General features: G+C 35.7%; 6 protein-coding genes, 2 long non-coding RNA genes and 3 pseudogenes across 9 annotated transcripts in view; 3 read left to right on the plus strand and 8 right to left on the minus strand.

Moving 5' to 3' along the window:
- Positions 1 to 17365, minus strand: part of LOC109058051 (AP-3 complex subunit beta-2-like) — a 32881-nt gene extending 15516 nt beyond the window's left edge. The window contains 8 exon segments of the mRNA XM_042714956.1: positions 608 to 784; positions 862 to 1044; positions 1121 to 1187; positions 2574 to 2734; positions 4019 to 4114; positions 5089 to 5163; positions 7094 to 7169; positions 17214 to 17365. Coding sequence (XP_042570890.1) covers positions 608 to 784; positions 862 to 1044; positions 1121 to 1187; positions 2574 to 2734; positions 4019 to 4114; positions 5089 to 5163; positions 7094 to 7169; positions 17214 to 17320 — 942 coding nt within the window. The 5' untranslated portion in view covers positions 17321 to 17365.
- A 2697-nt stretch (positions 17366 to 20062) lies between these two features.
- Positions 20063 to 30639, minus strand: LOC109058077 (RNA-binding protein, mRNA-processing factor 2a-like). 2 transcript variants are annotated; one of them, XM_042714958.1, is made up of 8 exons: positions 30437 to 30639; positions 27093 to 27170; positions 26911 to 26949; positions 26363 to 26425; positions 25898 to 26048; positions 24359 to 24507; positions 21185 to 21257; positions 20063 to 21094 (listed from the first exon to the last, which is right to left on the minus strand). In XM_042714958.1, exons 1-7 carry the CDS (start codon positions 30488 to 30490, stop codon positions 21192 to 21194), a joined length of 600 nt encoding a protein of 199 aa, XP_042570892.1. In that variant the 5' UTR covers positions 30491 to 30639; the 3' UTR covers positions 20063 to 21094; positions 21185 to 21191. The 2 variants fall into 2 exon arrangements, with proteins under 2 accessions (XP_042570892.1, XP_042570891.1); XM_042714957.1 differs by having other exon boundaries at positions 24344 to 24507.
- Positions 30640 to 57526: 26887 nt separating this feature from the next.
- On the minus strand, positions 57527 to 68947 carry LOC122135518. The gene is made up of 3 exons (XR_006153559.1): positions 68439 to 68947; positions 66754 to 66890; positions 57527 to 57782 (listed from the first exon to the last, which is right to left on the minus strand). It is a non-coding gene; the product is annotated as an uncharacterized LOC122135518 (long non-coding RNA).
- Positions 67391 to 76350, plus strand: LOC109058066 (ornithine decarboxylase antizyme 2-like). Its single transcript, XM_019075286.2, has 5 exons — positions 67391 to 67550; positions 71075 to 71204; positions 72874 to 73046; positions 73513 to 73598; positions 74410 to 76350. The coding sequence occupies exons 1-5, from the start codon at positions 67453 to 67455 to the stop codon at positions 74538 to 74540; spliced, it is 618 nt and encodes a 205-aa protein (XP_018930831.1). The 5' UTR covers positions 67391 to 67452; the 3' UTR covers positions 74541 to 76350.
- Positions 76351 to 78247: 1897 nt separating this feature from the next.
- Positions 78248 to 82713, minus strand: LOC109058067 (proteasome 20S subunit alpha 4). Its single transcript, XM_042714959.1, has 9 exons — positions 82583 to 82713; positions 82080 to 82105; positions 81928 to 81970; positions 81657 to 81819; positions 80783 to 80860; positions 80573 to 80661; positions 80350 to 80480; positions 79106 to 79229; positions 78248 to 78521 (listed from the first exon to the last, which is right to left on the minus strand). The coding sequence occupies exons 2-9, from the start codon at positions 82080 to 82082 to the stop codon at positions 78367 to 78369; spliced, it is 786 nt and encodes a 261-aa protein (XP_042570893.1). The 5' UTR covers positions 82083 to 82105; positions 82583 to 82713; the 3' UTR covers positions 78248 to 78366.
- Positions 82714 to 83541: 828 nt separating this feature from the next.
- LOC109050855 lies at positions 83542 to 94011 on the minus strand (annotated as a pseudogene).
- Positions 94012 to 94888: 877 nt separating this feature from the next.
- On the plus strand, positions 94889 to 101555 carry LOC122135519 (annotated as a pseudogene).
- Positions 101556 to 102396: 841 nt separating this feature from the next.
- On the minus strand, positions 102397 to 106714 carry wdr61 (WD repeat domain 61). Its single transcript, XM_019068112.2, has 10 exons — positions 106357 to 106714; positions 106216 to 106243; positions 105985 to 106090; positions 105718 to 105890; positions 105271 to 105419; positions 104155 to 104248; positions 103275 to 103368; positions 103101 to 103193; positions 102937 to 103018; positions 102397 to 102630 (listed from the first exon to the last, which is right to left on the minus strand). The coding sequence occupies exons 1-10, from the start codon at positions 106366 to 106368 to the stop codon at positions 102541 to 102543; spliced, it is 921 nt and encodes a 306-aa protein (XP_018923657.2). The 5' UTR covers positions 106369 to 106714; the 3' UTR covers positions 102397 to 102540.
- A 5029-nt stretch (positions 106715 to 111743) lies between these two features.
- LOC109050549 (cellular retinoic acid-binding protein 1) lies at positions 111744 to 121446 on the plus strand. The gene is made up of 4 exons (XM_042714961.1): positions 111744 to 111937; positions 113649 to 113827; positions 118989 to 119102; positions 121177 to 121446. Exons 1-4 carry the CDS (start codon positions 111865 to 111867, stop codon positions 121225 to 121227), a joined length of 417 nt encoding a protein of 138 aa, XP_042570895.1. The 5' UTR covers positions 111744 to 111864; the 3' UTR covers positions 121228 to 121446.
- A 7946-nt stretch (positions 121447 to 129392) lies between these two features.
- LOC122135714 lies at positions 129393 to 130476 on the minus strand. Its single transcript, XR_006153645.1, has 3 exons — positions 130399 to 130476; positions 129622 to 129717; positions 129393 to 129479 (listed from the first exon to the last, which is right to left on the minus strand). It is a non-coding gene; the product is annotated as an uncharacterized LOC122135714 (long non-coding RNA).
- A 241-nt stretch (positions 130477 to 130717) lies between these two features.
- Positions 130718 to 133343, minus strand: part of LOC122135662 — a 9293-nt pseudogene continuing 6667 nt past the window's right edge.

Consider the following 133343-nt stretch of genomic DNA (forward strand, 5'->3'; position numbering starts at 1 on the left):
TAATCCAAAGCAATCTTATGTAAATTTAAATATGATTTTTAAAATCTGAAGTATCAGTTTTTGATGCACATTCATTTTGTTGTTGTTGTTGTTCATTCACATTATGTAGATTTGTAGATTTTAAATGAAAGAATAACAGCCGTTTCAAACAGGGTTGTGCATCATTTACAACTGAAATGAAGATGCTGCTTGAATTCCAGTTAAATTCTTGAAATTTAATTACATTTAAATTGAGAAGGAAAACAGAATGCAGAATTGTAATTTGAATTTAATTAAAAAACCCTTATAAATAATTTAAATAATAATAATGAAATACTGTTTGTATGTCTAATCAGCTTTTCAATCAGAAACATTCTGCATATCAGGCAATAAATTGAGGAATAATTAGTCAAAATAAATGACTGGAATAATGTCATTCCAATTTAATTTCCTGCAGCAAGTGAATTCAAATTCAGTTCATTCTTAAAATCAGAATTTTCTTAAATATAATTATTGAAATATTCTAGATAATTAGCTAATATATACAAAATAAATAATTCTGTTTCTAACTTGAATTGAAGTGAAGCAAAAGCAGACTTGAGTGTGTGTGTGTGTGTGTGTGTCTCACAGCAGCGTTGCGGCTCTGCAGCAGGGGTTTGGTGTTCCTCAGTAGGAGTCTGTGATCGGGGTCCATCACATACGGCTTCCTCTTCGCTAGAGTGGCCGGCTCAGCTTTCTTATCTTCCTCTTCCTCATCATCAGAGGCGTAGAAGGCCTTCTCGCTGTTCTCCTCCAACAGAGACTCCTGCGTATATACACACACATGTTAAAAGAGTATACGTCCTCCTGAGATACACACTCACACATGTGTGTGATACTCACATTGATGTTGGGGTTGAGGAACTGTGTTCTGGCGTAGCGCGTGAGCATGTTGATGATCACCACCTGACCCCACTCCTCCACGTCAATCAACAGGTTACACAGCTTACGGTAGTTCTTATGGATCAGATCGATGCGGTCCGGACACACTTCCTCAAATGCCATCACCACACTGCCTGCTACCAGCTACACACACACACACACACAGGTCAGGAATGACGATCATATCTCAGGACTGACCGGAAATGATTCTGTCACTCACTGTGGTTTTATCAGCCAGCAGCTTCTCGATGACTTCAATCAACTGATCTTTCTGTTCTGGGTCCAGACTGAAAGAAAGAAAGAGAGAGAAAAATGACCATAAGCCCCTGCAACCTGTGACTTCGTTTTACTTTTATTGAATATTAAAGAAGTAAAACTAAATGCTACAATGCTAAGAAAGCTTAATACATAGCTGTGTGAAATACTTGATTAAGATTGGTCAATTGCATTTATGTGGTCAAATACGTGACCCGGGACCACAAAACCAGTCTTAAGTGTCAATTTTTTAAAATTGAGATGTATACATCATCTGAAAGCTGAATAAATCAGTTTTCCATTGATGTATGGTTTATTAGTATCGGGCAATATTTGGCCGAGATACAACTATTTGAAAATCTGGAATCTGAGGGTGCAAAAAAATCTAAATACTGAGAAAATCATCTTTAAAGTTGTCCAAATGAAGTTCTTAGCAATGCATATTACTAATCAAAAATTAAGTTTTGATATATTTACGGTAGAAAATTTACAAAATATCTTCATATAACATGATCTTTACTTAATATCCTAATGATTTTTAGCATAAAAGAAAAATCTATAATTTTGACCCATACAATGTATTTTTGGCTATTGCTACAAATATACCCCAGAGACTTAAGACTGCTTCTGTGCTCCAGGGTCACATATATGACAAACATAATGAGCACTTAGCTGCATAAGTCACCATTTTTCCTAGTTTCATATCACTCACATAATTCCATGCTTTTTCATATTTAAATTAGAGACATAAATATTTAATGTCTACTTATTTATTTATTGTTTTGCTAGTGGGATATTTAAGGATGCACAAGGTTCTTGATCACCTTCTTGAGACTGACTTGAACAATTGACTATACATAATTTTTTACATTCTTAACTATATATTTAAGATTTACAAATAAATGTTTATAAATACCTATGAATCTAATAATATATATAAAGTTTTTAATATAAAATTATAATAATTTATATTTATATAAAATATCTATTTATTACACAATATATTACACAAAATGTATTTTTATATAATTTATATGATAAATATTTCTGTACTTTACATTACATACAAAAGTTTGTAAGAATTTTTTTTTAAAGAAATTAATACTTTTACTCAGCAAAAATGCATTAAATTGCTTTTCATCAGACAATCCTGAAATAAAATCATAATAATAATAATGTTTTCAAAAGGATCATGTGACACTGAAGACTGGAGTAACGGCTGTTGTAAATTCAGCTTTGCATCAAAGAAATAAATTACACTTTAAAATATATGCAAATAGAAAACATTTACTTTAAATTGGAATAATATTTCAAATGACTACAGTTTGCACTGAATTTTTTAATCAGATAAATGCAGCGCTAAATGAACAGTTAATTACTCCCATGCCAATCTGCGTTCAGACCACGTTTTATTGTACCTGTGTAGTTTGGGTATGGCATGAGCTGCGGTCTTGCGGACGTATGGAGACATGTCAGACGCTGCCTCTTTGATGGCTAACATCATGATGGGCACGATGATGGTCACTCTGATGCTGGACAGCACACGCAGGGCACTTGCGCGGATCAGCTGGTTGGGGTCCTGAATCAGGGGTCACAACTATTTATTCAGAATCTGATGCTTCAATAATGTGACTTCACACAGCAGAATCAAAGGGTTTGACAGGTATTTCCTCTTTCTGAACACTAGAGGGCATTTTTGGTCCCATATGACACACTTTTGCAACATCTTGAGTGTTTAGTGAGCATTTAGCTGCATCATCACTACTAGCATGCTCTCCATACTATATAATATGTGCTGTAAGTTTATATTTGAAGTGCGTCTCCAATCATAATACACTGGAAACAGTATGCCAAAGGCACATTGATAGTATACTATTCCCACATTCTGGCAATATGTATTTGATTTATGGTTTAGTATTTGCCCAAACCTCTTGCAGTGTGGAACAGGTTTGTAACAGTTCTCTATTTTAAGTAGAAAAATGAGAAAACCACAAAAGCTTTAAATATATGAACCTAAAAGAAATAATGAATTGTAAGGTGAGGAATTAAGCTAGAAGCTAACGCTAAAAAGCTAAAGCAAACAGTATATGCAAGATCTGTGGTATCAAAATCTGAACTTTATGATGCAATAATCTTACTATATATAGCTTGAAATAAAGTTAAAAAAATATAAATTATAATGTAAATTTGTAATATTAAATATTCTATGTACAATATATTGTAAATATTATTTAATATTTATGTATTGTACATATTTTTAATATTTAGTATAAATATTAGACTAGAAATCAGAAATGTTGCATTGGCAACTAACTGAAATAAGTTAAAGCTGAAGCAGAAAAATGAATTTGAAATAAATAAAAACTAAAACAAAAAACCTAAATAGTAATATTAAAAATAATAATAATAATAAAAATTACAAAAGCACATAGCAAACTTGCTAAATAATAACATACACTTGTACAAACTTGATCTTGGGGCTTATTTTGCAATAAACTAGCCTGAAAACTGACTATACATTATCTTTTACATAATTACATTCAACAAGCATAAACATAATATAAAGGCCTTTATATATTAAAATAATTGTAATATATTTTATATAATATATTTTAAATATATATAAAAATATTTTTACATAACTGAATTGAAAACATTGTGCTAAACAGCAGCTTTAACTGAATAAGCAGTAGTCTTACAACACACTCAAAATTACATTATGCACTTTCAAAACAAAGTATGCAAACTGGAGTGTAGCCTTTTCTTATGTTTTGGATGTCGTGAAAGATGGTCAGGGAAGATTTTGTCAGGATGAAGCAGCATATTTAGACCCTGAATAATGTGTTTGTGTGTGTTTTAGGACCTTCAGTCCTCTCTGGAAGGTGGAAATGGACAACAGAGCGAGATCCTGCTGTTCTTCAGCGTAGCGCACGAGATACACGTACACCAGCTTCTTCACCTGAGAGAGAAAACACACGTCACTGCAAACTCACAAAGCACACATACACTCCAGAGGTGTAAAGAGTCCCTGAAACCATACTTGAGTAAAAGTACCTTACAGTGAAAATGACTCCATTACAAGTTACAACTCACCAATTCTAAAAATTCTATTATTTCAATTCTAAAACAGCTTGAGTAAAAGTCTTAGAGTGTCTGATTTTAACAGTACTTTACTCATACTACTGTAAACATAGGCTCAAAGATGCACTAGTCAAAGAGACATGCCAGTGAAAAATAAGAAAGAAGAGGGCAATCACGTTTATTTTCTAAAACCAAAATACAACTGAACACCTCAAAATCGCACAAAAAAAGCAATATCCTTCAAAAAGGTCTCTTCAATATAACAGATAAATCAAATAATGTTAAGTAAAATTAAAAAGTCAAAGCCTTCTTGCACTGGATGTGCTGGTTTCGGCCTCATCGCCGGTTGCAGTCATGTCCTCATCTCACACTTGTGATTCACAGCTACTTGCTAAGGATCTGGCATTCACATAAAGTAGCCTTGTTGACAAGTTTGGGTGAGTAAGGGCAAAACGCACAAGATATAGTACTTCAGTGCCCTGTAATTGCAATTTCACTTCTTTTGTAGCAGAAGTAAACTGCTGCAGAAAAAGCTGGGTGCCATGCAAAATGTAATGTGTAACTGCAACACTCATTACTAATGTAGTGGAGTAAAGAGTACAGATCCTTATTCAAAAATGTAGTGAAGTAGAGAGTAAAAGTTGCTTATATCTTTAATACTCAGTAAAACTGATCCGGTGTTTAATGCATTTTTTGTGCCTCAGCACTTGAGCTTACAGTGACTCATGAGCAGAGCCACGTTGCCATTGCAAACTAACACAAGATTAAAGTTTAATAACAGCCAGAAAAGCTGACATCCTGTAAGCTCTGAGCCGCTTCCTGTCTCCTGCTGTTCCTCGGCGTTTCACTCACCTCGATGTTCTTACAGGCCACGTTCTTCACCACTGCAGGGAAGAGATCTGAGGCGTTCTTCCCCCGGGCGATCATCTGTGGGAAACACACACAAACAGGGCAATATTTACATACCGATGTAAAATATATAGTGTGATTCAATTATACTGTGATCCTAAAAAGACTCTGGACACTTTAAGGTACAGTTCATCCAGAAATGAAAATTCTGTCTATAACAAATGACCGAATTTTAGTTTTTGGGTGAATCATGCTAAACAATGTGTCCTAACCAGACACGACACGACACTGCGATACATGACAAAGGGTATCTTTTCCATATTAAAGAAAATATAAAATAGAAATAAAAAATAGAAATAAAAATTTCACAATATTACTGTCTTTACAGTTTTTTAATCAGAAACTTATTTCAAAAACAAAAAAATTACTGAGCCCACACTTATGTCCTCAAATGTGTCTAAAGATAAATACAAATGACAGATAATTTGGTTTAATTTAAAGTTGCCCATTTGAAAAGGTTGCCAACTACAATGAACAAGTTAAAGCCACAATTTATTTTAAATATAAATTTTGAATCTAAGTATATTACTCACAAGGTGATATGCAACTGGTATTATCTAGCACAGAAACGATGAGGATAGCATTAAACTTTAATAACAAAATGTGCAATAAGCGCTATGTATGAAAGACGACAGATTAAGAGTGTGTTTTATTATTGCATCAGTTTGCAATAATATTACGAACAAGTAAATTTGTTGCACTATATGCAAAAAAGTCAAAATATTGAGAAAATCGCACTTTGAAGTTGTCCAAATGAATTCTTAGCAATGCATATTACTAATCATAAATTTAGTTTTGATATAGTTACAGTAGGAAATTTTCAAAATATCTCCATGGAACATGATCTTTACTTAATATCCTAATGATTTTTGGCATAAAAGAAAAATCGATAATTTTGACCCATACAATGTTTTTTTGGCTATTGCTACAAATATACCCCAGCGACTTAAGTTTTGTGGTCCAGGGTCACATATATGCTTGCTAGTAGAAGAAAAAAAAAAGGTTTTATAATATGCAATGATGAATCATTCACAGGAAGATAAAAACAATAAATTGGGTGACTTTTGGCTTGGTCCTGAAGGAATCATGTATCTGCTGCCGGTGCCACCTGTGCTCTGTGAATGGAAACAGTATCAGGTGGCTGTTTGTGGCTTCTGAGCTCTAAGTGATAAATATTTCAGTCCTGATCTGATCCTTCACAATACAGAGACACTGAAACAGCTCATGAATATTAAACGCATTTCGCATTTCTGTCCCATTTCCAAAGAGCTCGCTGAAATCGCTCATCTCGCTATAGAAGCAGACCTGATGCAACAGTTACAAACCGTTGAGAGCCCAGACTTCATAAAACACACAGTGACAGCGGCATTTACTGCCCTCAATAAAAGCCTTCTGTCTATTTACACGGTCACATAATTACTGACATGAATCCAAATATCTCTTCCTGAAACACAAAACAATCAGGTTTTTATTTGACTTAGATTTCCGTGTATATATCTGGTTCTGTTCTGTTCATCAATACAGCTATAAAACCGAACCTGCTGAGACTTTATTACGGATGATCCATGAAAACTGAGCTCAAATTTCGCAGTCCAGCTGTGCACCACACAACGAGACAATGCAATTGACGCTTGAGAGAACTGCATTGTGGGACACATTATGCATTTATATAATGCACATTTTGGCATGTCATTTAATGTGTACAGAAAATTTGCATGCTATACACATACTGCATACTTCAAAAATAGTATGCATAAAAAATAAAAATAAAGATAAAAACTTACCTCACTGGTACCTCATTTTTTTTCTTGTTTTAAGCAAAAAACTCACTTATTTTGATTATTTTTTCGAGGGAAAAAAAAGACTGGATATCTTATGTCAATTAATTGTATGTTGATTTAAGACTGGAAAACCAAACAAAAATACTGAATGTGCGAGGTGTACTCACCGCAACAATACGCTTCATGGCCTCCAGCTTCAACGAGTCTTTATTACTGTCCAGCATCTCCTTCAGGTCATCGTGTCTGAAGATGTAAAACAAAAAAGACAGAATTTTTTATCAACTGTTCTTGTTCTCTCTCCTTTAAAAATCTCACAAAGGTGTCCATTACAAGAAGATTCAGAGAGACTCATTTCAGCTCTTTAAGAGCCCTGCAGACATTCACGAGTTCAGAAGAACCAACCAGAGCAAATGAAATTAAACCTTGCATTAAGAATTCACACAAATTTGACATACAGAGATCAAAACAGACAAACACACCCAGAAACACCACGAACAGCATGATCTGGTTTTCATAAGCACCAGATACTAACACAAGGGAAGCCACAACCCTCTTCGCTTTCTCCAAGAAATCAGTGGCAGTGATTTGTTGTTCTGACATGCTTCTCCTGAGAAGAAGACTCTCAAATGCATCTTTTACAACAAACTCTCAAACTGTGATACGAGAAGATATTGCAGATTTAGGGATCTCAGTATGAACTCAAACATTTCTCATCAAATTACTTGAGTAACACCATCCACATTCATTAATTTCTATAGATGCCAAAAACTGCCTTGTTTTATGATGAAATTATAGGAAAAACATCTAGGAAAAGTTGATACTCGAATGTAAATGAAATCTTCATTAAATCTCCTCTAAAAGGGCAACTTCTGAGCATTTGTGTTCACTGGAAAAATTTGTTATACGTATAAATCTAAACTATTGGCAATGTTAATATTAATGTTGATAAAGTAATTATTTTTGTGCATACATATATATATATATATATATATATATATATATATATTACCAAAAATATATCACTCCTTTATTTAATCCCCACAAAGCCCCAGATCCATGATAATTAATAAAGCAGATGATCCTCCAGACATCTGGGAAAAACTATTAATATTAAAATAAATTAATTTATATTAGCTCAAATGAGAAAAAGATATAATGTTGAAGCCAAACTCATTCTGATTGGCCACAAGTTTAGCTGTGACACTAAGACCCACATCTGATCCTGGGTCAGTCAACTCGTCACAGATGAGACTGTCTGACATCCAGTGCAAGAAGTATAAGTCCAAAACCCTCCTGTCCATAGAAACACATTACTATAGCAACCACATCCTAATGTTAGCAATCTTCTTTTAGAAAGAAGTCATGAAGGAGAGATGTTGAGTCTCTCGTTTTATCTCTCTCTCTCTTGCCATTAATCACACTGGCTGGGTTTAAATCAACAGAGAGACATCTGCTCACACATTCACACAAACAAACTGAATCAACATATCAGTATCAATTCCCACTTACTGTATATGTGCAGTCTTGGCTTAACTATGCTCTGATTCAAAGAGAAATTAATATATATATATTTTTAATATAATTATGTTTGCTTGTTCTTTGATGATGATTCATACACAGCAGGAAATAGTAATTGAGTTCAAAACCAGATTTAAAAATGCCTCATTTGTGTTTTGAACCTTGTAACTGCTGGACATAAATGACCTACAACATCAAAATTAGGGTTTTGTTGCTTTTAAGAGTTTGGGGTTAGTCAGATTTTATTTTTATTATTATTATTTTAAAGAAATTAATACTTTTATTGAGCAACAATGCATTGTTGTTCAATAAAAGTATTAATTTCTTTAAAATAATAATAACTGATTGATCCAAAGTGGCAGTAAAAACATTTATATAATGTTACAATACATTTATATTTCATATAAATGCTGTTATTTTGAACTTTCTATTCATCAAATTAAAAAAACAACATCCTAAGAATATGTGTATGACAGTTTTCAGAAAAATATTAAGCAGCACCACTGTTTTCAACACTGATAATAATCATAAATGTGTTTCTTGAGCAGCAAATCATCATTAGAATGATTTCTGAAGGATCATGTGACACTGAAGACAGTTAATGATGCTGAAAATTCAGCTTTGAATCACAGAAATAATTTTCATTTAAAAGTATTAAAATAAAACAGTTATTTTAAATTATAATAATATTTCAATATTTTACTGTATTTCAATGTTTTACTGTATCTCAGCCTTGGTAAGCATAAGAGACGTCTTATGAATGGTAGTGTATAAAGGTTTGTGCTGTAATATTCACATAGTCAAGAGCCAATCATTTAATAAATTCAAATTTATGCAGATTCCAGATTGGTTATGGGCAAATGTAGTACTATAATATGCAAAGTAACTCATGAATTTCTAAACATGATGTATAATATCTACAGTGATGGAACACTGGATTTCCACTGATGTCATCACAGATCAGAACCCTGATCAATGAAAACATGTCAAGCATTATGACACCCCTAATAATGTCCCAGCGGGTTCAAAACAAGCCAATCAGAGCGAGTGTGTTCCCTCCAAAGCTGTGGCGTGAAAACATTATGAGCTAGCCGAGATAACACAATTCGCAAATTAAAAACATTCCCCCGGTGGCTGTCATGCCACTGTCGCTGGAATTAAACGACTATGATATCTCGCAACACACCCAGGTCCTGCTCTCTGGTTTCCACAGCAACAAAGAGAGCAATAAAACTCCTGTGAATAGATTTGCTGCCAGAGTCTCCCACCCAACACCACTATGTATCGCTCTTGAAAAAAGATTCCCTTGGCGGCTTTCATTAGTTGGAAGGGTCCGCGGAGATTCATGCCATATAAACACTGTCAAATATTAGTGTGTGTGAGAAGGTGTGGATGGTTTGTTTCCTTTCATGCATCAGAGTGTGTGTCCTGTCATGATGGCTGTGCTAGTCGTGTGTGGACGCGCTCTGCCAGCTCCAGTTACCTCACACACACAAACGCGCGCGCACGCGGTGGGTCGTGATCAGAGCGACGCTAGAGGATGAACACAGGCTTGGTGATTCAGCAGACGTGCTACAGTCAAATACATCATCTCCACATTATGACAGATTATTATGTCATATTCCAGAGAGCTGTGCATGAACTGAATGCACTGTAAGTCATTTTAGATAATAAATGAAGTGGATAAACAGTGTCACACATCAGAGATGAGCAAAGGGAAGTCTCCGAATCACAGTATGAGCTGCTGCATGCAGAGGGAATACAAACCTGTAATCACTTTCCCTCCTGACCTGCAGTGACTGAGCACCAATGCTTTGATTTACATACTGGAGCTTTTAGCAAATTAATTAGTTCTGATGAAAGGTCTGACGCTGGGTATATTTACAAGGGGTATGTGTTACACAGTCTAACACAGTCTAACATGTATATATATATATGAATGAATGAAATATATTTAAGCATCAAGCTTGCACAACTATATATATAATATATAATATATATACTTTTTTAACAGGTTAGAGTGTTTGCAAAAAGCTTATAGCAAATGTACAAATATATTTATTTCAATATATTATTATAATATTTAAGCTTGATACATACTGTAATAAACTAAAAAACATATTTTCAAAATTTACTCAAAATAATGTAATAGTAAAAAAATAAGTTCGAAATAGAAATAAAATCTAAATTTTATTTAGTTGTTAAAAAGTTAGCAAAATTATTATTGTTGATGTTCATTGTTGTAAAACATCTAGTTTCATGTGCAGACATTTGAAAGAAACTCTACTCGTCCTCTAGAGCACTTGTTACAGTCACAGTAACAACACAAGAACATGCCCAATATGTTCAACAGCACAAAGTCATAATAGCATTACAGCTGCATTTGCATGAGAGGAATATTTAACTCATGTAAATCTAAAGCTATTTTATAGCATATTGTAATGACCAAATAATTATGAAACACAAGCTCCCTGCAGAGAATCTCATTTGCAATATATCTCCTATCATCTTCTTCTTCAAACCTGAGACACTTTGAGCTCCATATTATTAAAGTTATTCATAATTCAACACTCCACAGGGTTTTTCCTTTCTCTCTAATGACCTGTTCAGGAGCACAGCTATACTCTCTGGACACAAACTCTGAGACAATGATGCTCTTAGAGTCTCTGCCAACAGTTCTGGTCTATGTGTAGAGGAAGATCTGTATTACTGTACGAGCAGGTGCACAGGTGACTATTACACCAACCAGAGCTGACAATTAACACACCCTCTGCTCAAGAGGTACAACAAGACAAGATCCAGTAGGGAAGAAAAAGCACTAATGAGAGTCTCTCCTAGACAGCAATGTCTCTTAAAGAGTTTCAGAAGAGACCAGATCATAGGAGTTGTACCAATTACACACACACACACACATTGATTGTAATATATAATTGTAATAAAAATATCTATTTTACATGTAAACTATATATATATATATATATATATATATATATATATATATATAATTAATAAAATTATACATTTTAATTATTTATAAAATTTTGACAATTATAAACTGATAAAATTATACATTTAAATAAAGTTCTAATTAAATGTGTACTAATTTTTATGCTTTGAAAGAGCATCATTCACATCACCACACAGCCATCCATGAGAGTTAGCGTACCGTAAAGGTTGCGTTTTTGAACACTGTTTAAGCCCCTCCTCCAGCGCAGATCGATCTTCTGACCCCTCCCCACCCCCGCCCCCACCCCCCCACCCCCACCGCCCGTCCCCCCAGATCTCAGGTGTCGGAGTTCTTCAGGCTGGACGGCACTGTACCAGTTTTGCGGGCCGCTGTCGGGCGTCAGCACCGGACTGAGAGCTTCCTCCTGGCCCTGAGTGACCCCCTGCACACCCTTCACGATGTTCACGGCATTCACAGGCAGCTGGAGCAACTTCTGCATGGTGGTCATCGTCAAGCTAGTCTGAAAACTTTTGCACCTGCTTAGATCCTCTGAGGCAGGTTAACACACCTGTAGATGATTCTTGAAGAGTCAAACGCTCACACACACCTGTACAATCCGTTTCAAAAGCAAGCAGACCGTAAACTCCAAAGTGCAAGCACGTAACAGCCTGTTGTACTGAATCCTCAGGTCCGGTCTTCAGCTGTCAGCTGTTTCCATTAACTCAATGCAGATATGGAGGCTTCAAAGCGATCTGCGTCTTTTCTGTCATTCGCATGAGGCGACCCTCAGAGGTGAGGAGACGAGAAGGGAGGTGACAGCAAAAGCTGTTCTCATCCTGCTCAGAGCCGACTGATGGTGAACACACTGCTCTGATCGCTGAGCAGAGCTATACCCCGCCCACCCAGCACCAGAACCCCACCCCTCATGAAACACACACTCGGGTCGCTCCCTCTCCTTTCATTCACACCATCGCTCTTTACCAGCTCTCTGGGCACATTTTTCTGTCCCTCGTCCTCTTTTCCTTTGTATTTTCTGCAACGGTTGATTGCCTCTCCCTCTCTCTGATATGACTCAGCTAGAAACGCTGCTCGGAAAAAAGGTTTTTCACAGGAAAACCCCTATGTTGGGATGTCGTCAAGCACTGTATTAATATTTGCTTTGAATAATTAATAAAAATTAAAAAAACACAGCGCAGATATTCATGTGTACAGTCATTCATGTTGTATTGAGTGTGTGCAGATTCGGTTTCTGTTTCTTGACTCATTATTTGATTCATTTGAAAATATTTCTTACACAAAATTGGCTTTAAAATGTGAAAAAACAGTTTTTTTTTTTCATCAGTTGCATGCAAAACATAGTGTTTGTCTAGCTCAAATTGGTTTTAAAACTGAGTGAAACTGAGTAAATGCAACTGAATCTAAATTATAAATTAAATCAGACTGATTCACTGATTTTATTCACTTCCATTCTGACTGCTACAGTTCAATTCAGTAAGTTTCAGTCTGTCAATTCAGTTTGATTAAAAGGATTCTGTCGATACAGTTCAGTTCATTTAAATCAGTGTGATTCAGTTCCATTTACTATCATTCTGTCTGATCCAGTTTGAATAAATTTGAATCAATCTGCTTCGATTCGATTCACTTTCATTCTGTCCCATACAGTTTGATAAAAAAAATCATTCTGTCCAGTTCAATCTAATTTAGCTCAATTCATTTTTTTCTGTCCAATTCACTTTAAAAAATCTGTTTAATTCTATACAGTTTGATTCATTTGAATAAGTACTATTTAGTTTGATTCACTGTCATTCTGTCCGACACAGTTTGAATCAGTCTGATTTAATTTGATTCAGTTTTATCCTGTTCAATTCAGTTTGATTAAAATGCTTCAGTTTCATTCTGTATGACATTTTTATTTAACTGAATCACTAAAATTCAGTTTGATTCACGTTCATTCTTTCCAGTACAGTTTGATTCATTTGAATTCTTCTGATTCAGTTCCATTCCAGTCTAATTTAGTCTAGTTAAAATTATTCCGTTTTATTCTGTCTGATACAGTTTGTTTCATTTGAATCATTATGACTCAGTTTATTGTTATTTTGTCAGATACAGTCTGGTTACACTTTAATCAGTCTGATACTTTATGTTTGACACAGTTTGATCACAATGATTTACTGTCATCTTGTTCTCTACATTTTGATTCATTTGAATGAGTCCCATTCTTATTGTCAGCATGTAACGTGGCGTTTCTGAGCCTAGAATAACATGGAGAAAGGGAACAGCCGAATTCACAGACAGATGCAGAATTCACACTGCAGTGCTAAAAGCCACTGACCTCTAAAGAGACATTCTCCTGCGTCAGAAACTCCCAAATCTCTCTGAACTCACATACAGAGTCTGTCTGACAGGTGATCTCCAGCAATCTCATGAATACTTGAGGGTGATTCTCTGAGATGGAGAGATGGAGAGCTGTACAGTAGCAGATCAGAGGGGTGGGTTGCCAAGGCAACAGCATGTGGTGAGAATCACTCGTCTTCATGTTTACCATGGAACCAGTGGAACTGCCATTACACACACACACACACACACACACACACATCCTGCAGTGCAACAGTGTCAGAGCTCTGTGACAGCAGAGCAGAAATTTGAAAGTGATGATTATGCAAAGAGAAAAAATATTTATGTCAGCCTCTGTCACATTTATGCCTCATTCACAATAACAACAGCATGAAACGCTTTCACAGTGCATCTCATGTTCATACCATGACATATTTATAAGAGAAAGAGAATATTACGTGGGAAATAACTGAGGAAAGGAAGTGTAAAATATGTTAGCCTATTATATTATTGGTTATTATTATTGGATATTATTTTTCAAAAGAACAGGAAAGTTACTTCAGAAGTTATTCTGATAAACATTTTTTTTATATTTTTTTTTTGTTTTGTTATATCGTTGGCTTGTGATTAAACTAAAAACTAAATAAAGCTTGGGCTCTGTGTTATTTTTCATTTTTATTTATTTTTTTATCCTGAAAAAAAATTATCACTGTTTCCTCAAAAAAATATGAAGCAACACAACTGTTATATACATTGATAATAATCAAAAATGTTTCCTGAGCAGCTAATCAGCATATTAGAATGATTTCTGAAGGATCATGTGACACTGAAGACTGGAGTAATGATGCTGAAAATTCAGCTGCGCATCACAGGAATAAATTATATTTTAAAATATATTAAAATAGAAAGTAGTTATTTTAAATTGCATTAAGGTTTCACAATATTACTCTTTTTACTGTATTTTTTGATCAAATAAATGCAGCCTTGGTGAGCATTAGAAAGCTCAAACTTCTGAACAGTACTGTAGCTACTGTACACAAACAACCCTCCACCACAGAAGCTCATTGTATATCAGTTCACATGGTATATCAAGAATAGTGAGCATCGTCGAGAAGTAAAGCAGCAGTAAAGTCAGGTTTGTTGACATGGGGTGTGTGAATCATGTCCATATTCAAATGACACCCTGACAAAAGCAAGGATGTAAATAAATGTGCGTCTGGCTCCCTCTACTGTCTGAGAGAGAAAAGGCGTGAACTGAATGATGCCCAGTGAAAGGCCAGATTTATCCAAGCAGTTCTATTTCAGTATTATTTATATACTATTATAGCATTTATTTATTAATATTTTTGTAATTTGCTTTTGTCGATTTCATTTAGATTTAATTTAATTGATCATTCATTTATTTTTTATTTGCATTTTCTGTTTTAGTTTTAGTACTTTTAGTACTTCAATTTATTTCAGTTAGTTGCCTAGGCAGCATTTTTTATGTGTTTACATATTTCAAGTTTTTCAACAGCTTTATTTCAAGTACCAAAAACAATTATTTATAAATTTAATCTCAGTCTTAGTTACCTATAACAACACTGGATTCAACAAGCATCAAAAACACAACAGATAAACAATAAAATATACATTTCAAGTAAATAATATTAGCAAACATCAGCTACAGGATGAGCACGTCACATGACCTCAGCAGAAACAGACCAGAGCCTTGATATTCTCCACACATCAGACTGAAGCACCTGCCTCTAAATATAGCCACAGACAGAGAGAGAGTCTGCCAACATTGATTATCAATCTCAGTTAAAGATCTAATCTTCAGAATCGTCACATCTTTACAAGAGACAGAGGTAGAATAAGGAAGAGGAAGAGGAAGAGGAAGAGGAAGAGGAAGAGGAAGAGGAAGAGGAAGAGGAAGATGTAGATGTCAGCTTCAATCCTGGGTTAAGGTCACATTTAACCCTGTGTTAAGCAACATTTAAAGTTTTGGTTCCCAGAAAAAGAAGGGGGGAAAACTTCACTATTTAATTTACTAATTATTATTTTAGTATTATTTACTACTATAGTATTTTTTAATATTTTAAATTAGCTTTTATTTTTATATTTAGAGGTTCCAATTTAATTTTATTTTTTAGTAATTTTAGTAATTTTGTTATGTGTTTTAGTCATTATTATTATTATTATTATTATAAATATTTTCATTTAGTTTGATTGCTAAACTGAAATATTTTTCACATTTGTAATTTTGTGCTTCCAGCTGTGATGCCAAAGTTAAAGAGTGAAACGTGGACAAAACTAACTCTGCATTATCTGATTTGGGGATTTATTGTATATATATATATATATATATCTATATATTATATATATATAGATATATATTAGATATATATATATATATATATAAATAAAGTATATATATATAATATTTATTATTATATATTTTTTTTTAGTAATATGTGAACTTGAATAAGCTTTAATTCTTTACATTTTACATTTTTTCTTTATTTATTATTTTAGGGATTTTAGTTTGTTTGAATAATTTTATGAGCTTGTGTCATTTCTTTTAGTTTTAGTTTTGTTGATGTTGCAGTTTTAAATATTGCTATATATATCGGTTGTGGTGCTAAAGATAAATAGTGTGAATTAAAAACCCAGACTAAAGCAAAACTATGTAAAACATGGACAAAAACAACTCCCAGCTTATCCCATTTAACAGTTTTTTGTTTCCCAGAGGGTTCTGGGAAGGTTACCGACTGATAATAAAAATAAAACGTAAAAATAGCATCTTTGAAAACGTTCTGTATATAAGTTATCTTAAGGTTATATATATATATTAAATTAAATTGAATTAAATTAAATTACATTTAACAGATATGAAAGGGGATAAAAGGTAGAGGGTGCTCACGCACATATATAAAGTCTGAAACTGTAGGTGAAGGTTAAGTTATCTTAAGGTTATATATATATATCTATTAAATTAAATTGAATTAAACAGATATGAACAGATATGAACAGGTTATTTTTGGTATTATGATCAACAGAGACGACGGTAGCTGTGCTAGTCAGCATGATGCTAGCGACGCTAAGACTACAGGATAGCGAGAGATACAGATTACAGGGCTATATTTACACTGTAAAACCAACGAGAAATCACTGCCATACAAATATTAACTACATAAACCAAAAATTTCACCAAATACACGACTGAAACAGTCAAACTGAGGTGAAAAACAGCACAGAAGTCGTCATAAGGGACCTGAGCGCTGTCCACCGGCCGGTGCTGAAACACACACACGCGAATAACACACACGGACACACTCCATTCACGCCACTTCATCTCAGTGTTTATCATGTCTTTGTTGTTTTTTCCACGGAATTCATTCGTTCATCCGCACATGCGCACCTCGCCCCGTCTGAGATTTTCTGTACGGTAAACGCTCCGGTGGGCCGCCCCCGGGTTACGAGGGTCACCGAGCGCACAGTCTCACCTCTTGTAGTCGGAGGAGAAGATGCCGCCGCTGGCCGGATCGTGACCGTACTCGGGCTCGCTGGCCGAGCCTCCTTTCTCATCGCTGAACGCGGAGCTCGCGGACATCCCTGCTGCTGCTGCTGCTGATGATGATGATGATGCGGAGCGGCGGAGAGCTGTAGACCTGAGTCACGTGACCTGTTACGCGGTGCTGAAGCAGACAGAGCCCGGAGGAGCAGCGCATGCGTTGCGTGAGCACCTCTACCTTTCATCCCTGTTCATATCTGTTTCAAATGTAATTTAATTTAATTTAATTTTAATTCCTCAATACTGTAGTGACGTATGGAATGAAATGAAATACCAATAAAATAATTTAATTTAGCATCTGATTTAGTGATTTCTTTAGGAATCACTTCGAACTAAATGTAATTAAAATATAAAATGTCGCTGCATTTAATTGTGTTTTATTTTTTGTCCTCATTTCCGCGTGAAGTATCCAATCACATGATGTAAACGTTTTATATATATATTTATATATATAGATAGTATAATAATCTATACATAGTTGTCTTGGTGTCTTAGGCTATAGTTATCTATATGTACTGTTTTGTGGGTTTTGATATATGATTGCGTGGGGTATATATATAGATTGAATTCTTAATAGATATTAGATTTTTTACTCTGTACTGTTGTTGGATATTTTTAGGGAGAAATACTGTTCTTGCAGAGCATCGGTAATTGTTTTGTGAATGGAGAAAGAAGTGCTTGGAATCACGTTGAACTGTAATTCACATACGGATGATGTGGCCGTTGATGTGTCAAAAATTAGTATGGAAGTATTCCAAAATAGGACATAAACAGAATATTTTAAAATAATTGCGTTTCATTGTACTGTACAATGTGCCCAAAACACACACGCACAATACAGAAACAATAAACAGCATTATATAAAATACTAAAGTCTATTAATTAATTAAGTAATTTATGTCATTAATTTATTGTCAGGTTTGCTTTATAACCACCAGATATTTCTATTTTATTTTATTTTATTTTATTTTAATTTATTCTGTACAATGTACCCGAACAAACACACATACTCACAATATAGAAACAATAATCAATAAGCAACATTTTATAAAATACTAAAGTGTATTAATATTACTAGAAGTATAATTTAATTTGGTCAGGTTTGTTTTCTAACCACCAGATGGCGGCAGCGCTCCTGCTCTACACTGAGTGTGACACACCGCCTGTATTTATTGCATAGATTATAGCATATAATGAAGAGCCAAAGACTGAAAATAGCAACATGACATCATTCTACAATCAAGGTCATAGCAACAGACCAATAAGAAATGTCATTGGGCAGAGTCTGTCCTTTGGGTGTTTCGGTTTTCAGTTCTCAGGCCAAAAGTTGTTTATGCTGTTCTTTAAAGTCAGAAATAAGTGTTTATCTGCCTTATTTCGCAACACTTACATAAGCTAGTTTTAATGTTGCCTCAGCACACCTGGAAGTGTATGGTATGCATAGGAAGAGCTGCTTCAGGTGTTGAATTACGGTTGGAACCAAACTTTCAAAAAGCAGTTTTCTATTTAAATATATTTAAAAATGTTTTAAATTTTCAGCATCATTCCCCCAGTCTTCAGTGTCACACGGTCCTCCAGAAATCATTCTAATATGCTGATTTGTTACTTGAGAAACATTCTCAACAGTTGTGCTGCGAAATATCTTTTTGTGGAAACGGATAGATTTTTTTAATATAAAGTTCAAAACAACAGCATTTATTTGAAATAGAACTCTTTTGTTACATTTTTAATGTCTTAATGAGTCCTTGCTGAATATTCTCAACAATTTAAAATCTTACACAAAAAAGTACACAAAACACACAAAAAGAAACACATGGACTGTAAGCCACAAAAGTCAAGTTCTGACTTTTTGGGAGCCTTTAAATATGTGCCAGATGAGGAGGAGGAGGTTTTCCCTTGTGGAGTCTGATTCCTTTGTAAGGTTTCTTCTTTGTCTACTTAAACATCCAGTGGGGTTTTCCTCTGCTTGCTCACCTGGGAGTTAGCAAGGTACTATTTTTGGGAAAGCTGACTGGAACAATGTATTCTGAGACACCATTCAAATAAATTGAATTACCCACCGATATTCTTTCATTTGACTTTCAGACGTAGTTTGAAAACAATAGCACTGTTCAAATAAACAGTCCCTCACAGGCCAGTTCTGCAGTTCTGTTCTTCAGCTGGTTACAGCTGCTGAGAAAATGATGCCTTAAAAGGAAAAACATGAAACGAGAGAGCAGATATTCCCTCTAAAATAACCTCATGATATCTGCAGCAGTAATATGAGGGGTATAGAAAGATATAAAATCCATACAAGGAAATGTTATTAAAGGAGCATATCCACATTGCTTCCTTCCGTGAAAAAGTCCATCCTCTTTTGTCCTCTCAAAATCCACCCATATATTTGCTTAACAGCTCTGACTTATTTGCGCTTGTAAACATTGCTTGATTTGTGCATGTCTCTCCTGATTCAGAGAACTTTTAACAAAAGAAAGCAATATTTTGCAGAGAGAACTCTCATTACAAACACAGCATTTCACTTTATGACATTAACTGATGGACTGGAGTGGTGTGGATTGTGATGTTTTTAATCAGCTGTTTGGACTCATTCTGACGGCACCAGAGGATCCACTGGTGAGCAGGTGAAGGAATGCTACATTTACCCAATTCTCTTCCCTTGAAAAATCATTCACCTTTTTGATGACCTTAGGGGGGAGTATTTTTTCAGCAGCAAATATAGATAGAGGTTTAATTCCTTTAACTGAAAGGTGAATTAGAAGAAACCACTCTGAGCACTCAAGATCCTCAGATTCCCTTTTATTCTCCAGTTTCACATTCTGAAAAAGAAATCAGCATTTACTTTTTTTTATATTATAATACAGCAATCTCATGTTAGCAGTCCGTTTAAACTTACAGTACTGCCACAGTCTGGAAACTTCAGTATGTAACAGCAAAAAAAAAAAAAAAAAAAAAAAAAAAAAAAAAAAAAAATCAAGATTGCACTTATTTACTTCAAACAGGTTATAGACTGAATTAACATCTATTACAAATAAAAATAACACAAGGGAACACTAAACTACTTATACATATATACTTATTTAATTGCACAAAACAAATGCATAAATATTCATTACACAAATGTACAAAAATACTAGTACATTTCTTTTTTTTTTTTGTTCAAATATTCTCCAAGCAGACACAGATAGCGGAGGATTGGTGATTTCAGGGCAGAGGAAAATGCATCGAAGGTCTGGAGGAGGCAAGAACTCGAATCTGCTTGGTTCACATCAAGATCACAAACAAACAAATACCCAGTGCATATGTCATCAGTTCTTAAAAACAGAAAACCAAAAAAGGTACAGAGAGACTGGTTTGCAAAAAAAAAAAAAAAAAAAAAAAAAAAAAAAAAAAAAATTTCTAATTTCAGGTCACCATCTTTCGCACAATGAAAGAAACTGCAAGAACAAGAGGCTAAAAAAAAAAATTCAGGGTTAGCTGGGATGGAAAAGAAAAGGTCTGGATTCTAAAACTCATGCCTTATCGCATGCAGAATGACGACCTCAAAAACATACATCTACCAGAGCAGCTACACATGTTGAACGCCTGTGCGATTGGCTCGTCAAGCGTGGCTTTTGAAATGGAGACAGTACCGTGAGGTTTGTCAGAGACCTCAGCATCTCCGAGTGCTTTGTAGAAGACTTCCTCCAGGAAAACAATCCTTCATGTTTAGATTGTCCTTTAAATAAACCTGATTAAATTAAATGCCGCGCCCAGTTGGCCTTCATTTAAACAGGAGGGAGAAACAAAAACAAAACGTCTGGTACGGAACGGCATCTGTGGAGACGAGAACAGCCCATCAGCTTACAGTCATCTGCGATCAGAGACTAGTGATCATATGCAAGAAGTGAAGAGAGCGATACTCACTGATTATTTAACAGAACTGGCGTGACTTCCATCCCGGTTGAGAACTTTCAGAGGGAGAAGGGTACCAGCGCATCTACAGACAAGATGAATAAGAAAAATTTCAATCACACGATTGATATTTCAAAAGCTTCTCCTCGAACAACATGTAATGTACTACAAACAATTTTAATTTACAGTAATTTAACAACATGTATATAAACACTGCATTACTACTTTTTATTTGCATCGTTTTAGATAAAGGAAAGTTTACATTTAAAAGTTTACATTCCAATTAAACTACCTTAATAGTTTCATAAATTTATATACACACTGTATTACTACATTTTAATTTTGCATCATACAGGTTACGTTTTTTTTCCCTTATGTAAAAATCTAAAACAAATTTATTCTATAATAAAACATTTTACATTTCTAAAAGTACATTTTCTTAAGTACCACTTGCATATTTTAAAGAAATAGACTTGTTTTATTATTAAAATAAAATTGAAATGTAAATACATTAAATAAAAAAATCTTTATAAAACAATGCATGACGACATTGTATTTCCATAAATACACTTAAACTTATTCTAATTAAAAAATAAAATATATTATTATTATTATTATTAATATTATTATTAAAACATTTGAACTTACAAAAACCTAATTATATATGCATTTTAAATCCTGCATTATAAATATTTATAATACATGCATGCATGAGCTTAACATTCCGAACAATTTAAATCTCCCAAAATAACTATAGCAAACTAAACCTTCTTTGCTGAACCAAAGTTGCTGCAAAGAGCCATTTAAGAACCACTTTGAAACCTTTCAGATGGTGTAAAAAGTCTTACAACTGTAGAGGGCAACAGACAAACAACAAATGAACCAGGAAAGAAAAAAAAAAAAAAAAAAAAAAATTCTACAACATGCTTCATAGTCCAGCAGTTTAAGCTGTGCTAATGACCAGACGTAAGCATGAATTCCCCGACTGAACTGGAAACTCTTATCAGTGCATCTATAAACATCTTTCAGCAAGATGACATTAACTCCTTTCCCGTCCTGCCCAAAACACCCACTTCCCCAGCCAAGGGCAAGAGAACGACAATCAGCCTGGCACGTCCGTTTCACGTCCCTGGCACGTCCCTTTGCCAACTCTTACTCTGAGCTTCCCACGTTCTTTACAAGACGTCGGGTTGTTTGAAGGCACAGCTGAGCAGCGGCACACAGACACCGAGCGCAGGCCGTCTCATTCGCCGCAGCTGTAATCTGCCTCTGCAGGTGTGTGTGTGTGTGTGGGGAAGGTCTGGAGAGGGTGGAGTAAGAGAAAGCCAAGTGCTCGCTTCTTCCAGCAGTTTGCATGTATCCCTGATAAATGCAAACCTGCCAAAGGAATTCCACTTCTATTTTCCTTGAGCTAAATCACGCAGAATGGCTATATGGCTCTTTTGAGAGAGAAACTTTTTTTGAATGTCTAATATTTAACAACTATTGATCCAGTAACAAGAGGAACTTTTTTTTTTGCACAATTTAGTTAGTGTTCTGCACAAGTTGTATCTTATTATCTTACCATATAAATCCATAAACTATTTTTGATTGTGTATGACCCACCAGTAACAACCACCTCAAAAAAAAAAAAAAAAAAAAAAAAAAAAAAAAAAAAAAAGTAAAAATACAAAGTGACCGTTGATCTCTCTGAAGACCCTCAGAGTGACATCGAGCAGAGAAGGTGTTAGCGTGTGGATCCATTAGCACACTCGGTCTTTCAACCAGAGGATGAAACCTTTTACAACCCCTTTGAGATCCTACACTTTAGCAAGTTATTCCAAACATGATTGGAAAATGTTTTGTTGGGATAAAATTTCTTAAACTCTTAAAAAAAAAAAAAAAAAAAAAAAAAAAAAAAAAAAAGACCATTACATTTGTCCCGTTCTCTTTACGGCTTGAGGAACCTGTGAACATACAGTCCGGCTCAAGAGACTGAAGTAAAACCTCTTCATCCATGACCTTTAGCTCTCACTGGGTTTCCATGACAACCACACAATGTCTAGCCATCCAATCAATAAACTTGATCAGTCGGCACAGAGTCTTCAAAACCAATCACATTTCATTAAACTGAAGTGAACAAAGCAAGACTGACAATAAACGGTGACGTTATTGCCTGAGGAGCATGAGGCACTTTAAAATTAATTTACCCGTTTAAACCTACATTGCAAATTGTTTGTGGGGGAGAATTTTAACATGTGCTGCTTTTAATGGATCATAAAAGGGCTCAAAGGCACCGTTTTTTTGGCTAACTCAATGATTCACTCAACGACTCAGTCATAATCCAACCTCTGAGATGCAATTAAAACCAGCTTTTCTCTGATGTGATCTCTTAGCAACACTAGCAGGTCAAGGAATGCTGTTCTGAGGGATTCTGGGTAATCAGACCTGTCATATTCAGAGCGGACCCCTGACACCTCAGGTTTAGCTGCATCATGTTGACCAAGGGTCAGTTTCCACCAGAGCGTGAGTCAGGTGCATTATGGGAAAGGTTAGCAGACTACAAGCCACTGAATCGAAGGCTAACGTTATTTGTAGAATTGTGCAGTACATGACAAAGCTTAAATTCAAGCAACTATAAAATTTCATATTTAAAAAAAATGAAAAATTCAAGAGATTCAATTAAACATCTAAAATACAAAATCATTTTTTTTTAATCTAAATACACATTTAAATGTGTATTTTTATTTTTGTGTATTTTTTTTTGTGCATTCATTTTTTTATTTTGAATCTTTGTTTTTCATTTTGCCTTTGTATATTTAAATATTTTTTGTTTTGAATCTTTTATAAGATACAATTTAAAAAAAAAAAAAAAAAAAAAAAAAAGTACCAAATTAAATCAAGCAAAAAAAGAATCCGATTAAAAATGAAATACAAAGCCAAAAAGAGGAGTTAAAATTCAAGCTTAAAAATCAAATTGAAAATAGTGTACGCTTAAGAATTAGTAAATCGTTAAAACTTGGGCTTGGGACACATTTTAGAATATAAACATTACAAATTCGCAAGCACAGTACGTACTTCCTACACAAACTAATGGAAGTAACATTCAAAATGCTTTGGCAACATCACAGACATAAAACAGCCAAAAGCAGAGAGACGCAGTGATGGAGAGAAGGAAAAGAGGGGACACACCGGTTGGTCCCTCACCTGGGCGTGCAGGGCGGCGGCGGCGGCAGCAGCGGCGGGGTAGGTGAAGGCTGCGTGAGGCAGGCCTGGGGTCAGTTCAGTGGTGTAGAGAGGATACGGAGCCCACGCCTCAGGAGACGCAGGGATCAGTGCTGCCCCCGTCAGGTCATCTACAGAATCACAATTGAAAGTCACATACGGAACCAAACACTAGGAAACCGAATCACAACTTACAGTGGTGTAATTAAGTCCACTTAAGTTGATAATTTTGTAGCGCTTTATACAACAGAAATCGTTTCAAAGCAGCTTCACAGCAATAAACAGGAAAGTAACACTCAATTATACAAACATTCAAATATGACAAATCCAAATTTTGCTATAAAGCAGAAAGAGACAAGTGTCATTATTCAGCTCAAGTCAGTTCAGTGTTGGATCAGATCATTAAGTGTAGTTTATCAATTACGAAACAAGTTAAATTCAGCTATAAGCAGCTATACAGATGGAAACGGTCACTATTAGGTTCAGTTCAACGGTTCAATAACTGTATTGATGTTGCAAAATTCATCAAATATGAACAAATTTGATTCAGCTATAAAAGCTACAAAATAAACTGAATGACACTCGTGTAAGTTTTGTTCTCATCTGGGGGTCAGTGTCATCAAATTGATAATTACTGAATATTAAGTGCATTTTAACTGCCAACTAAGCAAGCCAGAAGGAAACCGCATCCAAATGTTTTTTGTCATTAAGTTAAGAAAATAACTTTATTCAGCAAGGATGCAGTAAATTGATCAAAAGTGCAAGTTAAACATTTAAAATGTTAAAAAGACTTCCATTTCAATTAAATGTTTTTAAATATTCTTCGAATATTTCCACAAAAATATGAAGCGCTGTGATACTGAAGAATGGAGTAACGACTGCTAAAAATTCAGCTTTGCATCACAGGATGAAATCACATTTTCAAACAGAAAAATGTGAAACTGGAATAATATTCCACAATTTCTGTTTTTTCAAAATTTGATCAAACAAGTGCATCCATGGGGAACACAAGAGACTTAATTATAACATTAATTATATACATATGCACATACACCCACATCTTACTGCCACCAAATATCCCAGATTAACAAAACCTATATTCAAACAATGGGAATAATAAAAGCATTCAAAAATGACATCTGAGGGTGTTCATACGACGAAAACTACTAAAAACGCTGTATTACACATGCCAGGCCAGTAGTTGGTGATTTATAAAGAAACACTATGCTTCTGCGCACATACTTACAGAATGAACATGTAATACACATGCCACAGTTTTCACAAATTCACGTTTTTGAAGTTTACAAGGAGACAAAGTCTTAAAAAAAAAAAAAAAATCAGTTTTCAAATGTTTGCATTTCCCTCAAAACAGCATTGTCGTGTAAATGAACGACCAAAATGCATATTGTTTTTAGTTGTGTAAATGCACACTAAAACACGTAAGGACTTTTACTAGCGGCTTATCCCAAATGAACTCATGTTTTGCGTGTGGGTGGGGCATAAGTCCAGGGTTTTACTCACATGGGTCTCGAGCGATGAAGTGCGCACCTAGAGCTGGGTGCAGGTTGGAAGGGTTTGGCGTGGCCATCAGTTTACTTTTTGCCATCTTTGTGTTGGCTTTAGCAAACTCCAGACGCAGAGTTTGAGGGCTCTCTGGGTCAAAGCGAATCCCCTGAGAATAGATGAGATCGGGTGTTGAGTAATTATTCTTCATACAATGCACAAATCAATCAGCAGGTCCATAAACAGAACAGCAGCACAAGTGCACTGATTCCCAAAGTATCCTACATCCCACTGAAAACGCATGACGTCATGGAACTTTTCTTAGGGACGAAGTGAACAACCCCCCCCCCCCCCGTAGAGACAAGAGCAACATCTGAGTCAGACTTAAGAGCGAAGTTTGGAGGACATAAAGCACAGACAGTCTTATAAATAATTAAAAAGCTGCCATCACTTCAGCTTACTAACGGACCAGCGGCTACTTACATTCAACGCATTCTTGGCTGTTTCAGCCCCAGACCGGCTGTCAAACGTGACAAACCCCACAGGCTAGAGAATGGAAAGAAACACATCAGACAGACAAACAGACGTAGAGACAAAATTTAGATTTTCCCAATCAACAACTAAAAAGTATGCATATATCATATGTAATGACAAAAAAAAGCCTGAACCTATATATATAAAGAAATGAGTTAAAACTATATATTTTATATCTCATACAAATACACATATAGATATGTTTAAGATGTTGTTACATGCATGTTACTTGTCATAATATCTCAACTGTCTCTTATATACAGTACACATTTAGGCAAAACAAAACTACAAACAACCTAGGAATATCCGTAAATACAAATTTATTATTTCGGGGTTTATCAAATTTCCAGGTAAAGTTTGTGAAGATTAAATTGGAGATTACAATTGTTAGATTAATCCATTTGTTTGGCCTTTAAATCAAGAGAAGTAGTAATAATAATAATAATAATAATAATAATAATAATAATCCCCTGAAGGTAAATAAGTTTCAACTTTACCTGTTTTGAGGTAAGTTTTATGAGAGATCCTTCATATCCCTGTTTAATAAAAAGGACAAATTAAAAAATAATCTGAAGAAAAATTGAACTCCAATCAATTTTCTTAATCTAAATCAGCACATCCATTAACAGGTGGACTAACAAAACTCCCAGATTTTTTTCTTTCGGCCAGTGTCTCTTACCTTGAAGGGTCTGAACAGCAGGTAAAGCTCACGTGGTTTGATGTCAACAGGCAGCCCGCTGACAAATAGTGTTCGTACCTAGAACAGGGAAAAGCCTAAATGACATCAGCACACAAACAACTGACAGATGCCAAAAATGTAGTGACCTCTGACCTATGGGTGCCATGTATGGTCTTATAAAAATGCACCTGAAAAGGAGAAAAACAGGAATCATTTAGAACTACCTTTGTCTCTGTCCCTTCCTATTGTGTCAGAATCTCCCCGTTTGTCTGCAGAATTTACTATTGGAGACTGAATGTGTTCAGATCAAATCATGAGATTGTGTTAGTTTAGTGAGCAGAAGTGTGTGCGTGGTGATCAGGTGTGTGTGACCCTAAGCATGGATGCAGAAACTTCTGCAGGACGCGGACAGCATTATTGCTCCAATGTGAGTGGGAGGTAGAAAGTCTAATTTAACTCGACAAATTAACAGGATGGATCAAATGATATTACAGTGAACAGAGAGAGAAAGCAAACTGCGATCAAATAAAGAAAGAAATCATTCAAGTACAAACACAGCAAAAAGAACTGGCACTCGACCTCAATTCCACATTTTATCCAACAAATTAAGACCAAGTATTACAGATTCTAAAGTTACTCAAAAAGCAGCGAGCATTTTAAAACAGATGTAGCAACTCTACACAGATCTAGTGGGGAGAAGAGAAAGATTGGAGGAAGGACACAGCGTGCCATGACCTTTTACGGAAAAGAGGAGAGGGAGAGAAGGAGAGAAAGAACACTTCAGAGGTGAACAACCGAAATCCAAAAGACTTTTTGGTGAATCTCACAAAAAAAAAAAACAATGTCCAGCTCACATTTTACCAGAGAACCAAAATGAAACAATTTTAAAATCGTTTTTAAAAGTCTATCGGTTTTTTGCATTAAAATTGTAAGAATTTTCTCATTGTTTGGAGAGTTCTTTCGTTCTGTAACTTATTTTATTTTCAAAACAATCTCAGTGAATTACAGCAATTTCTCCCTTAGAGTTAGTGTATTTTAAAATTATAAAATTTTTCTCCTTTATAACACCTATTATATCATATCAGATTGTCAATGAAACGACACTGTCTAGCAGAGTAACAAAAAAAAAAAGCAGTAGCAGCAATAATATTTAATAGCCCTCCATTTAATTTCAATCATTCTCAATTACAGACTGTTAATTAAACAGTATTTTTCCCTGTAGAGATTATTCATATTCATAAATTTTCATTTAAACTATGTCACAACGCAAAAAAAAAAAAAAAAAAAAAAGACCATTAAGCAAAATATTTGTTTTTTATTAATGTAGTTAACTATTTGATATGACCCAGACATATTTGTGAAGCAAGGGCCACTAATTTAATTCTGCACTAACAAAAATTATTATTATTTTTTTCTGGGTCGGGTTGTCATGGACATGTACTGCAGCTTGATAGCACCATGCTATTGTTTAAGTATCATAATGCCGTGGTACATAGATACGGTAGTGATTGAATACCATGGTATATAAAATATATGGTAAAATCCTAAAAACAGTGTGTGAGGTCATTGTGCTAAAAGAGCAAATCAGGATGTGTGGAGGGGGAAAAGGTGCATTAATTTGGTTTTTTAACAATTTTTACAAATATATAAGCAGCTGGTGGAGGCGGAGCAGCTGCTGGGAGGGGAGAGCGGTGGGTTGGGACTCATGTCTGTTTAAAAGCCCCCAGCAGAAACTTTCAGATTATCCTCAATGTTCCTGAAACACGAAACATGAGTGCAGTGCTCAAGTGCTGCCAGCAGCTGAGAGGGTAAATAAACAGGAATTTAATCAAAAAGGAATAAACGCACTCCACAAGCACAAATAATGGACAACGTGCCACTTAATAACCTAAATAAACAGTTGATTCTGTCTGCGGTCAGAAAAATGGGATGGAGGTTTTGCAGGACAGAAACAAAGGGCATGTATGGGGTTTGTGAGTGACCAGTCCGAGGCACAGAGGGAGGAAACCCCTGTCCTAATTATTGCAGGTTGAAAACAATGAACAATCTGAACATACCACACCAAACGCTCTGACCCAGTGCTGCCCGGCAACAATGACAGGACACAACTCCCACCCCAAACACTCAACCAGAGTCCAACTCAAACTACACCATTTACACAAAGATCCTCACCAACTTCTTACTTTAACAAAAAACTGCTCAAGACTGATGTGTTCTGACAGGGAGTGTTTGCAAATTGCCTTGTAAGGTCTTAAGCCAGTAAAATAATACACTAAGCAGCAGGAAATGCCTCTACAAGAGGTCAGAGGTGACATCTACACTCCAGAGCATAGAACTAGAATGACACTAAAAATAAGACTTTATATAGGCCTAGAATAAGACCTCATTATAGACTGCTTCACTCAATTTACAGCAACTGCTGAAATATATCAACTCATTTTAAATGAAAAGGCTAAATTAAATACAACAAATAAATAGCATAAATAATAAAATTATTATTATTATTATTATTATTATTATTATTATTATTATTATTATTATTATTATTAATAAAACTCAATTTAAATAGAATTCTATTTAAACAAAATTAAAATCAAATGGTAGCAGTCTTTTTGGGTCTTAAATTAAAAATAAATTCTAATTTAAAATAACACCTCCGTTAGAAATCAGAGATGACATCAACACTGGAAACAAATACTGAAAAAGGACAGAAGGTACAGTTCTGAAAAAAGGACATGCATCCACGTAAATTAATATGTTTGGGAATTTTTAGTTAAAAAAATAAAAATAAACACCCACTAAACCCCAAAATACCGACAATACTTTTGACCCACATTAAATTAAATAAAAACAACCCTAAAATAAAAAGCACTAAAAGTAATAATAAAAATTAGTTTTAATTTTATTTTAGTTAAAAAAAAAAAAAAAAAAAAAGTTATATCTCTGGCAGACCCATGTTCAGTAGGCTACGTCACTGTTTGCGCGTCTTTAACGAAACCATGAGAATCGGGAGGAAAACTAAAAAGACACACAGAAAAACTTCAGAAGAGCACCCACTGAAATATTTGCTTGTTAAATCTGCCTTTAAACTTTATCCACACAGTCACACGAGAGTGTGTGTCTCATCAGGTGAGTCTCATATTTCAATGCCAACTTTAAGATTAATCATCAACAGACTCCACATTCCTCTCAAGCTTTTCCACAGCAAACGCTTTTCCTCAAACGCCTCCGAAACGAGCTTTTAAACGTCAAGTCAAACGCCAGAACAGTTTTCCACAGTCATCCGCCGGCAGAGACTTCACCAAATGAACTTTATGTTTACCAAAAGAGTTTATTTCTCTTACCTCCTCCTCTAATGAAACACTGGTGTTCGTCTCTGAATCTGACTTCAGACTCATTGTGTAACTTTAACGCTTCTTTGTGCCAGAAAAAGAAAAAAAAAATCTGTTTCCCTGTCGGTGATTTTGTCCCTGGTGTGCGTTAAAGTTGCAGAAGAGAATCTGGTGTCGTTTGTGCCCAGTGAAGCCGTCATTTGCGTGAGTTAAAGCCACAATCCGAAAGTAAAGGTGAGAGGTGCTCTGTGAGGGTGACAGAAGGGGAAAGGAGGTGATTTTTGGAGTTTTATCCCCCCTCGCGCTCACATCAAGCTCGTTTGAGTTGAAGTGGAAAGAAAGGAGGAAAGAGGAACCGTGGGTAGATTTAAAGCTGAAGTTGTGCGTCTGCTCTTCTGTCCTATTAGCGGATCAATCATGTTAAATGCGCGCACCCGAGCTTCAGATGGGACTCAGCTGCGCGAGGCCCGGCCCACTTTACCACCATCATCACCATGTCTGACCCCTCCTTTACATCCATGCCTGCCTCTATATCTAACCCTGCCTACATAATGGCTGTGTCTGAAACCAAGGAGGTCTATAATAATTACAGAATGTCTACCAATGTCTACTATTCATCCCAAATACACCAATCTGCCAGTTTTGCTCAATGGAGTTGAGTTCTGTAGCCAGGTTGTTTTGAGCCAATCACTTGAGGCATATATGTCATGTGACTACGCACTCTGGAGCCGCAGGAAAATTACTTAAGTTGAGGTTGATGCCACCAGAAAAAAGGGGCCCCAAACACAAACACTAGCGGCTCTTAAGAGCTTCTAATATCTAAATATCAGTTATCAAAATATCAAAAAAAAAAAAAAAAAAAAATCAGTATGAATATGGCTGATTTTAAAAGGCACCTCATTAAATATGATTTCAATGCTCATTTCACAACAGAAATATAAAGAATTATATACAGAATTATAATTTGAAATAAAGAAAAATCAATATTATAGATTAATTCACTTCTATCCAGTTTTTTAGTATGATTGATATACTATTATAGTTGATATGTGAATAATGTATATCTTCTGCTTTTTACTTTAAAGTGTAAGTTTTAGTAATTTTTTGTGTATTTTTTGTCACTTTTAGTATTTTTGTATTATATATCTATAGTTTTTAATAATTTTTGTCTATTAATTTTAGCTACTTTACTTCTAGTTAAACTAAGTTAAACTAAATAAAAAAGAGGAACTATCTGAAATAAAGTAAGTTCACTTAAAATTTATATATATATATATATATATATATATATATATATATATAATATATATATATATATATATATATAGTATAGTACTATATATATTATATATATAGTTCAATTGAGATTTTTTTGTTCAGTTTTAATTAACAATCCTGTTAAACACTGCTTCTATCAAGCAGCCCATCCCACTGTATCTGATTCTGCTTATTGCTTTTTCCTCACTTCACTCAAAAATCATATCATCTAACCCTGGATGAATCATCTTAACCTTCCCTATTTATTTGATCTGGTATCTTTACATAAACACAGCATATCGAAACCTGCCTACAGATCATTTAACTCTGTCTTTTCATCAAACCAGGGCCACTGCTAAAAATCCATAAAGCCCAGGACAGTATTTTCTCTCCCTCGGGCTTCCAGCGGGTAGATAATAACACAGAGGACCTTGGTGGGCCCCTCATCATTGTGGCCGGGACAGCATCGACAACAGCCCTGTATGTACCCCTCCCTTTTCTTAATTTCTGTACTGCACAGTTGAAAATTTTATTTATAGCTATAGCTTTCACTCCAGGGGTCATGGGAGTTTTTTAAAGGTTTTATTTTGAATGTTCATAACTGTGTGTATGTATATGTTTGTATGAAATGCCATGATTTCCTTGACTATAATGTGAGACAGAATCGATTTTTACACGACATTTTAACTGGCTGAACTATTGCAAAACTAACTGAATTTTGTTTCTGGCACATGTGACTCAAAAGCTGCATATGTGTTACACAAATTTAGTTTCTGATTAAATATTCCACATTACGTATCTAAATATCCTCTGAGGTCTGTAAGATCTCGCGGCTGTCCCTTGTGACGTGCTCAGCTCAGTCTCGTGACAGACTTGATCTTCCCCGCATGTTTTATGATAAACAACGATCTTTGAATGTGTGTGAAACATTTACGATCCTGTTAAAGCATTTAGCAGATAGTTTCTTGACCTGTGTTAAAGCAGACAAACAAAATCAGAAACAGTTTTTACACAGCTTTTTCATTTCTACATTTCTTTAATGTGCCTTCATTTTAAATCTAATAGCTATAAAACAGCTTAAACAAGTTTTACCAATGCATTTTGTCTGTAAATATCACAGTGTTAGCTTTCTTACTTCTGTAAATATCATAAAATTAAAAATTAAATAATAGATCATGTGTTAAGTTATATAAAGATGACACACAACAATTATGTTATGGTAAATGATAATATATAATACCATTAATCTGACTGTTAATGTACATTTTTGTAAGAAAGTATTATGTTTGATTTTTGTTATATTATATTATATTATATTATATTATATTATATTATATTATATTATATTTAAATATATATTTCATTATAACACACACACACACACACACACATATATATATATATGTATGTATGTATGTATTTATAACCATAGACTATTTTAAGGAGTAAAAGTTTGTTGTTTTTGATCATCATTCACTGTGTTTCTATTAATGACAGATCTGTACTATCAGATCAAGCTGATGTATAATTGTAGAGGCCTGTCTGTGTGTTTAAGTCTGTGATTCATCTGGTCTAATATGTACACAGGCAGGGCTGAAGTCAGTTTCTGCCTGAAGTGTGTGTGTGTAAATGTGTTTGTGAGTGTGTCGGAGTGTGTGTTAATGCACACTCAGCCGGTGTGTGCAGGAATTACTGGTTTCCTGACTTTGTACTGAAGCACAATTACTCAGAGACCAAAAACCTGCTGCCGGGATTCTGAGGCCTTAACAATCATTTACCTGCTTACTGCTTAACTAAAACAATCTCTAACTTTCCTAGTTCATATGTGAAGAGGAAAAGATGGGAAAATATCTGCGATTTAGTCACTGATATTCTGATATAATTTTACTGTTTATAGATAATGTTGACAATTGTTGTAGTATTACGGCTGTAGTGTGTTTATTTACAATCCCTCCATGTACAGAAGATTTACATGCACCATTTCAGTAATAATCTGTATTTTAAATGTTGCATACTGTAGTTCAGCCAGTTGTGAAAGTATTTATTTATTCCTTTATTTTTCCATTCTTAAGTTTTGCAAGAGCTAAATATTCATGAGCGTTGCTAAATATGTTTTGAGTCAATGATTAACCCATGACTAACAAAAGCAGGATTTCATTGAGAGTTCATGTAGAAAGGGATTCTTTCAGACCTCATACAGCTTTCATTTCTATATTTAATGAATGCTCCTTCATTTATTGTAATTTCAGTGCGGCTTTGCACAAAATTAAATTTATAAAAACAAATTGAACAATAACTTCCTCTAATAATATATTATTTTGTCTGTAAATATTATAGTATTTACTTTTGTAAATATCATGAGACTGAATTTGTTTTGAATATGTTTCAGCCATGAGTTATTAAAAATGTACAATGTAAAAGATTTTTTTCCTTTTTTTGAAAATGTAAAAATACAATAATTATTGGAGCATTTTTTACAAGAAAACAGTATTTCACTGTTTCTACTTAAAAATTTCCACCACAGGATAAAAAAAATAAAAAGGTAATTTACTTTTTATCTCACAATTCTGAGGGGGAAAAGTCAGAATTAGCTAATCTAAACTTGCAATGCGAAAAAAAAAGGCAAAATTGTGAGATAAAAATTGCAATTATCAATTGACAAAATCTTATATTCTGACTTTTTCCTCAGAAACACAAGTTGTATACCTTACCGTAATCTGACAATTATAAATCTGATAAGTTTTACTTTTTTTCTTAAGTTTGTACTATATATATATATCTATATATATATATATATATATATATATATATATATATATATAATAGTGAATATATAGTGAAAAGTCTGAATTGTGAGTTAAAAAAACCCACAATTGCTTTTTTGTGGCTTATTATTTTTTTTTGTATTCTGTGTGGCAGGAAACGGGCTTCCCGTAGTTCCATAGTTACTTCCAATTTCTTTGTGATTAATTAAAGTGTTTTTCAAAAAAAAAAAAAACATTTCAATGTAGCAGTTAGTTCATGACTAAGACCCATAGTTTCAGTCATGCAAAATGTCTTTCTCGGTTAATTGAGATATCAGATAAACACTCTAATTAGCAGAGGGCGTGATTTGGGCGTTGCTTTTACCCTGTAGTGTCCCACCGGGATCTGCATCTATTTTACAGACCACCCTGCCCCCTTCTTAATCAAGAAAATGCTTGCAGAGATAAACACGTCTGCCACCGTCACCTCACTATCAGACACCAGGGGTATAAATAACAACCCCTAACATTCTTCATCATTACAGAGATAACAGCAAGAGGACCTAAATGAGAGCACTCACACCCTGTTAGTGTTTAGAGGAACTGCAGGGGTCACACAGGGGGTCAGTAATAAAATTCAAAGGATGTAAAAGTTCATAAACAAACCGAGGGATTCTGGTTAAGGAGTAGCGAATAAGCAAAAGGAATGGAGCGTCAACTCCAGGCCCATGTGCTCGTGTTCTCCGCTATAAATCGAACTTGTGTATAGCTCTGTTCCTCTGTTATGTTCAAAATGACAGTGTACAGATCTCTACTGCACGAGAAGAACAGCAAATCAGGCGCGTTTGTTTGACAGAGGCAGGCGTGATGTTCTCGCTCTGGTCTGCGATTTACACGGCCTCAGGAATACAGCATTAATGCTTATAAACAGCCAGAACATCCGTGTTATACAGTACACTGTAAAAAATTATTTTCCAAAGTTGTAAATAAAGATTGTTAGAGTATATTTCACAAAAAATAACATTTCAGTATTAAGAATTTTCCCATTTAATTCAATGCATTCCTTGCTTGCTTGTTTTTTTTTTTTTTGTAATTGTTTGTAAACTAGATTTACTAGCAATTTAAGTAATTGGGTTTTTTACACCATTTTTTCAGTGCATGAGTAGTATAGAAGCTTGCTTCTGCTATATATTTTTTGCAATTGCAGTTGCAAGTTTATATCTCACAGATCAAAGTTTTCTTCTCAGAATTGTTACTTTTTAAATTCTGAAAAAAGTCATAAGGTGTGAGGTATAAGCTCAGAATTGCAAGACAAAAAGTCTGAATTGTGAGAAAAAAGCGGCAATGACCTTTTTTCTTTTTTATTCCAAGGTGGAAAGAAAAACAACTGAATTGCAAGATGTAAACTTAGAATTCAGAGAAAGAGTTTTTGTCTCAAAATTCTGACATTCTCAGAACTATGAGTTTATATCTCATTCAGAACAGCAAAAAAAAAAAACCTGCATTGTGAAATAAAAAGTCAAAATTAATTTTTTATTTTTTATTCTGTAGTGCAGAGGTTTATCATTGTGAAGATGCATTATAAAACATACAATAATACTGCTAAAAATGCTTTTTGGTCAGAGGATCTTTTGAGACAACATCATAGAAATATTCTCGCTTAAATACGAGTTTAAACAGAATAATTTCAATGATTTCAGTTTGTGTTGATTTCATTGGTTGAATGTAAGCAAATACTCCTTTAAATGCAAACTTTCTTAACTTTAACCTCAGAATATGAACATTTTTAAATCTATCAAAGTAAATATTAACTCAGTTCAGCTGAAAATGTCATGCCGGACTACAGACGGCTGATCTCAGATCCTCCTCCGACACCAGTTTTAATGTGCGCCGTGTCTCTCAGTGCTGTCAGCTGTGTTTGATGTACCACAGAGCTATGTTTAAAATATTCAGAACCTCTTATTGCAGTTTTGTGTCTGTCCGAAGGTGGTTTTGAGATTCTTAAGGCCTAAATTTGTTCCTGTTTTAAACCACATTTCCATTTTTATCAGGATTATGCACCTAGTCTGGAACTTAAATCAAGAGCATAACATCGTGTTTTTGTCACTGTATCTTTAAGATTGTGTATGTACCATTATCTGGTTTTCGGGGCCTTCGCTGGTCTCTCTACCTGCACATGCTTGTCTGGTTTGATGTTTTTAAAGGGATTTTGGGTACAAAACCAAGCTTCACCTGTTAAAACCAGGTAAGACCAGGATTTCAGGATGGTTTAACAGTAATTTTTTTGTCAGGCTGTTAAAGAATTTTAGGTGTAATCACATATAATCATGTTATTTTTTTTTTCTTTTCTTTTTTTTGGTGTTTGTCACATGATGCTCAGAGAATGACTTCAACCAACAAAATTAGACATCTGTCATTCTTCTGTGACATATATACTAAGGAAGTCATTTTCTTGCAGAGTTCAAAGTTTTATTCATCACATGCTTGTCTGGTGGCCCAACAGTGAGTGTTTTGTTGTGTAAGCTGTGCATCAGGCAGTAAAAAGACAATAGATGATATATATGACTGTAAAAACAGGACAATAAAAACACACAGAGGTCTCTTATAGGAAAGTGAAGCCATGCAAACTCAGTCTATCTCTCTCACACACTCACATGCACTCAGGAAAACAGACGTCGAGTATCTATTTAAGAAGTGCTGGAGTGACTGTAAACTGTTTCATGCAGTTGTATATACACTCTTGGCTCTCTCGGGTTTATAGAGACTCAAGATTGGCTCCTTTTAAGGTGAATTCCCTGTTTGCTCTCTGCATTGAACTTCTGCTGCCAAGAGCTGTTGAGAGACCATTCCAGTGAAATCTCCCAGAGAAAGAGAGAACTATGGAAAGTGAAATCACAAATAAGACCATAATCATAAATAATATCTCATTTGCTTCTTCCAGTCAGCAATGAGATCAAATTGACATAAAATACAAATCAGTCTGTCATTAAAGTATGCAAACTCTCAGATGTTTGTGAAAACAGCAAAACCAGCCTTACGAAAGTAAATGTTTAAAGGCGCTGTATGTAGGATTGACGCCGAGTGGTTGAACTAGGTATTGCAGTCCAAATTCAAAATAATGGAGAGGGTTTTTTTCAACCGGCCCCTCCTCCTCAGATTGACGCACACGCAGGTTGCCAGATTGACGACACAAACGGAACAAGTGCACTTGACGATAAATGAAATTAAATATGCTGTGTTTTCCACCAACTGGCAACCCGGGGTGCCCGAAATACAATTGGGTAAACTGGCAGTGGGCGGTTTTCACAAACCAAAACAAAGACCGACATTCCGGCCCGGAATGCACATTTTCAAAGGAGAATAACTGACTGTAGCTTTGTTTTTCAAATAAACAGATATGTTAACTTAGCATGTTTCTTAAATATCTGCAAACATATTGTGGTATTTTTATGCTTTAGTAGAGTCAAAAACATACATTTTAAAACTTACATACTTTAATATTTCTATATAAATTTTATTATAATATTAAATATTAGTATTATTACTATTTAATAATTATATATAACAATAATTATATATTTATATGCAATACATAATATGTGTATTGTATTATATATAATATATTAATAAATAGTATTATATTATAATTTTATATTATATACACATTTTAATAAGATTTATTCAAATTATTTATATTATAATATTAATGTTTTATTATAAAAATATTATTTATTTTTCTACTATTATTATACTATGATTATTACAATATTAGTATTTGATATATATATATAGCATCACATTTATATCAGAAATAATAAGCACATATAAATAATACATATCTAAAAATGAATTGAGACAATATAGTACAGAGAGATAAAATGATGTGGATGGCATCAATTTGATGAGACATATTTGAGCTCATATTGAGATCTCTGACTTTTGATTGCTTGCAGACTTTGGTATCTTGACAAATCTGAGGAAATCTTGAGAAGTCTTCTAAAAACTCTAAAAGGATTAGATATTAGAAGGATTGTGAGAACCAGAAGCAAGTCTCCTTTTGCTCTCCATTTAATCTCACTGCAGTATAGGAGAAAGAAGAAAGTGGAGATATTTAGGTGTTGTAGATATTATTTTTTTTATCTTTTTAGTTTCGGAAGATACCGGCAATAAAAGCATATATTTTATAACTCTATATGCATACTGTATCTCTTGGCTTATTTGTTTCTATTTGTATGATTTAAGACAAAGTTGATGCTAAAATCCCTCTCCTCATTTACTGCAAAAACATCTCTTTCCTCTGCTTTTCAGCACAACTAGACACAGAAGTTCAAAGCTGTTGACACACATCAACTAAATAAACCAGCCCGCTGAATGATTCCTCACCCAGATATATGATATGTGAGTAGAATAGCACAGATTTGCTGATTAGCAAAGCTTAAACATTTTGTACACATCCCATTGGCTTTCTATTCCCATTCTCATATTTTTTACATCTAACGTCCAAGAGCTCAAAAGTAAACAAATGACTTTCAGAAGACCAGGGCCTTTTATGGTGTCCGGAGCAGCTGAGATAAATTAAACTGTCAGTGTTTATTTTCCAACAAATCAGCAGTTGAGCACTCCAGCCCTTCGTCAGCTGATAAAAACACACCGACGGAGAGCGAGAGAAGAAATAGAACTAATATAAAGACAAGAAAACCCTGACTTAAAAGGATAAAACTGAAAAAAAAAGATGGAAGCAGGAGTTTACTACGTAATCCTGCGTTATCTGCATGGAAGATCTGGGTCTTGTAAACCCGTGTGGTCAAGAAGCTTGAAAGACTTTTATTAGCTTGATTTTAAAGGTCTATTTCTGGGCTAATAGATCCTCTCTGTCCTTTTAGGGAGGCGAGGAGCTCATGTAAATCAAAGCATGAAGAGAAATATCAGTCCCAACTATTGGTTACACGCTGAAGCTTGGGTGCATACAGTGGTGAGTCCATTTGTGTGTCTTACTGATCATTTCTTTCTTTTTTTCTGCCTTAAAAGGTCTGGCTGTCAGTCGTATTGTTGACTAGGGGGCCCGGAGTGTACACTGGCCCCCGAAGCGTCCACCTGATTATAGCAGTGAAAGATCACAGACATGGACTTTCAGCCTGGTCCAAAACTTGAGAAAAACTGTACTAAGCAGATTTTGATGGATGTCCCTGCTGAAAAGACCAGCATGTACAATTTCCAAACCACGGTAAGTTCAAGTGAGGTTCCCAGCAGGATTGTGCACTTTACAGAACTGAACTGGAGCAATGACCTTTTAATGCCTTTTAAATTGCCCAATTCAAAAATTAATCTGACTTCATTTCCCAGAATGCATCGCCTGTGTTGAATGTCTTTGGAATTACGATTTCTCTTCCCGTCAATTCAATTAAATTTCCTGTTTAGTTTGGCCAATGCAATTCAAATCCCAACTCATGAACTGAAATAGAGCCAATTCTGAATTTTACACAACTTTGGTTCCCACACATTTGTGACCAATGAATTTGCACAACTTTTCAATGTCTTATTATTGATTTCAGGATAAGGATAATTGAAAAATCATTTGACAATGAAACTAAATAATTTAAATATCTAATCAAATATTTTAGCTGAACACAACAGAAAACAGAAAACACAACATTTTGTATAAATGCTTTTTAAGATTTTTTTTTTTCAAGTCTGCAAAAAACCACAATTAAAATTCCCTGATTTTTCCTTATTTTTTTATAACCATAAAACCCTGTCAAGCCATACATTAAGCATATTGCATTCCCAGTGCCATGCTCTATCAGTTTAGCTTTATTAAGCTAGTTACTTGGTCAACAAACTTCAGCAGAAAAGTTCACCAAATAGACCAGCACGAAACCAGCATGCTAGTACTGGTTAAGCTGGTCTGGGTTACCATAAGTTTTCTTTTTCCCCAGACATGTCCTGGCTGGGGATTTCTAAATTGCATAAAATATCCAGGTTTTGGCTTTGTTTTCCTATTGTTTTCATACTTGCTTAAGGTATCCAGGTTTTGGCTTTAGCCAATCATGGCGTGTGAGAAGGCGGGATCTACCGAGAATGGTCAAAGCAATGCAAAAACATTTACATATAATATATGAGAACAGTAGAGAGCATGTCAACAGGAAACAAAAAAACAAAGGCCTCACCCCGGCTAAGTTTAAGGCAATTTAGATTCCCGGTCAAGGCATGTCTAGGAAAAAGAGGACGTCCATTATGGTACCCTAACAAAAATCCTGTCAGTGTGGGTTCGAGTGTGTACTGCATCTGCGTTTGGGGATTCAGCGATCGCTGCCCTGGTGGGGTGTGGCGGAGAAAGGGTGTAACGACTTGCAATGCTTTTAGCAGCCATTCAGAGAGGGACCCAGTTCTTCCGTCTCACTGCCTATTTTCCTTCCACACAGTCAAATCTTACAGTTCATTACCCAAAACCCAAGCTAAAAACGTCCTTATTGCGCGTGTTCATGCGGGTCCTGAGAGTGAACCCAAGTAAAAAAAAAAAATGAAATGCACCTCAAAGATACATGAAAACAAGAGAGGGAAGAAAGCCAGCCTTTCAATTTTAATTCATTGGTGTCAATCAAATGTTCATCTCACAAATCACAGCACTCAAATGTGAAGACAAAGAGACAGAGCTGTAACCACATAGCCACTGCATGGTCCAATCACTATAATCAGTCTAGTGATGAATCAGTTTTGAGTTTTCAATGACAGATTCCTAAAAGTTTGCATTTGAATGCTTGGAAAATATGGTTTCCACCTTTGCAGAGACTGCTCCCTTAAAGGAACAGTTCAGAATGGAAATTGTTATGAAAATTATGTCGTTCTTGTTGTATTTTCAAACCAAACATGACTTTCTTTCTTACAATGAAATACAATCTAGTTCATGTCAGGACGAAGAAAAAAATAAAAATCTAAATGTAGTCCATACAACGTGTGTTACTGTATTTCAAGTGCTTCTGAAGGATACATAAAGGTCGTCTTTTGTACAGAACAAACATGTCCTGAAGAAAAAGTTATTCACAAAGTATGTTCAACCTGCTGTGACTGCATTGTTGATTAAGGTGAACCCGACATCTTTGATTTATGAAACAAAATTATACAGACTGTGGGTGTGTCTCTGCAAACAGAGAACCGATTCGTTTTCACAGATTTGATTGACAAGACTGATTCATCTGATGAATCAGCCTGTTTGTCGTCATATAACCATAATAGAATGCCAAGATTTTCAATGAATAACAAGGTATTGATTGAAATTCAATTCCTGTTTCTCACACACAGCTATCGTATGACTTGGAATATAGTGCAAAACAGGTATGGAACTACTGTTTATGCTGCTTTTTTACAAAAAGCTTGTCTACATAACAATGTAGAAAATTAGTAAATGCTACAACTTAACACCTAAAGTGTACAGTATGAAAAAAAGACATCATGTTGAGATTAGATTTGCTATAAGATAACATTAGGTTAAATTGTTCAGGTGTCGTGATGCAAAGGGTCTGTTTCTCGTTACGAAAGCTATCATAAACGGAGAATATTATAAACCAATGGTTCGGACTACTGTGAGGTGTTTTTGGAGTCTATTTGAGCTTGATGTCCAGGGTTCATGGTTATTGGATGCAAAAGAGATCCATAAAAAAGCCATTTAAAAACAGGTTTTGGAATGACCTGAGAGTTTTTACTATACCCTTAAGATCACATTTTCCTTATGAAGCTTCCAAATTTAAAAGAGAATCCACATAGGCGTTGCTAAACATGTTGCAGTCCACCTGATCTCAAGGCAAGCCCGTACAAGCACAACCTGCTTGAGCTCTCGTGTTCATTGCGCACTCCTCTGCAGATAGCTGGTCATGCTGAAATAAACCCCGTTGTTTTTTCCCGAGTCACAACATGCCTCCCCAATTTTGGGCCCTTTGTGTGTTTTCATGTGACCGGCCCTCCATCACGACGTCTTAAGGCACTACCCGTCTAGACAGAGCGGAGGCTGAACATGCCTGATTCAGTGCGCTCCGTCCAGATCCGGGGAAGCTCTAGCTGGTGTCTAAAAAAAGCCTCTCTCTCCCCTGAACTTCCATAAATGATGAGCTCTAAAGCCTGCGCCGGTGTAGCCCTGCGCGTTCCCAGACGCACTGCCGCAGGGACGCCTAAATCATTCACAGACTACTGTGGCTTTGGAAAAGAAAAGTTCTCGTTCGCCACATATTGCCGTCTACGTTGAAGTAGAAGATTAAATTGGCATGGCTAGTTTAGTCATTGCTTGTCTTAACTCAAGACCGACTGTTTGAATTCATGGTGCCCCGGATCCGTGTGGGACCTTCATTCCAATGGAATGGGTCCAAAACGTTAGATTAAGAAGCAGCTTTGTGGAAAAAAAACGCACATCTATTGGCAAACAGGGAAGTGTGAATGATGAAGAAAGACAAGCGGAAGTGAAGTGGAGGTCATCGAAGGAAGGGAAGGCAGCAGGAATTATACACTGAGCATAAAGACAGGACAGAACTCCATTGTTCGGAGAAGAAGGAAAGACACTTGGGGGGGGGATTTTCCTATGGAAGGACAGCCACACCAAATGTCTCCACCAACTCTGATAATGTTGGGTATTTTGTCAGATTGATTTTCTAAATTTCCGGCCAATAATTAGAAACCAATAATAAATTTTCATGTTATAAAATGTTAAAATGATAAAAAAATATTTAATAATTGTAAGTCACTTTGGATAAAAGCTATCTGCTATATACATAAATGTAAATATAATCAGTTTTAATATGTGGTATTTTTAAAATTATATGTTATTTTAGTTAAATTCAAAACAAAACTAAAAATAAATTTTAAATGCTAAATGGCTTTTCAAGTTTCCCTGCAGCACAGTGTTATGTTAGTATCATTTAAGATTTTAATAAATATTACTTTTATTTCAGTTTTAGTTAACGGGAGTACATCGTTAAAATAATTAGGAAAAGAAAAATTTTTTTAACAAAAATGTTTTTTTTAATGTCATTAATTTTTAGTTTGAGTTAACTATAAAAACCCTGCTGCAAGTAAATTTACGGCAGACACAGAAGTGTCCAGTACAGCAAGTAAAAATTGATATTCGTGTTTTGAGATCTGCAAAATATTATATTTAACAGGTTAGTTCTCCGTATGATTATTGCTTTTTAGTTAATAACTTTAAGTGGAAAGTTAGATGACAGCAGAGGTTAATCTAAATGTAAAAATATGGGAAATTATCATACACAGTTAAAAAAATTCCAACATCAGCCAAAATAAATAAATACCAATATACTCTATATATCTAGGGGGTTAGGATATAATTATATTGATCTGTTTTGATTGATCAGGCTGGTGTATGGGACACCTATACGGTTCTCTCTTCCCAGGCGGATTCGCCGCAGACCAGACATCCCAGGAGGCCACGGGGTGTCTGGGACATGATGGTCACGACCTCTAACATCTTCTAGGCCTCTGCTGCCTGAAAGTGACAGCTCTTGGCTTCTTCACGGTGAAGAGAAAGCCTGCGTGGAATGGTTTCTTCTCTGCAACGCAGTACTGCAACAAAAACTTCTGGTTTCCGTGCTGAAAAGACACTGCTGTGTGTGTTTTGGTTACGACAGTTGTGGGATTCAGGCTTCTTCGGCCCAAAAACACCACTCTCTGAATGTACCTTAATGTTCTTGCTATACAAGCGTTGATTTTCACAGTGCTTTTAATAAAATGCAGCAGAACACATTCAAGGGGTACTATTGCATGGTAAACAACGTTTATAGTTAGTAATGAAACTAAAATCGTAATCTAGTTAATATATTAATGAAAGCAGTGATGATTGCGAAACAATTACAAAGTCAATAATAATTAAACCAATATAAATAACAATATACCTCTATTTATTTTTGTAATATTCCATGAAAAAAACACACCATTTACTATCCACTTTCATAAATACAACTACTCAATTAAATGATTCTTTTCCCTAATTGTAAATTTAATTGGAATAATAAAGCATTCGTTTTTGCCTGAAATAATGAATATTTCCAAAGAGTTGCTGTTTTAATAATAAAGATAATAATTTCGTCCTATGGACAAAACTAAGGATTATTTCATATTATTTCCTAAAGTAATTTTCAAAAGATTAATTTTAAGTGGTTTAGGCGAGCATTAAGATTGGTGTACGGCTTGCACCCTATAAAGAGACTAATCACACAGGGTTTTGGTCCTCCGTGTTATTGGTTCGCTTCGGGTGCACTTTTATGGATAGTTAAATATTTTATATTTATCCTATTTGTAGATATTTTTTCTATATGTGTCATTCTTCTCTTTTCCTCAGAGAGGAGGTGCTGCAGGTACCACGTGGAGCCGCGCGTTTTCACCTAAAAGCAGGAAAGAGGTCCCAGAGTCCCTCGACATCCCCCGCATGTCTTGGTTTCTCTGTCCCTCTCTCTCGCCTCAGTGAAGCCGGTCCGATCGGGCGTTAGCCTCATCGCAGTGCTAAAACACTCTCTTCCTGCAACCCCCTCTGTTTCTCGGTGTGCTGTTGCACCGCCCTCATTTCCGCACCCAAACAGAAAACCACTTTGAAAATCTCAGGAAAACAGGAAAGATCACGCGCCTCATCCTTTCACTGGGTTTGTGGTTTGATAACGCTCAAAACAAACACATAATGCCAATAATTGACACAAAATTACTCCATTGAGTTCTGTAAATTTGAGCTTGTGGATCTGTTCACATTACGGTCCGTGTTCGGGTCTTTAAATTGAGTATCAGAGAGTATTTTTTTTGGGGTGTCACCAAATGCAGTATCTGATTAATTAGCAGAGATCATCTCCATCGGCCCATGTCATGGGTACAAGACTACACGCTAAAATCACAGGTCCCTGGACAGGAAGCAGAAACGTCTGATTTTTCTGTGTATATTTTTATCAAAAATGGTTATGGCACAAAAACTGTGGTAACTAGCAGGTCCATCTCTACCTACAACTCTCAGACTACAAAGATTATTTTTGTAATATCTTATATTTTGCAATAATATATTATATGTGTGGGTGTTGGGGGTGTGTGTGTGGGTGTGGTGTGTGTGTTGTGTGTGTGGTGTGTGTGTGTGGGTGTTTTAATACTTACGTCATGAAAAAAATCAATAGTTTTACATCATAACAAACTTTTTTTTTAATTTTGTTTTCAATGTACATAATTAAGATGTTTTTAATGGTTCTTAATTCAAAATGCATTAAGGTACAGAATCTGGGTGGCACCTTTGTTTGTTGGCTGATTTACGTATAAATGTTGTATAATGTAGAATTAGCACAAGTTAAAGTATCTTATATTATTTAGGTGATAACTTCGTAGGATTTTTATTTATTATTATTTTATTTTTTCAAACTAATTTTACTGAAGTAAACAGTCAGTGATAAAAGACATTACCAACTACGGAACCAGTTGTTTTTAGTATGATGATAAATTGTTGTAAGTACACAACCCATGTCATTTACTTCATATATAATATCAAACTAAGAATATAATATAATATTCAAATTAAAGTATTCTTACAGGGCTTCAGATAATCCAACAACAACAACAACATAAAGTATTCAAGCAAACATTCAGAAAAAAAACATCTAAAAATGTAAATAAAACTACTTTTTAGTTTTTATATTATATTTTTAAAAAAATCCATCTCCTAACAAAATGCATTTGGTCCAAGGCAGCAGGAAAATCATATCACATGTGTTTACAGATTAAAACAATTGAAAAGTCCGGGTTTTCTGTGCCTTCAGGATATTACCATAATTTTTGTAATAGGCGCACAGCACTAATTAGAGATAGTCATCTCACTAGTCTTAAGGTAGCTGCACACATTCTATCCTGCCACTGAATTATACAGGAAATGCAGCTTTGTGTTCATTACAGTGAGAGTTTGTGGTGAAAGAATGACACAGAGATGTGGTTTTCTGATTGATCACATGAGCTCAGAGAGATCTAGTGCTGCCCTAAAATCAGGGGTAAAAAAGTCTTTCTACATCTTAAGCCTTATAAATCAATTCCTTGGAGATGCCAAGCTTAAGAACAGCCTGTCCTCGACACGAGGTGTTTACATACTGTTGGGGTCTCCTCTCTCTCAAAAGTCTTCGTTTTCCTTTTTTCCAGGCCCCTCTCTCCCACACCTCCCCCAGGCCGACCCTCCCTCGCTCTGTGGAGGAGGACAATCTACTGGAGGAACGATCGGGACTGGCCGCAGCCCAGAGCAGAGAGAGAAATACTGTAGAGTGAAGTTCTCCTGACTGTGTGCATGTTGTAGAACAAAAGAGGTCACATGAACAGTGGATGAAGAAAACGTTTGATTGATCATGAACACACCTGCAGTGAGGAGAGAGTTTGTTTGAGTGGTAGCTCCCGCATGACGTCAGACGGAGAGGGTGGGGGTCTCTCTCTCTGCAACCAGGGGGTCAAGGGCAACATGTTCCCAACAAACACAGAGAGAAAACAAATATCTGCAACCCACAGCAGGGGAGAAATGTTGGAGGGAGCTGAGGGGGTCTGCTAGAGAACGAAAATAGCAGGAAAAATGACCTTCCTCTTGCACAGTGTCTCCAACGCTCCTAAATTTAGGGTCTCTGAGTAAGTTTTTTGAGAGAGAAAAAAAACATGGGGAAATTCTATTCTTTTCCTCTCTCAATTTAGTTTCAAACTAAATAAACAGTGCACAGTAATGGACTAAAACTGTTCATTTGCATGGTCGGAGCAGAGCAAAATAATTGAAACAAAACCCAACAAACAAACAGTTTAGTGTCCATTTTATTTAACGTTTTTTGCCAAAACAATAAAACACTCAAATAAACTATACTGAAACCCACTAAACTAAAAAGCAGTGCAGTGTTAAAATTGAATTTGTATTGCCAAAGCAGTGCTAAACTAAACCAAACTAAGTAAAATAACTAAATTAAACAACAGTGTGGTATAAAACATGAATTTCTATTGCCAAAGCAGTGTTAAACTAAACAACAGTGCAGGGAAAAATTTGAATTTGTATTGCCATAGCAGTTGTAACATGTTGTGCAGTACTAAGCACACAATGCAGAAAGTCAACAACCAGAGTCTTTAATAATAAATCCAACGGGAATTCTCAGGAGAAACCATGATACAACTACTGAAACATACAAACAATACCAGACAAGGAACTGATTAAACTGAGGGCTTAAATAGACAGATGATTAACAGAATCAGAGCAGGTGAGAAGGAATGAATAACTATAAATGAGTGGAGGGAAAATGGGAACAAAGGAAACTGTGTCAAATTAAACAAGGAACACAGAACTAAACCAAAACAGAAAATAACCCTGACAGCAGTGCTAAACTAAACTAAAAAATGTATGAATTTGTATTGCGCCAAGCAGCATTAAACTGAACTAAACTGAAATAAACAGAAGTGCCATATAAAGTTTGAATTTGTATGCCAAAGCAGTGCATAACTAACATATTAAAGCTAACATAACTAAATGAAACAACAGTGCAGTTGTTTTGCTTTCAATGTCTCTTGTGCAGAAGCCCTGCTCTGAGGTCAGTTTTGTGTTGTAACTGCAATGTCATATTCATCTCTGCTCCAGCTCAGGCTTTCCCATGAACACATGACCACATGACTAACAGCTCCACGACCTCGAGTCCCCAGTGAGGTTGAACCCACTGAGCCGGGACAGGAAGCACTGCTGGTGTTCCACCCAAATGTTCTGCCTTCCTCTGTGACCCGTTATCCCCGTTTACAGTGAACTGATCCACACACACACACACACACACACACACACACACACACACACACACACACACACACACACACACAGCATGGGAATCCCAGCACCTTCACACAACATCTCAGGATATATTTAGATTCAGACATTAAACTAAAACACCCCTGAAGCATGTTTTCCACCAGTTAAAATGTTCCAGACAGTGTGGATTAAATGTGTACAATGAAGAACAAGTTGCTGGATTTGTGTCCATGAATTTTGAATATTCCAGATGTGTTCTTGTCTTCAATCTTAACAGTGTTTTTAGAGGATTTCTAAATGCAATGAAAAGATGAAAGAGTTTGCAGTTAGTAGGAAGTAAATATCCTTGACCACACTTCTATATTCCACTTTAAAGGTTATATTCGGATTTACCTGCCTCTAAAGGTTTAGTCATAGGTTTAGATTTTATTGTTGTTGAAGAGAGAAGGAGAGCAGAACTAATGGCCTTTACCTTTTCTTTACGTCTATGGGACATGATCATATCACCTCCTCCTAGGGGTCAAAAGTCACATGGTTCCATGTGTCTAAGACCTTTTCACTGACCATCTACAAGCATAAAAAACATCAAGAGCTTTTTTCTAAACAGCATAAAGCTGTCTCAAAGCACTAGATCCGATCAGATTAGCTGGCTTCTACACAACATCACTGGAGTCACAGGAAGCAAGGTCGTGTTTACAAGTTCCCAAAGCACTTCTGAAGAAGAGAAGTCACTGGATTTGTCAAAGTTTGCAGTGGCTAGACTGTTCTGGGTCGTTTCTAGGATGTTGCTATGGGGTTAGAAAAACATTCAGAGTGCTTATTTTTTTAATTTTCTATGCAGTTGCAAGGTTGCAGTGGCTAGATGGGGGCTACGGTTGTTAGGGTGTTCTAAATAGAGTTTAGTGCTATGCAGTTGCCAGGGCATTGCTTTGTGTTTGCTAAAGTGTTTTTATTGGTTTTATGTGATTTTGCTAGTGTGTTTTGGGTTGTTGCTAGGGCGTTGCTAGGTGGTTGCTAAAGTGTTCTAAATGGGGTTTAGTGCTATGCAGTTGCCAGGGTATTTCTTTGTGATTGATAAAGTGTCCTGAGTGGTTTTATGCCATTGCTCTGCAGTTGCTAGTGGGTTTTGGGTTGTTGCTAGGGCATTGCTAGGTGGTTGCTAAGGTGTTTTAAATGGGGTTTACTGCTATGCAGTTGCCAGGGCATTGCTTTGTGATTGATAAAGTGTCCTGAGTGGTTTTATGCTATTGTTCTGCAGTTGCTGGTGTTGTTTTGGGTTGTTGCTAGGGCATTGCTAAGTGGTTGCTAAGGTGTTCTAAATGGGGTGTTACTGCTATGCAGTTGCCAGGGCATTGCTTTGTGATTGATAAAGTGTCCTGAGTGGTTTTATGCTATTGTTCTGCAGTTGCTAGTGAGTTTTGGGTTGTTGCTAGGTGGTTGCTAAGGTGTTCTAAATGGGGTTTAGTGCTATGCAGTTGCCAGGTTATTGCTTTGTGTTTGCTAAAGTGTTCTGAGTGGGTTTAGGCCTTTGCTATTCAGTTGTTAGGGTGTTTTGGGTTGTTGTTAGATTGCTGCCAAGGCTATTTGCCAACCTAAATCCAAAAAGCAAGAACCAGTGTTTTCCAAATTGTTTTTTGTGCATTGCTATGCAGCTGATAGTGTGTCTTTGGTGTTTTTCTGGTTTAGTGCTTTGCTATGTGGTTGCCAGGGCATTGCTTTGTTTTTGCTAAAGTGTTCTGAATGGTTTTATGGCATTGTTATGCAGTTGCTAGGGTCTTTAGTGTAGTTGCCAGAGCTGCAACGAGCAATTCTGAAGAACAAAAGTGGGTGGATTTGTTAAAGCTTGCAAGGTTTATACGGCTGATTCTATGAAAGTGAACCAGATATGTTGCTAGACTACATGGTTCCTGGCATTGGAGGGGCGGGTTTGTTGATCAAGTTAGTTTGAACTTGATTTTGGGGAAAAACTGTTTCATCTTTCCCTTTTATAAATACAAACTTACAGCACTGCTAACATCCTCAGATTACAGTCTCCGTTTCTCAGGCTGTGTGTTTCCTTTTGGAGCTTTGAAGAGTCTGTTTAAGATAAGATATCTCAGTGTAGGACGTCCTCTCCCAATCACGAGCCACCGCTAACTATTTATAAACTCTTACAGGGCAGAAAAATGGAAATACTCACTCTCTCCCCTCACTAATGTGTGCATGTGAGGTAATATCACCTGTCTCCTTCATCAGGGACAGTTGGATTGGACATAAGGAAACTTCCTGCTCTCCGGATCAACACAAGAGGTCGTTTGCAAGCACCAACCTCGCGCTAAAGAACATTAATCAGAGATGTGAAACCATAACACATGCCATCTCTGTTTATATCTCTCTGTCTCTATTGCACTCTTCCCGCTGTCATCTGGATTACGTCTATGAGCTGTCAGTGATAAACCACAGGCCCACCTGAAAATCTCTCCTTTGCTCTCGGCATGTTTAGATAACCCCCCAGTCTAAGTTTCCAAACTATTCAGTGTGTGTAAAATTGCAACAAAAACACAAAGAAACTATTTTAATTTCTACAATATCTGATGCAACTCAATTGCTTATCAAAATGAAATCCCATATGTTAAAAAACAAACTCTTGCAGAGGGGTTTGATCAACAAGAATGACAGAGTTTTTAAATTCTAAACCAATCAAGGACACTGGTAAAAAAAAATGTTTAAAAGAAATGTTAGCGGTACTTATCTGTGCAAATCTGAAAATTTAAAGGTGTTCTCGGTGTTTTCTCTCTTTTTATTACTATAGGGTGTGGGTGGATGGTTGGTAAGTGTTCTTTGTGTTTTTTAACAGGTTGGTAGGGTGTTTATAGGGGATTGCTAAGGGTGACTTGAGTGTTTTTGTGTATTGCTATTCGGCGAGAGTGATTTGACCAAGTACAACATGTTCCTGGAAACAACATTCTTGTTGATCCTTAAACACATTCCATTCAACCAATCAGAATCAGATATAACTTTAGGAAATATCCGGTTTTAGGCTTACAGTCAGGGTTGGGTGCTTCTACACCCTTGTTAATCAGCTATCATTTCCCACTGATTTTAGGAATAAATTATAGGGTTAGGTTTAGGGGAAGGGATTGGGATTGGGGTTACGTCTATATTTTTGGAAAATATAAAATGTTGATCCAGGATAATCAAAAGATGTTGATCCAAGAACATGTATTGGCAAAATCACGGCGACCGTTGCTATTCGGGTACCAGGACACTGTTATGCAGTTGCTAGGCTGTTCTGGGTGGTTTCTGTGTGAATGCAAAGGTTTTCTCAGCATCCACTCTTTTTGTTTGTTTACTGTGAAGTTTCTAGATTGTGAGTGGTTGCCAAGGTGTTGCTATGTGGTTGCCAAGCTGTTTTGAGAGTTTTAGCATGTTGCTATGTAGTTGGTAGGCTGTTCTGGTTGTTTTCTAGGTGGTTTCTTTGCAAATGCAAAGGCTTTTCAGCGATCTCTCTTTTTGTTTGTTTACTGCAGTGGTTCCCAAACTGGGGGGGCGTGGCAAGGCTGAGGGATAGTGTCCAGTCAGCAGATTATTTTGCAAAAGAAACCTCTGCAGGGTGATAAAGACTACACTGTGTAATTTTCCCACTTATCATGCCGCCACTCGCCTGATAAGTAAATAATTGAACGCAAAATATTAATTTGAAATATTTTAATGACCTCAACATGACTCGCAATATGAGCGCTTGAGCGCTCCATTATCAGTTGTGGTTGTATCAATAACAGACCACTAAATGGCGTGATTGAAGAATCAGAGTTGTATTGCAGTGAGTCATGTAGAAATATAAATGAACAATGCATGGTTCTGCTATAAGCATGTAACGTTAAGTGACAAGTTTGTGAAAATACTGCCAGTGCCAGGTTCATAAAGCAGATGATGAATTTACTTAAAGGAACACTCCACTATTTTTGAAAATAGGTTCATTTTCCAACTCCCCTAGAGTTAAACAGTTGAGTTTTACCGTTTTTGAATTCAGTCAGTTGATCTCCGGGTCTGGCGGTAGCACATTTTAGCTTAGCATAGATCATTGAATCTGATTAAACCGTAGTATCTCACTCAAAAATTAACAAAGAGTTTCAATATTTTTCCTATTTAAAACTTGACTCTTCTGTAGTTATATTGTGTACTAAGACCGACGGAAAATAAAAAGTTGCAATTTTCTAGGCCGATATGATTAGGTACTATACTCCTCATCCCAGCCATAATAATCAAGGAACTTTGCTGCTGTACCATGAGTGCAGCAGGCTCAATGATATTACGCAGCACCTGAAAATAGTCCCCAGCTAGTTTGTGCAGTTGCAGAGTTGCAGCTGGCAAAATTTCAGTCACTGCGTAATACCATTGTTCCTGCTGCACCCATGGTACTGCAGCAAAATTAGGGGAGTTTGGAAAATGAGCCTATTTTCAAAAATAGTGTTCCTTTAAGATTAACAAATACCAAAACAATGTATCTACACAGACACGAGCGGTGCGACATGATAAAAGCAAATAGAATCCAGTAATGTTCTATCAGTGGATGCGGCACGACGCGACACGACAAATCCGTGACATTAAACTGATGCCCCGTTCTATTTCTGACGAACTCCAGCGCTCTGACACAAAGGACAGCTGGATTTGCAATGTTCACTTTGTCTCGTCCAGTGTGGTGAAAAGACAAGAAACTATGACTAGGCATATCTCGTCCTCTGATTCACCAGTACAAATGTTGGTAAACAAGTTAATACGGCAAGTAGGCTAGTTAAGTAGAACTATGTTAATCACAATATTTCAAATGGTTATATATAATTTTGCAATCAAGGTCATGTCTGAGAGGGTGCATATATATTTTCATAAGAGAATCATAAAAAGACAAAAAAAAAACTGCAGAACTGTTTTCAGCATTAAAATAATCAGAAATGGTTACTGAGCAGCAAATCAGCATATTAGAATAATTTCTGAAGGATCATGTGACACTGAAGACTGGAGTAATGATGCTGAAAATTCAGTTTTGATCACAGGAATACAGTATATTTTAAATTGACACATTTCACAATATTACAGTATTTTTAATGACTAAATGCAGGCTTGGTGAGCATAAGAGCCTTTCTAAAAATAACAAAATGGAGGGGTGGGGGGCCTGAAAATATTTTTCTATGAAAGAGGGGCCCGGCAGAAAAGTTTGGGAACAACTGGCTTACTGTGAAGTTTCTAGGGTGAAGAGTCAGAGTGTTGCTAAGCGGTTGCCAAGCTGTGTTTTAGTATGTTGCTATGCAGTTGTTAGGCTGTAATAGCATCATTTATGGGTCTGAAACAGCAGACAGGGCGGGAGATCTGATCATGGGTCAGGTTTGCCCATCATACACTAATGATGACTGACTCACGAGAATGAAATTTTCTCTTTTTTTATCATGTGGTCTGTGTTTCTCTGTCCATCTCTTTGTGTTTCTCTCAGCTGCATGAACGCTGCAGCACAGGCAGTGGGTGGAAATAATCTCATTAAATATGAAAGAACTTGAACAGAGGAAAGAAGAAAGAGGGAGTGAAAAGAGGAGAGGAGAGGTTACTGAAGGTCATTGTCTATGTGTGTGTAAATGGTTATGCAGTGAATAAATCTCAACACGCTTCTCCAGAGAGTTCTTTGAGTAAGTTTGATGTAATCGTTGTCGTGTCATGTTTCCTGTTTGGACAGAGGTGGGGGACTCAGATGACGGACATCCCACTGGACAAACAGGAACTTGAGATCGGATTGATCTTCACAATCAACAGCAAAAACTTGATAATTATGTCTGATGTGTTGATGGAGAGTCTCTACAGTCTACTGTGACAAGAACATCCATGATTTAAAGCTCAGATTAAAATATATGTATATAAAGAAAGAGCAATAATCAGGTGAACTTGGGGTCATATCATAAAAAACTCATGTTTTTTCCTTGATCTTTTGAAAAGTACCATGTATATTTACTCAGACTGACAGTGATTGAACTGCTGGATGTCATTAAATTGCTGTACTGTTTTGTGTTAGTAGATGTTGCTGCTTCCCATTGCTGCTCATTTGCATAAAAAGGTCAACTTTGTGCCAGATGGCTGCTCAAATTGACAGCCTTGCTGAGCAAAAGAGACTTAAAATGAAAAACATAAAAAAATCTTACTAACCCCAAACATTTGAATGGAAGTGTACTAAAAAAAAGTAAAAAATTGTCATGTAATAGTAAATCATGGCTGTTTTGGTTGCGCAAAACAATGACTAAGATCATAAGAAGACTTTCGCGAAGTGAAGAAGTGTAGAGTATGACAGTCAAGTTAGAGAATATCTTATTCCACTTAAATAATAAGAAACACAACATTGCTGTAGTGTGTTCTGCCCAAAACAACCAACATAAACTCAAACAAACACATCAGAACACCACAAATTCCACAATTATTACAGAAGTGCAGTTATTTACTCGCGTGATATGAATCTGAATGCCCTGAGAATCAATTACAACAAGCAGAGTCTGATTACATCAGGAAAATGGAAATTAGCCATATATGGACTCGATGACCAGGATGAGGAAGTTGAATCATGGAAATCTGAATACATCATTTTACTTGTGTTGGCAAGAGAGGTTCTTACCTAACACCCGAGGAATGAATAGAGAGAGACAGAGAGGCTAATGACTGGAGTGTTTCGTTTACCCATCAGTCTGTCGATTACTCCGAAACATTTCTAACTCTTTTGGAGTTACGTTTACAGCAGAAATTACTTCATAAACAAAAATTAAACATTTAAAAATATATATTGTGTTTTTCCCCCCTTGGCCTTGGCAGGTGGAAATACTGTTATGTTATGTTATGTTATGTTATGTTATATTTTGTTTTTTTCTTTTGTTGTTATGTTATGTTATGTCATGTTATGTTATGTTATGTTATAAACTGCATTTATTTAATTAAAAGTAGTAAAAATAGTAATATTGTGAAATACTAGTGTATTTTTTTAAATGTTATTTATTTCCTTCTTTCAAAAACATTTAAAAATCGTAATTATTCCAAACTTTTGACAGCCAGTGTAGGACAGCAATACAATGTGATACATCATTGTCCTTTAAAGAATCCCAAAGAGTCCAAAAAAACATGGTAGCATCACAGTACTTTTTGAAAGGGCGGTATATATACTTGGCTCTGAAACTGGCTCTGAACTCTGAAAACTCTTCCATCATGATGAATTTTATATCCTCATTGTGTCTTAATGCAGATCACAGAGATGGAGAAGTGTGTGTAGCCATCCCGCAGGTCTCTCCAGGCTTCGTTTCGGATCAGAGCTGTCCCGTTGAGCTCCACTTAACAGGTTGTAAATATTTCATGCTCGCACAGAACTGCCACTTTGAGTTCAGAGATATAGACGAGCGGCAGTCGCCCACAGCTCTCTAAACTCCACAGAGCCTGCATCATTCAACAACTCTATTTCTCTCCTTTTTTCTTAAATATGTTTTTCCCTCGAACATTCTTTATTTAAAAAAAAAGAAGGAATGGAAGGTTGCTGGTTTGATCCCAAGGTGAGAGAAACGAACATTACTGTGCCCTGGAGCGAGACGCTTGGGATTGCATTTTGGAAAAAAGTGTCTGCTAAATGATGCCGATTGTAATTTGTAATGGGTCATATGACATAATTTTTTAATTATTATTTATTTGTGTTTATTTAAAAACAGTAACAAATAACCATTTTGGTTATTTTTTACTTGTTTTTAAATATTTAAACCATGGCTGAATAAATGTGTTTTATATATTTTTCCTTAAATTCTTGAGTGCCTTGGATTGATATGTTTTTTATTGGTTATTTAAATTGGCAACTTTTTATCTCAAAATTCTGATGTTTCTCGCAATTTTGAGTTTATATCTCACAATTCTAACTTTTTTTTTTCTTTTAAATATAAGTTAGAATTGTAGGATAAAAAGTTGCTGTTACCTTTTTTATTTTTTATTCTGTGGCAGAAAAAAACTAACTCTGAATTGTGAAATGAAACTTAATCCTGAGAAGAAAAGTCAGAATTGTGATATAAACTTGAATTTCTGAGTTTATATCTTGCGATTCTGATTTTTTTCAAAATGGCAAAAATCAATCAATCAACCAATAAATAGCTTTTTTATCCCATGACAGAAACAAGCTTCCATAGTTATTTGCCGTTTTAAACCACCTTTCTTTAATAACAGCTTGCAAAGCTGCATCATATTGTGACAGGTTCATAAAACAATATGCACCAAGATTGTTAATATTGCATTAAATGAAAAGGTAATCTGTTAAATCTGCAGAGCTGCAGTTTCTAAACAACACAAGGTTTGACGGATTTGTACACATTGTTTTATTAAATCATTGGTTGCTCTGTTGCTGAATTGTGAAAAAAAAAAATAAGAAAAGTAAGTGTGATTCATTTTCTACACATCATCAAACCTGTGTGAAATTCTGCAGCGGGTCATAAATTTGGGTAAACGAGTTCTTTCAGTTTTGCTGTTGACTTTGTTTGGGGGATACAAGGCATTGTGGGATGCTAGACAGATTTCGTGCTTATATCATGATGCAATCCTTAAAGAAAAGAAAACTCCTCCACGCTGGGATAACGAGCGCTTTCCTGGTTGGAAATTCCACTCGTTATTCATCACCCGCGCCACATTCCAGTGCAGTGACATCACAATGAGAGACTCTCATCTACAAATCAAATTCCCGCGGCTTAAACTCTCCTTTCCTTTTGTTCAGTGCAGGTATGTCCATAGAGAGAAATGAGGAGGAATGCATGCATGAGATTATATGCAAAACCTAATATTATGCAATGCACAGGTTTGTGCCATCCAAACTGCCTTTCGCACAATAAAACCATTACAAAAGTCAGAAAATGAACAAACCTATAACCTAAAAAATGCCATTGTCAATGATAATGGCCAAAATAACTACTGAAACATGGGTAATTCTCTCAAATATGATATTTTGCCATGAGGTCAGAATGGTTAAGTAATCATTAGTGCTTCCTTTGTTTTGTCGCATTCATGAATATGTAGTTATGGAAATGTGTCTTGCGTTAGGTTTTTCTCACTGAATCAGTGCAGACTTGAAAGTTTTGGAAGAATCCCGAGGATTTTGCATCTTTCTGGTGCAGGTAAAATACTGTCATGAAGCGATTGAATCATTTAGAAGAGTCAATATTTTTGGCTTTCTGTTTCTTAGATCTGCTAATACAAACATAACAGGTTTCATATGATCGGCGTGCTTTATGAAACACAACACTGTGGAAAATTGCTTATTGTGTCCAGCTGGTAGCTCTGGAGGCGTGTGTACGTGTGAGACAGAAGATGATTTTTCATTATGAGCTGCACTATTCTCTATCTTTATGAGAGCTTCAGCAAAGTAGAATTCTGATTTTTACAGCATATACAGCCATAAAGCATAAATATATACAGTACAAATAATCTCCCCTTATATTATTTGCAACACAGCATACAGTACACATCTCAGCTGTAGTTTATTGGCACTGACCTCCACAGCTCATATCAGGAAGGAGGACCATGGCACCACAGCGGAGACTTTTCATCAAAACTTGCAAGGAACCTGGGGAAAGATGAGTATTTATGGTTATTTATAGTAATTCTTGTTAAACAATAGCGTCCTCTTGTGGGCATAATGTTAATTTGCTATGATAAACGATAAACATTTCAAACAGTAGGCCTAGCACACTAACATTACCTTGTTATCCCATGACCTATTTACCTTGCAGTTAGAGAGTAGAGACTAGTTTAAAAATGGTCATTTTTAAATAATTTGATGCAAAAGTAGCTTCAGAAAAAGTCATAAATTATGTAATTATTCTGTTTAAATGTAAAACTACGCTTCAGCTGTCGGTATCATATATATATATATATATATATATATATATATATTTCTGTGTATCTATATATATATATATATATATATATATATATGGTGTGTGCTCATCTGCAATACATCTATAGGACGTTTCCTATCAGATGTCAAATAGATGTTCAGAAAATTTCTTTAAGATGTTTATGATTTAGAATGAATGTAAAACTGACACCTTAAAGGGGTCTATTACATCTAAAGGACGTTTCCTATCAGATGTCTAATAGACGTTTAGAACAGACGTCTTGCAGACGCACGTGTGCAATTCTGCACTTTGTTCTCATCTCATTTTCAACCATAAACAGCAGATGGCGCTATCTGCTAGAACAACTATACAATGACATATCAGCTGCTGTTATGTTACTGCCCCTGACCCCTTACTGACCTCTTGTGCAATGGATTGTATTTTGAATCAGTTAGGGTAGAGAAGGGAGAAAACATATAGTATATATATTCATATATTCAACCCAAATAGTAAGAATACATTTGATGGAAAACAAAGGATGTTCATAATAGAATAATTTAGCCATGCAACCTGGGGCGTTTTACCCCTGTTGACATTTGAAAAAAATGTTATATCATTTTGTAAATATAATTATATTTTTCTTAAACTACACGTAATCCCTATCTACAGGCCTTACTATTCTCATATCATATAACTGTGATGTTCTACAAAACAACCAGCTTTAACACACTTGTTTTCTTACTGCTGTAAATTAGATCATTTGCTGTGAAATCCGTTTTTTCTCTCAGGTACATCACCAGTGTAAGCTTCATGGTGAGCACGTCTACAGCACTCTTGTCAATGTAGTCCATAGTTACAACATTTAAACATTTAAATCGACTTACATCAGTCAAATTCAGTGAGAACATTTGGTTCAGTAACACAATTTCTCCATATGTGTCTCTCTCTGCCAGAGAGAGAGAGTCTCTAGCCAAATCAATAACTCATCACTGGTCAGTTGTGAGTTTGAACCATGTGTGTCTATGTGTGTTTAGGTCAGGGTTTGGATGTTGGGAATATAAACCAGAGAATTTCTGCTGTTTTCAGCACACACACACACACACACACACACGTTGGTATATGTGGTTTATGGGGACTCTCCATAGGCGTAATGGTTTTATTCTATACAAACTGTATTTTCTATTGCCCTACCCCAACCCTACACCTAAACCTACCCCTCACAGGAAAATTTGTGCATTTTTGGATTTTCAAAAAAACTCATTCTGAATGATTTATAAGCCTTTTGAATTAGGGGGACATTGAAAATGTCCTCATAAATCACCTCCTCATTGTACTACCTATGTCATAACCATGTCATTATACAAATACGTGTCCTCATAAACCACATAAACATGCTCACACACACACACACACACACACACACGCGCACACACACACATTTTTCAGAAGTTTTGAGTTTTTAGAGATTTTCTCTAAATCACTAACACATGCTGTTCTACAGTGCAGATGATGAGAGGTGCAAAGCATCTGCAATACCTACGTCACACACACACACACACACATATGTGTGTGTTTATGTGTTTTGTGTTTTGAGTGTGAGATGTTCCTCATAACAGCATTATGTCACACAACAGTGCTGCTGAAATAGCACAATCCTGTGGGAATATGTGTGTGAGTCTCCTGCACACCAATATTGAACGTTACAGCAACACAAATGTGCATGTCTAGAGTTCAGCAGCAGGTTTTTATGTGGGTCAGTTTGGCCAGACACACTGACTGCAGGTCTGTTTCCGATTAGCCCCATGTGTGCTGCTGAAGATCTTTATTAAAGTGTAAAAAGTTGTATGTGAGAGTAATCTTCAGGCATTTTGTCTATGGAATATTTGTCATCATAATCAACCTCATGTTGATCCAAACCTAAGACTTTATTTTTTGTGCAATACAAAAGAATAGAAAAAAAAGCAAAAACCACCATAATCACAAGGTCTTTGCACTACAAAATGTTTATTTTTTTCCAGTAAAAATGTCTAAACATTGTTAAAATAAGATCCATTAACATGAGAAGCAAAACTGTGTAAGAAATGAAAACGTATTTTTAGAGAATATATCTTGAATTAACTTCATAGTTGATTGTCTAAAGCATAAATAGATCAAAATTTAGGTTTATGTTTAAAAAGTCCCTTTTTTATTACAAAGAGATGGTTGATAATGATTCAAGGACAGCAGAAAACTGCTGATCTTACATCAGCTGCTGTATTTTGAGCTCTTTATTTGCAGGCTTTGCGAATCATGTGATGAATAGGCCAGGTGTTCCACATCACTGCAATCAAACACACTGAAAAACATACAAGTGAGCTCTGAAGAAAATATAAATGCTGTTTTTCTCATGCAAAAGTTGGCACCCACAATACTAGAGTGTTTTGGCATTGCTATGCGATTGCTCACTGGCTAAAATCAAAAGTGCCCATATTTCACTAATAATACAAGTACTTCAGATTTAAGACAGATATTTCAGATTTCAGTGTTTCATTTTGACACTCAGCGGGAACAAAGACAGGCTTAGATCCTGTTTAACTTTCTCTCACTGTGTCTTTATGTTCATGCCACTAATCTAAAGTTTCCTCTTCTTGCAAGAAGTTTCCAGGATACATGTTTCCCAGCACACAGTGCTGCTGCACTTTGAGGTCAAAGCCACTCTGACCAAACACTGAGTGATAAAAATCACATTATAAACCAGAGAGCACGTTTTTTTCTTTTTTCTCTCTACAGTGCTTTGCAATTAACACAACAGCAAACTACAACAGTAAAGGAATAGTTCATCCAAAAATGAAAACTTGCTGGAAATGTCCTCATGCTCAGGCCATCCAAGAGGCAGATGAGTTTGTTTCTTCATCACAGCAGATTTGGGGAAATGTATCATTACACCACTTGCTCAGCAATGGATCAGTGAATGGGTGCCGTCAGAATGAAAGTCCAAACAGCTGATTAAAAAAAATTCATTTTTGGGTGAACTATTCCTTTAATGTTGTAGTGGCTGTTGTCGTGTTATTTGAAAGAGGAAACCTTGTGCTCGCTGTGGTTTATGTGATTTTTTTGTTCTTCGTTTTTTTGTTTTTGTATATACTTGACCCCAATTATAAGTCAGAGCTCTTCTCCCTTCTTGTTTTGCAGCGATTCAGTCAAGCAGAAAAAGACTCAGCGAGGGGAAGTATGGGAGGAATTCCCTTGACTCTGCACAAATCTGCCCCCTCTAAAACCCTGCTGTGCAGTTTGTCCTACTTCAGGCTGTGTGGACAGGAGCAGGTCCAAAATGCAGAAACCCATGTTATTCTACAGATGTTTACAGGTTTGCTGGGAAGAGCGCAGAGGCCCGGACATACCCGGAATATCTGTCCTCTCCAAGCGCTCTGTTTCAACACGGAGATTAATGAAAGCAGGGCAGTAACAACATGCCGATTAAATGCTCAACGATGTTTTAGTGTCAGAACGTCACACATCGGTCCCTGTTTACTGGAAGTTCTGCTGAACAGCACAGTGTTCAGTATCTAATACCACAAAACAAGAGCCCTTTCAGTATGAGGGAATTCCTACAGTGATGACCCAGAAGATTATGTCTTCCCTATGGTTTTAAAGAGGTCATTCCCAAAAAAAAGTTTTTTTATAGGCGTAAAATTTTCTGAAGTTTTTAAAAGACAACTTCAATTATTTCTGTATATAATTATAGAACTTTAACACGAAAAAACAAAAACAAACTGATTTTTTTTTTTCAATAAAAATCACTACAATAAAAAAGAGCTCAGGAAACCTCAGATCATTTTTGTTTTTTCGATAAATATCATTCACACAAACATTTAACAATGTAACACTAATGACACATTTAAATTAACAAAATAATAATAATTATTGTTATATTATTATTATTATTAGTAGTAGTAGTAGTAAATCAATAACTTTTTCTACATTCTGGGAAAACCAGCATGTAGATCTGAACAGACTCTTCTTATTTTCTTAAGTTTTTTATTTTATTTCAATACATTAATAAAAATAAAAATGTATAAAATGTGCAAAACAGAATAGCATAGCCTTTTAATTTAACTTAATAAATGGCAAAGTTACAAAATGATGCCTTTTAGAGTTTCTTGATTATATGAAAACTTTATTATTATTAAAAATTCAAGCAACATGTTTGTCACAAAACAATCTCATGGCAATTTGTAACTATTTTACAAAAATTGTGGCTTATACACATGAATTTGTACGATCTCATTTGTATGTTTACGTACATCTGCTTATGCCCGGTGATGGTTAGGGTTAGGCGTAAGCCTTCATGTTTACTTTTCTAAAAATACGTTTTTCCCAAACGTTGATTCATAAGAAGTTGCCACCTCATAAAATAGTTAAGTTTTCCTGTAATAATTGGTTGGTTTGTCGCCATATTTTAAGAATTACCTACAAGTTGCATTTATATTTAAGTTTTTTTTTTAATGTACTGTTTCATACTTACATTGCAAATCACCAAAAACCAGGAGAGATGGCATAAGAATGATGATGCTTGCACACACTACAAATTACACTGATTCAATCACTAGACCGGCATAAACTAGCCCAGACCAGCACGAAAACTCATACCTGGTCAAAGCTGGTGTTTTTATAAAGTGATCAAAAACGCTTAATGTGAGAGAAGTGGGTGGCAGTGACCAGAAGTAGTTGACCGTAGCTTTCTGTTTAATGAAAGAGTGAATTTAATGCCACCGGCCGTTGTGTAAGACAGGAACAGTGTGTATTCATAATTATTCACGGTTTCATTGCGCAAGCTGCTGTACTGGTCACGTTCTAGCTTCCTACCAGGAGCCATTTCAATAAACAACACCCTAAAACAGACGTACCCGTCTGCATGGTTCATTTCCAGCCTGGAGACCTTTGAAGTTACACACACACTCACACTCACACACACACTCAGAAATTTATATGCACTATCCTATAACCAGTTTTACATTTAGTTTCGAAGGAAACTGTAAATAGATTAAAAAACAAGAAGAGAGGTCACCGTGGGAACGTAACCAGTGGAAACGTAAACAGAAATATGGGAAACAGAACTTTTTTCTCTCAATGGGTTTCTGGGTCCAGAGAAAGGGCTGTCACTGCGCTGCAGTCCCACACCCTGATCCAGCGCAGTGTGTGTGTTTGTTCAGACTCATACATTGTTTCTCCACTTCCTCAGTTGTTCTTTTACTACACTTCTGATGCTTTTGGTGGAAGTGAGTCTCTGCTGACGGCCCAGGCTGGTGCGCTGAACCCATTCCCACGACCTGCTGCCCTTCCTACTTACACACTCATACAATTCACTAAAAGATTGTATGATTTTTATTTTATTTTTTCTCCAAGCATGGTGTGCAAAAATAGCCTCCGATGGGAACATTGAAAAATCATGGATCTCAGGACTCAGGACAGAAATGAAGGATGCAATAATCTAATAAGCATAAATATATTCTATAAATAATATGCATTCATATTTATATTAAAAAAATGATATACATATCATATTTATATTTATTAAAACTTTTTGTCTCTCTCTGTGTGTGTATAAACATTTTAATGATACTTTTGAATGAATATCAATGACCGTTTGTAATGTGTTATGTCTGCCATCTCAATTTATTTTTCTCAGCTTTTAGGGCATCTTTCATCAAAGAAGTTGTAATTAACTTAACCTGTCATCTTAATTTGAATTTAATGACCTAAACTCTTGGTATAACAGTATGTATGATGGATGAATGGACAGTAAGAGGAAGTGACATGCTGTGCTTTGATGGCACACACGCGTGTGTAATCAGCTGTCCTGTGGGGAACGCCACAATGGAAGCTCAAAGCCTTTACAAAAAGTATTACTGCCAATTAGCTTAATGCCGTACATCACAAAACCCTTTCCAAACCCCATCCTTCAGGGGTCAGGGGTCATAAAGTGAACAGAATGTCTTTTATTGAAGTGTGTTTCAGCATGGGTTAGTAACTAATATGCCTTTGTCTACATCAGTAAGGACAGAACATACCCAGGTGAGCACGCATGAGGAACAGCCTGAACTCAGCATTGCTGCTGAAAGTTCATTCGGTTAAATTGGATCATTTCACTGTCGCTTAGCAGCCTGTCTCACAGAGACTGGGACAGAACACACAGTGAGAGAGCTTCACAGCTGAGGTCAGGATTGAGACTGAGACGGGGCACTTTCTGTGGAGCCTGTATATTCTTAAAGGTGCTATATGTCCTTTATTGTCTGTAATAAAGCATAAAAATATCATAATACTTAGAAAACATGTTAAGTGTTTGCATGCTTAGGAAACATGGTAAGTTTTCTCTGAAAAATAATGCTACAATTATTCTACTTTGAATTGTGCGTTCCATGTAGAAATGTCTGTTTTTGTTTTGGTCTGTGTGATTCCGCCCACTGCCAGTTTACCCAATAGTATTTTTGGCAGGAAAGCACAGCATATTGCAGCCATGGAAGCCAGCAAACTAACTGTCTCAGAGATCACAGATTCTACCTGACCTTAAATGAGTGGTCATACAATTAAATAGATATTTTTTTTTAGAGATATTTATTAATTGTATAAATCAACTCATTAGCTTACAGTGTAGGGCTCGTCACATTCCATTGTCAATTGCACTCATTCCTTGTACAATCTGGCAACCCTCTCCAATATTTTGAATTTGGACTGCAGTACCCATTTCAACCACTGGCAGTCAATATTACATACTGCACCTTCAATCCATTCAAATGGATTTAAAATGTTTAAAATACACATACATCAGTTGTTTGTTCACATAAAGAGATATGGACACACATATACACATGTATTGATTTAAGACTTATGAAACATTTTTGCTAGGGAATTCTGGATGGTTGCTAGGGCATTGCTAGGGTGTTCCGGGTAGCTGCTATGAAAATGGGTGGCGGGTTAGGTGTTCTAGGCTGTTGCTAGAGCATTACTAGGGAATTCTAGGTGGTTGCTAGGGTTTCTGGGTACGTTCTAGAACATTCTGGGTGGTTATAGGGTGTTAGGCAGTTACTAGGGCATTACTAGGAAATTTTGTGTGGTTACTATGGTATTCTGGGTGGTAATTAGGAAACTCTCGGTTTCTATGATGTGACTGATAACTATGATATGTTGCGTGCTTGCCATAGGGCATTAATAGGGAATTCTGGGTGGTTGCTATGGTATTCTGGGTGGTGCTTGGGGGTTATGGGTGGTTGCTATGATGCTCTGACTATTTTCTAGGGAGTTCTTGCTGGTTGCGAGAGTATTCTGGGTGGTTGTTAGGGAACTCTGGAATGTTACTAGAATGTTGTGGGTGATCGCTAGGGTGACAATATGTCGGTTGCTAGGACATTGCTAGGGTATTCTGGGTCTTCTCAACAAGTCACCCTTTTTAATGAAATACCAATAAACAAGGTATGAATAAAGCAGAAATCAGAAGCGGTTTACAGGCGCTGCCTGTCCTGACAGAGAGAATCTCTCCATTCGGCTCTGAGCTGATTACCTAACACAGTAAACAAGCATTTCCTGGATGTACAAGAGCACCAGAGAGGAAAAGATACAATGAAGCTTTTAATAGATCAGCAGGCCGATGCTGTCCATGGACTAAAACACACTCTCTGTTCCCACTGGCCCATCAGAACTGCCTGTCCTACATGTGTTTGTAGGAGGTCTAAGAAATCATGCCAAAGGGGTTTTGTAGTCTTGTGATTACTTATTGATTTACTGCACTGACAATCTTTGCCTTTATCAAATATTCAGCTGTTTGATAATTATTGTTGTTATTCAGCTATCAGCGGCAGGCAGGGTGAATCATTTCAGAGCATCATCGAAGATGGAATATATTTTTGTTGTTTGTTTAGCCCTGGAGGGTTCAGAATGACTCAGTTTGAGAGAAACCACACAGAGAGATGTGTGACAGGAACTGTGGCGAGATCTCAGGTGACTGTATGTTTAGGTCGTCCAACTTGTTTATCAGTTTCAGATACCACTAAATCAGGTGGTTGCTAATGTAATCACATGACAAAAAGAACAAATGAGCTATGAAATCCAATACTGAACCAAAAACAAGCAGATATCAAGTGTTGCTATATGACTTTCTTCTTTCAGATGAATGCAATTGGAGTTTTAATTTGCGATTAAAAAATGTCCTGGCTCTTCTAAGCTTTATAATGGCAATATGGATTTAAATATGGATATCTTTCTTATGCAAACGCATCGCTTCACTTCAGAAGGCCTTTATTAACCCCCAGGAGCTGTGTGGAGCACTTTTTATGATGGATGGATGGATGCACTTTTTGGGGCTTCAAAATCTCGACAACCATTCATTGCCATTACAGAGAGCCCGGACATTTTTAATATAACTCCGATTGCATTTGCCTGAAAGAAGAAAGTCATATACACCTAGGATGTTCCCCTACTGCAGTGGTTCTCAAAGGTTGGACTGAAACCCAGCAAATGCAAACTATAAATTCTAATGCACAGTTAGGATAAGATGATCTGGATCCTGAAACAAAACCAGCTGAAAACCCCTGCTCTACACTATCTAGAATGATTTAAGACCCTGCTGATTTTCCATTACTACTGAAGATTCAAACTGCAGAGTTAAACCCTATAAGATATTGACTGTGTGGGTTCTCTCTGGAGGTCATACACTTCACTCACTGAGACTGATCTTCACCCGCCGCTGTGTAACGATCACATTGCCTGGTGTCCAGTTCCTAATCCTTTAATCTCTTGGCCCTTGGTTGTTTCCATTATCAGCTCTTACACAAGTCCTGCTCCAAAAGTCCTGTAGAGGTCTTAAAAAATAAATAATAAAGGGAGAATAAAAATATTTTCAGAAGATTCATCAGTTTTGTTTAATTTCTAAGGATAATTTCAAGATTTATCATGATAATTGAGAAGAACATGCCTTGTCTGTTGATTTTATCACTTTTATTGTTCAGATTACATTTATTGGTAAATTAGGTGATTCAGAAACTCTTGTTGGAATTTTCAAACTGAAAACTCCATTTCCCAGAAACCTTCAGTCAAATATAAACATTATGCTTCCAAATCTGCCTTAAATGCCATTGAAATACTATATATTTCGGGATAACAAATTACAAATTCACTATACTGATACTGATATATAAAGATACAATAAAGCAGATTTACTATCATCCGTGTCTCCCATGATTCTTCGCGCTGCAAGTCGATGAATATTAATGAAGCTGCGTGTCGCGAGACGTTCGATTGGCAGACGTTACGTAGGCTCATTAATATTCAGCAGCAGTTCCTCAACGTCACCGCGCAGTCAGTGCTCAGTGTCAAAGCACGGAGCGCTTATCGCAGAACGCGTCAGTGAGAATTTTTATACATATGGTGCATTTCTCCGTGGACTTTGTGCACAGCATTCACTGTTTGGGTTATCAGAGTACAGCGGTCTACAAAGAAAACATGTGCAACACAGAGGAGAGGTGAGAAAATACACGATTATAATTTATTTCTACAGTCATGCAACATTATTAACATTTTTGCAGCTGATGATTATTATTAATTGACATATCTGTTTAGTCTTGCCATGGCATTAAAATATTTAAATATACTGAAAATATTAAATATATTTAAACACTTAATGTGTTTAAATAAATAAGAATATCTATATAGAATTAAATATTTTATATTAATATTATTTTTAATATTTAAGTATGTTATAAAATATATAAAATATTTCAATATATTCTTTAATATATATTTCCTTTACATAATAATATTTTCAATAATATTTCAAAATGAAATCTATTATATATATATATATATATATATATATATATATATATATATATATATATATATATATTATTTATTTTTTTTTTTTTTTTTTTTTTTTTTTTGGGATAATGTCATGTAAGTAAATTATGAATGGGTAGGATTTATTGTGATGTTCTGAAGGATCAGACTCACAGACTGTTATCAAAGCGGATTTAATGTCGAGCAAACAGATAAGTGTCTGAGAGAGAGAGAGAGAACTGATGCTATAAATATTTCATCCATAACCCTATCAACTCAATTAGGATTCATGAGCTTGTAACAGGACCAAATCACTCGCCTTGCTCATAAACAATCTAATTTCCTCCTTTGCAATTTCCTAATCTGGATTGAGAATGGAAAACCCCAGCACAGTTCACCTGCAAGCATGAAACTTTTGTAACAAGATTAGCACAAGTGCTGGTGAGAAGCTGATAAACTATCATTAAATAAACTATAGTTCCAGAAGGTTCTGTTGTTCAGCTACAACATGTATAGACACATTCAATGTTTCTTTTGAGGTCAAGGGATGACATCCCAATTCCTTCCACACTCACATTTCATGCGATGTCCTGTTTCTCAACCTCATGTTCTGTTTGTTAATGTTGTTTTACTTGGAATCCATCCAGATCTGCAACTCTCAAAAGAGAAACACTTTAATGAAGAATGCAGCAGCACTAAATCTCTGACAATACAGAAGCATGTTAAACTTGTTCACAAAGGAGGACAGCTTGTGGCTTGTAATATGAAATACACAAACCTCCCATATCTCTCCTGGTCAGCGATTGGTCTAAAATCCATTCACTGTAAGTTGAAGGTTGGACGTCACCCTTCGTGTCCCTCTGTAGCCAAATGATAACTGTTCCTGGAAGACTCGCAGTATCCTGTTTTGGTTTTGACTGTTTCCTGGCCCATCTCCAAACATTCACCAGAGCCAGTAATTACTACACTAAAGATTAACCTGAATCCAGGTCTTTAAACAGATCCGAATTATCACCCTGTGCTGGTCCTGGAGGTCAGTTGGAGTCAGGAATGATCTTCACTGATACTGGATTATTTTAGAGACAGATTCTGTTTTTGGATTTTATGAATCAAACATTATTCCTGTCTTATATTACTATTGTTCATAATTGGCAACCCAAGTACACTCTTAAAAATAAATACATTCTGCAGTGATGCTGTAGATTAGAAGAAACTTTTTTTTTCTTGGTGTGAAGATGATTTTAATAACATACAGAACCTTTTGACTAGTGCAAACTTTCATGGATGTTAATGTCATGGATGTCATGCCCTGATTGCGCAACAGACATGAATGCTAATAATTTTCCAAGTGATCAGTTTCACAATTGCCACTTACCAAATGATCAAACAGTGCAAAAAAAATCCCATTATATCACCAGAATAGTAAGCACAACCTAGCAACGACTCAAAATATCATGGAAAGTCTCATGCAAACATTGAGGAAACCATTGTGATGGTGACTTTTACACAGGCATGCAAAGAAAGTGTAAAAATTGAGTTCTTTGAATGTTCAATTAATCCAAAAAAGACCCATTGTTTTCGTTTCTTTTTTTTTTTTTTTTTTTTTTTTTTTAAGTAGTCCTGAATCTGTTTTGATCCAGAGCATATACAGTAGTCAGAGACTGTGATGGGGGGGTTGTGCTTGAATGTCAGAGGGTGAAAGTATCGACTTTCAAAACAAGCTGACATTTCACTCGCAGATACCCACTGCTTCTATATAGAGACCAGGAGAATCAAGAAAATCAAGAACATCTCAAAAGTGCATTGAAAAATCAGTCATACTAATTCTTTGCCCTTGAATAATCTGTATCGTAACCAAAAAGGAAAGTCAGCATCCTCGGTAACAGTGCCATCTGTTTTCATGTGGTCACTATGCAGATTTTGTCACCTGGGTTACATTTTCAGTTGCCAGGGCATAGAAACCACAACGCATGCCTCCTTTCATTTGCTTGCTGGGTAATCTGGCTCATGAGACGTGAAAAAACACCCAAGCTTTGAACAGCCATTTTTAAATGTGCCAGCGTGCTGTAACCATATTATGGATAGCTGTCAGCTGATAATGCCATAAAATATCAATGTTCTGTTTCCTGATCAGCATATTGCCAATAGGTGATCATGAGATCTCGTATTCCTTCATCTAGTTTGTTGTAAACAGGGCTGTTTTGAAAAGTAGTAATTTTTTAGACTGCTTTCAATCATAATGAGACATTTTTGCTGACAGTTTGCGGCCTGGTTTCAGATTAGATGTCAGATCCAAAGATCTCCCAGCATGACTCGGGGACGTAAATGTCTGTTATTTCCATCTCTAAAAGCCAGTGCTGTAACTCAAGCCCTCTGGGATGTGAAATGTTCTCTGCCAAGCTGCTATATACAGACTTGTTTTCACATCATGTGCTTGTTTGTGATCTGCGCGAACTGCCTCCTTTCTGTCTAGTGGAAAGCGAAACATCTGTCTCCAAGAACCCAAATGTCTCTGTTTACAGTTAGTGTAAACCTGACATCAGGTCAGTTTATGCTTGGGCTCTGTGACCTGATGTAGTTTGTGCAAAATCAGTAGGCTACTTGTTTTCCATAAAGTCTTGGATGCTGTACTCCTAAAACTCCAAAAATACTTATTGCTTGGCTTTTTCAAGCCAACATCAAAGTTTGTCTTGACAAACTTTTTTTATATAGTTGGGAATACTGACTGATTTCAACAGAAGTTGGTGTTAGAATGTTGTTAAGCTAACGGTAAGCTAACACAAAGCTGCATACCTTTCTGGAATTGGCATGAAGGGGGTGATACTGGCGTGAAATTAGTACACTATTTGTTTTACTCCAGCTGAATGTCTCAAGTGCTGCCATAGTCTGTAATCAGAGAACCGAGTGTTAATGTGAAAACAGTGCAGCAGAAAATATTACAAGTTGACACCGTGTCTGATAATGCATAAGAACAGATATATAGAGAGAGCAAGCCCTTAAAAGTGCCAACGTTTCAGGGAAGCAATGAATGCTGTTGGCAGGATGGCTATCTGTTATCAGATGGCACCCTCAGGCCTGTCCCAAGCTGTGTCATGCACTTGACTCATGATGCAGAGTGAAGGTAGCTTTAAGAAGCACATGCCAATTTTTGTTAATGCGCTAGGGGATAATCTTACACAGCTGAAATGATCTGTCTCTCCCTGTCTTGTAGTTGTGCTGTGCTGGGCTCGAGGCAGCAGGCTCCAGGGCCTCTGTGGTGCTCCGATGCCCCTCTCCCACTAACAAAGATCCCGGGTGGGCGAGGGACAGGCAGGGATCTCCCTAATAGTGTACTGCACAAGGTAAGAACGCAGATTAGTACAAACTTCACTTTTTAACATTAAAAAATAAACAAAAATCATGCATATATTTGAAAGTTCATTTTTGCATTGCTCACCAAAAACCAAAGAGCGGTAGGCTTAGTTCAACCAAACAAAATGTATTAGAAATGTACTCGCCCTCAGGCCATCCAAGATGTAGATGAGTTTGTTTCTTCATCAGATTTGGAGAAATGTAGCATTGCATCACTTGCTCCCCAATGGATCCTCTGCAGTGAATGGGTGCCGTCAGAATGAGAGTCCCAACAACTGATAAAAACATCACAATAATCCACGAGTAATCCAAACATTTCACTTCACAAGGTGTTAATTGATGGACTAGAGTGGTGTGGATTATTGTGATGTTTTCATAAGCAGTTTGGACTCTCATTCTGACGGCACCCATTCACTGCAGAGGATCCATTGGGGAGCAAGTGATGTAATGCTAAATTTCTCTGAATCTGATCCACTGGTGAAGTAAGCATGTAATGTGAAGTAATACATTTAAGATGTAGACCTAATAATGAAATACACTCTTTTTAACACAATATTTACTCAATCTTTGACAACAATATCTCAACATTTTGGAATATCAGATATATTAGTTAATCAATACTTTACAGTATACAAAATGTGATGCAGCCCATCTCTATTTACTACTTTACTACCAAAAACCCTAAACAGTAAATGAGTATTTAAGTCAGTAAAACAGTGGGGCAGCAAACCATGCCATTTCCAAAAAACATACACAGACAACCAGCCCAAGGGAGGAGACAGGTGTGAAGAGATCTCTAGAGCTTGTTATTTGTCACGTAGCTCTGTGCCATATTTACAGCTAGAGTTTCCATCTGGCCTACATATGCACGGTGTTGGCACTCAGCACTCGAGCTCAGCATACAGCTGACCACATGTGTGAGACTATAGATGTCAGCACTGTCTGTGTGCAGACATGCGACCGTCTCAAAAAGGTTAAGAGGTTTTGGATCACTCACACCTGTGAAACGGCCTATTGTGCAAGGGACTGTAGGCTGCTCTTGAGCTCATTTATATCAACTGATTGTGTTTAAATATGCCACTCTGGTAATATTTAGAGAAAAACAATTGAAAAGGTATATGATAACACTGGGTTCATTACCAAAAATACTCCTTCACAATGCGATACATGCTGCAATACAGATGTCACAATAGAATACAATGCAGTGCATCACAATATCATAATAGAATCGATCCGTGATTAAGAGAGTGAATCTTTAAACATCTTTATCTCTCTTGCATAGTTTGATTTAAATGAGAACTGGTTTCAAGAGTTTACATTTATTTAGATGACCTGTTTCTACATTTAACAGTTGGAAATTTTATGTGTACCATAAAAAAATAGCTATTTATATATTTATAGGATCAAATATGGACGCAATATTGTGAGAAAAGACAGTATGATAATTTACGCAAAAACAATTGTGTTGATTACATTTAATTTTTGTAGTTTTTGGAGAAACAATTAAGATACAGTTGATATTTAAACGAAACGTAACCGAGATCTCCATTGAGTCCCTTGAGCTAAAGAACATCCTTTGAGCTATAACATTTATTTTTGGGCTCCGATTAACATTCTGACAACAAGCTTGTGAGTAAACACTACATTTGTGTCCTCCAGGACGAAAAGTTGACGGTGACAAAGGCGGGGTCGGTAAACGGAGCGCCCCTTGTCCTGCACTTCCAGTACCAGTTGAGCGAGTGGCGGATCTCCTGCTGGGACACAGTTCTGTCGGACAACGCACTCTACCTGGAAATCCCCACTGGAGCTCTTCACAATGGCAGCAGAGAAGGGTACGTCGGGTCAATAATCTGTCATTATGCAGCTCTATACTGAAGATGACACCAGAACCATATCTGTCTGTCACTACATGGTTCAGCTTTAACAGAGAGTTTTAGGGCACAGTAGAATAAACGGCTGGTTTAATCTTAGTCAAAAGCAGCTCGAGTTAGTTTTCCATATGACGTTTCATCACTGGTACGAGGGCGTGAAAAATGCAGCCGCTCTTCATGAAAGTTCTTCCACTCATTTCTCATTTGAGTCTATCACGTCCAGTCATGTGCTGTCTGTGAGGTCACTGCAGGCATTAGAACAGAGTGTTTCACCTTCAACAAGCAGGTGGTGGACTGTCAGAATGCATTAAATATGTGTGCTCTGACTGAAGTTGTTCTGGCTTCTACAGCTGCATTATTACATAAGGTAGACATTATGTAAAAGCAGCACTGCGTCACCATCTCTGTCTCTCTCATTATGCTGCAGTTTAACCAGGCTGCTGGAGTTTGCAGAGGAGCAGTTGAAAGTCAGCTATGTGTTCCTGTGGCTTCAAAAAAACAGAGACGATCGATGTAAGAAACATTTAAATACACATTAAATAAGTATTTTGCCAAAAAAAAAAAAAAGCAAATTCTGTCATCACTGACTCATTTTGTACCAAACCAATATGACTTATGGCCTGTTCACACCAAGAACGAGAACTATAAAGATGACTATAACTATTTTAGCATCCACACCACCACACAATGACGTTCTGTTTATTAAAAGTATTAGATTATTAAAGTTATCGTCTTGGTGTGAACAGGTATTTACTTTTTTCTGTGCAACACAACCAGAGATATTTTGCAGTTTTTTCCCCCCGACAACGGAAACAAATGCACTTTTATAATGCTTTTTGTAATTGTGGAGCTTGACAGCCTTATTATGATTGTGGACAATCTGCAAAAAAAAAAAAAAAAAAAATTGAGATTTTTTCAAAGCAGCTTCACAGCGATAAACAGGAAAATAACAGAATCAACGATGCAAACTGAGTTAAATTCAAATATGAGTTAAATTTAAATTCTGCTGTAATGCAGCTCTAAAAATAGTGTCTCGAATTAATAACAATAGTGACATTATTCAGCTCAAGTCAGTCCAGCTCAGTAACTATGTAAAGTTCATCATTTATAAAACAAATTAAATTCAGACCATGGCAAGGAACCCAAACTCCATCACTGAGAGGATTGATTGAGTGGATTCCTTCTAAATACATAAATTTTCAACATGAGAGCGACTAAATGATAATAGAACTTTCATTTGGGTTATATAATCTTTTAAACTGGATAATGAATCTGATACCTTAATTCAGTAAATGAAGAACTGTTTTTGTCTCCACTTGTGCAGTGTCCATCATGAAGACCTTCCACTACATGGGTTTTGAAGTGGTAAAACCGGGTCACCCGCTGGTGCCGGCCCGGCCTGATCTTCTCTTTATGGTCTACTCCATGGACAACAGCAGTTCTGATGAAGAGTGACCATCAAACTCTCACTCACACTTAAAATGCCCCCCCACCCCACCACACACACTATACCTCTGCATCAGTGACTTTTAAGAAAGGGGGAGGGGTGAAACTGGGCCGACTAACACTCTGATTGGTTCAGTTTCCATTTTTAACCCACCAATCGGTTCTTATTGGCCGTTCCATCAGCAGGAGGTGGGTTGGTGCTAAAGCAGAAATCCTCTGTTAATTCACACCATATATCAAACTGTATATACCGTGTGTACACTATGTATGGTGATAAAGTGATACTTTTTACAGAAGGGAATGCATTTGTAACCAACTGTAGACTGTTTCCAGTGGCTGATAATGGTGAAACAGAATTTATTTTATTTATTCCAGATCGGCTGTCTTCTCTATTCTGGTTTTACTCTTCTTTAGGAGTTTCAGCTGAAACTTTCACTAGTTAATCATTCAATGTTCTCAGAGGAAGCGAGCTGAATAGCTCTCAACTCTTAGTAGCGGAGACTCGACTCACTTCAACAGCAAAGTTAGCTTTTCAAAAACTCTAGGATTTATGCTATGTTCCATTCAACTCAGAACATTTGAATTTCTAACTTCCTATATAGAAAAGTGCAATAGAACGCACTTGAAGTTGGATGTCAAACTTGGAAAATACTATGAAAACTACAATTTCAGATGCAGGAACTGGGGAGATGTGCTGTTAATACTAAACATTCAATTTTAAGCTAATAAAACTTCAACAAGAATAAGTTTCCTCATTATATAAAATGTTGCAGTAACGTGTAAAACACAGTAAACGATCCTCACTGTTGATGATCACACATCTGCATATTACCATTACGCTTTATTCTTGCCATTCTGAAATATTAAATATCTTTCAATATTGGATGGAACGCAGCATTCTAGCTTAAGTTCATCAAAACAGTGCATCATTCCAGACCCCATCAAAGCACTTGAGTGTAAGTTTAGGTTGAGTTTAGTTGATTTTTTTCTGATTTATATTCTTTAAAACAAAGCCAGACCTGAAAACTTTTAGATGCACGAACACGTTTGTGGTGAAATCTTTCTAGTTTAAAAAAAATCCTCATTTTTATTTAGGGAAATGCATAGACGAGTGGTCTTCTACATGAGTCTTACCATAGTCCATCACACCTTTTGTCTTCGCCATCCCAAACCAAACCAACAGGAAACGTGAGAGCAAACCAACCCCACCCTCTGCCCCTCAGGGGCTTTTACACAAGCACTTTAGGAAAACACAAGCAATTCAGCTCACGGTGCATCACACATCCATTACAGAGAGATGTACTTTGAGCCGTCAAGATGTCTTGCAGTGTTTAGCGAAACTTGACATACTTGCCAAAGATAATGGTCTCCATTCAAAGAGAACGCCTCAAGTTTCATTCAGATAAGACTGGTGAACCTACCGTAGCATCACCTTCAGATAGCAGGCTCGGTCCTGGTGCAGTCAGGTATAACATGCAGAAACATTCCCTGAAACGGAAGCCTTTGTTTCTTTGATTCTTGGTCATCGCTGTGGAAATTAGGTGCAATGAATTCAGTTCTGTATACTTCTCAGCAGGGTGCCCTTTAGGTTTTGCATGTGTAAATAGATCTTAATTTTCCTCATGGGCTGTGACAATAAGCTTTTAGACAATGTTTTTTGTTCATCCACTTAAATTTTATTTTTATCTATATGATTTATTTTGTCTATACTGATTGAATTGTAGTGTAGACTGTTGAGTAAATCCATTTAATGACAATCTACACTTGTATACCTTAAACTTTTTCCTTATGTGCAAATAAAATGCATCACAAAACAAAACTTCATTACTTACCTGTTTTTTTTTTCCACAAATAAAATCTATTTGATTATTCCAGATGAGTTCGCTATCAGAAATGTTATTCCAGATGAGTTCGCTATCAGATGTGAGTTGTGAGTTTTGTATTGTGTGAAAAAAATTTTAAATGGAAAAAAAGTGAACTTTAAGACTAGACTATTGCATCTAGAATAAAGTAAAACTTAAAAAATGCGTACTTACTCTCTTATGAGTCTTCTATGGAAAAATGGTCCTTGCAAGTCGTTATTTCTTAAAACAGTACCGTTCAGAGTTCTCAAATGACATCCACATCAAAAACAGAAGATTGGTCTTGTTTAAATCCAGTCAATGACAGAATCTATTGAATATATTTATCATAATTAAGATTTAGCTGCAAACAATGATAGTCCAATTTAAATTGTACACATTTTGTGTATTGTTAATAAGAAATAGAGATAAAAATTCACCAGAAAATAGCACTCCTTTAGCATGTAGCCTGTAAGGCTTCTAAAATCTAACTACATTTCCCATGATTATCTGCGGCAAACCAAAACACTTAAATAACACCCATGCATGGCAAAATTAATCACATTCATTGTAAAATTGTCCATGTTCATGCAGTAACTGTATTCCACATGAATCGATCATAATCAATTGCTTAATGACGTTGTTGGCATATCTCAAAACCTCAAAACAACACAAATAGACTGAAACTAAACCTCTAAACATTTGCTTATTTTTAAAACTCATTTGAACTGGTTCTTTAGACATGACTTCATGATGTCTTTAAAAAACTATGTGAAACCAGTTTCTTGTCTGACTCCGTTTACAGACCTGAACTGAAGAACTTTCTGTGAACAGACCTGCAGGCCATATGCACTCAACGATCCGTGCTGGGTTACATCACCGTAATCTCGTCCATTAAAATGACCTACATTCTCTCAGTCGGGAACACTTTAACGTTTCTGTGCTGCCGGGTTACTGCTCGAGCTCGTCGTTGTGCTCTGAGACCGTTATCCTTTCCCGCGCTTATGCAACACGTGCCGATTTTTCCCGCGCTTCTTATATAAAGCCCGCAAAAAAGGTCACGAGTCAGTCAGAGATCTGGTAATCCCTCAGAAAAGACTCACCTTTTAAATTAAGAGTCTTAACTCCTATATATCACGCAAAATGTTTTTCTTGGAAGTATTTGAGCATCTAGCGACAATATAGCCCAAGTCATTTCTATAGCGCTTAATACAAAATAGTATAGTAACCACATTTTCACTAAATGTTAAATTCAGTATGGTGTCTAACCTTATTAAGGTTTATAAATTATGAATTGAAAGATTCTATAGCTTGAATGAGGACCTATATTTTTGTAAAATTGACTCCCTGATTGCACAGAAATGTCTATTTGACATCAGCAAGACATTTTTTGGTGTTTGCTCATCTGCCATACATCTACAGGACGTTTCCTATCAGATGTCGAATAGACGTTTGGAAAATGTCTTTAAGATGTTTATGATTTAGAATGCATGTAAAACTGACATCTTAAAGACGTCTGTCAGATGTTTGTACACAGCAGATGCTTTCCAGATGAAGTGATCTTTAACAGACGTCTTGCAGATGTACCTGTGCTATCTGGCCTAGTAAGTATCTATGGCATTTTATGGTTACCATAGTAGTTTTTTTTTGTAAAGGTTAATGCAGAAATGCAGTCTCAGGCCACACCAACCTGAAAACTCTTAGTTTACACAACACTTGACAACATTAGAGGCAGAAGTTTCCAGATGAATGCTTTAACATTTTAGCTATTATTCAACATCTAACCACCAGCTGTGGACATTAAGTGAGGAACCTTTTAGATTTTCCTCACTCAGAATGTGCATTCAATTATAAGAAACAAAACTACTAGAAATGTTTATCTTTTCGTTTTGTGTTTAATAAAGAAAATGACAGATCGACAGACAGAGCAATATGAATCTCTCTTCGAATCCCAGCGGGCGTTTGCATTTTAATAGAAAACAAGTGCAAATGTTTTATTTGTCTTTCTCCTTCTGTTCTTTCTCTTTCTTGTCTTTCTCGGCTTTGGCCTCTTCTGCTTCGTGTTTCTTGATGAGCTCTTCCACTTCCTTCTGCTTGAGGACTTTGATTCTGGTCTTGCCGTTCTCTCGTGTCAGTGTGGCAATCTCCACTACGAAGATGGTCAGAAAAAGGGAAACCAATTAGATGTCTGTCCATAAAATTTGAAATTTTAAAGACTGTTCATACTGAATCTACTGAAACAACATCATCCTCAGCATCTGTCAACAAGTATGCAACATCTTTCTGCATGTAAGAGTTTTAAAGTAAAGAAAATGTAAAAAAGCTGCTTGTTAAACAAAGTCTAAATATATAAAAATATATATTATTATAATAAATCTAATATAGTCACAAATGCACTACAAAAATTCTACATTTTCAACAGATAATTGTGATTTCATGTCAAGTGTTATTTTATTTGTTGCAACTGCAAAAAAGGGTTGCATTCGAGACCTAAAACGCAGAATGTCTTGTTTAAAAGGGTTGTATGACCGTTCTGACTGCAGTGTGTGTGTTACTGCAATTCAGCACATGATCAGCTGCATTAAGTTGAGAGCTCAGATGGATTGTGGGACTGTATATGGTGTCATGATCATTCATAATGCAGAAGTCTGCTCTCCGCCAGACTGCCTCGATCTATCAACCTCGTCTGCATGCTAAAACATTTATTCCATCTCCGTCTTGCCAAACACGCACCTTTCTCTGCTGACAGCTTGCTGACGTCCATGGTCTTGTTCAGCACTTTGACGGCAAGAGCGAGGGCAGACGACAGAGTCATCTCTCCCTCTTTATAGTCCTGCTTCAGCATTGACACAGCAGCCTAAAACACACATTTATAGTCTTTTTTGTGTATTGACTGAGGTGTTTTGATAACTTTTTTTGACAGAGAATAGAACAGAAGTTTCGAATTAAGGACAGGTGTCTTGTCGCCATCTACTGGCCGAATGGTGACTGGTCACACATTTTTTTTTTTTTTTTTTTAAATCACTCAACTTTAAGAGACACCATGAATTCCAACATGCAACCTCACAGTTTTACAAACAAAAACGTAATATGTGACACAATCTACATGCGTAATTAGTGATTAAAAGCAGTATAATGTAACATATGTAAAATGCTTTGTGAGGACATCTGGGAACACTTTAAAGTAATAACTCTTGCATATTATGTGTTGATTTTTGAGAGAAAAATCTGATAGATTTTAAATAGTGCTTTCAATCGCTTAAAAAAAATAAATGAATCTGAAAAAAATCTGAAATTAGTCAGGATTAATTGCAATAATTTCACAATCTTCAAATTAATGCAGAAACAACAAAGATAGTATATTTTTAATATTTGTCTAATGGCATATTTTTTTTTATAACTGAAGGTGAGTATCACTGATACCAATACTACTGATGTTTCTATGAAATATTAACATTATATAAACATTACAGTATAATTGACAGCTATCAATTTTAACATTTATTAGAGTTTAAAAAATAACCACTTCTAATTTAAGTGAACTTGAAACAATCTTCACATAAACCCATTATAATAAATGTCATACTTAGCTACATGTGCCCTTCAGCAAGTAGGAAATATACAGAAATTGAATAATCTTATCAAACACTAGTTCAAAAGAACAGCATTTATTTGAAATAGAAATCTTTTGTAACATAATCATGTCTTTACTGTCACTTTTGATCAACTTAATGCATCCTTGCTGAATATAAGTACTAATTTATTAAAAAAAAAAAAAAAAAAAAAAGGCAGACTCCATATCAGCCTAGTAATGACTTTTTCTATTTTTGAAATGATTAATTAAACCAAATGATTATTTTGTTATTATTTGGTTATTTTGTTCAGATTAAAAGATTAAATTGTAATTTGTAGTTTTTGTTGGTAGTTTTAAAGTTTGAAAATGGAGAGTTCAGAATCTGAATGTGCGGTTCACTCACTGCGCTGTTGTTGCCGATGCACGTGGCTTTCCAGCCTCCATAGTTTCCACTGGGGTCACTCTGATAGAGCTGGAAGCCGTAGTGTTTGTCCCATCCCATATACAGCAGAGACACACCGAAGGGCCTTTTACCTGATAAAACACACATTATGTTTATATTCTTCTGTTTATATTTCAAAGAGGATAATTTTAGAAGTATATTGTTATGTTTTTATATGTCGTACCTCCAAACTGTGTGTAAGCCTGTTTGATGTCACACAAGGCAGTAACCAGCTGCTCACAGGGAATGGGCTCCTGATACTGCAGCAGGTACCTGCACACACATCATCACACACTGCATCAATCTTGAGACTCTCATATTTATAATAAACCAATTTTGTCTTATAACAACACAATGCAGCCTTTAGCAGGAGTCAAAGTGATGCTTCACTCACCTCTGTGCGATGAGCCTCAGCTCGTTTGTGAGGACGTTGGCATCTGATGTAATTCCCGCTACACTGCAAGCCATGTCTCTGCGTTACAGAATCACCACACACCAGTGCTTTTATTATAAACTATAACTAAACTATTAAAAATCATTTTCAGTAACTGAAAAAAGCTGACATAAAATAGAATAAAATATAATTAGATAAAAAAAATAACTCAAAAATATTTTATAATTTAAATATTAATGCAATTCCTTCCATATCAAAACTAAATAATTGTCTCTTTAAAAAAAAAATTAATACAACTCCTCCCATATCAGAACTAAATAATATTATCTTTAAAAAAAAAAAAAGACCAAAATGCACATAAGAAATTATTAAAAATTCAGCTAATTTGTTTTTTAAATTAAAATAAACTGGAAATATAAAAATAAAAGCTAATTTAATAGAGATTTCTCAAGAATAGAAATGTTATTAAATATTAATTAAAATTTAAACATTGATGCAATTCCTTCTAAACTGAAATAAATATATATATAAGTACTAAAACTTAAAGGGATACTCCACCCCAAAATGAAAATTTTGTCATTAATCACTTACCCCCATGCCGTTAACTAAAATAATTCAAGCCAAAAATCTAAATATGGATAAACATTATTTTAGTGTAAGATTTACTGAAATATTTTATGAATTATAAATTTTTTTTTTTATATTGAATATCATTACAATTCCTTCCACATATTAGAACTTCAACTCCTCTTGGGAAACCTTTAAATCCATAATTATCAAATCGTGAGAATTTTAAGAATTTAAAATCCTGATTTTAAGGCCACATAAATTATTTGAACCCAAATTTACTGAATTTAATATTGCAAACACTCACTCGTTGAGTTTGTAAATCTTCTCAGAGAAGAACACCTCGTCCAGAAGTTTGTGGATGTTCCTCCTCTCTGCCGCCAGCAGCACGCCGTCCTTGGCCAGGATGCCCAGACAGGTGCCAGCGTGACCGATGGCCTCCATGGCATATTCTACCTGATACAGACGGCCTGCCAACAACACAACACACAGAGACCATTTACAAGTGACAAGAAATCATCATTTAGACTAATACCACACAATAAAAATAATAAAAGAGCAGATATGGGGGCTCTCACCCTCTGGTGAGAAAATAGTCGTTCTTGAGTCATATCTCCGAGACTGTTGAATAAAACAAAAACAAATTGTGAATCATTGTGATAAGAGCTTATTGTGATTCAGATAAACTGCATTAAAAATATAGACAATCCACTAATAATGCAACACTTACCATTTTGCCTTTAAATAAAATGAATCCTGCAAACAGGAGAAAAAAATGCTTAATTGATGAGGAACAAATTGCACATACATTATTATTAATAATTATAATGTACATTTAATAATTTGTAAATTATTGTTTCTGCTGTCAGAAGCTTACGAACTTAAACACTCAATGAGTAACAAAATGAAACAGAAAACCCAAACACGTCTAAAAACACATCTAACCTACCAGACACGGTGATTTTACAATCTTAAGAATTAATATAATAAGAGATTGAAGCATAAATGTGAATTTTAAAGCTGCTTTCAGTTTCTCCTGTATGAACGTTTTAGCTTTAGCATTAGCATCTGCATAACAGCATGAAGCAGCAACTTTTCATTTCATTTAAATGTAGTCTACGCTCAATTACATTTACATCAGTTCAGCTTCACGCACACGCACAGGAGGCTTTACTTTGTGATAGGCATCATATATAGTGTGTAAAATATAGGAGAGTATTATTATTTTCATACCTAAAGCCTGTGCTCGCGCTGTCTGTTCACTGTTGCGGCTCCGACTCCGCTAAAGAACCTCACTGCAGCGAGAAGCGCGTCCACTCTGGATTCACTTCCACGGTCTGTCACGTGCGTCACGTGAAGCTCTGTGATTGGTTCCCTTTCTTTAGTTCGCGTCAGTGCTAGCAGTTCAGCTTTTTTATATTAGCAACAACTAAAAATTATAACTTGTTACAAGCACTAATTGCACTACTGTCCCAAAATGTGTAAATGCATTTTATGTATAGAATTATTGTATAACATAGGAAAATCCCTCAAATTAAATACAATTTGGATAAAAATATGATAATCTAAGCATAGAGCAAACAAATAAATTTTCAGTGTGTTTACAAATTATCAGCTTTCCTAAAAACTATACCTGATGAATAACAAGCATAAGAAACAGACTACAGTGGTAACACTGTACTTTTTTGATGCACTAGAAAGAATTGGTTCATGAAAGTCATTTGTTTTCTGAATCAAACTACTGTGTGCTTCCAGGTGCTTCGTGCTGATTAGAGTGGGCCGAGCTATGCTGAATATGCTCTACATCCTAAAGAAATGACTCGTTCAGTTTTACAGCGCCCTCAGTGTAAGGGAGGATACATTACCATACACTTTATAATAATGATGTACAAACTACCAATATTTCAGAGCATATTTTAAACCCAAAAATCAATTCTAAAATGCATATTAAAATATTTTAAATAATTTCAAATAAAATTTTACAATTGAGTATTGTATGTAATAAAAATGTCTGTCATCCTTTTGACCTCACTACAAAGAACTGGTTCTAATAAAAGTCATTTGTTTGTGATTTTGGAATACACTGCTTGTGCTGCATGTTTTTTGATTAACTTAAAAATAACAGGTTCACAAGAGTCGTTTGTGCTCTATGACAGACTATGGTATTATAAATACAGAAAAGACAAACTCCGCACGCTGATCTCATTATTTATTAAAAATTATTTACAACAACAGCATAATCCAAGAAAAGAATGATGATTTTTAATTTCTACTGCATCGTTCACCCCTGTGTTGAGGAGTTGCATACGGTCTTCACATGATACAGAACACAAAAACTGAAGCCAAACATTGCAACAAGCCAAAGAGCACTGATAGTACCAAACCAGCCATTGTTCACGCTCTAATGCGAGCTCAGATTAATATTTAATGTTTACGGGTGAACTTAATTCCTTAGTCACTGTCGATCATATTCCCAGTGACAGAAGACACTAAATGGACGATTATAATAAATAAAGCAATATTCTACTGGATCGGATCAAATCGAAGAGTGCTTTTTTGTCGTGACGGAAATATGTGGACGCTGGGAAATGAAGAAACAACAAACAGTGCACTGGAAAGCTTTGAATGCGTGGACACTTTCGCTCCATCAAGTTGGCCGTGTCAAAATCAGCACCATGAAAGAAGAGCAAAGCCTCCATTGGCTGTGAGGTCGTTGTGCAGTCTTCACGTCCAGCACTGAATAGTTTCACATGGACTGAAAAGCTCAGTTCAGAAGACACACATTGCAGGCACTGCAATACGAAACGCCCAAATCAAACCTACCAAAGTTCATGCTCCACAACCAGACTGTGAAAATACACGCAGAGCCGCGTCTGGGTGTGGAGAGAATGATCTGGAGAGAAATGTTGGACATTTGTTGTAAGTGCAAAATAATGACGTCCTCCAGGACGGGAGGATTCGCAAACAAGAGGCACAGCGTTCAGAGTTCGTAAGGCCTCTGGGGGGCGCTGTTCTGATCAGAGGTCCATGGGCATCTGCGTGGGTATGACTCTGATGTACTACGGCAGCAGAGAACGAGCTACATACTTCAGGATGCCTCCGTGTCTGAAAAACGCCACATCCATGTCGTTCTCGAAAAGAGCCATGACACTGAAACTCTTCCCTGTGCTCGTCTGGAAACAAAGGCAGACATGAACATTAGAAGTTGCATGGACAAAAATATCACTGCAGTTTAATTAAGAGTAGGACAGATTTAGATTCACAAGCTCTCTGTTTTGGGAACAATTTAATAATGTAATAGCAGAAAAGAAATTCTTGCAAAAAGAAATTCTTTCTTAGCTATTGCTATAAATAATAAGGGAAACTTTGAACGTCTATATATTAATTTTAATAATGGCAGGGCACAAAATATGTAGTTCTATTGCTATTTATCTAACAGATTAGTTATTGAGTCTTATTGAATGATTCATTTAAATGACCAGCTCAAAAGAGTATTCTGTTTGTGAATCAAACTAAACTTTTGCTGCTTGTTTCTGATTCACAACAAAGAAACTATTAAAAAAAAATATATATTTTTTTTAATCAGAGTACACTGATTGTGCTGTGCGTTTTTGATTCACTAAAAAGAACTGGTTCATGAGTGTCATTTGATTGTGTATCAGACTACATTAGCGGTATTGTATGTTTTTGAATCATTAAAAAAAAAAAAAAAAAAAAGGTTTCATAAGAGTCACTTGGACTACACCAGCTATTCTGAATGTTTTTGATTCTCTACAAAAAACACGGTTCATAAGAATGATTTGTTTGTTAATCAGACATCGCTGATTGTGCTGTGTTTTAATTCACAAATAAACGTTCATAAGAGTATTTTTTTGTGAATCAGACTACAGTGGCTGTGATATCCATTTCTGATTCATTAAAAAGAACTAGTTCATAAGAGTCGTTTGTTTGTCAATCAGACTACAATGGTTGCGCTGTTATTGTGTGTCACTTGTGAGCACCTCTCAAAGTAAATGCTGCAGTGAACTGATGTGTTATCCGTTGTGAGTCGCTCTACCTGTACTACGAGCTGTTGTCTGGGTATGAGCTCCTGTGGGATGTTGATGGTGAATCGCTCTTTTCCACACAGCTCCAGTGAGTCTGCATTCTGTCCTGACAAGAACTGCAGCGGAGCGATTCCCATCCCCACCAAATGATTCCTATGAATCTTCTCAAAGCTCTCCGCTATCACCGCACGGACCCCCTTTATAACACAGTCAAGAGAGTCTGTACGTTAAGTGTTTCCTTAAAGTTGAATTAATCACAGGAAAATGTGTAGCACAGAAGTGGAAACGGCGTATGGGAGCAGTACCATTAAATAAGGTCCTTTGGCGGCCCAGTCACGTGAGCTGCCAGAGCCGTACTCTTTTCCTGCCAGGATGATGAGAGGAACTCCATCTCTCTGATAACGTTCAGCAGCTTCAAACCACGTCCAGCTGTGATGGGAAAAAATTCAGCAAAACAATGAGTTCAGAGTCAGAAGGAATCGTGTTCAAACTGGTTTAGTCTGGTCACTAACCGTCTGTCCTGATGGAATGTGCAGTGTTCTGGGTCCGGTTTTCCCGATGAGGCGGTTTTGAAGCTTTATGCTGGCAAATGTTCCTCGAGTCATTACAGCATCGTTTCCTCTCCGTGCGCCGTAGGAATTGAACTCACGAGGGGTCAAACTGAATCAAATGTATATAGGAACTTAGTTTCTAATCATCTTTACCTTAAACATATTAATGAAAAAGCATTTTTACTGCAAAAATGTAATGTAAATTACAATAAATGATTTTAAGGACCAACATACTGAGAAGAAACCGTGCAAAATAGATCACCCCCATAGATCATCTTACCGTTTGCTCTGCAGGTATTTGGCAGCAGCGCTGACTCTTGCGATGCTTCCCGCTGGAGAAATGTGATCGGTTGTTACTTTATCACCCAGAAAGAGAAGCGGGTATGCCCCCTCAATGGACTGAGGAGTGCACGCCTCTTTAGACTGAGATGAAGAGATACAGGGGCCATGTTAGTGTCAAAATACTGTGTACGTGATGCATGAGAGGAGCTGCATCTGAAAAACACTAGTGTAGTTACTGTTAACTAAAACTATTACACATCACTTTCATTAACTGAAATAAAGCTGAATTACAGAATACTAAAATTACAGAAACTAAAACTGAAAAAGCTAAATAGAATTAAAAAAATGACAAAATTAAAAAATTACATAAGTAATTAAAATTACTAAAACTTAAACTTTAATAAAAATTAAGCTTAATAGAAATATTTAAAAAATGAAAACTTATTATATTTACAAAATTACATTTAAAAAAATACTACTATTGTAATGAAAACTGAAAATATAAAAATAGAAGTTAATTCAAGACATTAAAAAAAAATACTGAATGACACTCACCAGTTTGTTGAAGAAGGACGGACATCGAATGTAAGTGGATTTGGGATCCCACGGGAAGAGGGCAGATTCGGCAGACTCTAAACTGTTCCAGAACGAACTTCCTTTCTGCAGACAATAACACAAATCAGCCAGTATTAACAGACAATTCTGATGCAGTGAATCAATCAATTCAAATGAATCATAGTTAATATTTTGTGGGGGAAATGTGCTATGATAATCCTCGCACCTCCATCCGGCTCCTCAGCTCTTTGAACATGGAGGCGATGACGATGTTCTCCTCCGTGTGGTTCACCTCTTCTTTGGATGGCCAGATATCCCGCAGATACACATCCTTCCCCTCCGAGTTCACCCCCAGCGGTTCTGTCTCCAGGTTGATGCTGACTGTACCTGCGATCGCATACGCCACCACCAGTGGAGGTGAAGCCAAATAATTCGCCCGAACACAGTCACACAGGCGTCCCTCTAAATGCCTGTTTCCAGACAGCACGCCACACGCCACCAAATCACCCTGCACACAAGCAGGCAGATTAATACACAGCAGATCAGAGAGAGAGGGAGTGAGGCAGAAACGAGAGATTAAACTGTCTCACCTGTTTTATGGCGTCCACCACACTCTCAGGTAAAGGTGCTGTATTGCCCACACAAGTGGCACATCCATAACCCACCACCTCGAACCTGAAAACACATCATCAAATGGCATGCGTATTTAGTCAACTGTGAATGTAATATAATTGTGAAAATGCCATTATTTTTTGTAAATAATCTATTATTTAAAAATGTATTTCTGTATCGTTAAATGCATTTTGTTTTCTTATTTGTATGTGAAAGAAATAAAATATATATTTAAATATACTACATTATTAAATATTTTTATTACACATTTGATATTTCTTTCTTTAGTGATAGCTTTCATTAATGATAACCTATGAAGGTGTACATTTATGGCATTTTGTACATTTCACTAATACTTACTGTTTTTATACTTATTGTAATACTTTAATACCTGCTGTTTTTAATTTTTCAATTATATTATTTGTGCACATTTAATTTTTGTGTCTTTTAAACAATAAATAAAAGAGGTTAAAATAGTTACACTATTTTATAATAATAATAATTATAAAAAATGAATATATCTTATATTAATAGGAAAAGTTATTGTTACATATCAATATCCAAAATAAAATATGTTTTATATTATAGAAGTGGAACACAAAAGCACAAATAAATAATAAAAAAAAAAACTATAAAAAGCCAATTAAATAATAAAATGTATTAAATATTTCTAAATAAAATAAATAATATAATAGATACTAGTGATGTTCAAATTTTTTGTACTATCTTACTATATACTATTATATACATATTATATTACTTTAGTAGAGTTTCATTTTAATGATAGCTTATGTTAACAATAACCTTGCTATGTGTGTGTAAGTATGTGTATATATAGTGTGTACCCAAGTTTCCTGAGGTAGGGCAGGACTCCACTGGTGTTCAGATAATGTGTCACAGTTCCACTGCCAGGCACCAGACTCGTCCTGATATACGGTTTTACCTTCAGACCAGCCTCGATGGCTTTCTTCGCAAGCAGACCTGTACAAATCACAGACATACATGTGAGATGCACTAAACACTGTGCAAACAGCTCATATCAGATCTAGAGGCGTGTTTTCATCTGACCTGCGGCCAGCATGACGGATGGGTTGCAGTTATTGGTGCAGCTGATGACAGCAGCGATGACGACAGATCCATGTGCCAGGTTGTACTCGGCCCCCTCGTGCAGGAATGGGACCTGAGTTGCCTGCTTCTCTTTGGATATGTGGAAGCCCTTAAAACCCACCTACACATATATATAAAGCACAAAAACATATACAGGTATTAGTTATGTCAAAGGTACTTTGCTACCAAGTTGGAAGCAATTTAATATGGTAATGTGTGCATTCACCTTCTCATTCAGGCAGTTGATAAAGTCTTCCTTCATGCAAGTCACAGCAACTCTGTCCTGCGGCCGTTTGGGTCCACTGACATGAGGCACAATTGAACTCAGGTTCATCTCGATGACCTATAACACCAACCGCATCACATGACTTGACACACATGACAGGAATTTTTTTTGCTTTTCTGGTTACTCATTTCACATGTGAAGGTTCGTCATTGATTTACACATCTGATCTCTTTTTTGAACTTCGAAAGAATTAGTGAATATTGAGAGTAATAAAGGTACACATCCAATCTCTTTTTCAAATGCTTTCTTGAACTTTGCTTTAATAATAAGAATTGTTTCTTGAGCAGCAAATCACCATATTAGAATAATTTCTGAAGGATCATGAAGACTAACGATGCTGAAAATTCAACTGTGCATCACAGGAATAAATTACATTTTAAAATACATTGAAAACGGTTATCTTAAATTGTAATAATATTTTTAACTTTCATTCCCCTTATTTTTAATCAAATGCATGCAAACTTGGTGAGCATAAGAGACTTTTCAAAAACTCTCCGAACACTTAAACGGTTGTGTATAAAGACACATAAAAGGTAAAGCAGCAAAAACAACCTGTTTACTTCTCAAAATGCTCATTAAATCTAAATTAACCAACCTCTGAATACTGTGGCTCTTCTGATTGGTCGCTGTAGCTTCTGAAGAGTTTGATAGCCTTCAGATAGTCTTCTAAAACCACAAGCTTCTCCTCACTGCAAACTGATAAGAAATACATTTTTGCATCAAGTTACGTCCTTACAAACATTTGAAACTTCATAATCTAAAGTGCACAGTATGGTCCGTACTGGTGTGTTTAAAGTGCTGAAGGGTGATGTCATCCACAGGAAAGAAGCTCACGGTGGCGTTGTACTCAGGGCACATGTTAGCGATGGTGGTCCGATCGGGAGCTGAGAGCTGCTGTACACCAGGTCCAAAGAACTCCACAAACTTCCCTCCGATTCCTGCCTGACGCAGATGCTGAGACACAAAGATCAGATCAGTGCATGAAACGTCATTAAGATTAGCAAATTCTCTGATGATGTCATACATGAAGGAAACAAGGACCTCACTGTACCTTTGTTATGCCAAGTACGATATCAATGGACGTGGCAAGAGGACTGATGGTCCCCACGAGTTTACAGCCGACGACCTGCGGCAGAGTCAAAGACACTGGCTGACCTAACATGACCGCCTCTGATTCAATACCTCCAACTCCTGAGAGAAAGCATGAGAGAGACACTGTGAGATAAACAAGACGTTTAAGATTGCACAAATATAACACAATAACTGACATCACGCTCACCCCAGCCTAGGATCCCAAGGCCGTTGATCATGGTGGTGTGGGAGTCCGTTCCCACCACGCTGTCAGGATAAATAAACCCCTCCCCTTCCTGTACCACCTGACACAGGTACTCTAGATTCAACTGATGCACTGTGTTGATGTCTGGCGGAACCACGTTGATGTTTTTAAAGGCTTTCGAACACCACTGGAGGAGAGAATTGTGAAAAATAAGACTTAAGTACAATTTGTTTCATAACTTCAGTGTGATGTGAATGGCGTTTTGTGTTGTTTTCATGTAAATAGAAATCATAGAGAGTTCTGAAAACTCACCTTAAAGAACTGCAGCCTCTCTTTGTTTCTGATTAGCTCCATCTCTTGGTTTCTGATCATCGTTTCAGGCCTGTGTGTCAGACAGACATCATGGCATCAGATAACGCAGACAGATTAATGTGAGAGCATGTGTTAGTGTGTGTGTGAGGTGTAGACGTACTCTGACACGGGCTGCAGGTGGAAGGGGCACAGGAGGGGTGTGTTCTCTATCTGTACTGCTGCGCTTCTGCCACTGGGGGCGTCGGAGCAGGAGACTTTACTGCAGCCGCCCCGATGACCCGGTCGTTGACCTGAACAGTGACTGCCGCTGCTGCTGCTGCCTCGTGGAGATGGTCGGCCAGCAGGAGATCTGGTGGTGGCACCATGACTCTCGTCCATGGGGCTTGGAGGGCTCTGGATGGCACTGAGAAATCAGGCAAATGCTTGTTAGCTGTTTTGTTGTTTGATGGTGACAACGTGTTGCATCGTGCCTGGTTAAGCGCATAAAAAGAGATTGTTTTCACAAAAACAGTAGCACAATACATTATCACCCTAATTACTGTGTACGTTAGGAGTTCTGGCCGTAATCATCGTTTATGTTAATGCCGTAATTCTTGGGTTTTAAAACATAAATACTGCCTTAATCTGTCTTTAAGCCTTTGAGTTCACTCTCACCATTTGCTGTAGTCAATCTGGAGAGAATGATCTACAATGAGGTCTGTGGGGCATCTGGGGTTCACCAGGTTTGGATCGACCCCCTGTTTAGCTAAAGCATCTCTCATAGCTGCCAGATCAACCATAGCAGGAATTCCCCTGTGAACACAATGGTGCTATCAGGACACATCCAGCCTTACGAACAGGCCCAGTCAGCATGCAAATGAAGACAGGGCTGTTAATCTAAATAAAAGCGATTTTTTTTTTTATCACATTTTTAATAGCAATCACAATTTTTATCAAAAAAAAAAAAAAAAATGAATTAGTTTTTTTTTTTGAGCCCAAATTGTGCAGCTCTAGTTGATTACTCACGTAAAATCCTGTAGCAGAACCCTGGCAGGTGAAAACGCAACCTCAGCCTGGTTCTGCTGCTTCTGCCAGTCCAAAATACTGGAAACATCGTCCGTCTTTATGTAGAATCCGTCACATTTGCGTATGGTGGACTCCAGGAGAACCCGCATACAGAACGGCAGTTTCTCTAAAGGAGACAAGCCTTTATTTTACATCTGAAATCCACTGAGTTTAACCATGTTTTTTTTTTTTTTTATAACAAGTGATGTCAGCAATGATGTCACTTGCATCTGTGCATGATTTAATTCCATTAAAGCATTAACTCACCGTATCTGACATCTCTCAGCTTCTGTGGGTTGAAATATCGCCGCTCTTCATACTGTTCGCTCTGGAGAGTGTCGATCAAATGGCCGAACGGATGTTCTGTACAGAACAAAAGACTTTATTGAGGATTTTGAGAGACTGAGCTGATAAATGAATGTCATTTACATAACAGTGACAGGAAAATGATGGCTTGTGTGTTTGAAACTCATTAATCTGATCTGGATTTGGGTTTGGCTATGACTGTATTGTGCACCTGCAACGACCAAACAGAATCAGAACTGGCCCAGATAACAGCAGAGCAACATCTGCAAGGCTCATACAACTCAAAGAGAGTGTATCTTTTGGCAGTGAGTACTGAGAGCTGACAAGCCCAATTCACAACCGTTCAGGGCAGAAACGCAAGCATTAAATGACATGTGAACATTCAATTTAGGGATGCAACAAAAAAAAAAGAGATAAATGAAAGTGACACAATCCAGGTTCAAAGCCGAACACTGACATTTACAGAAGCACATTATGATTAAAATTCACAAATCAAGTATTTGCATGTCCTAGCTGTGCCTAGAAGCAGTAGCCCTCTTGGTTACTGAGAACAATAATAAATCACTTTTTCACGTTTTCTCTCATGAAAGAAGGCAGCTTCTGTTACAAAAGAACCTGTCTGTTTTCTATTCAAAACTACAGAAAGGAAAAAAAACAGGCATTTTGTTCTTTGTTGTGTGTTACCAAGCAGTCTATTGTTAAAAGACGCAGAAGTTCTTATATTACACGAAATTCAGAGTTTTGTGATCACTGTTACTATTTTTATCCTAATTGCATGTCAGAAAAACAACATTTACTGTGTTTTTGGAGTAGACATTGTATACAGTCCACTACGTATTGAAAAACAGATCCATAATTGTACTGCTATCAACTTCTCTCTCTCTTATTTCTATTAAAAATAAATGAACACATTTAATCAGTAAGGACACATTAAATTGAGCAAAAGTGTGACAGTTCAGAGAGAGCTCAACAAAAGCAAATCCTCATCTCGGGGCATGATATATACACACTAGAGCTCATACATATTAGTATATTGTGACCCTGTGTGACTGCATGTATGGAGGATAAACAGGCACAGACACGCTTATCACTCACAGCCTGCGTCTGCTGCCTCCTGCATGCGTTAGATAAGTTTAGGTGAGTTCAGATTAAACAGAAACTGCAGCAAAGGAACACAAACCTGCATTGCCACATCCAAACACACAAAAACCCATCTATATTTATGACATGGAAGATAAAGACCCTGGGTGGGAAAAGTAAATAACACTCTCACTAACAGACAATCAGATTACAGAAGGTTCAGTCCACTGACATGAAAACTAATATGCCTACTTAATTATAATTATACACCTTTTACTTCTAAAACAAACCTGTGGCATCGCAGACCTTAATTAAGACATTTTTTTAGTACATTTTTGAGGATAATTCCCTCCCAGTGTTTCCCCACAATGTATGTTTTACAGTTTTGGGGACATTTTGTTCAATTTAAAGACACTATTTGTCCCATTTATGAAAGTTTCATAGCATTTAAAACAATATCATATTAAGATCAAGAGGTTTTGTTACAAGCAGTTGCATACCTATTAAGATATATAATAACTAAAGAGACATGCAATGCTTTGCCATTAACAAAGTACTATAGTATAGTGACTGAAAACTATAACAATACTACTAATCAAATGTATACACATAATTACCATAAACACATACTAAGGTATTTATAGTACAGCAAGGTAAGAACACTGCGGGAAATCATGGTAACGTTACATGTCGAGAAAGCATGGTGCACGTGTTATTGCAAACAATACTTAATAATCGCGCATTGTACATAACAGTCTCAGTGTCTCAATGCTAAATGAGCTTCCTGCCTAGACAACATTTTAGGCACCCTACACGCATGAAACAGTTGCTGTCAAGCTCACTATGTTTTGATACACATCAGTTTGTGATAGATCTGGATGTCAGTCGCTCTGTCGCCGCTAACTTAGCCGCAATGCTAACGACAAATCCGACTGTTTCATCCTTCTAAAAGTGAATATTTAAGAGCTGTTTTAACACACAATTGTATAACAGGTTATATGTATATCTGTCAGAACGCAAATTATATAAATATTGTTGTTTTGTCAGTAAAAACAGCCCTTACCGTGCTGAGGCGAACCGAGCGCCATGATGACTTCTGAAATTAACACGACTTCCACTCGCTCGAGCCACGACAGCGAGCCAATCAGCACACAGAACCTCCCGGAAAACTGTCCAATCAGAGTACAGCACTGCGCTTAGCGTTGTCCAATCAACAAACTGTATCTTCTACTCTATCCTTTAGCATGTTTTATCAACACATCTTAATTTAATGGAAATAAAAGCGCATTTATTTTTAATGATCCTGTCTATATTAGTATTGTTAAATATTTTCTATCTATCTATCTATCTATCTATCTATCTATCTAAACACTAATATTATTACATTAATATTAATACAAACCATTTAGCATGTTTCATTTCATAATTTTTTTAAGCAATATTCTAACAGTGTTTTGTATTTTTTCTAAATAGGCAAGTAATTTTTCCTCTTTGTGTTGTTTTTATTTTTATTTTTTATTTGTAAATTTATGCTTTCTTTATTGTTAACAGTTTTGATTTTTTTAATTGATCTTTGTAGTTAAAACAATGTAAACATGCAACATTTCTCTTGTTGTTCATGTTTATATGCATATAAAAAATTAATTACTTAATGCATGAGTTCGACATGTCTACATTTTTGTTAATTTTGTAAATATATTTTAAGTAATATTCTAGTTTTGTTTTGATTATATATATATTTCTATGATATATACATATACATATATTTACATTTAGTCATTTAGCAGACGCTTTTATCCAAAAGCGACTTACAAATTATATATATACACACACACACACACACACACACACACACACACACAATAAAATATTAATATGTTGTGGAGCATAATTAAACCATGTAAAGTTGTTTATGTTGTTCACTAAAAATGTTACATTCCTCTTGCATATATATATATATATATATATATATATATATATATATATATATATATATATATATATATATATATATATATATATATATATATATATGAACAATGGCACACATCACCGCCCAATCATCAAACAGCTATTCTGTGTCAATGACCAATCACCAGGCAGCCTGTCAGTGACGGAAGTATGCGCCGGAAGCATGGAGCGCTCGATCGGCATGACTTTCCATTAGGAGCTGCTGGTCGCGGATCGATAAGACAAAATGCGGTTTTAAGAGGCATAATAGCGGATTTGTCTCATGACAGGACCGCTTAAGGCCGCTGGATAGAGAAACAGCAAATATGGCGAGCTAACCGGGTGAGTTAGCGTGTGTCTGAGAGGTCAAATAAGTGTAATGTACTTCTGCTGGGCGAGGGGAGAGACACAACATGAGATGCTTTTTTGTTTTGGGCTTGTGTAATGCGCATGCGCAGTAGATAGGAGACCTGTCATTTTTGCTACTTCACCATGAAAAGGTCACTATGACTCTGATAAACATTCAGCTCTGTGTCAGAGCACAGAAGAAAGAGTCATTCATGGTGGTACATAGTGTCTCTCAGATCTCTCATTGAAAAGGTCTGCATCAAGGTTGTATGGTCCCTCAAAATTCAGCAAGTTAGTTTAACGCTTAAATTATTTTCAGAAATAAAAATGGTTTAATTTTTATATTGGATTTCTTATCTAATGCAATGTTGCCACTGACAACATCCTAGTTATAAACACATTGTTTTAAACAGGTTCTGTCATCACGTTATTGTAAATATAATGCTATAAATACATCATATAATATTTAGATAATAATACATTTCTTCCTCTTTAATGTTTACACAACACATATAATTTTAAAGTAAATATTAATCATTTAAAACTTTAGTTTTATTTTGACAGGTGTAATCCTGAGGAATGTGTGGTATTCTAGTAATTTACAGATTAATATAAAAGGAAAAATAAAAAGTGCTTTATCTTTTAAATGCCAAGCCCTATTTTTCTGGATAATCCTAAATATGATGCTATTAATGTTTACTTTAGATCAACATGGATAATTAAAAAATAAGTATCTATTATTGTTGTTTTGTTTGTTTTTTTGCAAGTATAATTCTGTAAAAAGTATGGCATTAAAGTGATTTAGAAATTATTGTAAAAATACGTTTTTAGAAACATTCAGACTTGCGTGTTGTTCATAGTAAAAAAATAAAAAAAATAAATAAAAAATGCAATGCTCCATATAAAATATTATTATTATTATATTTTTTTTTAAATGGTTGTTGGTATTTAATTTGTAATCTAATGCTATTGCCAAGCCCTTTTATTCTGGCTATTTCAAAATATGATGCCATAAATATGATTTTTAATGTTTACTTTGGAACAATAATATGTCATTTAAAAACAAATATTTATTCAAATCTTTACTATTATTATTAATATTATTTTGACAGGTATAATCCTGGGGAATGTATGGAATTTTTAGAATTAGAGATTAATGTAATATTTTAGAAACATTTAGATTTACGCCATTAATAAAATCAAAATGTAATTATTTAATTAATTATATTATTATGTAATATTTTGTATTATATTTTTATGATGGATGTTGTTTTTATTATACTTTTTATTAACACTTTTTTTAGTCTTAAAAGTGATCTTGTTGTTTGCTCAGTGTGAACTTGTTCATGTTCTTTATTGTAACAAAGTTGTTTATGTTTTTTTTTGTAAAAAAGATTTATTAAATTTTTTTTTGATTATATTAATAATAAATATTTTTGCCCCCCATTAATGTTTATTTGTAATGTTTAAGATTGAAAATCTTGGTCTTTGGCAATTATAAAACAAAATCCATGCATAAAATGCATTGGGAAATTGGGAAAAAATAAACCATGAAGGCAGGGTGAAACATTTAAAGACATAATTTTAATAGAACCTTCATATAACAAAAAATAAATAAATAAAACGAAGATTTTAATAAAAACTGTTGGGTTGCAAAAATGTGCATATTTCACAGATTTCAGATGTTCAATATGTTTTTTTTGTTTACATGTGTCAAGAAATTATCTCTGCAGAGCATATGATTATGGCATAACCCAGCAGTCACATGACCTTTGAACTCTGTACCTTCAGATCTGCAACGCAACATGCAGCTTATTTGAAATGTCGTAATTTTTTTCATTTCACTTCAGGTTGAGCAGGAGAGGAGCGAGTGTGTGTGCGTGTGATTTTGTGTGTGAGGTCACCGGCGGCAACGATGCAACAGAAGCGCAACATTCAGATCATTGAATGGGAGGATCTGGACAAGAGGAAGTTCTACTCGCTGGGCGTCTTCATGACCATGACCACACGGGCCACCGTCTACCCGTTCACCCTGATCCGCACCAGATTGCAGGTGCAGAAGGGGAAGTCGCTCTATAACGGCACCTTCGACGCCTTCTGTAAGATTGTGAAGGGCGAGGGGGGAGTGCGTGGCCTTTTATCGAGGGTTCATGGTCAACACGTTCACGCTCATCTCAGGGCAGGCCTACATCACTACCTATGAGCTGGTACGGAAATACGTGTCCTGTTACTCATCCAATAACACGGTCAAGTCTCTGGTGGCGGGCGGCGCGGCCTCACTGGTGGCCCAAAGCATCACGGTGCCCATCGACGTGGTTTCCCAGCAGCTGATGGTGCAGGGTCAGGGGTGTCAGCTCACACGCTTCAAACTCAAGCCCAAGATGGCGATGGCCACGTCCAAACACAGAGTGTCATTTGGTCAGACCAGAGACATTGTGGTGCAGATTTTTCACACGGATGGATTTCGGGGCTTTTATCGTGGATATGTGGCGTCGCTCCTCACCTACATTCCCAACAGCGCCGTGTGGTGGCCATTTTATCACTTTTATGGAGGTAAGGAATAGTGATGTACTGAAACCAAAATTTAAGTTTACATTTAGCTGGAAACCGAACCAAAAACAAAGCTAAATAAATAATCAATTACATTTATTTAATAATAATTAAATAATACACACTCAAATCAAAACTAAGTTAAAGCTGCAGTCCGTAACTTTTGGCACTCTAGCGGTTAATAAACAGAACTGCGTGCGTCTTGTGGAAGAACATTGTAGCTGGAGCTACTTCTCTCTGTTTATGTCTGTGACGTATCACGCAGGTACCGGGCTACTCCAGCTACTCTAAAATAGTCTGAATATAAACACTTATTATATGTATACCGTAGTGATTAAGGATAAGCCATAAACACGGTTTGGAAAATGGATTCATGGTGTATTCGTTTTGTTATTTGATTTTTGTATAATTAAAAGTTACGGACTGCAGCTTTAAAAAATAACCATTTAAAAAAAAATTACTAAACAGTTTAATAAAATTGCAGGTTTTTAATATTAACTTTTTTAATGGTAAAATTATGTTTCTTTAATTTATAGTTCAAATATAAACATTTAAACGCAGGCTGTCATACCCTGTTTTCATGACAGATTTATTTAAACATGCATTAAGACATATGCAATATCCAATATATGTAATATAGTGCACATATTTAGCAAAATGCTCCTTTTATCTGACTAACAAGTTTATGAAAATTGAATTGCTTTTCTGAGGTAAATATAACGTTACATGTTTACAAGTTGTTTTTCCCTGGTTGAAACACTGATTAAGCGATTACATGAGACATATATATATTTATTTCACTACATTATACTGTTTCTTTCAACATACCTTCTGATGTTCATTCATGCTGATTTCTTGCTGTAACTGTTAGCAGTTCTCCGATATATTTTCAGTTGCGGAACTAAAATATGTCATTTCCTAAAACGCTCTTACTGCGTCACATGTTTCCAGAGCAGCTCTCCAGACTGGCTCCTGCTGACTGTCCGCACCTCCTCCTGCAGGCCGTGGCGGGACCGATGGCTGCAGCTACAGCCTCCACCCTCACCAACCCCATGGACGTGGTCCGAGCCCGAGTACAGGTACAGACTCACCCATCACCTACTGTAATTTATAACATTTGTTATTGTTATTTAAAGGGATACTCCATCCCAAAATGAAAATTTTGTCATTAATCACTTACCCCCATGTCGTTCCAAACCCGTAAAAGCTCTGTTTGTCTTCGGAACACAATTTAAGATATTTTGGATGAAAACCGGGAGGCCTGTGACTGTCTCATAGACTGCCAAATAAATAACAGTGTCAAGGTCCATAATAGGTATGAAAGTCATCGTCAGAATACTCCATCTGCCATCAGACGTGCAACTTGGGTTATATGAAGCGACGGGAACACTTTTCATAAGCGAAGAAAACAAAAATAACGACTTTATTCAACAATTCCTTTGTCAACAACAGTCCCTCCTCTGTGTCTCTTCATGTCACCTTATGCTGTGTATGCTCTTCTGTATCAGCCGCACCACAAGGACGTGCTGTTTCTACGTGTATTTAGCTTTGATTTGAAAAAAAAAAAAAAAAACGCGCATTCCTTGTGGCGCGGATGACACAAGTAAGTGTACCATTTAAAGGTTTGGGCAGTAAGATTTTTTTAAGTTTTTGAAAGAAGTCTTTTATGCTTACCAAGACTTTTATCTGATCAAAAATACAGTAAAAATACTGTGAAATACTTGTAAAATGTCATTTATTTCTGTGATGTAAAGCTAAATGTTATTTTTTCTTCTTCAGTGTCACATTGACCTTTAGAAATCATTCTAATATGCTGATTTGATACTCAAGAGACATTATTGTTATAATTATGTTAGGATTTTTTGATGAATAGAAAGCTCAGAAGAACAATATTTATTTGAAGCAGAAATATGTTATAACATAAACATGAAACAGTGTTTTAAGTATAGTATTTTTTATTTTTATTTATTTGCATCATTTTAAAATGTGTAAAATACATCTATTTAAATCAGGGTTATACTTTGATTGTTTATTTTTAGTTTAACTTGAAGTACTAAAATAACTAAAACTAAATGTAAAAAAAAAAACTAATAAATAAAAATGAATTAAAAACTGTTATAGACAAAAATGACAAAACACAACTTGGAAAAATGACTAAACCTTAAACTAAAAATAAAATATAGAAAAAATCAAATTCATAATATTAACAAAAACTATAATAGTATATCAATACTAAAATAACACTGATTTCATTTCATATATTTATGTATTATCATACATATAAGCATTATTTTTTTTATTAATCTTTAAGTCCATTTATAATCTACCTATAGAAGTCCAGCTTTGTCTGTGCCGTTTTCTGATCCTCACAAACAAACTATTTTTGCTACTATATCTTTAAAGGGTTAGTTCACCCAAATATTAAAATTATGTCATTAATGACTCATCCTCATGTCGTTCCAAACCTGTAAGACCTCCGTTCATCTTCGGAACACAGTTTAAGATATTTTAGATTTAGTCCGAGAGCTTTCTGTCCCTCCATTGAGAATGTATGTACGGTATACTGTCCACGTCCAGAAAGGTAATAAAAACATCATCAAAGTAGTCCATGTGACATCAGAGGGTCCATTAGAATTTATTGAAGCATCGAAAATACATTTTGCTCCAAAAATAAAAAAATTACGAGTTTATTCCGCTTTTTCTTCTCTTCTGGGTCTGTTGTGAACGCGACTGCTGTGACTGTTGACGTACGACGCTGCTGACGTGTTTTCTTTGTTATTGGGCGCCCCAGAGAACACGTCAGCATATCGACGTGTTATCTTTGTTATTGGTTGCGTTCACAACAGACCCAGAAGAGAAGAAAAAGCGGAATAAACTCGTAATTTTTTTATTTTTGGAGCAAAATGTATTTTCGATGCTTCAATAAATTCTAACGGACCCTCTGATGTCACATGGACTACTTTGAAGATGTTTTTATTACCTTTCTGGACGTGGACAGTATACCGTACATACATTCTCAATGGAGGGACAGAAAGCTCTCGGACTAAATCTAATATCTTAAACTGTGTTCCGAAGATGAACGGAGGTCTTACGGGTTTGGAAGGACATGAGGGTGAGTCATTAATGACATAATTTTAATATTTGGGTGAACTAACCCTTTAAGACATCTGTATGTTAATAACCTGTATTATAATTGCCTAACCTCTGTGTACTGATGTTGTTTAAATTGTTAATCATCAGCATTACATTGCTTAATAGTAATATTTGATAATTCTATGTTAATGTACTCAGAGCCATTTTTGCTATATGTACAATACATCACACTTATATATTTTAAAAGAGCAAAACGGTTCTTGTTTTGAAATAACTCATTTAAATGATTTACCATGTGATTATTACTATGGATTTAAGCTTTGTGAGTTGTTTGCAGGTTGAAGGTCGCTCGTCTGTGCTGGAGACGTTTAAGCAGCTCCTGGCTGAAGAGGGCGTGTGGGGTCTCACCAAGGGTCTGTCTGCACGCATCATTTCCTCCACGCCCACGTCGGTCATGATCGTCATCGGTTACGAGACACTAAAGAGACTCAGTCTGCGGCCTGAACTGGTGGAGAGCAGACACTGGTGAAAACACACATACCTCAGGCTTTTAAACAGATGCCTTTTATTATGTTCATGTTGTATGAGGACCAGGCAATAATGGGTGCTCAAATGTGAAGTTATATTGCCTTTCTCCCTTTTTTGTGGATTTTGTATATTTTGTAACCTATTCTCATGAACTCGTAATGAGACTTCATGGATCTCGTATGACCTTTTCGCCTGGAATGTGTTTGCATATTTGCATATTTAAATGAATAAGGCAATAAGTTTGAAATTCATACCTGGAAAACTTACAAAGATGCTTATAGTAAATACAATTTACTAATCTATATTAAGCTCAGGTCTTAAAATATTTCATTGGCCTGAAACTGCTCTTCAAGTGTAGATACTATGAAATTAATGTTAAAATCCTTATCCACTGATCAAAAACGACTGTAAGATCCTGTAAAAAAGTGGCCTTTGCCCAGCGTTAAACATGGTGTGAAAATCCTTGTGAGTAAAGTTAGAAAGCATCATGCTCTACTGAATGATATTTCAGTCTGATTGAATCTTGTCATATTGTGTTTTTATCATGCCTTGTCTTTAACCTCCAGAAAAAACAGTGTTTTGGGGCCAAAGCTTTTACAGTTTAAATGTTGTTTAGAAATGTGCTTTCATATTTTAAATATAACTGCCATAGTCATTTTTTTCTATAAGATTGTTTCTAACTGGATCTTAGTGACACAATCAAGAGTGAATTAAACGAACCAAACAAGAATGAAACCATTTGGGATTTTTTGCTAGAGCTTCTCACATGTTCCCTAAAAGGTTCGGCATTTAAACAAGTTCTGCTTTGGATCTTTATGTATTAGAATTCATTTTTACACACGTCTGCAATAAAACAGTACAAAGCAAGCACTCTGAATTGGTGCAGTAACATTTGGTGTCCTGTAGAGAGCGGATAGTGATCAGCAAAGCCATGTTTGCACTGAAGTCATGAAAAAAAGGGGAAACTTCAGGGAGCTTAACATTGTGAAATTTAGAATTTTTACATAACTCTATAATGAATATAAATCTCATGATAAAATGTATCCAACTAAAAATGTCATGCAACATCATCAATCATCGAATGTGTGAATAGTGAACAGGATAAACAACAACAAAAGAACTAGAAAAAAAGACATTTATTTGTAACACCAGATACAGATGTTGAATTTAGCAATGAAAAAAACTATATTTTGCATGTTTGCCGTGGTCTTGAGAGGGTGTGACTCTTACAGAGCTTCATCAGGAGGCTGTAGTTTCGTGGAGATTCACATGGGACAGTCGTAAATGTGGATGGCTCTGTCATCACCTGCAGAGACGATTTTGGAGCCTGTGGGGTTGTACTTCACACTCCAAACCTACACACACACACACACACACTTGTACATGAGCATGCATGATTCATGCCCTTCAGAAACTAAAACAAACCGTGATCTGCTTATAAACCAACAATACAGTAAAAACAAACTCTTTTCTATGTGAATTTATTCCTATGAAGGAAAAGCTGAATTTTTAGCATCATTACTCCAGTCTTCAGTGTCACATGATCTTTCAGAAATCATTCTAATATGCTAATTTGCTGCTCAAGAAACATTTCTGATCATCACTGTTGAAAACAGTTATGCTGCTTTATATTTTTATGGAAACCGTGATACATCTCTCACCTGGTCCTGATGATCAAAGAATGTGTTCACACATGACCTGCTGCTCGTCGTGTCCCACACTTTTACACTCTTATCAGACGAACTGAAACAGAAACAAATAACAGCTAAGAACACACAAACGACATTTCCCATTTTCTATTCATCTGAAGTGCATCAACTCTTGCCTGGACACAAAGTGTGTGTCGTCAGGTGAAAAGGCCACGTTCAGCACCCAGGATCCGTGACCGCTGAGAGTGCCGGCCAGGTTAGCGTGCTGCCTGAGAGACGCACACAAACAACCAGACCGTGAGATATAAGTGTGTTGGAAGGTGAAAGATGCACACAAATTTGCAACCTACACGTCATAGATCTTGATGTAGCCGTCATCTGATGCGGTTACCAGCAGCTGAGAGTCTGGAGAGAAAGTCAGAGACCTGATAGGCATCGCATGACCTGAAAAGAAGAAAAAAAGAGCATGTCTTATTGTTAATCCTACAGTTTGGCTTCTGTACCTTTAAGATGTCTGTATGTAAATAATGTAGTACAAACAGTAATAAATTCTGCATTTATTTGATCAAAAACACTACATAGAGGATGGAAAAATTTTACAATTTAAATTAGCTGTTTTCTATTGTAATATATTTTATATAAATATTTATTTCTGTGATGCAAAGCTGTATTTTCAGCATCATTACTCCAGTCTTCAGACTTAAAATGTTACAAAATATTTATATTTCAAATAAATGCTGTTCTTTTACTTTGACATACCTTTTTCCCATATATTCTAAAATATATTCATATAGAAAACTGTTCTCTTAAAGTGTAATTATATTTTACAATGTTACTGCTTTACTGTATTTCTGATCAAATAAATGCAGCCTTGGTGCGCATAAGATACTTCTTTCAAAAACGAAATATATTGTAATTATTATAACTTTGACCACTAGTGCAGTACAATAAAAACAACTGCATTTAACGTTCAACATTATTTCCAGCTGTGCTTGTTGGAGCAAATGAAAGGGATGAGTGAGCGATGGAGCGACGCAGGAAGACAAAGAGGCTCTGCGTCAGGAGCCGAAGTTTACGACCCTTGAGGGACAGCCAGTGACGCAAACAGGTTTTTCCACTGCATTCACGTAACCCATAATCACCCTAAAGGCATCTAGCAGACTAATGGACAGAGCGTTTTAATAAGAGGAAACTGAAGACAGCTTGAATCATGTGGGAGACGATTTTCACCTTCCAGCGTGTGCAGGAGTTTCCCAGTCGCAATATCAAAGATATTAATGATTCCGTCTATAGCACCACTGGCTAAGTACTTTCCATCTGGACTCTAGAGAGAGAGACAGAGAGAGAATTATTAGGGCTTGGAAAACTTTATATTATAAGGAAAATCTGCATTTTCTTAAATATTCATTCCAGTGTGTAATGTGAATGAAATTTGGACCGTCATTTGTGAAATGAGTTCCTTTTAGAACACTGAGGCTGACTGTTACACTGACACTTATTTACATATTTCCCACAATTTTTATCGGTTTGATGACTGGTTTAAGAAGACTTTTAAGACTTTTTTAATAAGAGCAATTACACTCAAGAAACCTTTTTTTTGCTGACAAAATATTTTAGAGCTAAGCATGACAAAATTATTTATGTTCAATACAGACTTTTAAAAAAAGTTTTAATTTAATTAATTTGATGAACCTATTTATTTAGCATTTCAGCTTAAATTAAACATTTTGTATATAATGAACAAGAACATATTCTAAAAAATAAATAAATAAAAATGTGATATACACTTCAGTTTCAAGGTTTGGAGTTTGATTTTTTTTTTTTTTTGAAAAAAAAAATATTATTTTATTCTGCAAGAATGCATTAAATTGACCTAAAGTGACAGTAAAGACAATTATAATATTATAAAATATTTATTTTACAAATAAATGCTGCTCTTTTGAACTTTCTATTCATCAAAAAATTCTAAAAAAAAAAAAAAAAAAAAATCAGTTTCCACAAAAATATTAAGCAGCACAACTATTTTTAACAGTGATGATAATCAGAAATGTTTCTTGAGCAGCAAATCAGCATATTAGAACGATTTCTGAAGGATCATGTGACACTGAAGACTGCAGTAATGTTATTAAGTTGTAATAATATTACTGTATATTACTGTAAAATCTTACCAACTCCAAACTTTATTTCATATAGATTTTTTTTAAATAATATATTAAAAAAAGGTTTATATATGATTTAATTCAGTACAAAAGCAGAAAATGATTCTAGCCCAGCCCTTCTGTCCACTGAATATTATATTTTTTTAAGAAATGGTTTATATGTGATTTATTTTGGAGAGACTCTTACGTAAGCGATGCTCAGAATGAATTTCCCTCTAGTGTCCAGCGAGTGCTCCTTTTTCCCACTTTCCACGCCGAAGATGTTGACCTTCCCTAGATGGCTGCCAGTGGCAATGTATTTGGAGTCAGGAGAGAAGGCAACCGTCCAGGCGTCAACTGCAGATGGTACAGAAAGAGTTCATCAGTGTTATTTTACTGTATTTAGATACTAGATTTTTACTTTTATATTTTATGCTTTCATTTAAATTCTTTAAAAACTTTTAGCAATTTGTTTCTGTTTGTCTTTTTTTTTTATATCTATATACTTTTTATTTGTTTCTCTTTGCTTTTTTTTTTTTTATTTCTATATTTTTTTTTTTTTTGTTATTTTTTTTTTTTTTTGGTTAGTTTTAGTTAGTTTCGTGCATTTAAAGTGATCTTTAAAAATAAACAAATAAATAAATTTGCAGCTCACCTGGGCCTGCGTCCATGGACTTGATCTGTTTGCCCGTCTCCAGATCCCAGAGCCGAATATGAGCATCAAGAGAGCTGGAGGCAGCAATCACTCCATTTTGACTGATGTCCACCGACACCACGCCCAGCTGGTGACCCTCCAGCGTCCACTGCAGCTCCAGCTTCTCATCCGACCTGCGAGCCGTCACAACAAGAGACGTATGTTCAGAAACAAACACTTTTTTAATCAACAGTCGATGCTTTGATTGCACTTCACATACTGATTTACCATTTCCACACTTTTACCAGGTCGTCCAAAGAGCCGGTCACGATGGTTTCCGACCCGTCCTTCTCGCTGCGACCCCATGCCGCGGTCCAGATGGCATCTTCATGAGCTGCAGAGACACAGAGATTCTTTGGCTGTGCCCAAATATGCTGCCTAGATAGACAGCTCACTAGATTTTTGGCCTCTAAATCAGAACAGATGACTAAGTGTGTGTGTGTGTGTGTGTGGACTCACCATGCTCCTGCTTGAATAGAATACTGTACTAAAAACAGAACAATTAACATATTTATATCACATACAATCATTATTCTGATCACCATAGATACAATAAGACAGAAAACATGCAGGGTGTGTTCATATTAGAGATGAACTCACTTGTGTGCTCATAGTCTTCGTTTCAAAATCTGTTTGTAATGCAAACGGGCTCCTATGAGTTTCTAAGCGCGTGTGTGAAGTGGATTATGAGTTATTCTGGAGTTTATAAACTCACTTCATGCACAGCTGCTTGCGTAGCTTAGTTTATGACTAAATAAACTGCTTCTGGGAGCGTTCGACGCGTCCTGAGGAGGTTTTAGCGCGTCCGCGGAAAAGTCGGATAATCCTTAAGATTTGTTACATGCATCCGATGAAAAATCAAAGCGATTTATTAACAATAATAAACACCCGCGTTGATGATGCTGCCTAGAGAGCCGCCATGACACCTGCGCGCAAAGCACCATGGGAACAACCGTCTGACTCCGCCCCCCCTGTACGTGCTTTCAAAACGAGCGTCACATGCAATATTATCAAAGGATCAATAAATACAAACGACAGATGCCATTGATAGTAATTAAATAGTAGTAGTAGTAGTAAATGTATTTATAAAAACATTTTTAAAAATGGTAAGTTTAATCAATTTAAAATAAATAATGTAAATAAATCAAATAAAATAAACATTTTAAATACATAAATAATAACTAAATAAACGCTAAGTACAATAATTCTACACAATATTGTAAATAATCAATGCAAATAACATACCAGTGATAGTAATAAAATAGTTCCAGTATTTAAAAATAAAAAATAAATAAATAAATGATGATTGTTGTTTATTGTATGTTTTTTTTATTTATTATTTATAAAATAAATAAAAAACATTTACAATAATATTAAAGCATCCATACAAATAACAGTAACTAGTGATGGTAATGAAATAATAGTACCAATAAAAAAACAAACACATAAATGATAATAGAATAATAAATAATGTATTTATAAATGAAAAAAAAACAAAAATACCAATCTTGAATAATGCATTTAAAATAAATATTTTAAATAAAACAATTGCATGAAAATAGAATAATAATAATTTTAAATAAATAAATAAATATTAGCAAATCATTAATAAAAAAAAAAAACAGGCCCCAATGATAGTAATAAAATAATAGTACCAGAATAAAATTCTAAATAAATATGCTAAATAAATACAGTACAATACAATATTGTTAAATCATGAATACAAATAACAGGTAGCACTGAAAGCTATAAAATAATACTATCAATATTTAAAATAAAAAATAAATAAGATAATAAACAAGAAATGTATTCATTATTTACAAAATTAAATAAATGCTAACTATAATATATTTAAATATTAAAATGAAAACAAAATAATAAAAATCATTTAGCTTGTTTTATTGGCATGACTAATAACTGTATATACAAATAAAGAGAGCACTATAAGCAGTCTCTTTATCAGCTTGACCTCTTTTATTGCTTTGTCTTCAGAGTTTCTAAAATAAGATATTTTTTCAAATGGATATTTTTCTTCTATTTTTATGCCAACTAAAATTAGTTTCTAGTTACTAAAATAAGATATTTTTTCAAATGGATATTTTTCTTCTATTTTTATGCCAACATTTAAAAAAAAAAAAAAAAAGCAGAAGACATTTAAACACAGTCTACCACACTTCTCTCAGCATTTGCAGCATTTGATTACAGAAAAGTCTTTCCTCTGTGTTAGAGAGCTGGACAGAAGGAAGTCCATATGCTATGTGGGATTTTAGTCCTTTTATGTCTTGAGCAGTGAGTTTCTCAGCTGATGCCCTTTGAGGTGCAATGTGCCTCGCAGAGGGAATTCAGCATCGACTGACCTAGATCTGACAGCACCAGCGAGCGAGCGAGCGAGCGAGCGAGAGAGAGAGAGAGAGAGAGAGAGAGAGGAAGAATGTGCTGCTTTATGGTTTAGAATATATTAATCAAATACGGTCTGTCTTATGGCTCTTAGACAGCAGCACTTGACAAAAAAAAAAAAGACCTTCTATAAAACTCAAGATGATTAGAAACATTACTGATCTGAATGGGTAGCAAAAAGAAGCTGATTGTATAAAGTCACATTCCCTGGCCCCCCTTACAAAAGAGTACTGTACCACGGTAAAGTTATAGTATCATAGATCATGTTACTGTTGGATTAAAATATTCATATACCATGGTATGTACATAGTGGTTAAATGTACCTAAAATCATTATTTTATTATTTTATGGTAAAATCATCAGTTCGCATGCATGTACTGACTGAAACCAGCACTACTTTCATGTCTCTTGTATTGCATTACAGACTCTTATTTAAAAAAAAAAAAAACTGCTGCCGCTAATTTGTATAAATTTGTACAATCTCATTAGCAGTGTTGGGGGAAGTTACTTTTAAAAGTAATGCATTACAATATTGCGTTACTCCAGAAAAAAGTAACTAATTACATTACGTAGTAACTTTTTATGGAAAGTAATGCGTTATGTTACTTTTGCATTCATTTTTTAAAATCTGGACAGGGCTCGCTTGTTTGTTTTTAAAATAAAAAAGTTATATTTTTGGCAAATATAAAACGTCCGTACAGTAGAATGCAGAAGAAATTTCAACACACTTCAGCATTAAAAAAAGACACAAAAATGTTTGTCTAGAGTAATTTTTGCTTATTGGTATAGTTGAACTGAATCATCGAAGGTCAGAAGCAAAGACATTAGTTAATAGAATGGGATTAAATATATAAGTGATATTTGTGTTGTTTAACTTTTAATTATTGCAGGTGAATTCATATTCTGAGCTGCATATTTTTATTCATTTTGAGGAATACCGAATCTGTGTTTTTTTGTGAGTGAGATGAATTAATGCATATTCATATTTATTTTAGAACTACAGTAAAATCTTCTGATTTCTCTCAACATGGGGACAGGAGAGCTGTCAATCAATAAATTGAAAAAAGTTTGAATAAATTTGAAAAAGTAATTTAGATATTCTCTTGTAAATTAAAAAGTAATGCGTTACTTTACTAGTTACTTGAAAAAAGTAATCTGATTACGTAACTCGCGTTACTTGTAATGCATTACCCCAAACACTGCTCATTAGTACATTTTTGTACGATCTGCTTATGCTGACAACGAGGGTTAACTTTAGGCATGGGGTTGTGGGTGGATCATTATACTTTACTTTTTTTTTTCTTTTCTAAAAATCATACATTTCCATACAAATCACATTGTACAAATTCATACGCAATTGGCACCTTGTAAAATAGCTGTTTTCTCATGAGATCGGGTTTGTATATCAGTCTGCTTGTCCTGACCAGTGTTGGGTAGTAACTAATTACTGTAATAATATAACTTTTTGCAGTAACTTGTAGTGTAACTAATTACTAATAAGATTTCAGTAGTAATATTACAGTTACGGTCCATAAAACAGCTAGTTTAAGGTCTGTGTGCATTTTCCTTCTTTTCTCTTGGCTTTTAATTGCTTTTGGCTCATCTTTTAACTCAGTAAAGACTAAATTTACCATCAGGGTTTAGCTGTAATTAGTGCTTAATTTGATCATGTTTTTGTGCTCGCGCAAACCAGTCCATTTTCTCGGCAAAACAGCTCTTCATTTTCCCTTGTTCGGTTTTTCAGAATGAAACGAGACGAAGAAGCTGTTTTTCTTGAGACGCATTGTACTAAGAAACCCTTTAATGTGCCTTCTGGAAACCAGTTAGCATTTAAGAGGTTGTGGAGTTCATTTGTGTCCATCTTCAAGAAGAAAAGCTCCGTGTGCGACGTCAAGCACAGGCTCTCGAAGCCTCTCAGACTGCATGTGAAAAATGACTGCTCCTGGTTTCTCATGGCTTAATACGCTGAGATAAAGTCACCAGAGGGAGAAATTACTATGGCAGGCTTTTCACAGCCACTGGATTTTCTTATCTCTGGGAACTGTGTTTTTATTCGAGCACTTTTGAGGGCAGGAAACTTTAGAATTGAAATATAAAGACCTTCATGCTGTACAAAGCACAAAGCTTGTGTCCAAACCTAATTAAGTATTTTGTCATCATGAAGGACTTTAAGCAGTGCTTTAGTCTGGCAAACATAATGAGATGCAGCATGGTGTCCGAGAATCAGTCTAAATTTGCTGTTCAGTAATGCTTTCTAAAAGACTTGGTTCTGATTGGTCAATCGCAGCACTCTGCTAGTTACCGTTGCGCTTTAGTTTCATGTCTCTCCTATCACTCCATGCTCTTGTTCTTCTCATATAATAAACAGTTAACTTGAATTACAATTTTGTGTCTATTTATTTACTTATAAGAAGCAATGAAATTAAAAGGATTTTAGTATAATATAGGTACCTTTCCTGATTTATAAAGTATGTTTATGTTTGAGCAGGTCTGTTAATATGCTTATATGGTCATTAATATTAATACAACACTTCCACTCTGATTTCTTTCATACATTTTTAAATATGCTACTTTAATTCTTCCATTGAAGTTGCAGCATGTCATTTTGTGTTAATAGCTTACTGATCATTTCATATATATATATATATATATCAAGTAGAACAATGATTTTAATGTGCAAAAATATATATATACCTAAGTAAAATACCTAAAAATTTTCAAAATAATTTAAAAATGCGATATGAAAATAGTGACAGATGTTTTCTTCCGTACTGTGATGTACAACGAGAAACAGATTATCGGAGTCGTCACTGGAATATCCAGTTATGACATTTTGATAAAAAATGACATGAAAAAAAATTACAAAGTTTAAAAAAAAAAAAAAAAATTAAATATGCATGGATGAATCATTTAAAATATGATCAGTAAGATGCATCAACAAAATAAATGATGAATTTCCACATTTTTAGTGAATAAATCTGTCAGTGTAAGCAAGAACAATACAGCCGTATTAAAGATGCATCACTTTAAAAAGTCTTTATATGTTAAGCAATATTGCTTCTCTTCAGGAATTTGATCTTGTTTGAATTTTTCAAGACAAAGATTGGATTTTTAAGTATTTTAACTTAAAAACAAAGCAAAAATACAGAGTTTTGCAGTGAAGTCACAAAGTGGCTCATTAAAACCATTTTGTATCCTGACGCATTGATACAAATCTGAAAGTTGCATTGCAGCTGTGCAATCTAGTGCTTTTCACAAGCACTTCAAGTCTGGAAACATGTCACCTGTGCTGAGGCGCTTCTGCACAAACACGTGTTAAAATCAGAGCCTGAGTATGCGCCACGGTTCACCGGACACATTAGGACAGCAGTACAGCGATGCATCCCGTACGGAAACCACAGACACACCCACAATACATGGTGAGGAAGAAACATGAGTGCACGGTTCTGTGGCTGATGCTGGAACAGGTTGTTTGATGCAGCAGTCTGAACGGTGAGACAGCAGCACTGCAAGTGGGCGGGAGAGAGACACAGACAGACAGAGAGAGAGAGAGAGAGAGAGAGAGACAGAGAGGGGAGGGACGGGGTGAGTGAGAACATAAGACAGAAAGGGAACGGACGATCACAAAGAGAGAAGAAAAGGAGAACAAGAGTAGCGAGGGACCAGAGGAGAAGAGAGAAAGAGACAGAGCAGGACAATCCGAAGCTCAAAATGCCTCCCAACTTCGCCGGCACCTGGAAAATGAAGAGCAATGAGAATTTCGATGAACTTCTGAAAGCTCTCGGTAATATTTCATTTCATCTGTTCAGCTGTGCATCACGTCCGCTCACCTTCTAGCCTCCAGGCGTTCACGTAAGAACATCTTGAGAGGATCGAGAGATGTTTCAGACTAGATTCGGCTCTCGGGGAAGATGTTATCGTATGGTAGAATGCAAGAGGGCTGATTATTCACATTTATCACGATGGGTTAAAGTGGGTTACGTGGCTGTTACAAGTTAACTGAGGGCTTTGTGTTTGAAACATTCACTCACAGTGATTTGTTTAACTGTAAGGCAGGAAGGTCTCGGAACCGTTTGGGAAGAAATCAGCCAGTCGGGAGCAAAACTCAGGGTGCGACAGAGACAAATGTGACATTTATGCATTTGCCAGCTGCCTTCAGGATTGTATTATGTCTAAACGTGTGCTCCTATGGCATCAAACCCATTATGGTGACATTGCGATCACTTTGCTCTAACAGTTGAGCTGAGGAAAAATTTCATTGCTTTTTCAAAGCTGTTGAGCTTAATTCATTAACTCTGTCTCAAAACAATGTAAAAATGTTACTATTATTTATTTATTAATATTTTAAATGAGCTGTTTTCAGTTTTCATTTTAGTTGAAATTTTACTAGTTTTGTTATGTACTTTTGTCATTTTAGCAGTTTTTTTTATTAATATTTAAAAATTTCTATTTAGCTTTCGTAAAAAGTATTGTACTAGTTGTTTTTGGTTTTTTAGTACTTCAGCTTCAACTTATTTAATTTCAGTTAGTCACCAAGGCAGCATTTCTAGTTTTTGTTTAAATGTTTTAAGTTTATAATGAATTATACATATTCTTTTTTTTTTTAAGTTGTTTTCATTTTAGGTAATAACAACAACATGGTCTCAAAATAGTCACAAATAATAGTAATAGTATAGAGAACACATGAAAAAAAAAAATGGAGAATTTAATGAAAAATTTTGTTCCTAGGAGAGCAAACGCAGTCTAGGAGAAATTAAAAATATCTAATTTTGAATTTTTCTTACCAATGGACAGGTTTAAAATTGGCTCTATTAAACTGTTCCACTATTTTGTGAGATTTTTGATTTTGCATGATGCAAAGGAGCTGCATTTTTGATTGCAAACTGATATTAATGTGACAAATTCTCACAGATGTTGCTGGTTTCAAACCACAAATGCTAAATCTCTCTCAGCTGGATACCAGGATGAATGAGGAACACCCAGAATGAGAGAGAAATTATGAACTCGGATGGTTCACGTCTTTCTGTAAAACCCGTGCTATGTTCCAAACCAGAGCAAAACCTTTTCAGACACTTCCAGAATTCCTCAGATTCATCCTGAGGGATCCTCCAGCATTTGTGGAGTTTTGCATGGCAGAGAATTGAAACAAAGTCTCCTGAGGACATTATAATTTAAGAGAATGGCAAGCCTGGAATTATGTTAAATTAGAATCAAGGTTAAAACATCAGTCCAGGGTATAGCAGAAGGTTCTTAGTATTTCCACTTTGAAATACAAATGGAAAGCTCTTTCTCATTCCTTCCAACATTTTGTATATTTCACACAATGCACTAAAACTATGTACTTCACCAATGATGGGAATGTGCACTTTTGTACATGTGCTAGACATACTAATTCATCTTTGTATTTTGGCTAGTGTAGTTTAACTAGTTTAATTACCTTTAAATGCATTATTATTTTCCTTTTTGGTTTATATATTTAAAACTGTGCCACCCAGGTGTGAACGCTATGCTCCGGAAAGTGGCTGGCGCTGCTGCAGCCAAACCGCACGTGGAGATCCGGCAGGACGGAGAGCAGTTCTACATCAAGACCTCCACCTCGGTACGCACCACGGAAATCAACTTTCGCATCGGAGAGGAGTTTGACGAGGAGACGGTGGACGGCAGGAAATGTAAGGTGAGTCACATCGATGGCTGACATCAGAAACGAGACACTGACCCGCTGAGCTTCACAGCCCCTTAAAAACCACCTGAAACAACAGCCATTCGATAACTATAGGAGATAACCATAAGAAAAAAATGAAATGCCACTCAAAATCTTCATAGCAAAAGTTGTTTAAATTTACTATTTAATATTATATATTACATATTATATATAAAGCAATATTAAACTGTATTTAGAAAATAGTAACTGTTATTAGAAAATACTGTAATTACCGTAAGATTTTATGATTTCTTAAACATCTTAAACTCGGATTTTTCAGATTTTCAGCCTGAATTCATATTTTCAAAAGGTGCTGTATATTATATTTTTTAAAAATGCATGTAATTATTTTAAATAATAAAATATAAATAAATATAATTACTTTGTTTTTAATATATTAATTTTGTAATTTTATTTATTCATTCCCTTATAATTGAAATTAAGTAGCTTATATCCTTCTTGTTTTTTTCAAATACTTAATGTGATTTATCTCACAGCTGGTTGGTTTGGTTCTTAACTTTAAATTCTTCACTAAACAATTATTATTTTTTAATTACTGTAGAGAAAATTAATGGGTAAAGAAAAAAAAAACACTTCAGAGAAAAAAATTGGAGCTCAGCAAGCACCTGTAACAAAATAAAATGCTGTTAATGGAAACCGCTGTTAACATCCCCGGACATCATGGACTCTGATTTCAGAAGATATACCCACAGACACGTTTATGTAGATTTACATTAGTTCACCTCGCATCCATCAGAACAAATTGGCCACTAATGTGAGTATCAATTTCGCCATCATGAGTTTGTCCATCTCCTCTAATGTCCCTTCAGATGAATCTCAGTCTCTCTATATCGTCTTAATCGGGTCTTCACATGTTTTGCAGAGGCGCAGTTTTTTGTTGCTTGCCCAAGCAGTCCAATTCCACTCTGTAACCCGATCCTTCCATTCACATTCAACAATAGCCATCCTACACTACACAATCTAGATCCTCGTCCATAAAACCGATTTTATTTCACTGACCTTAACGATGACATCTCACTGAGCAAAATGATGGCGTTATCAAATTGTGAGAAACCTAAACCAGGTCTCAGACTGCAGAGCTCAGCAGATAGTGAATTTGAACAACTATGGGGCGTTTTTGTACATGAAAACCCAGAAATGAGACAAGGGCAAGAGGGTCGCTAGTTGTAAAATATAGTATTCAAAATGGGGTTTTTGCAGTGATGCCTCAAAGAACCAGTTTTGGTTTCCCAAAGATCCTTTCATTGAACAGTTCTTAAAAGAGCCATTTATTTTCTTAGTGTGAAGATTTAAAACATTTACACTCTTAAAAATAAAGGTTCTTTATTTGCATTGATGGTTCCACGAAGAACATCCATGGAACCTTTTCTTTCTATGAAAGATTCTTTATAGTGGAAAAAGGTCCTTTGAATTATTAAAATGTTTTCACATTCTTGTTCACTGAATGGTTCTTCAATGGCATCGCTGTGAAACCCCCTTTTTTACACCCTTTATTTTTAAGGGTGTAAAGAACTTTTTTTCGCTACAAAAGAACTTTTTGTATATTGGTTGTGGAAAGGTTCTTCATATAACCATCAATGACAAAAAAAATAATCTTTATTTTTAAAAGCGCAGATTCGACATTAACGCTCATCTCTCAAAATCAAGTGAACTTCCTACCTGGGTAACATTTTTGCACATTACAGCCTTATGTATATATTATTCCCTGAAAAGCTGTCTTTGTAGGCAGCTCACTATAGGTTTTGAAACACAGCTACTATATTTTAATTTGTCGGGACTTAATCAGGACATTTTATTGAATATTATTCCCAAGAAATTTAGTCTTTAACTTTGAGAATCCTTTTTTTTATGGAAATGGCTTTGTTGTGAGATAGACAGAGAGACATAGTGAAAGGATGGGTGTATAGACAGATTTGACCTCATTTTGTTCTGGAACAGACAGCCGTGGGAGGGGGATTATTTGGGAGTCTTGCAGCCCCTGAGAGTCACGTAACTGTCTGTCCCGAGCGTTCTGACAGAGGAGACATCTTCAAGTGTGCGTTCTGTATTTATTTATACATGTGTGTCTTTCTGACCTACAGACGGGTTTGGAAACAAAATGTCTGTAAATGTCCCAAAAAAGCTAGCTGATTGGGAGAGCTGGACCATCGGCTCTTGGAGCATCATGGAAAAAGCCTACCATGATTCTTTATTGACATTGATGGTTCCATGAAGAACCTTCAACATCCATGGAAACTACAGTGAACCCATTGCAAGCAACAAACTGCAGCAAAGAGCTTTCTTAATTATAATGGAAGCGCTCAGAAATGTTCATCCTGACATATGTATCTATGAAGTGAGATGGCAATGTGAAGCAACAAGCTTTTTGATTGAATTATATCATTATAAGTCAATGGATTTAACAGTGGCAAAGTCATTGACCCTTCGCAAAGATCCGCCCTCTCCTTAGTTACTGTTGCTACGTCCGACAAGCCATGCCGCTCTCACGCCAAACATCATGTGAAAACGAAATGAAACAATGAAACAAAGTCTCAGCTTTCAAACAATGTCATTTTTAAGAAATTCAAACAATAAATACTGTTTTGGGCTCTTTAATGTGTCGTGACAGATCGCTGTAGCTCCTTGATGAACCGATCATCTCTTCCTCTTTACTAGTTATAGTATGAAATAAACATGAATGACCATCAGAGGGTATCTTGTTTCAACTGCAGAAATACGTCAACACACATTATTCTATAAAACAACAGTGAATAGTGTATAAGTAGGTGAACTGAGATGCACCTGTTTGTTGTGTGCGCCCTTCGCTTCTCAAATCTCGCTGTACATGCTCTGAGAGTGTGCACGTGTGAAAGAAAATGTCTTATTATAAAAATAAGACATTCAAGCCTTTTATTTACCTCAGCTGCCCTGTTGTCGTTGAGGGACAGAGATGTTAGCAGGCAGGGGACTCGAAGTAATCCAGCCGTTCTCAGAACCGGTTGCTATAGAGACAGACCGCTCACCTGCCACAGGGCAGAAGGCTGAGACTAAATGATCGTTAGTGAGAGAGACGGGGAGAAAAGATGGGTGGCCATGCTAATCAACCCCTAGCGCTTTTGGTTTTTGGGAGAGCAGAGACTATTTATTGTTATTTTCTTTCATTTCAACTTATATTATTATTCTTTATTTTTACTTTGTTCAGACTCTCATTGTATAAGCTACAGATGCTTTGACAATGCAATTGGTATTTGTCATGTGAGGAACGCACATTAACAGAGAGAGGGATGTTTGGTTTGCATTGTGCTCTTTATTGGAGGGATTTTATGATTTAGTTGCCTACACATACATTATGCATTTGGTGGATGCTTGTATCCAAAGCTATTTGCAGTGCATTCAAAGTAAATTTGATCATCAAGTGCATTTCCAAGGGATCAAACCCACAGTGTTGCAAGCGCCATGCTGTTCCAGTTGTGCTAAATAACATAAAACTGCAAGAGGGTTAAAAAAAAGAGTCCCTTTTCCAGTTTTCGGTTGCATTACACTGAAATATCATCCACAATACATCCCACAGTCATCTCAACCATCAAGACAATGATATTCAGATTAGCATTTTCAGTGCCAGATCAATAAACTTTTACTTTAGTTAAATAGCAGTGGATTTTTTCCATTGAGTTTTACTCTGTGTCCCGGTTAATGCCCTGAGCTTAGATTGTAAATGAAGATGCTGTTGTGTGTGTGTGTCTGTTTTTTAGTTTGAGCGAGACGAATGAGTGTGTCAGGATGCTGTACACTGTCTCATTTTAAAGGGATTTTAGATCAAGCTGCATAAATTGGTTTAAAGACGGTGCCTGGGGCCAGAGAGAGAGAGAGAGAGAGAGAGAGAGAGAGGCAGGCACAGAGAGGTGATATGAACGGAGTCTGATTGCTGATGCTGTTTTGCTGCAGTTCTCTGACACTCTTCATTTATCTGGGCCCTCCACACACATCCAAAGCAGCACATTTACTGAGTTATCTCTATGAGGACATACCATTGACTTCTAATGTTTCATATTTTATATTTATAATTAAATAATCATTTAGAGGATATTTATGTTTATGTTTTTATTAATAGTCAAATTATATATGCTGTTATTTATAGTATATTTATATTACATATTTTTATATTTATTAGTAAAAAATGTGTATTACGTGCAATAAACTACACAGAAAAAAATAGTGTTTAGGATTGTACAATTTTCACTCAAAAACTGCTAGCTTATTAAAGCAGAAATACTGAAATTGTATTTTCTTGTTCTTTTTTACAGTGTATATTTATATATTAAATTTAAAATTAAATGTTCAAAATTTTAAACATTTAAAAATTCTACTTTTTAGAATTAAAAATGTAATTTTATGTACAAATTCTTTTTCCAAAATTATATAACTATAATTAGATTTAAAATTCAGAAATTAATACGTTACACAAAAACTATATATATATATATATATATATATATATATATATATATATATATATATATATATATATATATATATATATATAAGTACTACATTTTTTAATAAAATCCTAGATACCCTTTGTAATCCAAAAAGAGAGAAAAAAAAAAAAAAAGGGATTAGGCCTGGGACTGTCAGGCTCCAAAAAGTATGTACGATTCATTCTTTTGAATCAAATCAGTGAATTGTTTGATCGATGAATCACTGAGTCAATGAGTTGAATTTGAGTACCGGATCAGATAAATTGAATGATGGGATAATTTTTACAGCCTTTCTCCTTCATTCGTATAAAAAAAAAAATGAACTAATCTTTATTTGAGTCATTTTCTTAATTAACAGATTAAAATGTTCTATTTTCAATACCCAAATTCCCAACACCCGTTACACAAACTTTGATCATATTCCAAAGTAGAAAATCATTTCAATGCAGCAAAAGATAAATGATGAGAAACACAAATGATTAGTTCACCTTTCAAGTCTTTTGTACAGTTGTCACGTGCTGCAATAATGAATTGTTCAAGAATTGACTCAAAACTAATTGATTGAGTTTTAGCAGCAGTTAATATTTCAGTGGATGCACAGATTGTGTGTTAATTATTAAATTTACAGATAATAATAAAGAAATTTTGGTCTGTAGAGTTTGGCCACGTGGGAGACAGAGAATAAAATCTACTGCAAGCAGACGCTGGTGGATCAAGACGGACCTGTCACATACTGGAGCAGAGAGCTACGTGGAGACGAACTGATCCTGGTGAGAGACACACAAACACACACCATATCATCACTAAGACTTCTTCTACAAGTCTGCTTCATTTCGTTTCATTTAAATATCAACTTTGTTGTAAAGAAAACAGACTAAATCCTTACTGAGCCACTTTGCTAACACACAGCTTTATCTGCTATTTCGGAGATTGTAAAGGCAAAGGATGTTTCTGGTGTTCACTTCTCCTGACCAGAGGGGCTGGATGAACATGGCAGTGTCCATATGAGAGATCACTGTGATCATATTTTATGACTTCAGACAGGAAACAGCCTATGGATTTATTTCCATATAGCTTAACATTAAGACAATGTTTAATGGAGCAGATCGATCTGAGAGGAAGAGAGCAGCTCACAGGCTGCTTTTCTCACTTCTGTCTCATTGCACTCTGGGTGTCCTTCACATAGTTTGGACACAAAAAGGGTACAAAATAGAGAATGAGCATCTTTTTTTGTTTTTGTACAAGTTCTGTACACTCTGAAACCCTCATTTGTGTGATTCTGTATTTCCTACAAAAAAAAAAAAAAAAACTAAAATTAAAAAACATCAGTGGAAACTTATGTACTTATCTTCTTACAATAGCTTTGGTAACATGGCTGAACGGCTGAGCTTGACAAATCTATTCTATACTACAATTTGTGTAAAAACTGATAAAAGTATTTGATTGTTTTGCACTTGTCCCAGACTTTCAATCGTAAAATATGAACAACCATCTTAAAATGATTATATAATACTATTAAAAATGATTTATTATAGTAATTAATTTACACTACGTTAAAAAAAAATTCAAGCCATTAATAATAGATGGATTAAAGGATGCATCAAATTGATCAAAACTGACAGTATAGACATTTATAATGCTACACAAATGTTAAAAATTCTGTTCTTTTGAACTTTCTGTTCTTCAAGGAATTCTGAAAAGACTGTATCATAGATTCTACAACTGTTTTTGACTTTGATAATAATCAGAAATGTTTTTGTTGAGCAGCAAATCAGCATATTAGAATGATTTCTGCAGGCTCATGTGACACTGAAAATTCAGCTTTCCAATCACAGGAATAAATTACATTTTAAAATATGTTAAAATAGAAAACATGAATTTGAAATTGTAATAATATTTCACAATATTACAGTTTTTTCTGTATTTTAATCAAATAAATACAGCCCTGGTGAGCATAAGATACTTCTTTCAAAAAACACTTAAAAATCTTACCAACCACGAATTAATGTTAGTGTATGTAAGTGAAATAATATTCATTAAGAAAACTGTTTTTGTTTAAGATACATGAAATGGTTGCTATGACATAAGCCTTAGAAAAACTAAAGAGTTGGCCATTTTATTTCTAAAATGTTTAAAATGCTATTCCACCACACAAAGCTTTCAAACACAATACGTAATGTGTGAAATCTTCATGACATTGAGGAAAAAAAAAAAAAACCTCTCCTATGATGGATGTCCAGTATTGGAGATTATCAGAAGACAAGTTCAATAAACTTGTGAGAGTGTGAAAAGAGATTATTTTCTAAAAGTCCATGGGGCCAAAAGTGCTAATATTTAATGAAACACCCATATGTGGGCCTTGATCCAAATTCAACAATAAAATAAGAGCGTCATGAATCCGTTCCAGGACAGGCGCTCCTGACGTCCGACCTCTGAGAACAAATGTCAGACGCTCATTCAGGCTGAACACAGGAATGTGAAGGACTGTCCAAAACATATGCAGCTCTGGCCCAAATCAGAAGCGATCACTTTAAATCTGACAGTCAGGCCGCTTGACATTTCTCACGGTTTGCTAAGTGAATTCAGAGCTCCATGTCTGGAGAACAACAATCCCAGAATGCAGCGCTGATTGTCTTTGGCGTCTCCCTGCGAATCTAGGACACATTTCCATAAGATGAATGTGCTTTCTTTAGTTTAGTCCAAAATAAAGCACAAAAGGGATTACGGACAGTTCCGATTGTCTTTATTAAACACAACATAATGGAGGTTAACTGCAAGACGCTCGGCTGATCGTCTCTGCAAGAGCTTCAAGCAGACTTCTTTGTTCCTTTCTCTCATTTTCAGATCTTTGGGGCCGATGATGTGGTGTGCACAAGGATTTACGTTCGAGAATGAGGTGGAGGCAACGACCACGAAAAACACCACCAAACAGCCCTGCATCCCAAGAATATGTGTCTAGAAAAACCAGAACCCTTCTTTACATGTCAGGCAGTGAACATGCATCCGTTCAGTGCATTGTGGGATTTCATTGTTTGTTTCTCTCTCTTTGTCCGTTTCTGACACAGATATGTGTATTGCAAACAAAGGCAGTAATAAAAATGGAAACGAACATCAGTGGTTCTCTCTCTGTCATATTTTTTTTGAAGAGCTTCTTAAAGGTTTCAGAATTAAAGAGGCCTGATGTCATAGAGTCTTTTTAAGTTCCAATAAGAACTTTTGATTCTTTAGAAAACCATCATGGAGTGGTGCTTAAAAGAAGCTTGAAACCAAAACGCTGATCTGAAGAATCTATCAAGAACCTCCAAAGATCAATGTAGTGAAAAACAGAAGATGGTTCATTGCTAAACTAATGAGTTCAACTAATGAGTCTCTTCTGCAGAGAGATGGTTGTTCTGTCATTAGACACAGACTCTGGCCCGCAGTCAGATTCGGGCGGGTGGCAGACGCAGATAAGCAGCAGACACTTCCATCCTTTAAGGGACGTGACGCTGAAGTGAGTGATCAGATTTAGCTGGTTGTCATGCTCAGGGGGAGCTATTATGTGAATTTCACTAAACAGAACGGAAATCCAAACGCACAGACAAAGAGGCGGGTTTTAAACCCTAAATCCAGACAAAGGGATGCCAAACACATCATCTACACTGAAAGTGGGCGATGCAGCACAACAAAACTAGAATACTACATACTATGATAAACAAAGCTTGCAATGCAATAAAATATGAAGGCTTGCAATGAAGTACAATAAAACTAGAGGATTTGTGATGATCTTGTGATGAAGCTTTCTGCACTTCATACAGAAAATGAAAGACAGACAGACAGAATGATGGATTGAACGATAAATAGAATGATAGATAGAACGATAGAACGATAGATAGATAGATAGATAGATAGATAGATAGATAGATAGATAGACAGACAATGGATGGAAGGATAGGACGAGTGTGTGGGAGAGATGGAGCTGTTTTGGTCTGTGGCTGCAGTGAGATTAAAGCTGATGGATGAGGCAATCTATCACTGCGATGAGAAACACAGGATAGACTCTCCTCATTTTCCTCTCTGTCACGCTCCTCGCAAACTGTGACAACAATACAAAACAGAGCCAAAGAGTATGTGCAGATTTTCAGACAGTGCTGCTGATATTGTGTGTGTGTGTGTGTGTGTGTGTGTCTGTCTGTGCGCGCGCACAGCCCTCACATGAAGAGAAAACCATAGACTAACTACCACATATGCGGTTTAGTGTGTAGTTTTACATGGCCAGATTTTGACTTTTGACTGAAACAAAGCCTGGACTTCACTGCTGCTTATTCTGGCTCTGAACGGTCCACTCACACAGAAAGAGTTCATCTGACTTACATGGGCAAACAACCACGGTTTAATGTTTTTTTTTTTTAAATGCTGTTTAGGGGTGTAGTTATCTGCAATAATTTATGTAACAATAATAAACCGAAATAAAATAATAATACACACACACACACACACACACACACACACACAGTGGGTATAGGATAGGGATGGGCATTTATTAAAAATACTGTATTCAAATATTAGGGCTAACGAACGAATAGCCTATTCGAAAATTCGAATTCGAATAAATTACGTATTATGATAACTCAGTTTCACGGATTCATTTGATCAAAAGTTATTCCATTTTGTAAAGTCATTTAGCAAGATCAAAGTAATTCCTAACTTGGCAAAGCAGACGACATTCTGTGCTCAAACACAATCACCCTGACACACTGCATAGTTATAACTGACTTTTAGTTTGCATGCTTATATTTATCACGGATTCTGTTATTACTGCCAGCAAAGCAACACGTAGTAAAATTCAAATAGTGTTTTTATTTCCCGAATAATAATTACATATCGAATAATCGAATTTGTGCACACTCCTAGTAGTAGGCTATAGAAAAGAATCACCCCCCTTTAAAATAATCACATTTTGTTGCTTTGCAGTCGAAATGAAGAATGAATACACAGTGCAACTTCTAACATCCAAGTGAAAGTTATAACACCAACTTCTCAGGATAAAAAAATCTAGAATCACTGATTTGGAAAAAGGATCACCCCCGTCAGTATTTTGTTGAATCACCTTTTGCTTTAATTACAGCCTTTATTCTGTATGGATTTGTCTCTACTAACTTTGCATATCTAGACTTTTCAATATTCACAACATTTCACAACATTCACAACTTGGATGTTATAAGCTGCACTGAGTAAATACACCTGGATAAAACAAAAACTGTCAAACAATGTTGCTTGTGCAACAAACAAAAAAAAGGGGGGGGGGCATTCTTTTCTATAGCCGCTGTGTGTGTATACACACACACACACATTTTTATATATATATATATATATATATATATATATATATATATATATATATATATATGCATAACAAAAATATAATATTTTGTGTTCAACAGAACAAATACATTTGTACAGGTTTGGACCAACATGAGGGTGAGTAAATGACAGCTTTTTCATTTTTGGATGAACTATAGGCCTACCTTTAATCAAAAATGAACAGGTTTCATTTACGATTTTTGTATCCATGTAGAAACTTTACCAGCTACAAAAATCCTCTCGTGAGACTTTTGTTCTAGTAACACACCTCTTCAGCCAATAAAAAACCCTGAATGTTCAGCTCAGTTCCCACTTTTAATATAAACGTCTCAGGAAGTCCTGCCAGGAGCTAAAAGCTGCTCTTTCAACGGGCTGTTTGACAGAACCGAAGAACCCAACCTCCCAAACCGGCGGCTGTCAGGCCCTCCTCACACCGCCCTGATTTCTGACCTGCTATACCGCGGAGCTCATTGTTGGGAACGGTCAGCAGACGGGGGCTTTGAGCAACACTGCACACTATATGAGCTCTGATAGGGTTCCCTGCAGCCCTCCAGATCTTCCGAGGGGCCCGCAGGGGCCAAAACGAGGCCAGCGCCGCTGTGAACTGAAACAATTAGAGCTCATCTGTTGTTTGAAGTGAATCTAAGCGAGTTAATGAGAAGATTTTACACGTTCATACTGCGTTTGATGCTCCAGCTATGCAGGATGGATTTCTCCGCATTCAGATTTGCATACTATCTATCCTAAATGGCCCTGTTAGCCCCTGCTGATAATGTAACTACAACACGTGTAAGAAAGTTATCAGCAATGAATAGCCTGCCCTTGATGCATCCCAAATCACAGTAGATCTAGACAAGGAGTTTGTGAAGATTTTCTAAATAATAATAATGGCAATGACAATAGTATTAATAAAAATATAAATACAAAAAGATGCAAATTCTGCAGTAGCCTACCGAAATTGCAATAGATGGTTTTAAAGGTATGACATTTTTATTATCAGGTAGTAATTTTAGTGCTTCAACTTATTTAGTTAGTTGCCAAGGTTCCATAACTAAATTTTCTTTTATTTGTTTGTTTATTTATAGGCTATTTATTTTAATATATTTATTATTTACATTGTTTAATATATATTTTATTAATGCAATTGTTGTAACGGATAGTTTTAAATGTATGAAAGTATAGTATACGTTAAATGCATTTAAGGTAGGCTAAATAATTTCAGATGCATCTCATGTAAATTTAGTATTATATGCCATTAGTGTTTATTCATATTTTGAATTAGCTTTAATTTTTATATTTTCAGTTTTCATTTTAGTTGCTATGCATTTCATTTTTATTATTGTTGTTCTTTTAAAATATTACTATTTAGGTTTAAAGGGATAGTTCCCCCAAAAATGAAAATTCTGTCATTAATCACTCACCCTCATGTCGTTCCAAACCTGTAAGAACTTTGTTCATCTTCGGAACACAAATTAAGATATTTTTGATGAAAACCGAGAGCTTTCTGACCCTGCATAGACAGCAATGCAACTGAAACGTTCAAGGCCCAGAAAGGTAGTAGGACATCGTTAAAATATTCCATGTGACTTTACACAGAAGACAAAATCATACAGGTTTGGAATGTCATGAAGAGGAGTAAATGATAACAAATTTCATTTTTGGGTGAACTATGACTTTAACATGTCAGTCAGACAGTGACTTCCTGCACTGCCAGAAAAATCAGCAAAGCAGACCAGACTTTATGACTATAAGTTTGGCTCTGCATGACTCGAGTTTATTTGACAGTTATAGGAAGGTTCCCTCGGTATCTGTCCGTCTCGCTCTCTCCCACACACACCTCAGACAGCGCGGTCTGTCTCTCTCTCGTTAGCTCTCTGCAGGAGACACAGCACCTGTCAGCCCGAGCGCCCGTCACAGACACACACAACAATCTGGGTCACTCTGACTGGGCAGAAGAAAAAGCACCATCCTTCACCTGTCCAAAACAATTCTGTCTAGTGACCAACATACACACACAGATCATTCCAGTCCTGCGGAGCCAGACGGGGTCCACTGAGAAAACATATTCAGACTGGATGAATTATTTTACACCTTTCACTTCGAAAGATGACTGTTTACTTATTAATTTTACCTCGCAAAACATCTTTATGTAAACACGTATACCAAATGCAAATGTTACAATTATGGTCTTCTTGATATGAATGCTGGTATAGATTCATAGAACTGCTAACGGACAGCTTCCTTCAGGCATTACAGATAAATCATAGTAGATTAAAAAAAGTATAGGATACATTAATGGTTAATGTAAAAGTCTTGACTCAAAAGAGAGAAAAAGAAAGACCATTTCTGAAATAGCATACTACATTAAAAATACATACAAGACCAAAATCTACAGAATACAACTTGATTTTACATTTCAATATCTGAATTAATATAAGCCTCATGTATCTGACATTATACACAAAATTGATAAGATAACTGGACTAAAGTATGTGGCATATTTACATATACATACATATGCCTATTTATTTATTGCAGACAAGGATTAAAAAGGTTGTTATATTTAGCACACATTTGCATGGTTAATAGTAATCAGAATTATAGAAATATAGGCAGAGCTGGGTAGGTTAGGCTACTTACAACCTGTAGTTCATTACTGATTCCAAATTACATGACAAAAATTGTAGTTAGTAACAATCCATTACACATTTTAGACTACTTTTTGATTACTTTAAGATTACTTTTGACCAAACTCCGTTATCACATTGATTTCAATAGTACCATCTTGTACCATATTAATACATAAAAAGAGAATAATCAAATTATGAATATTTTATTGCTATTGCGTGAGTAATATGTAATCATGTAATCAATAAAAAAGTAACTGTAGTGTGATTACGAGTAATTTTGGGAATTACATGTGATCAGTTACTACCCGGCTCTGATTATAGGCATCATTGTAATTGACTATGAAGGCAGAGAAGCACTGTACAGAAACAACCCTGTAACCAGAGCATGAACTCTAAGAGGACCATCGCCTCCTGGTGGTCACAGATGACAACTACAGCCTGATCACGATAAAACATGATGCACTCAGAGCATATATTCAGCAAATATACCACCCATTTTTGCAGAAAGTAAATAAGTCCAAAACAAGCCAGATGCTTATGCTACAAATGTAATTTTTATTAATTTAAATAATATGCAAATAAAGGGTCTATAATGATCCACAGAAAAGACATGCTTTGTGACTCATTTTTAAAATGTGTATATATATTTATATTTAGATTTGTCCAGCAGAAATCTATCCAGAATGAAGACTGAAAGCTCTGACGAGGATAAAGAAGACCTTTACATTCATAAGAGCTGTGTCTGTGTGTGTTTGCCAGAGGACACGGCTGAAGGTCAATCCAAAATGGTCAGTGATAAAAGTTTACAGAAACGAGATCCATATTCAAACTTCAAAAATTAAAATGCTTCTTTTTTTTCTTATAAAAACTTCCATTGCAAAAAGAAGAACCTGGATACATTTCTACTTTGCAAAATTAACATTTTACTAATTAAAAAAAAAAAAAAAAAAACAGAGAAAGACAAAATAGAAGACAAAAGAAAACACACAAAAGGAAAAAGAAAACAATCCCCAACCTTAATAATCGACTCCCTTTGGTAAAAACTGTAACAAACAGTCCTGTCATCGTTTTCCATATGGTTCCCGCTTTTACTCCCTAAACTCCACACTGAAGCACTAAACACAACACACATCTGGCATAAAAAGGTCTGGTGATATTTACACTCTATTTACAAAACTGTTGAACTGTGTGTTTGTGTGTGTGATTCACAGGTCATGTTCACTGTAAGCTGGTGTACGGAGCAGAAATAAGTGTGTTTTCTGATTCATAACATGCCTTCACACAGGCCTTAGATCTTTATTGCTGTCGCATTTATATTTTTTGCCTATATTTTTTTAAGTAAAAACTGAATTTCTTCATTCTAATATTACAATGCTAAATTCGCACCTCAGATCTTTGTTCTCTGAAATGATGTGGCAGAATAAATCTCTCGAAGTCACGTTAAAGTTAAGTGCACTTATCCCGAAACGCTTTTTTGTTTAGTTTTCATATAAAGTCTGATTCAGATTTGTCCTGTATGTGCTGCCTGTGAAGTTTTAACTATTAAAAACCAGTGAACACACTCGACTGGCGTTCAAGAGATGCGCAAAATCCGATATATATGTATCAGATCGGTGGGCTGGTCTACGGTACGAGCTGTGCTGATTGGTCCGGGTGTGTGTTTTACATGGGTGTCTTAAAATCTGTTATTTTTTTGTAATGTGTGTGGTGCATTTCTGCAGGAACAGCTAAGGAAAACCAAAAACACTGAAAAATCTCACGTCGCCGCTAAGCTCCGCCCCTTTCCTCTGATGTCACTGGCTCTTGTGGGGGGCTGCCGTACTGGACTCTGTACTTATTAATGCGCTGGAAGTGAAGGGTCTCGGGGTCACAGGTGGTGGAGCAGGGCACCAGTCCCTCCCGCCCTTCTCCCATGAGCCAACTGCTGGTTTCAGCAGCCATGTCTCTGGTTACGTGCTCCTTCACCCAGCGCTGAGTCCAGGCGTGAAAGCGCTGGTGCAGACGTGTGCTCACTCGCTCGTGAGACTGAGAGAGAGAGAGAGAGTTGTGAGTCGTTGTGCTGAGTGACAGGTGAGGACTTTTAAGGACAAGTACGTACATATTTTTGCAGCCACAATATTTTAAAATGCAAAAATTTGCTATGTGGTGAAACCTTTTTTTTTTTCCTGGGAAGTAGCTTGGCCATAACTCTGAAGAAGTTTCATATAGATGTCTGTTTACTGATATTGCTGTTATTTTATTAATTTAACTTAATAATACTATTAATTTAAATATTAAATCCTATCAATATCCTTATCCTTTCAATACTATTAATATAAATATCAATACTATTGGCGACAAAGGAAAAAATATTGCACAAATTGACAGTCTATATAATTATATGTTACAATATAAATTATTATTAATATAAATATTAAATCGTATTAATATACTATCATTTTTAGTATCATAATATAAATATTCAAATAAATTTTGGCAACAAACAATCAGAGGAAACAAATCAGAGGTTGTGTTATTGAACAATATGTAACTGCAGTTTCATACTAACAATTTTAAATGAGATGTTAGACTTTGGTTATGTTTTTAAAACACTGTAAAACATGATGTAACCTAACTGCAACGAATAATGTGGTAAAAATCTACAAAAAAAAAAAAAAAAAAAAAAAAAAAAAAAAAGAGGAGGGGAGAGGCAGGTATAGATGTGTTAGTTCTTGTGACTCCCATAAAAAAAACATACAAAAAAAATACAAAAAACAACCAGAGGGCTTATCTCATGATTGTTAATTAGGTTATGCAAAGATAATGATTTTTCTGTTTTTTTTTTTTTACATGCACAAATGAACAAAAACTGAAAAATCTAATCCTTGATTAAAAAAAACTGGAGACTGTATTAGACATTTTAGAAAAAAAAAGCAAAATATGACTAATTGTATAAAGCATCTTGTCTCATTGCTTTTGGGTGTGTGTGATTGTACCTGCTGGGCTCTCAGCAGCGCGGTGCGTCTGTACCTGTAATCTTTCTGATTTGAAGACGTACAACCATCTTATAGGAGTTGAGTTTGAACATGCACTCCATCTTCATGCGTCACTGCATTCTCTTTTCTGCCTCTGTCCTTCGCCGCGTCCTCCTGAGACTCACAGCCACGCTGACACTTACGGATCCGCCGCAGGTTCCTACACAAACAGAGGAGAGCGGTGACGACAAACCAATTGTATTTACCTCTACGAACTTCTCTGCTGCATGAGAACAGTCAGAATGCTGAGATCAAACATTGGTTGGGCAGTTCAGGGGTCAGGGGTCACAAACACAGGGTACCTTGGCAGAAACACAGGCTTTTGAGACAGATGATCCCTCAGGTCTGGAGATGGTGAAATCAGCCGACAGATACCGCACAACGTAATCCGACCAGCACTACATGGGCCATGAGAACAGGGAAAATGTATTACATTTTAAAGATTCATTTGAATAACAAACACAGCAGTGTTATTTTAGTATCAGTGAGATGCGATCTTTTTTATATTTTGAATTAGTTTTTGTTTATTTATTTTTTTCCATTTTAGTTAGTTTAAATAATTTTCCTGTCATTTTTCTTAACTTAGATTTTTATTTTTTTTTATATATAGTTTTTATTTTTATTTTTTTTAGTTTAGCTTAGTTTATTTTAGTTCAACTTAAACTAAGCGAAAATGAAAAATATTGTTTTGGCAAACAGCTGAAATGTTAAGTATTATTTCGTTTGAATTCAGTTAACATTTATTTTAATTAACAAAAATGTTTTTTTTTTTTTTTTGGTTTTAGTTTCAAGTAATAACAATGGAACTGAAGTAATAATAGATCTGGATTTGACTTTTTTTCTATTATTTTCTTATTAATTTCTAGTTTTTATAAACTTTTTTTAAAAATATACTTAATTACATTTTTTTCCTGAATTTATTTATTTATTTTTATTCATAATTATTCTTGATTTATTACTTGATTTAAACACTTTTAAATATTCCATTTAAAATTACTATAACATTCCAATTCAGTTTAAAATGAAAGTGTGGACGTTCGCATCCATGTTTGATCTGTGAATCAATCAGTGAAGCTCACCTCGATCTCCATTGGCCCGTCTGAGTTCTCCTCCTCTGTGTCCAGCAGCTCCACAGTCAGCTGAACGTTCCTGTTCTTGTAAACAATCAACTGGAGTGAGAGAAAGGAGAGATTAAAGACTCTTAATACCATGAGACTCTCTGTGTATCCTGCACCTGCCGACTCGTTTTTGAAACTCTACCTTAAAGCAGTTCTCGTCGGACATGAAGCTTGGCTCGGCTTTTGCGTCTGGTACGACATTTTCCGCCGGTGCCGCTGCTGCTCTGTGTGAGCAGAGATCCGCCTGTGGCTGAGTGGCTGCTCTCACTCAGGTACAGTTTCAGTGACCGAACACAGAGGCTTCTTCACTCACTATGTTCTGGAGCTATCAATTACAGACAGGGAGGAAAAGGAGATTTTCATATCCTACAGGGCAAATCATGGATTATAAAACTGAGCAATCTAACTGATCTTTTGAGACCTTGTCCTATGAAGTTTTGATTTCATGAAAATCTAACAACGTTTTCATAAGTCCAATAAATAAAAGTATATCAAGTGAATAAACAGAAAAATTAAATAAGTTACGACAACCACATTAATGAATTATGAAAAACTCAAGAAATGATAAAATATGTTTCTGACAAAAAAAAAAGTAGAAAATGGAGTATAAAATATAAAAAAGTAAAATATAATCTAAAAAGTAAATAATCTAACTATTCATCTATCTATCTATCTATTACTATCCTATCTATATAAATAAATAAATATATATAATAAATAAAAATATAAAATAAAAATAATATAAGATAAAAATAATATATAAATAAAATTTCCATAAATTCTGACAAAAAATAAATATATAAGTGTGCATTCACATTTAAATAAACATACATTTTTGCAGTTTTATTTTATTCTCTATTTTTATTCATAATGTAACTTATCCACTTTCTTTTTTCTAAAATATTATTTCATATCCAAAAGATAAAAAAAATAATTAAAAATTAAATAAACTACAATAAATACATAAACACACAGTAATTTTATGGAATTTATGTTCAAAATCTAATATAACACATATAAAAATACTATAAATATATAAATTTAATAAATAAATATATATACTATAATAATATTTATAACATATAAATATTATATACATTATTATTTATATTATTCTTCCTATAAAATTACATGAGAATATCTAAATATATAAAATTATATTAAAAAAAAAAAAAAAACAAAAAATAAATATAATTGTCATAAACCTTTAAAATTTTAAATAAATAAAATAAATAACTAAATAATTTAATCTAATTAATATAATACTATTATAATTTTATTAAATATTACTAAATATATATAAATAATTATGATAGTATTATAATAATATAAATTTAAACTATAATTACTAAAATTATATAATATATGAACGAATTAAGTAGAATATTATTATAATATAACTAATAAAATATTTATAAAATATAATTTTATAACTAATATAGTATTATACATTAAATACTATAACTATATTAAAATAAATTCTAAATATAATAATAATATCACTAAAATACTATATATAATTTAAATAATATATATACTAGAAAATAAAATATATATTAAAGTTATATAAATCTATATTTATTCTATATCCATTATTATAATAAAAATAAATTATAAATAAGTATATACTAAAATAATATATAAACTAAATCTAATATTATATAAACTATATTTTAATACTGATATGTATTATAAAAAATATAACTAAAATAATTTAATTTTCAACTTTTATTATTATAAAAAATTTATTCGTTATATTATTAATACTATTTTATACTATTCTTCCTCACCATATTTCATGAGAACTGTGACTTGCTTAGTAATGTGGAACAACCTCTTAAGTAGGGTTTCCATTTACCCAGAAGACCCTGGCAACACTATTGACCAAATCGTTATCTAAAAGACATGCAAGACATGCAAAGCACTATGATGTAAGTGTTTTTGGGCAGACGGAACCTGTCTGACTAATGTTCTGGATGAGAGTTTGTCCCATGGTGAAGGCGATGTAGGCAGTGAAGTGAATGGGACATCTCTGAGGTGAGAATCCATAGTGAGAGCTCCTATTCCCTCCAAAACAGATTACGCACCATCTCCGAAAACGCCTTGAGTTAATAATCATCCACCTCTGCGTCCACTGAAAGAGTGAGAGTGAGGAGTTTCTAAAATCAGTCCCAAAAACATCAAACAAAACACCCCACCAGACTCTTTCAAGAAAAAAACAAAACATCAAATTTCATTCAAGTTTCATTCAGTCATTATTCTGATACCCAAAACCATTAGTGCAAGTTAGCTGGCCCCCTTTCTCTTACCTCACTGAGGTCCTTTCATGCGAAGCTGGATAGCGTGTTGTCTTTTTTCCGTTGATGTGTCGAGAGAATGTACGAAAGCACCTCCCTTCTACCCTCGCGCTCCCTCATGGTCCTCTCGATCTGTCGTTGGCCGGCACATAGCCCCGTATCAGACGAGCGCAGCCGACAGGGTGTGGTGCAGTCCCGGCAGAAGAGATGTAACAGTTGTAGTCAGTAAAAGCAGATTATACGCCCTCGTCCTCGCAGAGAGTCGTATGAAAGCCGTTGAGCAGTGGGACAGTGCTAAACAGCAGTGTTAGACTTGTGTGGGGGCTGCCGCTAACTCCTCCAGTTAGCCCGTGTGCTTCTTCGAACTATTTTTTTTATTTGAGTTTTTATCAGACCTTGTCGAGCAGGGGTCCATGTCTTCCTGCATCATCGTCTTCATCGGCGTACGGACAACACTCCTCTCTGGGAGAAACAGCATGTCGGGTGAATGAAGTGGTAGATCGATCTGGTTGATAATCTTGTATTGTCCTCTTTGTGATGCTGCTCTGGCGTTTCACGGATGGATGATTAGCGCCGCGGCGTCCTCCAGAAATCTGACGGTCCTCGTAG

The sequence above is a fragment of the Cyprinus carpio genome, chromosome A25 (genome assembly GCF_018340385.1).
Source record: "Cyprinus carpio isolate SPL01 chromosome A25, ASM1834038v1, whole genome shotgun sequence".
Classification (NCBI taxonomy): Eukaryota; Metazoa; Chordata; class Actinopteri; order Cypriniformes; family Cyprinidae; genus Cyprinus; species Cyprinus carpio.

Coding starts and splice junctions, on each gene's coding strand:
- LOC109058067 (XM_042714959.1), bottom strand. Junction 81,820..81,927: donor GACTATTTTCTCACCAGAGG/GTGAGAGCCCCC, acceptor TGTTGTTGGCAG/GCCGTCTGTATCAGGTAGAA. Junction 78,522..79,105: donor CAAGCTGTCAGCAGAGAAAG/GTGCGTGTTTGG, acceptor CCATCTTCGTAG/TGGAGATTGCCACACTGACA.
- LOC109058077 (XM_042714957.1), bottom strand. CDS start 30,490: ATGAGTCTGAAGTCAGATTCAGAGACGAACACCAGTGTTTCATTAGAG. Junction 26,950..27,092: donor TGCTGTTCAGACCCTTCAAG/GTAAGAGACACT, acceptor TTTATTAAACAG/GGATATGAAGGATCTCTCAT. Junction 26,049..26,362: donor CAGCCAAGAATGCGTTGAAT/GTAAGTAGCCGC, acceptor ATCTATTCTCAG/GGGATTCGCTTTGACCCAGA.
- LOC109050549 (XM_042714961.1), top strand. CDS start 111,865: ATGCCTCCCAACTTCGCCGGCACCTGGAAAATGAAGAGCAATGAGAAT. Junction 111,938..113,648: donor TGAACTTCTGAAAGCTCTCG/GTAATATTTCAT, acceptor TGTGCCACCCAG/GTGTGAACGCTATGCTCCGG. Junction 119,103..121,176: donor GTGGAGACGAACTGATCCTG/GTGAGAGACACA, acceptor TCTCATTTTCAG/ATCTTTGGGGCCGATGATGT.
- LOC109058066 (XM_019075286.2), top strand. CDS start 67,453: ATGGTGCATTTCTCCGTGGACTTTGTGCACAGCATTCACTGTTTGGGT. Junction 71,205..72,873: donor CTAATAGTGTACTGCACAAG/GTAAGAACGCAG, acceptor TGTGTCCTCCAG/GACGAAAAGTTGACGGTGAC. Junction 73,599..74,409: donor AAAAAACAGAGACGATCGAT/GTAAGAAACATT, acceptor CCACTTGTGCAG/TGTCCATCATGAAGACCTTC.
- wdr61 (XM_019068112.2), bottom strand. Junction 105,420..105,717: donor GTCCATGGACGCAGGCCCAG/GTGAGCTGCAAA, acceptor TACCATCTGCAG/TTGACGCCTGGACGGTTGCC. Junction 103,369..104,154: donor ACTCCTGCACACGCTGGAAG/GTGAAAATCGTC, acceptor TCTTCTTTTCAG/GTCATGCGATGCCTATCAGG.